This window comes from Juglans regia, chromosome 6 (assembly GCF_001411555.2).
Source record: "Juglans regia cultivar Chandler chromosome 6, Walnut 2.0, whole genome shotgun sequence".
NCBI classification, from domain to species: Eukaryota; Viridiplantae; Streptophyta; class Magnoliopsida; order Fagales; family Juglandaceae; genus Juglans; species Juglans regia.
This window is the reverse complement of record NC_049906.1, coordinates 32,075,421-32,219,599: the sequence shown is the minus strand read 5'-3', so window position 1 is coordinate 32,219,599 and position 144,179 is coordinate 32,075,421. Positions and strand designations below refer to the sequence as shown.

General features: G+C 34.7%; 6 protein-coding genes, 1 long non-coding RNA gene and 2 pseudogenes across 11 annotated transcripts; 6 read left to right on the top strand and 3 right to left on the bottom strand.

The window, feature by feature from the left end:
- Positions 1-11,534: 11,534 nt before the first annotated feature.
- Positions 11,535-12,509, bottom strand: LOC118348793. Its single transcript, XR_004801800.1, has 3 exons — positions 12,474-12,509; positions 12,286-12,385; positions 11,535-11,567 (listed from the first exon to the last, which is right to left on the bottom strand). It is a non-coding gene; the product is annotated as an uncharacterized LOC118348793 (long non-coding RNA).
- Positions 12,510-20,942: 8,433 nt separating this feature from the next.
- Positions 20,943-24,761, bottom strand: LOC108986189 (pentatricopeptide repeat-containing protein At2g01390). The gene is made up of 2 exons (XM_018958720.2): positions 23,939-24,761; positions 20,943-22,274 (listed from the first exon to the last, which is right to left on the bottom strand). The coding sequence occupies exons 1-2, from the start codon at positions 24,705-24,707 to the stop codon at positions 21,274-21,276; spliced, it is 1,770 nt and encodes a 589-aa protein (XP_018814265.2). The 5' UTR covers positions 24,708-24,761; the 3' UTR covers positions 20,943-21,273.
- A 9,926-nt stretch (positions 24,762-34,687) lies between these two features.
- Positions 34,688-37,381, top strand: LOC109018045 (WUSCHEL-related homeobox 1-like). Of its 2 annotated transcripts, none has more exons than XM_019000237.2 (4): positions 34,688-35,285; positions 35,405-35,713; positions 35,946-36,022; positions 36,617-37,381. In XM_019000237.2, exons 1-4 carry the CDS (start codon positions 35,102-35,104, stop codon positions 37,142-37,144), a joined length of 1,098 nt encoding a protein of 365 aa, XP_018855782.1. In that variant the 5' UTR covers positions 34,688-35,101; the 3' UTR covers positions 37,145-37,381. The 2 variants fall into 2 exon arrangements, with proteins under 2 accessions (XP_018855782.1, XP_018855781.1); XM_019000236.2 differs by having other exon boundaries at positions 35,402-35,713.
- Positions 37,382-71,513: 34,132 nt separating this feature from the next.
- On the top strand, positions 71,514-79,270 carry LOC108987356 (annotated as a pseudogene).
- A 4,652-nt stretch (positions 79,271-83,922) lies between these two features.
- LOC108987354 (wall-associated receptor kinase 3-like) lies at positions 83,923-86,343 on the bottom strand. Its single transcript, XM_035691229.1, has 2 exons — positions 86,011-86,343; positions 83,923-85,323 (listed from the first exon to the last, which is right to left on the bottom strand). The coding sequence occupies exons 1-2, from the start codon at positions 86,213-86,215 to the stop codon at positions 84,113-84,115; spliced, it is 1,416 nt and encodes a 471-aa protein (XP_035547122.1). The 5' UTR covers positions 86,216-86,343; the 3' UTR covers positions 83,923-84,112.
- A 144-nt stretch (positions 86,344-86,487) lies between these two features.
- LOC108991697 (nicotinamidase 1-like) lies at positions 86,488-89,176 on the top strand. Its single transcript, XM_035690579.1, has 5 exons — positions 86,488-86,744; positions 87,054-87,237; positions 88,147-88,280; positions 88,368-88,553; positions 88,879-89,176. The coding sequence occupies exons 1-5, from the start codon at positions 86,604-86,606 to the stop codon at positions 88,978-88,980; spliced, it is 747 nt and encodes a 248-aa protein (XP_035546472.1). The 5' UTR covers positions 86,488-86,603; the 3' UTR covers positions 88,981-89,176.
- A 15,790-nt stretch (positions 89,177-104,966) lies between these two features.
- On the top strand, positions 104,967-108,777 carry LOC108987353 (60S ribosomal protein L7-1-like). Of its 4 annotated transcripts, none has more exons than XM_018960258.2 (7): positions 104,967-105,079; positions 105,755-105,889; positions 105,973-106,179; positions 107,337-107,434; positions 107,516-107,653; positions 108,155-108,257; positions 108,345-108,777. In XM_018960258.2, exons 2-7 carry the CDS (start codon positions 105,872-105,874, stop codon positions 108,555-108,557), a joined length of 777 nt encoding a protein of 258 aa, XP_018815803.1. In that variant the 5' UTR covers positions 104,967-105,079; positions 105,755-105,871; the 3' UTR covers positions 108,558-108,777. The 4 variants fall into 4 exon arrangements, with proteins under 4 accessions (XP_018815803.1, XP_035546404.1, XP_035546403.1 ...); XM_035690511.1 differs by lacking the exon at positions 105,755-105,889 and adding an exon at positions 105,677-105,754; XM_035690510.1 differs by lacking the exon at positions 105,755-105,889 and adding an exon at positions 105,596-105,754.
- A 10,477-nt stretch (positions 108,778-119,254) lies between these two features.
- On the top strand, positions 119,255-124,800 carry LOC108983142 (annotated as a pseudogene).
- Positions 124,801-136,404: 11,604 nt separating this feature from the next.
- LOC108983147 (thaumatin-like protein) lies at positions 136,405-137,842 on the top strand. The gene is made up of 2 exons (XM_018954696.2): positions 136,405-136,626; positions 136,998-137,842. The coding sequence occupies exons 1-2, from the start codon at positions 136,560-136,562 to the stop codon at positions 137,678-137,680; spliced, it is 750 nt and encodes a 249-aa protein (XP_018810241.1). The 5' UTR covers positions 136,405-136,559; the 3' UTR covers positions 137,681-137,842.
- The last annotated feature ends 6,337 nt before the right edge of the window (positions 137,843-144,179 follow it).

The following is a 144,179-nucleotide window of genomic DNA, read 5'->3' as shown; positions in this document are numbered from 1 at the left end:
AAAGCGACGTTTTTCTATATATATATTTTTTTATTTTTTTAGAAAACTAGTTGAAGTCGGAGCCGCAGAGTTTCTTGGACTCTAGACTCTGACTCCAAAATCCTATTTTTTCAATTCCGTCGGAGTCGAAACTGGATAGGGCGTTGGATGGAGTCGAAGTTATGGAATTTTTGCTCTGCTCTTGTTAAAACTAAATTTGAACACATCGTTTGGGGTTATAGGATAATGCAAAGAATCCTAACTAACAAGACTTATGTCACCAGAGATTCACGCCAACAAGAAAATTCCAGTAGAGGCACCTTCACATGTAGAGTATTATCAACTCCAGTATGGTATTTTTAAGGGGGATTTCACCATCTTTGGCACCTCTATCCTCATAAATACACCCCCAAGCTACACACTGCAATTATGATTCACTCGATTAAGAGAACATAACTTCTCTCTGACTTAACCATAAGAAGCATTCATTGTTGGGATTACCTAAGATTGTTTCTCTAATTGCACGTGACTGAGAAATCATTGCAGGCACTGCTAGAAATCATATAAACAATTTGGATAGCTTAAAAGTATACAAGGTGTTAGTTTGAGTCTTTGATAGCTTAGGGTACAAAGTACTAACTTTTGGTAGTTTAAGAGTAAAAATGTATTTTCCCTAAACATTTTATGTAGGTGTAATTTGGATTCTAATTTATAATATTCAATTAGATCAATCGTCATAACCCCTATTAAGAGAAAAAAATGGTTATAACCATTAATTTGTTATCTTGATTAGCACATGAAAATGCCTATGAGTTTGTATATTATTGCTCAAATGCCATTTAACGCAAAAGCTCTCCGCCCCATGTTTCTATAGTTGTAGACTTTGTTCCCTCTATTCCATTAAAATCCTTTAATATTGATAATGTTATTTAGCATTTCCAATATGAATTGAAAGATAACAAAAAGAACATCAATGAGAACCATGAATAATGTCTCTGGCCTAGTATCTCTATATGATTGATCATAGGCTAACATATTGATGGCATACCTGCTCTACAAAATATCATAAACTTCCTATGCCAACGTAGTCTCACCACGCCAAAGCTCCCATCTCAGGATCAACAATCGATTTATTCAAATAAGCAAAAGTGTGCATTCTTTTACAACACGATGCCTTAAATAGAACTACTAACAAGTTGATCCTAGAATAATAAACCGAGTAGGAATGGAATCCCTTAACAAACTAAATTTCTAAATGCTAACACTAATGGATTAACATCCTTATTGATAATCACTAATGGATTAAAATCCTTATTTCCTTGTAGATAACTACGACACTAATAGACTCCTTCTGAGGCTGGACTCCGTCAATTCTCCCATCCCTCGAAAGAATCAACTCCAATGAATGTTAAGACTGATAGAGTTCTAAGATGTTTGGGTTGAGATGTTGTACCTCTTTAGTCTGAAGCCAACATCAGTTTGACATCGGCCTACCCTTCCATTTGATCAGAAATTTTTGGTACCCACCTCGCCGAGTTGACACTACTTGGTCATCTAAAATGGTTTCAATCTCCTCACACAGCTTGTGAGTCTTTGGTAGGTTAGCTATAGTAGTGCTCCACGGAAAGATGGATCATGCCCATCATAGACAATAAGATCCTCAACATTGAAAATATGGCTAAATTGTACCACCGGCGAAAGCTCCAAGAGATAAGCATTTGAGCCCAACTGTCTTAACACCTTAAATGACCCTGCTTTTCTTGAGTGTAACTTAGTGAGTGTGCCCCGTGGAAATCTCTCAGGTCTAATGTGGGTAAGCACAAAATCTCTAGGTTGGAATTACGCCTGTCTACGATGAGTACCATCTTGTTGCTTGTAACTTTCATTGTTACTGGTTATTCAACGACACACCTCCTTGTGGACCTCCTGCATATGGTGATAAAAATTCTCAGTGCCTTCATTGATGTGTGGTGGCAAAGGCAAAAGAACCAGGTCGAGTGGGGTCTTTGGCTTCATGCCTGTCACTACTTCGAATGGGGAGCAACCCGTACTGCAATTGACCGACTTGTTATAGGCGAATTTTGCATGGAAAGTAGGAGATCTCAGGTAGTGTTATAATCAGCAACAAGACAACGTAATAGGTTTTTGAGGCTGCGATTGATGGCCTCAGTCTGCCCGTCAGTTTGCGGATGAAATGCGCTTGAAAATCGTAGTCTGGTTCCTGTCTTGGCCCACAACATCTTCCAAAAATAACTAACAAACTTGACGTCCCAGTCAGAGACTATTGTCTTTGGTAAGCCATGAAGGCGCACCACTTCACTGAAAAATGTAAGAGGCAACTCGAGAAGCATTATAAGTCCGGCAACAAGGAATAAAATGAGACATTTTCGAAATAGGATCGACCACCACAAAGATTGAATCATGCCCTCGGATTGTTCGGGAGGCCGAGCATGAAGTCCATGCTGATATCCTCCCACAGCTTCTCGGGAATCGGCATAGGTGTGTTTAATCTCGTATTTTGCTTGTGACCTTGGGATAGTTGGCACACACGGCAACGATGAATAATTATGTGCACGTCACGTTTGAGACTGGGCCAAAAAACTTATCTTCAACAAGATGGATGGTCTTGTCACGGCCAAAGTGCCCTTCAATTCTCGGATGAGAAAATCCCACATGCTCATGTTAGGCAAACACGACCTATTTCAGAAGAAAAGGAAGCCTTTCATGAGTGTATAATCAGGGTGGGATTCAGTTGTTCCTAACAAAAGAGCACCATATATATATATATATATATATATATATATATATATATCTTTGAAAACCTTATCCGCTTTGTAATTCTTTTTTATGGAGTTAAATCTCATGGTGGTGACTGTCATCGTAATGAGTAAGGAAGCCTTGCAGCTAAGAGCATCAACAACTCTATTTTCGGCACCAGTTTTGTGTTTTTGGACGAAAGAGAATTGTTGTAGATAGTCAACCCAGTGGACATGCTTGGCACTAAGATGCTTCTGTGATTGAAGGTGGCGAAGAGAGTTGTGGTCAGTATAGAGAACAAACTCTTGGTGAATGAGATAGTGTCTGTAATGGCGTAGGGATTGGACGACTGCATAGAACTCGAGATCATAGGTAGAGTATCGACGTTGTACTTCATTTAGCTTCTCGCTAAAGAATGCAATGGGATGTCCCTACTTGCTAAGCACTCCACCAATACCTATATGGGATGCATCACAAGCAACTTCAAACGGTTGCTCGAAATTAGGGAGTCGAAGGACAGGGGCTTCGGTGATGCGTCTTTTGATTTATTTGAAAGCCATATCAGCGCTGGAGACCAGACGAAGGGGTCGTTCTTAGTCATTCTGTAATTGGGGCCATGATGCTGCTGAAGTTCTTGATGAAGCGCCGATAGAAAGAAGTGAGGCCATGGAAGTTGCGGGTTTCATGTACATTTGTTGGTGCTGGCCAGTCAAGAATTGCTCGCACTTTCGATGGGTCAGCCGAGATGCCGCTGGTAGAGTTTATAAACCCCAAGAAGAGTACAGAGTGTTGGGCGAAACTACACTTCTTGAGGTGTATGTAGAAGCTCTCGAAACGTAAAACTTGTAGGACTTTTTGGAGTTGGTGTAGATTATCTGTGTAGCTAGGGCTAAAAATGAGTATGTCATCAAAATACACTACCACAAACTTGTTAATAAAGGGCTGAAGGATTTGGGTCATGACTCGCATAAAGGTGCTATGAGTGTTTGTGAGTCTGAATGGCATAACTAGCCATTTGAAAAGTCCATCCTTCATTTTAAAGGTCATTTTCTACTCATCTTCTGCTCGAAGGTGAATCTGATGGTACCCGCTCCGAAGATCAATCTTCAAGAAAACCTGTGCGCCATATAGAACATCTAGCAAGTCATCCATAGGGAATCGATATTTTACTGTTATCCGGTTAATAGCCCTACTGTCGATACACATACGTTAGCTACCATCTTTCTTTGGGGTGAGTAGTGTAGGCACAACATAGGGGCTGAGGCTCTCCCGGTTGAAGCCCCTATCGAGTAGCTCCTGGCCCTGCCGTTGGAGTTCTTTGTGCTCAGTGGGACTCATACGATATGCGGGCATGTTAGGCAACGTGGCTCCAGGTACTAAGTCCACAACATGTTGTATGCCGCGCATGGGTGGTAAGGTGTGTGGAAGCTCCTTAGGTGTAATGTCCGAAAACTCTTCCAGGATTGCACTGACTTTGGTGGGTAATGCTTAGGCATCCAACTGAGGTGCACTGGGCTTGGCAATTAGAGCAAAAATGACCCCATAATCATGGGTCTCTTGTGTGAATTTTCGAACGGTGAGCACTTTGTCCTACCCCCCGTGAGTGTCAAAGTCATGAATTTTCATAGGTTGCAAGGTCACTTTTATGTCATTAAACACAAAAGTGTAAGTGTTCTTGTACCCATCGTATGTATCCCGTCTATCATAGAGCCACGATCTTCCTAGTAGTAGGTGGCATGCCTTCATTGGAATCACGTCACAGCGTAGCGTATCTACATAATTTCTTCCCAATGAAAAAGTGACCAAACACTGATATTTGATAGGAATCGATGTATCATCTACCTAGTTCGATTTATAAGGGCTGGGATGTTTCGCCAATGGCAATTTTGATGTAACACTTGGGCTTTAAGCCCAGTTCCAGTTGACGATCAACCCGTTTTCACAAAGCCCGGCCCACAACTAATGATCACTTGAAAGGAGGCTTGAACGACGTCGTTTGGGTGAGTCTTTTTCCCCCCTTTTCTGATGCACTGTTTCTCTTCTTCGTGGGTTTTCTCCGTTGCGCTGCAATTTCCACAAACCTTCCATCCCGTGTATTTCTTCCCATGTTCTGTGGTTTCTTTTCAGTTTCTCGAGCAAAACATTTCCTCACCACATTTGAAACACTCAGACTTCCCCTTTACACAGATTTTTGGTCTAATCCTTGGTTGGCACTGCCTTCTCTCTGTGGGTCCTCAAAGCCTCGTCGTCGCTGGCTGGTTCCGCAACAGTGAGCCATATCTCTCTTCCTTCCTCTCTTTCTGTTCCCCTTGCCTCTTCCGCTGCTTTGTGACTCTTAGTGGGTTGATTGTTCTGCACAGTCGGTTTGTGGGTCTCTAGTTACTGGTATCGCTGCCGAGCCTCACATCGGAAGTACTAGACTTGGTAAAATCTCTCCTCCCACCATTCAGTTTTAGTCTCATTTTTATCTTATCCTCTGTTTAATTTTCGCACACATCTCCTCTCCGTTTGAATTCGTAATGTACACGTTCGAACCACTCAACTTTTTCCTTTGTGCAGAAGCACTTTTCTCTTTCACTAGAGATCTCTGTGAACTTTGGGCGCAAACTTCAGTGGGTTACACCCTTTCAAAGTGGTTTGAATTTTGGTGACTATTTTAGGTAAGTTCTTTCCGAAACTGTTGGTAGCTTTAGATGTTATGGTTGGATTGTGAAATGTGGTAGTGTTACGGATAGGATTGTGGCGTTGATCAGAATTTGCACTACAACAGTAAACTTTTGGAAATTTGTTACCTATGTAAAGTTATGTTGTTTTGGTGTTTTATCTGTTGGATTGTAATTTTTTATGATGGAAGTCTTGAGGTTGAGGAGTATGATTGTTTTGGACGGTTTTGTGAGACTGTTTTGGGCTAACAATTGGGATTATTTAGTGTAATTGTTCGGTTACTTTTAGACTGGTCAAGTTGGAGTTGACGTATTGTTTGTATTATGTTTTAATCATTGGAGTTGCTGTTGTTGGCTTCGGAAATATTTATGGTTGGTTTGGTGTTGATAAAAAGGTGGTTGTTTGGGGGTTTAAATGCAAATGGTTTGAAGAGAGTACTATTCAAGTTTAATTTTATGTTAGTTATTGAGTTAAGAGGAGGCTGTTTTGGTTTATTACTCAATAAATAGTAGCCTACTGGATTGGTTTATTAAATGTTGGGTTTATGTTTTGTTTAGGTAGTGTCACTACTAGAGTTCCGACTTAAGGTGTTGATAATACACGAAAGTCAGGTAAGCGGGGTTCATATACTAATTTTACATAAAAGAAATGAAATGAAGTTGACTTTGAAAATAAGCATGTTTACTTTTTAAAAGAAATGATCTGAAAACGACCTCAGATGTTTATTCTGCATATGCATAAATTCTATATAAGAGAAAATATTTTCTGTCATGACTGGTATAGACATGAGCTAATTTTGTACATTCTTTTCTAAAATATGCAAAAAGAGCGAATATGAAAATCTAAAAGTTTTTGCTATAAATAAATGAAGATGTTTTGGATTCTGTTTATTTTGAACATGTGAAATGATTCGAAGTGATTCAGTATTTTGTTTTGATATGATGTGTCATCTGAAAACCTTGGCATGGAGTTCTGATTATGCATATGAATGTGATCTGATTCCGATGATGTTCCATTCTGTTTCTGTTAAGGCCCAGCCACGGGTATAATGGTGGTTTATAACCCTACCACAGGGGTGAAACATGGTATATGGCCCAGCCACGGGTATAATGGTGGTTTTTAACCCTACCACGGGGTGAAACATGGTATACAACCCAACCACAGGTATAATGGTGGTTTATAACCCTACCACGGGGGTGAAACATAGTATATGACACAACCACGGGTATAATGGTGGTTTATAACCCTACCACGGGGGTGAAACATAGTATATGACACAACCACGGGTATAATGATGGTTTATAACCCTACCACGGGGGTTAAACATGGTATTTGTCCCAATGTGATGCTATAAGGCGATATGAATATAGTGTTTCAGTTTGGATATGCCAATGGATTTTCTTTTTGGGGAATAAGTTTGTCTTTCTAGAAATTTTACTCTGATGTTTTGCACAAAGTTTTAGCTTATGCACTTCGAAAGTAAAATAGGTTGTTTCTACATTCTAAAGGAAAATGTTTTGTTTAGCATGCCAACGTTATAAATGTTCATGTTTACATGCTAGTATATGCTCTCTGCTTGTTGAGTTGTTGATAACTCACCCCTTACTCTTCATAATATTTTCAGATGACATTGATGGTTCAGCTGTGGATCAATATTAGAGTCTGTGGGCAAGATTAGCTGTGAATAGTTTGGGTATCTTGCAATATTAGTACAGCTGTTGAATATTATTGGTTTATTGTTGATTTCAATGGATTTAGACAGTTTATGGGACTTATGTCAATTTTTATTTTATTCTAATTTGTTATTTGAGACATGAAGAAAAATTGATATTTTATTTGGATTGTGATATTGAGGATTTTATATGTGAGTATGTATGGTTTATTATTTGAAATATTTACGTTTGATTTGAAGTTTTGGAAGTATATATTCTTGGATTTGGAAATACATTAGGATGGTTGGAATTAATTATCAAGTTATATGAGTTAACTCTTCGGACCCTCGGGATTGGAGCGTTACATTTAACTTCTGCACTATCTCATGAGAGATGACGTTCATTCCACTGCCGTTATCGATGATAAGGTTAAGGCTCTACCTTGGTGCTCAACTCATGTATGGAATATGTTGCTGCGTAGTCAGTCGTCACCACTTGTCTCTTCTTGTGCCCCGTTAACACTCGATGAATGACACATACAGGTAGCTTGGAGCCTTACAGCACTTCCTCTATTGTTTCATCTTCATCCTCATCTCGATCAGCGTACGACCCTCCCTCTTCGGATATTAATTGGTTCTCACAAGTCAGTGTATGCCGTTGTTCCCGCATGCGGCAAACCACAACGAAATGTCCCTTTCCTCCACACTTGTAGCACTCCTTGGATTTATTTTTGTTGGCATCGTGCTCAGGTACTGTGAACTTATTTGGGGTGTTGTAACTTCGGTTGATAGTCCGTTCGGCTTGGGAGGCCATGGGTCGCTGTGCTGTGCCATTTGTCGGTGAGGGGTGAACGAACCATATTGTTGTTCAACATGTAGGGCTAGTTGGTAGGCTTTTTCAATACTTACTAAACGGTTAGTGAGGAGTTATTTTTATATATTATCTCATAGTCCCACCTTGTGAGGAGTTCAACATTCTGGTGCATGCATGGAAGAAGACTTTTCAGAAAGAAAAGAAAAACAAAAGGAAGAAAGAGAATTACGAGAAATGAAAACGGAATATCACAAACACATTACACACACACACACAGAGAGAGAGAGAGAGACACACACACACACACACACACATGAGAGACACACACACACACACACACACACAAAAATCATAGAAACCCAAAACCATTTATTTAGATCAATCGGGTGGAAAAGCCGATTATTACATAAACTTATTAGAAGATCACATTTTCTAGTTCCCCAAGGTCGGGGTGTGATGATCATCAGATTTATAAGTACAGCACATGGGATTGTAATTGCAGCAAGCAGGAATACTATTAGTAGACGGCTTTGACATTCCCTTGGCGCTGAGAGCCACCAATATCAGCAGCACTGTCACTGCAAACTTCACGAACACGAGCCTCATCGGAGTTTCCATTACCGACTCAGTTTTCAAAAGAGTTTAGCTAGCTAGCCTTCTTTTTCAGTTCATAAAATATAGTACACACACACACATATATATAGAATTAAACTTAACATGGAGGGTTCATAAATGCTGCATGAATGGCAGTTACATGCAGGCATAAAAGGTTAATTAATGATATCTTGTTGTGGGCACTTTTTAGTTAGTATAGTATCTATATGCATGCATAAGATCTGTTAAATTTAGTATGTTTAGTCATTCACTTCTTTGTCATCAATGAGCATTTATTTTTTTATTTCTTTGAATTTCACAATATGCATGGCTCCGACATTATCATACATCACATTCGTCATACCTAGCCATTAATTGCTTTAAGAACGTCTGTCTCATTTATTTGAAAAGAGAATTGACATTTTATTTCATTTATTTCCTTTAAGATTGGTTTTGTTGGTAATTTTCTGGAAAAGAAAAAAGAAATGTGTATCTCATCGTTACAATTTTATAAAATTCTCACATAAAATATAATAAAAAATTTAATTTTTTTTAAATTTCAAAACAATAATAATATTAAATAAATAATATTCTAATAATATTTTATTCAACTTTTAACTTTCATCTCAACTCATTATCCAAACTGCACCTAAATGTGGGTTGGCTTTTTTTTCTTCTTTACTTCCCTTTACAAATTTTGAACTATTTAATTTATTTCATTAATGCTAACTACAAACTCGTATTTCACTACTTTAATTCCATAATGTAAAATGTAACACTTTTCATCATTCTAGGGTTATCTTTATATTCTTAAAAGAAAATATTAAAATTGATGACAGAAAATCTGTCCGTTTCCTAGACGGGCAGGCGGATTACATTGAACGTTTAATGCAGATAAGCCATAATCCTATCAAGGAAAAAAAAGGATTATAACCATTTGTTATATGGATTTGCACTTGAAAATGCCTCGGAGCTTGTAGATTATTGCTCAAATTCCAGTTAACACGTGTACAAATGATCTTCGTCCGATATAATATGTTTCTGATCTAGCAGTGGACTTTGTTCCATAAGTTCCATTAAAATCCTTCGATATTGATAATATTATTTAATACTTCCAATATGAATTGAAAGGTAACTAAAACAACATGAATTAAAACCATGAATATTTATAATGTCTCCTACTATATATCTGTATGTGATCATAAACTGACATGTATTTTTTAGTTCCTATAATTATATATATATAAAATAAAAAACGTATTTGTAACTAATTATTCATTAAAAGAAAGTCTGGATCGATCCTTTACAATTGTTGTTCGAACTCTTGGGTGCAATTCAGAAAGATACAAATCACCTGTGAAGCCCAAGCAAACCTTCTGGCAACCTTGCTCGATCCATGGAGAACCCAACAATCATCATAGAAGAGATCATCATGAACTTTCTTGATGCATGTCATATGGAAGAAGAGTACTTCTCAGAAAGAAAAGAGAAACAGATCATGAGGGAAGAAACTAAAGAGAAAAAGAAACGAAATCTAATTAAATATATATTGCAAACACATTACATAATCATGATCATGATCAGTCGTGCGTGCATGCATATATGCTTGAAATTAAACTACGTACGTACGTACATCATGAGTTGCAATATTAACCCAAAATTTATAACCATTTATTTTAGATCATGATTCTGGTAGCTGTAAACATGAGATTATTACATATCATGTTATGGCCACATATGGCCTGTAGTAGTACTGCAACTCTGCAAGATTCCAATCATGCATGTGGGATCTATATACGTACGAAAACATAAACTTACTATAAGAAGATCTGTAACGCCCCGTCCCCGAGGGTCTGGAGAGTTAACTCATATTACCAGATAATCAACTCCAACGTTGCTAATACTCTTCCAAAAGATTCAAATCAAATGTAAACACTTCAAATTTAATTAACCACACCTACTCGTATATAAAATCATCAGTACAGTAACCCCAAAAATTACCAACTTCTCTACATATCACTTATACTCACATTTCAACAATATAATCATAAAATTTTTTTTTTTTTTTTTACCAATACTCATCGAAAGCTTTCTATTCTTAAGTCATCGCACGCGATTCTTCATAGTCCTGATCCTCAGCTAAAATATCCAACAATCATCTGAAAATATTGAAGATAAGAGGGGGGTGAGTTATCAACAACTCAGTAAGCAGAGAACATATACTAGTATGTAAACATGAGCATTTACAGATTTCATGATGCAGAACAAAATACTTTATTTTCATAATGCAGAGTCAGAACATATTATAAAAATATCAGAGCGAAAGTTCAAAAATATTCTTATTTAAATTCTTTTGGCATAGCATAACTGACCACCATCGTACCAGAGCATCATATCGCATCAGAGGCCATGTTTAACCCCCGTGGTAGGGTTGTGCAAACCCCGGTAGCTAACCGAGCAGAAACAGAATGTGAATCTTCCCCTTATTTATTCTCGGAGCCCCGAGTGTGCACACAGGAAAGACCACCAGAAAATCACTTTGTTTCCAAAGTGGGTGCACCAGAAACAGAACAGTTGGTACTAACCCAAACAGAAACCACTATTAGCACCCGTGGTAGGTCAAATAGGTCACCATCCACAAACCACATCCCAATTCAGAATGTCATGCCAAAAGTTTTCAGAAATCACATCATATCAGAATACGGAACACCTTCAGAACAGAACAGAGTTTTCAGAAAGCATATCATATCAGAGTACAGACCATCTTCAGAACAGAACAGAGTTTTCAGAAATCACAAAACATTATTTTATGCACAAACTTTCATATTCGCTCTCTTTTTTAGAGTTTAGAAGCAAAATGCAAAATAGCTCATGTCTACATCAGTCATGCCAGAAAATACTTTATTCTTAAACAGAATCTCATGAGCAATGCAGAACAAATAACTGAGGTAGTTCAAGTATATTTTTATAATAAACATGTTCATTTTCAAAAATAACCTCAGACCATTTTATTTTTATGCAAATCTAGCATAGGAACCCTGCTTACCTGGACGACTTAACTTTTCCAGAATTTTCCTCAAATATGTCGAGTCGACTATAAATCGTCACCTATAAAAATAATCACATAAATTTTCATAAATTTCCAATCAATCTCGCATTTTGATATTCAAGCCTAAAATTTCTAAAATAATCTATTTTTGATTCTTCAAACCCAAACTTCTCATTATTCCTAAGATACTAACTTCATTGTCTAAATTCACCAATATCCAACTTAGTAATTCCGACTAAAACATTAAATCCTAACCCATTTACGAAAGGGATCTTACGATAATTTATAATACTAAATACATAACTATGTTAAAATCATTATAAGTAGAAACTCTTACTTTTGTTTAAATAATACTGAAATATATATATATATATATATATACTCTTTTTAAAAGGATTCACATTAATATTTTGTACTTATCGACCATTTCAAAAAAATCATTTATCAGTATCTACTTTATAACCATTCCAAAAAAAAATAATAATACTTCTCTTAAAGATACTAACCTAACAAGATAAACCCACAATTGCCTAATTCAAAAAAATAATATAAGAGAAACACGTCCGGCCCATGTCTTACTTTGCAAGAATATATATAAAAAAAAAAAAAAAATCAATTGATATGCTAAACAACAAGGGTGAAAAGGGTAAAACACCCTTGGTCTACAAATCAACCGAGACACCTCCAGTTTCCCTTTTAAGTAAGAAACAACAATAACTAAAAGAAAACATAATCATGCAGAGGCTCAAAAGGGAGTGACGGCAGAAGCTCACTCACGAAAAGCCGAGACAGTGGCACCGTGGGGGTGCTACGGAAACTGGGCTGAGGCGGTGGTGATGTCCTCGACGGCTTCGCACGGGAAGAGAGGGAGAGAGAGCTGAAACCGAGAGAGAGAGAGGGACGGTGAGAGAACGAGAGAGAGACCGAAAGGGAAGGACTCTCAACCGGAAGTGGCGCGAGCTTACCGAGGGAAAACTGAGGCAGCGTTCGGCGGATTGGGGTGATGGAAGGTCCTCGCCGGCAGTTTCTGCGGGGCACGGCGTGGTGGAGCTCTCGATGGAGCGTGACTACAGCAGCTGGGACGCTGCTCTGTTTTAGGCAACTAAAACAGAGGATTTTCGGGGCTTGTATGCCCGTGCGTGTGGGTGGCTCTTCCGCGGTGGCGACAGCTTGGTGGCTCGCGAGGTGTGGTTGTCCAGTGGCAAGGACTCTCTGTTTCGATTGAGAGAAAAAAAGGTGTATGATGTTCTGCTTTTTGAAGGTATAAACTGGGGTGGTGGTTTGCGTAAAGTGGGTGGTGGCACAAGGCTGAAGTGGTGGACCGAGAGAGGCTATGGTACTGGCGCGGACGGGGTTTGGTGGAGTTGCGGCACGTGAATAGGTTTGCGGGTGGCAGTTTTACTGGGAGCAAACCGAGCCTTACGGTTTAGTGTTTTTCTGAGAAGAGGTTGTGGTTTGCACTGAGGTTGGGGGTGGAGGTTCAGATGAGTATGGAAGGCTAAGAGCGTGAAGAGGAAGAGCAGCGGCAAATAAACTAGGGTTGAGATGATAGCCGTAAGTATGTATATAAAGGAGATATAAATAGTAAAGGGAAAAACCTAGATGAAGGGGATGAAAAGGGAATGCATGAAAATGGCAAACGGGTAAGACGTGCTCTGGGTGCTTCCAAGGAACGGCTTCTTAAGTCTAAAGAGAAAAGAAAACAAAAAAAATAACATAAAATAAATATACTTAAACCTAAACTCTCTTTTAAAAAAATTATTAATGAATCCAAATGATTTTAAAACGGTCAATGAAATAAAAATAATTCAAACGCAATGATTCAATGAAACTAAATAATTAAATCCAATAATAAGTTAATTTAATTTGAGAAGAAATTTAAACGGATAACAGTAATTAATTTAAAGAAAGCACTTCAAAAAAAAAAAAAAATTTGTAAACTAAAAATCATAAAATAACCCAATAAAAAAAAATCCAAAAATTTTAAAACAAGAGGATAAATTTTGAATCAATAAAAATAATTTCTTCATTAAAATTACACTAAAATATGGGGTGTTACAAGATCATTATATAATTTTCTAGTTCTTCAAGCAGGTTGGGATGTGAGGATCTATGCAGCAAAGGGGATCGAATTTGCAGCAAGTAGGAACACTCCACGACTGTGACATTCCCGTGAGAGCCCCCAATATCAACAGCACTATCAATGCAAACTTCAACACAAACCTCTCGCCGGAGTTTCCATTCTGACTCAGTTTTTTCAAACTGCACACACACACACACACACACACATATATATATATATACTAGAACTTAACAAGGAGGAGGCCGGCGTTGGCTATATGGCAGATCGTTACATATATAATATTGCTTTAATTATTTCATTCCAAAATAGCTAGGAATGAAAAATTGTCTGTATTTAATGCTTTAATGAAAATTATTTAATTATTTGTATTTGGTTAGTCTTATTAATTTTGTCATATTTTCCATGCATATATTGATATATATATATAGGTATTTTTTATTGCCTGTAAGTATGTGCATGTATATGCTAATTAAGAAGGTTTCCAATAAATATATCCAGCAAAAGTAAGATAATTGAAAAGGAAAGTTAATTATGGGCAAATCACAACTAAAAAGAAATATTTATTTAATTTCAAATCTTAAAAAATCAAGAGTACCTGAATTTCTTAATGGCATTAATTAGTATGATTATCTTGCCAAGTTTCACCTATTACAGTTGTAATTGTCACGTGCAAACATATAAAAGGGATGAACAAATGCCATTTTAAGTAGTGACAGATCAAGCCCTTCCCTAATTATATCGAGAAAATTTAGTTGATTAAGAATTTGTTATTTATTAGTTTATGGGAAATAGAAATATATACATATATCCTATATGTAAGGGGGTTTTCCCCACTGCTTAAAGCCCACTGGGCCTCGGCCCAATACCTGGCCTAAGGGCCCTCAAGTCTGCATAGGGGACAAAACATCTATCAAGAAATGGGGTCGAATAGTCGACAAGACATATCAGCCTGACACGCAACTACTTTCAGAACCTAGAGAGTTGCACAGAGTGCAGTAGGAAATACAGAGGGCTCTCGATCCATCGGCATCAAAACATCTACGGCTCATATAGACTAGGCGCGAAGTCAGGGAACCATGCCGCATTTCGTTATTGAGCTACACGCCACATTTATGGAGCCGTCACAGAGTCACGCCATATGGTGCAGGTATCACCCCTACTTACAGTTGAGAATTTACATCGCCTTACTGTATTGTATTAATATTAAATAAAAATATCCATAAAAAATTATCCAATAAAAATACTAATATAGGTAAATTAGTTAAACTTATTAAATTAGTTAAACTTTTTTTTTTTTTTGAAAATAAACTATTTCATTCATCAAAGTAGTTGCTTGATACAAGGGGGACAGTCCTCAATCATTATGCAATCCTCTTGGCAGCTAAGAGCAAACTTTGCCAAGTGATGTGCAATTACATTAACTTCCTATGGACATGTAAGACAGACCAAGAGAGGAACTTAGAAAGCAAAATCTTAATATCTCTAATAACAAGGCCAGAATCACTTCAACTATCTTCCTTGTTTTGGATTGCCTTCACCACGAAAAGGGAATCACCTTCGAGTATTATATGCTAAAGACCCAGATCTACACAGAATGAAGAGGCTCTTCGAGCTGCTATGGCCTCACCAAGAAGTGGATCCAGGACCAGGTCCATCGAAGAACATAAGGATGCCATAATAGCTCCTTCTGAGTTCCTAACAATTACACCAATCCCCACCCTTGAATTGACTTTATCAATGGCAGCATCCTAGTTGGCTTTGAACATATCTAATGGGGGAGCAATCCATCTGTTAACTTTAGCAGCTTGGGTTCCTTTCTGTTTTGTTCCATTCTCAATCCACAACTTAATAGAACTCAGCTCTGCTTGGATAAGCTTTGACACCTGAGAAGGGGATTGGAATTGCTGTTCAAAGAGCCAATTATTCCTCCTACACCAAATGGCTTTTGCAGTAACAGCAAATTCTATGATTTCCAATGGAGAAAAGTGATCCATTAAAGATGTTAGAATATCTTTAAAGGATCCTTCATGCAGGCTTGATTTCTGAATTATTTTTGAGCTCATAGGCCATACATCCATTGAAGCACCACATGACCAAATAGCATGAGAGACTGATTCTGGGTTCAAAGAGCAGATTGGACAGAGAGGTGAATCTACTATCTTTCTTTTATGCAAATTCAGCTTAGTGGGAAGGGACTCACGAGCAGCTCTCCAGAGGAAAGATTTTATCGCTTGAGGTGCTTGGATACCCCAAACTTTGTTCCAAAATCTCGAGCTGGAACTTTGAGTTGAAGATTGCCCCACCTTATCTTCTATCAAAGAGCCTTGAAGGTGATAAGCACTCCTTACAGAAAATTTCCCATTGCTCGAGCACCTCCATGTCAGCATATCTTGACTCCTGCAAGGGCTAATAGGGATCTGGCTAATTAGTTTTGCTTCAGAGACAGAGAATATGTTATAAATGAGAGACAGATCCCACTGCATGGTAACTGGGTTAATGAGCTCAGCAACTTGGGCTTCAGCCTCTAGAATATGGACAGGAGATTGCACTTCAAAAGTAGATGGGCATGGCAGCCATTGATCCTGCCAAATTTTTATTTCTCTTCCATCACCAACTTTCCAAATCAAACCTGCCTTAATTACTGGTCTAGCTAGAAGGAAGCTCTTCCACACATAGGAATCTTGAGGTCTTGATTTGGCTGATAGAAATTTCGAGGTAGGGAAATATTTAGCTTTGAGAACCTGAGCTACAAGAGATTAAGGGTTCTGAATGATCCTCCAACCTTGTTTAGCCACTAAAGCTAAATTAAAATGTTCAAAGTCCCTAAATCCCAAACCCCCCTTCTGCTTGGATTTCCCTAGTTTCTGCCAGCTCAACCAATGTATTTTGGAACTATAGTTGCTTTGACCCCACCAGAAGGATTGTAGAAGCTGGTTGAGTCTTCTAAGAATTGTTTTAGGAAGTTTGAAGATCCCCATACTATATGTTGGGATTGATTGCAGCACAGATTTAAGGAGGGTCTCCTTCCCAGCTTGAGACAGCAGGTTGCTCTTCCAATTAGCCATCTTGGCTTTGACCCTGTCAAGTATTGAGTGAAAGGCCTTTGTTCTGTTCCTTCCCACATATGATGGTAACCCCAAATATTTATTAAAGGATCCTGAAGCTTTGATTCCTGACTGTTGAAGAATGGCTTGTTGGACCTCAACTTTGGTGTTCCTGCTGAAAAAGATGGAGGTTTTTTCAAGATTAAGCCTCTGACCCGATACTTTTTCATAGCTGCTTAACACCTGTTGTAGTCTACACCATTCATTTGGATTAGATCTGAAAAATACCAAGCTGTCATCTGCAAAAAAAAGGTGGTTCACATGAAAGGAGCCTCGAGCAGCTGGAATCCCAGAAATAATTCCCTGCATCTCAGCTTGATTTAAGCTATGGCTGAGGAACTCAGAACAGATGATGAATAGGTAGGGAGATAGAGGATCTCCCTGCCTAATGCCTCTGGAAGGAATAAAATTTGCTTGGGGTACACCATTAACAAGGATAGAGTAGTTGACAGTGATAACACACTGCATCACCAAGTCTACCCATTCACTCTCAAAGCCCATTTTCCTCATAATTATACTCAAAAAGTCATATTCCACTCGATCATATGCTTTGCTCATATCGAGCTTAAGGGCCATATAGCCATTATGCTTCCCTTTTAGCCTTGATTGCATGGAATGCAGCAGCTCATATGCAACAATTACATTATCTGAGATCAATCTTTCTGACACAAATGCACTTTGGGTGAGGGAAATGAGATTAGGCAAAATAAGTTTGAGTCTGTTTGCAATTACTTTAGAGATGATCTTGTAGAAGACATTGCAGAGACTGATTGGTCTGTAATCTAAAGCAGATTGTGGGCACTTCTTCTTGGGGATCAAAGATATAAAGGTTTGATTAATATCTTTAAAGCCCTGTCTGGTTTGTAGCACTTCTAAGACTGCAGTTGTCACTTCCTTGCCTATTGAGGACCAGTGTTGATGGTAGAATGCAGTTGGAAATCCATCTGGACCAGGAGATCCGAGGGGATTCATGTTCTTAATTGCAAATTCCACTTCCCATTCAGAGTAAGGGCTAGCAAGGGAGCAATTCATTTCTGTAGTGACTGAGGGAGGGAAATTATTCAAGGCTGCCTCGATATTGCTTGGTTTAGAGGAAGAGAAAAGGCTTTGGTAATAGTCTTGAAAGGTCCTTGCAATCTCATCCTTATTGAAAGTCACACTTCCATTACCATTTTTGATATGTTTGATTCTGTTCACCTGTTTCCTTTGAGATGCACACTTATGGAAGTATTTAGTGTTCCTATCTCCATCCTTAAGCCACCTTTGTTTAGCTCTTTGCCTCCATTTCAGATCTTCTTCTTTGAGGTACCCATCTATCTCATTCTGAAGAGCATTGATTTGGCTATTAAACTGGCCAGAATTGGACTCTTGTAAAAATCTCAGCTGTTCTCTCTTGTAGTTTAGGAGCCTCTTCTGCTGTCTAAAGGCCTCCTTGCTCCAATTCTTGAGCTTATCCCTGCATGCCTTCAATCCACCTCGAGTAAAATCAAGCTTGGAAGCCTAAGGTGGTTTCTGTATCCAGGTAGCTTTAATAAGTTCAATGCACCATTCTCTTTTACCCCATGCCACTTCATATCTAAATATTCTGTGATTAGAGGACTCATCTTGAGCAGAGTTTAAGCAATGAATAAACAAGGGATTGTGGTCAGAGCATTGTCCTGGAAGAACTAGGACCTGATTAGAGCCAAAGAGGTTAAGCCATTTAACATTGGCTAGGACTCTATCCAATCGACATTTAGTGAATTCAGCCCCCTCCCTTTTGTTACACCAAGTAAATTTTGATCCTTCAAAACCAATATCCATAAGTCCACAGTCTGATAAGGCCAGTCTAAAATCTTCCATTTGCTTAAAGGGGCGTATGTTAGAGCCAAAGTACTCCTCTTGGAACATAACCTCGTTAAAGTCCCCCATACATAACCAGGGGTTATGAATTCTGGAATGGATTAGCCTGAGAAGATCCCAACTAATACTTCTTTTAGCAGTAGAAGGTTGTCCATAAAAGCTTGTTACAGTCCACTTCTTGCTTGGGATGTTAGAAGAGGAAGAGATAGAGATATGATGATGAGAATATGTATCTAGTTCAGCTTCAATATCTCCTTTCCAAAAAATGGCAATACCCCCACTCCTTCCAATACTGTCAACAGAAAAGCAATGGTCGAATCTAAGTTTGTCTCGGATAAGTTCTATTTTTTTTCTTCTACATTTTGTTTCACATAGGAATACAACATCCGGGCACTTTTCCTTCACCATGAGGTGGAGCTCACGAACTGTCCGAGGGTTCCCAAGCCCTCGGCAGTTCCATGCTAAGTGTTTCATGGGGCTTGGCAAGGCTGGAAGCCAGCCACTGCCAACTGAGCTTGTTTAGCTATCTTTCTTGTCATGATAATCCCCTGAGTTCCTGCATCAAGCCTTTTCCTTACTAAAGGGTCACTAGATTCACCCATAACCGTATCAATTGGGCTTTGGTTACCTCTAGGTTCCATCTCTCTAGCCCTCATTTTCCACTTTCTTTTAATATCAATAGCAGTAGCAGTTTTAACAGTAAAGTTCTGAGAATGTGAGCTACCCGGAGTCAAGTCTCTAGTAGGGAATGATGTATCTAGATCAGTGTGATACGGGGAGGGATCCAGGATGGGTATGACACCTTTTAAGGCCAATGTGTCCTTAGGAAGCATACTAGCCAAGTGGGAATTCTCAAAGCTATCAGAGTTTACCTGGATAGAAGGGACAAAATGGACTTTTGTATTGTCCCAGTTGCCCTTTTCGTGTAGAGGTCCCAAAAGTTGGTGGTTGTCAGAACTCCCAAGGTCAGCTTGGTCAGCGCCTACTTTGGGACTGCTGGTGACGTTTTGACCCATCCCATCATCTTCATATATGCTACCTTCACTCTTGTTTTGGTGCCAACTCCCTGTGTTTTCACATTCACCATCTCTCTTACTGAATATTGGAGAGTTCCTCAGCTGTGTGCTAGCTCGCAACCAGGAGCCAAACTAAGGTATTGAGCCTTCCCTAGCAATATCCCCCCGAGAAGGATTAGGACAAGACAAACCCGTATGTTTAATGGCACCACGCTGAAAGCAGAATAATGGGAGTCTCTCATACTTAAGTGGAATCCAAAAGCGTTTTCCTCCCATGTTAATGAACTTGTCCCGAATGAGAGGCTTACAAATATCGATTAATACTCTAACTCTAAGAAAATGGCCCCAGGCCATACCACTAGCATCCACGTCAACTGATAAAACAGTTCCAGCCGCTGCTCCAACCTTTTCACCCATGGTTTTGTTCATTCCTGCAAAAGGCAGGTCGTGAAGCTAAATCCAGAATGGTTCCTCCTTAAACTCAATGTCTTTTGGAGCCACACAGCCTTCACAATCAAACAAGCAAACCAAGGCCCTGTCAAACGACCAAGGTCTTCTCGAAAGTATACGTTCCTTTTCCATGTGATTCTGGAACTCGATCAAAAACCTGTTGGTACCAAGGTGTTTGAAGGAAACCTGACCTTCTTCTTTCCAAGCTTTACTCATGGTATTTCGAAACGCTCCTCTATTCATTTCCTTCTCTGCAACAATGAGGGCAGCCAAATAATTCCTACTTTTTGCTATAGAGTTAAGAATTTCCTCATGTGGAATGAGAACTTCCTCCTTCTCTTCTTCCGTAAGTCTCAAAACTTTGTAAAGGTTAGACAAATCTTCAGCCATACTATAACACTATGCTTTACTTCAGGGGATCCCACGACAGAAAACTCTCTTCAGACAAAGTCCAAGAGAGAGCCTCTACGTTCAGAGAACAGTAGAGAGAAAACTCCACCTTTCCACGAAAGAGGAGAGAGACGTATTAAATTAGTTAAACTTATTCAATGAATATATACTAATATATCTACTTAATTAAACAATCCTCATAATCATACAATTAAACTTGCATCATGTAATTAAATTGCATTTTTTTATTTGTTGTCCTCCTTAATTAACTTTTCTAATTTCTTTTTCTTTGCACAGTAAGACATATAGAGAGTAGTGATTTGACCCCGCAATTTACAGCAATTAATTGCTTATTTTATAAAATGGTATAAAGCTCTTTTTAAATATTAAGAAAAAAAAAAAGGAATAATTATAATTGATACTTTATTTTAGATAAAAACACACGGCCAGTTGCTCTGCATGTGGATATATAAGAAGTATAGAGATTTGTAAACTAAAATATTCAAATTGAGATAATTAATAGCTAATTATTTACAAATCGTGCTTTTTTCTTGGAAAACATTTGTATTGTTGACCATAAAAATAAGTTGAATTATCACATGAATGTACTATATACATCACATCTGTCTTAAAAGAATGTCATACAATACAATCCTTGTCTTCCAATGGGAGCCATATCTGCCAGTTCCACTTCCTTCCAACGGTATCTAGATATGAGAACCTCAACCCTGTGGATCAATGGATTAATGCCCTTTATCCTTGTACAATTTCGGGATGTTGAAAGGAGAAACATTCATGTTTGTCATCTGCCCTGAATGGCATTAGAAATTCTCCTCAGCATACAATGAATATGGGAATTTCCAGGGTCCCAAATTAGGTGTCAAGACACCACAACCCCAGCAAATAGAAGATCGCAGATCTTTTCCTCCAGGGAGATTGTTGCCCGATCACGACTATCCAGCTGCAGGTTTTTCTTTTCTTTCCTGTAGACCTCTACTTCAGAAGTTCTACCACTATTTGCAAGACCAGCTAAGAGGACATTGTACGTGCTGAGTGTAGGACGGATTCCTTTCTCTAGCATGGTTTTGAATATTTTAAGTCCCTTGTCAGCATTTCCCAGAGTGAAATAAACGCCAATCAAAGCAGTGAAAGTAGCTGTGCTCTTATGATCATCAGGCAAAAGATCAAATATTTTTGCAGCACATACAGCTCTTCTAGCAAAACCAAGCCTATAGATTAACAGTGCACTTAGATATGTTCCAGGAGATTGTCCAGCCCTAAGCATGGCCTCAACAATCTCCACCACCTTTAAAAATGAACTGGATCTGATCAATATGCCGATCAAGGAAATATATGCATTTCTCTCCATTATAATGTCCATTCTTACGCTACACTTGAAGGCCAACAAAGCACCACTGCGTCTACTACGATCGCAATTTGCCTCAACTATGCTTGAGATAATTGCAGAATCCAGCTGTACATTCTTATCAATTATCCCCGTAAGCAGGCGGTCAATTGCAACAAGATTTCGCTTTTTCAAGAAAATCAGTAAAAGCCCACTGTCTATACAAAAATGAACATCAGAAGCCGTTGGTATAACCTCACTTACCTCCTCCTTGACGACTATAGAAAAATGCGGATTAACTTGCCTGAGAAGGGCACTACTCTCGCCAGCAAATTTTAAGGCTTCAAGTGCTTCCAGATATACAGGGTAACGAAGAACAAGGTGGTTTTCTTTCATATACTGGAGGATTAAAGTTAAAGCCTTTGTCTCCCCTACTTTAGAGAATTTCTCAACCAATATATTGCATGCAGCCTTATCAGGTAGTACCCCAGCTTCTTGCATTTTGCTAAAAATCTCAAGGGCTTCTTTGTATTTTCCTGAAATCAGTGACAAAAAGGATCAACTGAATGCCTATCCGCATAATTTTTGGTGTTAGAATAAGAGAGGTTTTCTGTGTTTTGTATCTGATGCTTTTTGTTGAAGCTATCAGTTGAACTATAAAGAATGTAGCATAAAAACCGCCAAAACAATAAAGCATATTGGGTTTTTCAGTATATGAGATGCCAACAAATAGCCAAGTGCTCTACTCAATCATCGGCAACAACGAGTACAGCATGCATTTATTTAAGTCCTAGTAATAAAAATAGGGGGAGACAGCACATTCTGTATAAAACATAGAGTGGGAAACAGAAATAAGCAGTTCAAGTATGACAGGTGCCTTCATTTATGATTGTCTACACAATGACCATTATGTTTGCCCATGTATCAGAAAAGAGGAACTAAAAGACCACAGAAATGAAAATATCTGACTGTATACGAGGAAACAAAATGTCAATGCAGCTACATCTGACTGTATACACCATTATGTTTGCCTGTATTTTGTGGAAATGCATCATGACCAATAACAAATAGCAAGTTTCACAAACTTCATAGGAAAAACAACATTGTGATTCTTAAAAGGGTTCCTTAATTTAAGAAACTCCTGCGACAAGTCTATTATTCAACAATCAGGACTCTTAGATCAGATAAAATAGCACGAGCCCAAAAGCTGCTAAATGCATTGATATATATTCTTAATATATGCTATCAGTCCTATACAAGTATCAGTGCCAAAATGTTCACCCTGGCCATTGGGACTGGGGATGGTAGAGGTAAGATACTAACATGAGGCCAGTAGGAAGTGGTAATGGTGTATAGCGAGTATCCTCAAAGCTCATCTTTTTAAAGTAACCTCAATGCTAATCAGCTTTACTAGAATGGAGTAAATATAACCTTATAGACATTACAAAATATAATACCAATCGGGTGCATAATTGTACTTCATCACATTAGCTGTGGGAACTGAATTGACATATAAAAATACTCTACTCATAAATTCTAAATAGCATAATTTCTCACGTCTATGTTGGAGACAAGCAAGAAATTTAATGGGCAATAATTGGGAACTACCTTATTGATTATGAACGAAACTAGCCCTAAGTGTAGTCCTAGAGAAGTCATCCGCCAAGTTAGTGTATGGTAAGTTTGATTTACAATGTTGAGCCTAATTCTAGTCACAAAGTCAATGGACGTGTTAGTATATGGTGTGTTCCATCTACAATTTTGACCCACTTCTTGATAGTTAAGCTTTTGAGACTCAGTTTCTAACATGTTATCACAGCCTAACGGCCTATTGGTTTACTATATTGATGATATCTGCTATGTCATATTGGTAAAGCATTACAAGGGAGAAACAATTGATTTTCCTAACAAGAAACAGGCAGAGGAAAGAAATATCAGGATCGCTAGTGGAAAATAGTAATATTCTATGCGTTATCCACCCATGTAGACAATTTAACGAACAAGTAAAGGGCTCTAGGCAAAAAGAATAGTACTTCAATCTAGTGAGGGAGAAACAATTGATTTCCTAACAAGAAACAGGCAGGGGAAAGAAATATGAGGATCGCTAGAAAATAGTAATATTCTATGCGCTATCCACCCATGTAGACAATTTAACGAACAAGTAAAGGGCTATGGACAAAAAGAATAGTAATGCACTCACCAGATTCCACAAGATACACCATCAAGACAGTGTAAGTGTGACAACTTGGAGAATACCCAGATCGAAGCATCTCCTTGTAAACATTCGTAGCCTCCTTCGCTTTCCTATAATCAAACAGAAGCTTCATGTAGGCAGTATAGGAAACAACAGTGGGCAAGCAGCCATTAGCCTTCATTTCTTCCCACACCTTCATTGCCCCATCAACATCCCCAGAAATAGAAAGCCAATGCATTAGCGAAGTGTAAGTCACAGCATCTATCTTCAATCCCTTCTCCTGCATCTGCTTGAAAACATACTTCATCGAAGAAATCCTCCCAGCTTCTCCAAAAATATCCAACATCGTCGTGTAAGTAAAATGGTCGTGCTTGAATCCCTTTAACCTTGAAACCCAGTTGAAGAACAACCAGGCTTTTTCCATCGGTGGGTGGGTTTTCAGAACTTTATTGACTGTGTAAGAATCCCATCTTATGGGGAACCTCTCTAGCTCCTCCTTAGCAAAATCCCACGAAGAAAACTTGAGGAGTCCGTATATTTTCCCCACAGTATCCCTCATATACGCGTTGGGTTCGATGTCTTCCCTGTCGACAGATTTGACAGGCCTCTTCGTCTTTCGCTTATACAAAGCAATGGGCTTCTTGTGTTTATGTTGGTTAAGGGAATGCAGGCGTTTAATGGAACCCCTCCAATAATGAAAAGGCTGATCACCATTGATAGCCCAAAAGAAGGCAAGTTTTCTGAGAAATCCATGGGAATCAAACGTCCCGCGCATGGATAAGGATGCTAATTCTTCCCAGTCCAGATACCATGACCGAGCGGCACAGGCAGCCAGCAGCTATATATGTTTTGAGGGAGTTTAGTTTGATTGATGTCATTTATGGGATTTATTTTATAATAAAATATAACTTACAATTGGATGGATTTATTTGTATGAAATTTGTATGTAGATCAATAATTTTCTTTCTATTTATTAATTTCATATTATCTATTTATTAGCTCCTAAATACGTGGGAGAGTTTAATTACTTATTTCAATTTAGAAATGAGATGAGATAATTTTAAATAAAAAAAATTAAAAAATATTGTTAAAATATTATTATTATTTTGAGATTTAAAAAAGTTAAATTATTTTTTATATTTTATGTGAGAATTTGAAAAAATTATATTAATAAGATGAAGTGAAATGAAATACTTTCTGAATCCTAATAGAGCCTAAATATATATCAAATCCTAGTGGAAGGGCATATATGTGTGTACAATTCTTTATAAGATTTTGTTATACATCAGTCACTATTCACTCATACGTCTCATACTTGACAGTTTTACTTTCTGAATCCTAATGGAGCCTAAATATATATCAAATCCTAGTGGAAGGGCATATATGTGTGTACAATTCTTTATAAGATTTTGTTCTACATCAGTCACTATTCACTCATACGTCTCATACTTGACAGTTTTTTTTTTATTATTATTATAGAGTGTAAGATGTTTTTCATAAAATGTAAGGTGTAAAGTGTAGGATAGTAAATAGTAAACAATAAAAAGAATTATTATTTTTTACATGCATATCACATTTACTTATAAAAAAAAAAAAGGAATGATAAGCAAAACAAAATATATATGAAAATGGGAAAGGATAAGGCCCCGATTGAATACATAAAGAGTTTTATCTTATCTCATTTCATCATTATAACTTTCTTAAATTCTCACATAAAATATAATAAACAATTTAATTTTTTCAAATCTCAAAATAATAATAATATTATAAAAATATTTTATTTAATTTTTAACTTTTATCTAAAATTATTTTATCTTATCTTACTATTTAAACGAGACTATATATAATTTTTGAGTTTGTAAGTTCCACGAATTATCTTTGAAAAAAAGGGTATAAATGTGGGAGCCATGTAAAAATATATAAATGATATACCCCATTAAATAAAATAAAATAAAATAAAAATAAATAAATAAATAAAAAGTAGCGAAACTACCCCAACCTTAACAACTCCAGCGTTACTTCGGAAAATAATAGATAGTTGTGGTTCACGTTTAGTAAGCATCGCTGAAAAGAGGAGGTGTCCGAAACCCAAAACTGTGAAATGCCTCAAAAAGAGAGAACAAAACAGAAGTTACCTGTGCGTACATAGTGTTGACAATTGCCCGTGCATTCAGTCTTTTAACCATTTCGTGGGACAAAGCGTAACATTGTTATAAAAGTCTGTGTCTTATAATACGAGGTTATTTATATAAAATGATGTAATTTTTATAGATTATTTTCTAAAAATATCTCTTATTTAAAATAAAAATTGTAAAAAATAGTTGTAAGTGGATTATTTTGCTTGTATTATAAGGCCTTCCGATCCCCTATTCAGTAACAAAATTAATTATATATAATCTCACTTCATATTTATCAAAATTTGATACACAATTTGATATGATCCGCTGAAAAATTGAAAACGGTTAAAATTATAAGATCAGAAACTTCATTCAATCTGCATTGATCCTGTGAAAATGCTTAAAATGAGAGAAAAAAGTTATAAACAAGATGGTAATCATGTACATTTAACAAGTTTGGGTGCTATTTTGCTAGGTTTATGAATGAGTCCCAAGTTGGCTTTTTATATATATAAATATATATATATATATATATATATATTATGGTGGACCCTATTCTTTTTAAAAGAAGTACGCGACGCTTGTACATGAACTCATAACTTTATCTAATATTTCTCTATTTTAGGGTTATATTTATTTATTTCTTTTTATGTCTAGACGAATGACCAAATGATTTACATACAAGAAGTGCTACATAACGAAATTTTATAATAGAAGCAAGTTCACAAACTGTGAGCTTATTTTTGAAGAAATTCTTTGTGGTTAAAATATTTTTTTTTATATATTTGGAATTATATCTCGTTTGTTTTCACAAATAAGATGAATTGAGATTAAAGTTAAAAGTAAAATAAAATATTATTAAAATATATTTTTTTAATATTATTTTTATTTTGAGATTTGAAAAAGTTGAATTGTTTATTTTATTAGTAGTTCTACATATACTTATACTTTTACTTACAAGACTCATTTTGATAGTTTTATTTTAAAATTCAAATTTTAAATTTTAAATTTCATAATTTTCAGCATATCAATAACTAATATATGGAGAAGTAAGTTTTTTGTAAGTTTTTCTTAAGTACATTTAGTATTTTCCTTATTTTATTTTATGTGAGAATTTGAAAAAGTTATAATGATTAGATAAGATGAGATGAGATCATAAGTTGAGAATAGTTGTGAAAACAAATTAGGCTAGGACTGCGTTTGGTTGCAAGATTCAGCTGAACTCAGTCTAATTTTAAACTGAGTATAACGTCCAAACACTTAACTCTCAAATTAATAAAGTCATCTCAGCTCAAAACCTCTTTATACGTGAGACTTATAACCTTTTTCAACTTAACACATATTTACATGTGGAACCCACAACCTTTTTCGACTTCTCATATAAAGTACTAAACTCATCTTAACATTCAAATACATTTGAAATTCAGTTTAGATGAGTCCCATATAACTCCATCCACTATTCAATTCACGTCTATTCATAAAGATCTGAATTCAGCTCAATAATATCCAAACACAACCTTAATGCAGTGGAAGTTGCCCCCATGCACTATTCCTCATCCAGCTTATTTTACTCGTGAACCTGTTCCATTTTCATCTTCTCCCGCCTAGAGTTTTGTGCTTTCGTAGTTTTGGAATATTGAGCTATAAGGATGATCTATGTTTTGTTCTCTTCGATTGATGCAGATTGTTGAGAAGTTTTCAGAAGGGTTTACTTTATAAGAGGCTGCATGCGGTAATGGAGGCAACCTTTGCAGTTCTTGAACAATTCATGTATATTTGGTACAGATTATGTGTAAAGAGACACACAGAAAAGGATGCATCATTCGGTTTGTCTTCTACGTACGTACGTACCGAGTCATTTACTTTATTTTCTTCAAATCTTTATCCTAAGTTGGACACACAAACGATTTCACGTCAGCTAATTTTATCATTATAATTGTTTTAAATTTTTATATAAAATATAATAAATAATTTAATTTTTTCAAATCTCAAAATAATAATAATATAGAAAATAACATTTTAACAATATTTTATTTAACTTTTAACTTTTATCTAAAATCATATCATTTTATCTCACTATCCAAACGAAATCTATGGTCCAATGTGACATTGCCTAATTTACAAGCGTGCAACATATTTTAAACGTAGAAGTCTACTTAAAAAAAAAAAAAAAAACCTAGAAGTCTGCCACATTAACTAATATTACGGTTTAGCGGTCTATTAAGTTGATAGCCCAAAAAAATAAATTTAATTATTTATATTATATTCTTAATACTCATCATTAACGAGTGAGCTTAACAAATGAAATTTTGAATTAAATATAATAGAGCGTAGAGTCAGGATTTGAATTTAAAATCTCTATTCTAATACCATACAAAATCATTATTTATCTTAAAAATTTAAATTGATGAAAAGATATAAATTTAATTATTTATATTATATTTTTAATATAAGTTAAATAGAGAATCACTATTTCATATAAAAGGTGTGTGGAGTAGGAAGCATCCATGGCTTCGATGTTTCTATTCCAATGAAAGATTCATTTAAACCTGCGTATAGGCCGGCCCGCCTAATTCCTAGTTTTGTGAATTCTAATTTTTTTCGCTAAGGTTGAGGATGGTTGCATGCTTATATCCATTCTCATGTTTGAGAGTTAAAGCGCTGGCAACTTTTTCAATAACAAATTAAGGCCATGTCTACGCTGACTTGACTTCAAATAAATTTTAAAAGAATTCATTATTAGGTAGTATTGAAGGATACATGAGTGAGTATTTCTCACTCTATTATAAGATGTTATATTATTAAAATTATTAACATATATAATTATCATCATCTTGTAATAGGATGAAGACCATACTTTTTGATGCATTTTTTACAACAGCGACGGTTGAATAGTCTACAATAATGGTTTGGGCATTGATATGTTGCTCAAATGTTCATCCATAATATAAACGATAAATAAAACATATAAATTGTAATTAAAGAGTTAGAGATGCAGCGATTTACGTGATTCGACATAAAAATATACGTTTACGGATCGTTTGGGACGAAATCCACTATATTGGATGATTTTACAATCTCTCATGACCTTTCATAATTCTTAATACAATAAAGGAAATAGGGTTCTAGAGAAGTTGAAGAAGATGCCTCGTATGAGTTCTACTTGACTTATATCACTTTCGTCAGTTAACTTTCTTTTTATCCATGGTAACGAGCTTCCAATAGACTGGACCTTAGTTAATTTTATATCCAATAATACTCATACTCTAAAATTATTTAATAATTATTATCATACTTGATCAGTTGATTAAACTGCAAATATATGTACAATCAATAGAGACCAAAAAGATTCTTAACATATCAAAATTCTTATATTTAAATAGATCCGAGGTGGTGGTTTGAAGTGAGTGTTTTCTAGAACCAAATGAACCAATAGAATATTCTAACTGCTACCTTGTACTTTCAAAGCATTTCAACGAGCATGCTGCCAAGAGAAGAAAAGCCACTTCATGGGGACAAGCATGAGATCTTGTCAAAGAGCATGACACCGACTAGAATGGCCAAAAGTTACAATTATTGAATAATATTCAATTCCTAAGAGCTGGACTATGCATGTGAAAAATATTATTTACAAATCTCTTTATTCACACACTCAACATATTATTGATATAGAAACCTTCATGGAATCCACATTGGTTGGTACAAATTACATAGGATACCTTGATATCCTTTATGGAATCCACATTTTATGCTTAAATCATGGTGAATTTTGAAATTCTCCTTTCTAGGTGTAACCCTTCTTGTTGTAGGATTTTTTTTTTCGTAATCCTTCTTGTTGTAGTTAAAGATAGAGGATGCTGAGAAAATCTTTTGGAATATGAATAATTTTTCTCATCAGCTACTATTCACTACTCCTACACCCTACATCCTATTAAAAACATCCCCACATTGTATAAAAAACAATCTCACACACTATGAAAAAAAAAAACTATAGGTGTGGAATGTGAAAGTGAAGAGTGGCTGGTGCATAGAATTCTTCAAAAGAAAAAACTGTCAGATGTAGGGTGCGGGGGTGAATAATGGTTGATGTATGGCAAAATAATATAGGGTGAACCATGTCCTTGAGGATTATTTCTCTTTTTTTTTTTTTTTCTTTTTTTTTGTAATTTGGAGTTTAATTCTAAAAGAACGAGTAATTAATTATGGGCTTGTACGATAGATTTAAGTTATTGGAGTAGGGGAGTCATATTTTCATGTGTGGGCCATGGGGGATAATTTATTGGACTGTGGTCCATATCATACGATAAGGTCTTTAGACTATAGAGGACATGTATTATGTCTTTATCATAATATTTAGTAGTGGGCTTGAGTGAAGTTTATTAGGCCTTGGATTAAGCTAGCAAGATAATTGGGCCGTGGTTGTGGGACCCTTTTTTAGGGACTTTCATTTTTAAGTAGGGCCCTAAGACACAGAGTGCTTTGAAATATGAATGGCTAATATTAAATAAAAATTAAAAGAAAAAAAAAGATCAATGGTTAATAAGTCACCCAAATTTCTAATTAAAGTTACTGCTAAATGCTAATTACAGGCTCTAATATATATTATTATTTGGCATTTTTAATGTCTTATACAAATTTGTGGCATACACAGTGGTTGAAAAATTACAAAAATATACAAGAGTTAGAGATTTTGAGAAAAAAAAAATCAATTAATTTTTAAATAAAGAATCAAGCTAAAAAAATGATTAAAAACTGGATTACCCATCCACCCATATTTGAGAGGCGGGTACCGGTTTAAGATCCTATACATGCAATCTTGGTTTAAGATCTATACCTGCAATTCGGGATTTTTTTTTTTTAAATTAAGTTATATCCAACCTAGGTACCCGAATTTAAACCAGGTACAATCCGGGTACCATGATTTAAATAATTTAAAAAAAAAAGTGTGGATTTTTTTTTTTTTTTTGCAAAGTTAGTCAACCCGGCCGAGTACCCAGGTTCCAAGTTTCAAAATCTTTATTTTTTCAAGTACTGGCCCAGTCTATGACCCAGGTTAACTCGGATGGGTACCCGGCCAGGCTGCATTACATAGGTGAACAGTCTTATGTATTATATATATATATATATATATATTGTAAATTTGCAATCCTTGTTATAGCCGATTAAGCCTCGTTACAAGAAAAACACTGACATGTAATCGGTTATTTGTTACGAAAATGCTTATTTCGTATCAAAATAAGTATATTTTTATTATAAATAAAAAAATAGTATTTTTATTATTCATTTTTACTGTTTTATTCTATTGTTATGATTTTTTATTTATTTATTTTTTATTTAGTGATTAAGAAAATATTTTTTAATAATATTATGATTTTTTTTAATTTTTTAAAACTATTTGAAAGTGTTAAAAAATATTTAAAAGTGTTAAAAAATACATATAAAAAAAGTAAATAAATAATTTTTTTTTTACCTCATTGTAGGTTCCAGCAAAAGTTGAGAGCAATGGATGGAGTAATGATGACGTGGCTTTGCACGCCCGGCCAAAAGTGTTAATACTGTGCTTAACTTAAACACGTAATTAATTTGGATTCCATTTTTTTTATTTATATTTTTTTCTGACTTTTGCTTTGCACGCCCGGCCAGAATGTTTGGGATAGAAATCGGGATGCACATGGCTAGCTTAAACAGTAATTAAATAGCAAGGGTGACGTGGCCAGACATGTAGTTATCCAATCATCCTATCTATAAGTAGGTCAACCGTATAACAGAGCCCTATATAAAAATGTGGGCAGAGCCACGTACTCACTAGCAATTCCCAAGTAATGACTGTTTTTAGAAAAATGATATTTAAATTTTATTTTATTATCTCCGAGTCTCTAATCATATGACATTTTAAATAATTTCTATCAACACCTATAGTTTACCGCATTTACTAAATATAATTGACGATGAAAGATATTATAACGAAGAATTCTGCAACATTTGAAAGAAAGCGTGGGAGAATCTCAATCTATTTAAGCATTTTTATTATGAGAATTGTTAAAGCTGTTAATGTTGTGTTTCGTATGTTTTTGGGCCAAAATTCGACAACTCAGCTCTTCAAAAAGGACCTTGCACAATATATAAAAAATTGCGGCTTTGAGAGGGCGGCCTCGTGAGACCGCGTAATCTTCGATGCTAAAGTTAGTAAATATTTTTAGAGTGTAGCAAATAAGTAAGAGAGTCTAGGGATCAGAAAGAGTATTCTTGTAGCTGAAATTTGCTATTTATACCACCAGTCTGAGGAGCAGATCGTGCCTGCTTTCCTGAAGTCTGTGTTCCATGTTACTGTTCTTTTTGTCAAATATTTTAAATGCGATGTAGCTCTGCGACGGCGTCATTAATGTGGCATGTTGTCCAGGTGGCGGGACCATTAATGCGGCGTGGTTCTCCAATCTTCTCCTCCTAGTCTGCCTTCTCTCTGGTCCATTCGTGCTTTTTCTGTCAGTAGATCAACAGTTCCCCTTATATCATGCCTGCTATGCAGGCAGGCACTCGAGGGCTAGACACTACCCGAGGGATCCTCACATTGATGAGTCTTATCCTCTACAGCTCCATCCCTCCTATAAGTAATGCACAGAGGAGCTTCCTAATGGGCCAAGTTAATGGCTTTCTGCTCCAAGCTGACTTAATTGGGCCCCTTTAGCCTCGAGAGGAAAATTCCCATACAAAAACTATAAAAGATATTCCACAAAAATAAACTCACTAACTAATGATTTAAATATAATGTATCACATTATATCAAACTCAAAGCATGCCAATTTATGAATGGAAAATGCTAAGTTGCCCTAGGTTTTGCCTCTGGATGACCGCTTATGTATTTTATTTTACTTTTTTAATAGTTAAGAAAGTGATTATTAGTATTTTTTGTATTTTTTTAATATTTAAAGATATTTAAAAAATACTTCAAAGAAAAATAAAAAAATACAAATACACTAAATACAAGCGGTACATACGGAATGATAGAGTAATATTATCCTTTATGAATTTAATTTTATAAAATAAAATCTCTACTACTAGCTAACTAAAAAACATAGATCTCACTTTTACGTATGTCTTTTTGGAAATGAGATTTTACCATATTTGGTATGGGTTATCTGCTATAAATCCAAATTAAAGTACAATCTAGCCTATCTACGTACTTAAACGTGAAGAAAGGTCTGTTTTAAAAGTTCTTATTGGCATCGATATCTTCGTTACGTTGTGATAAGCATTTTGACCCTATAAACATCAATCATTTTCGTTGATATTATTTCAAAGGAGAAAGAGAGGAAAAGACCGGGAGATTCGCTTCGTATTGTGCGATATTATACACTTGAGTTTTTCTTTTCTTTTCTTTTCTCGGTCTTTTTGTTTTTTCCCATACAAATTTCAAAGAATACAGAGTCGACATAGAGTGAGTACTAGGGTTCAGCATATACACAGTCCTCGGCCCTCTATCCAACAGATGAGATATAATTAAACAATTATGGCATTCAAAGTTCTACACACTGGATTCAGGTACACTAACTCCAGAATAGAGTCATTCCATCATAATGACCAAGCTGGGACTATAACCAGCTTGAAGGAAAGCCAAAGCTGTGAGATGTTGCGTATATAGGAGCTGCACATCCCCAGGACCCTGCACAACGTAGATTCCGAATAGGAGGGCACTCAGGCACCAAACAAAAAAGAAATCAGTTTTATCGAACACTACTAGAAAGCATGGAAAGGTACGTACTACTAGATTCCAAAGAAAGAGACAGTATACATATATACAGTACTACTCATTTTTAATAGCAAATGAAAGTGTTCAAAATTATAATATGCCTTTTTCTGATGATCATCTTCTTATTATCTCATGATGTGATATTAGATGATTGATTCATAAGTAAAATATAATAAATAGTATCTAATCATCTAATGTCAAATCATGAGATGAAAGAAAAATGATGAAAGAAATGATATATGATGAATAGATTTGTTGATCATATTTCTCTACCAATATATAATCTCAAAGTAGACATGAGAGAAATTATACATACATATGATATTTTTTGATTGGAGAATGGAGAGGAGATGGGATTGGATCATGAGATGTATGGGATTGGATTATGAGGCGGTAAAAAGCAGCAGAATGGGGAAGAAACAGATCCATGATCCACTGTTAATTTCTATATGGTTTGTATGAGAGAGAGAGAGAGAGAGAGAGAGTATGTGTGGACAGAGAAAAGGGCAAAGGAAGGGGCAGAGAGAGGGAGAGGGGCAGTTCGGATTGAGAATAAGTGTGAAAGGCACGAGACATTAGGAGAACAATAAATGAGAAGGGAGGGTAAAGAAAAGGGTGATGAGGCTTATGATAAGCCTCATGATCGTCACGTCGTTTTTCATTCACTACTCCCAAAAACCTCCCAGAATTCCACGCTTCCTCTTCTTTCTCACTCCTCTGATCTCTCTATCTCTCTCACCACCTTCCTTTGCTTTTTTCTTTCTTTCTTTTCTTTTTTCTATTTTATGTATTTTTACTTTGTCGTCATCTTCTCTCTCTCTCTCTCTAAATAGCCTAGTCAACCTCATGTCTTGCTAACTTTGTTCCATATTAAACCAACACCATTCTCTCTTTCTTTTGGCCTAGCTAGTGATGATCAATCCCCATCTCTGAATGTCTGAAACTCAAAATACTCACTATTTCAGCTCAACTCACCCATTTTCAACATTACCTCTCTTCAAAAGCATCAATACATGCTATTTATAATTGCATGTCGACTTCCAATATGCCATTCCCTTGAACATTAATACTCTCTTCCTTTATTTACTACTACAACTCCATACTTTCACCCATCGTATCGAAACTTGTTACCCTAGAGGGAAAGGGAGAGTATGTAAGAGATCTATTTAAAGCGCCCGGCCACTTTACTGATCCCCTACTTCATGTTCCATCATATAGCTCTTCACATATAGTTAACCCTTCAATCTGCTCCACCTAGAGAGAGAGAGAGAGAAACCCTACTTGTCTTTCCTGGTCTTCATCAATATGTGGATGATGGGTTATAGTGATGGTGGGGAGTTTAACATGCCTGACTCATTCAATGGTCGGAAACTCCGGCCGCTCATCCCAAGGCCTCTGCTATCAGCAAACAACAATTCAACCACAACCCCTCCTCCTTGCTTGAGCCGTCTTCATGGCACCGATTTGTTTTCGCAATATCACCATATGGGTATGTGTTTTTTTCTGTGTGTTTGAGTAAATTTGTTTATGTCATGTGCTAGTAAGCTTGTTCCCTGGTTGTCTGTGTTTCTATGTGTGTTTGTTTCATATGGCTATTTGTTGCAGCAGCTGTGGCTGAGCAGAACAAGAGAGAGTTCAATACTCCGCCGGTTGTAGTGAGCTCAAGGTGGAATCCGACACCGGAGCAGTTGAGGGCGCTGGAAGAATTATACCGACGTGGGACGCGGACTCCTTCGGCTGAGCAAATTCAGCATATTACCGCACAGCTTCGAAGATACGGTAAGATTGAAGGGAAGAATGTTTTCTACTGGTTCCAGAATCACAAGGCGAGAGAGAGACAGAAACGCCGTCGTCAAATGGAATCGGATCCTGACGTACACCACCGAGATATCGAAAACTTGGAGAGGAAAGAATTAGGTACGTAAAACGCAAGTAATATAATTAACTTTAATCTGTCCATTGTTATTATCATAGTCACATAAAGTACTTCATGTCATGAAGAGAGAGAGAGAGAGAGGTGAGCTGATTTGTATGGCATCTTCCATTACCTTTGGTGTTAGAGATGCTTGATTTGGGTTGCTTTTTTCTAGTCTGATAGTTCTTTCGAGATGTAAAGTTGTATTCTTTTTGTTTTTCTTTTTGTCTACAGGGGCAAGCAAGACAGTGTTTGAAGTTGAACAGACAAAGAACTGGGCACCCCATACGAACTGCAGTACTCCTGCAGAGGTCTATTTCTACCTTCCTTTGTCTCTGTCTTCCAGCATAGACTAACCCTCCTTTTTCAACTTGAAATGCCTTTAGTCTCTAAAAAGACAGTAAGAAGCAATTAAGCAGGGATAATTTGGATATGATTACGATCTAGATCATGTTGAGTTTATAATAAAAGGTGGTATTGGAAGATATGCACTAGGGAACCAACAAAAGCTTTGTTTGTTGGGAAATGAAAAGGGTCTAAAAGCTGGATTCCTTCCTTTCTGTCGGGTCTGCTGTTATGAAACTTAGCTGGGATTTTGGGTCCTGTGCTTATTTTCATGTCATTTAGGCCAGTCTTAGGGGCGCCCACCCCTTGACATTCTATAGAAATGAGCACCTTGATATCGAAAGGACAACGGTAACCCTATTAGCGTGGTACTATGTCTATCATGTTGGCTTCTTTTGGACCATGTCCCTGATCTTCAGAGAATAGCAATTTACTTTCTTAAGAGAATTAGGCCTGGAGTGCCCCGGCCAGTTAATTAATGAAAAATGTTTGGTTCGTTTTATAATATCAAATATCAGATTTGGAGATTTCATGTGATGCATGTCTTTAATGATTTTCAGGAATCTGTTTCAACACAAAAGGCAGCAAAAGCAGCAGCAGCAGCAGTGGCAGAATGTAGGACAGATGGATGGATCCAATTCGATGAAGGAGAATTACAGCAAAGAAGAAACTTTGTGGAAACGAATGCCACGTGGCAGATGATGCAGTTGTCTTTTTGTGCTCCTCCCGCCCACCTCATAAACACCCCTACTACTTTATCTTCTGCTGCTACTGCTACTACAACCACAGCCCCAGCAACAGCAAGATCAACAATTGACCAAAAGTTCATCAAGACTCGTGACCTGAACATCTTTATAGCACCCTACAGATCAGAATTAAGTGGTCTTAACCACTTGAACAGTGTCAGCGATGAATTTGAAGATGATGCTCATGGCTGTGGAGAGTCTCAAACCCTTCAACTCTTCCCTCTTCGGAGTAGCAGGCGGCCGGATGGAAACGATAACATTAACGACAAAGAGACTGAGATATCAGACTCAGCCAACTTCACACCTTGCCAGTTTTTTGAGTTCCTTCCATTGAAAAACTAAACCATACATGCACGGAGTTTATCTTTTGTGGGGAGAGGCGGCCAGCAATATTATATAGTCGATTCTCAGATATTCCATTATGCGATATATCATGTATGGATGGAAGTTGATATAGCCTAGGTTTAGTAATTGGGGTACTCATGTTATTGCAAGTAATCTTAATAGAAAATGGGACTCGTTTATTGTTAATGATGTAACATTTCATCGATCATGAATATGCATTAATGGGTAAGATGCGGCCCGCGGGTATGAAATAAGGTTGCCTTAAAAATGCATTTGGACCATATATATATATATATATATATATATATATATATATATATATATATTTGTCGGTTTACCGATGAAAACAGAAATTCAAGAGAATATGATCACATGAGTGGTTTATTAAATTTGAATGGATGCAGTAGTCCTTGTCTGATCACATGATATAATCTTGTGTCATTTGCTTGCAATGTGCATGAGAGAGAGAGAGAGAGAGAGAGAGAGTTGGGTCCTCGACTGATGGGACCTGAAACGAACAAGATGAGAGAGTTTGAAGTTTAAATTATGGGATCTGAAATGGTGTTAGATGTGAAAGAGAGGCTTTGATGTTGAGGTGACAAAGGATTTGGCCAAAAGAGCTATATATTTTCTTCTTTCGTTACATAAGTATCATAAGATCATGGTAGGTGCATGGTACATTAATCTATATATATATATAAATCATTTTCCAAATTTAAATTGGCACATTAATGTCGGTGAAAGAACAAGAAAGCTCACCAGTTCAGACGTGGGAAGCATGATATGCAGTAGGTACATGCAAGGTATAAATTCGAGAATTAAAACTACGAGGAATGGTATTTACAGTTTTAGAGTCGGTAAAACTCGTATATTTTTTTTTTAAAAGTGAGTGAATTTAAAATACATATGAAAAAATTATTTCTTAATGATTGTCTTCACTTTTTTTCAAAGGAAATGTGCAGCTTATACTCCTTAAAACTGTATCTAGTATTACTCTTAAAACTAACAATAATATTTGTGAAAATTATGATCATAATGGTAGACATATATACAATGAAATATCTAGCATGGTAATTAATTACAATATTAATTTGGCAGAAGCCTTACGTGGTAATTAATTCTAAGATGAAACCCTGAAAAAGTGTATATATATACACACACACATTCACATATATAACGGATTTATATAACGGAAAATAATCTTAAAGAAAAATTTTGGGTTATTTGAGGCTTTTGTTTCTGCTCACAGAGGCTGCTATTAATTTGAATGAAAGGTGGTATACATGATACACAATACTTACTATAAGACTCGTTACAACTATAAAAAGAAAGAATTAAAATATCAATAATTTTTAATACTAGCCAATGGAGAAGATTTTGGTATAAATTCTAAATCTGGTCATGTGTCAATAAGCAAGAAGCATTAATAATCTCTTGCACTCACACGTGCGAACTGAAAAGAAAAAAATCGCTCTACTAGGGTTAGAGCTTCTTTTGCTTGATAGGGATTTACGTGCCTTGCATGGCGGTCGTGGAGGCACTGCCGTGTCAGGCAGGTGCTCGGTCGTTTGCCGACATTACTACTGCTGTTCTGACCACTGCCGAAGACAGAGCTATCGTTCCGTCCACCAAAAATCATTGATGGAGAGATATGTTTTTTGTTTTCAATGAAGGAAATTGAAAAACCAGCGCAACCTTTTCGATATTCAATGGTTCTCAAGTTCCTCAGGCAAAGACCGTCCTTAGATGTAGTGAGAGCCTTCATTCGCAGTCGGTGGGGACTGTCTCATCTGCCGGTGGTTTCCTCCATGCAGCATCCAAGAAACGTATTCATTCGGATGTCATGTGAGTCTGATCTTCATAAGGCAATGTCTAGGGAATCCTGTGATGTTAATGGAATTCCATACAGACCATTCGCTTGGACCCCAGATTTTGATGAAGAATTTGAGCCGTCATGGGTGCCGGTGTGGATCTTTCTTCCTGGATTTCCCCCTAATTTTTTCCATTCCTCTATTCTTAAGTGTTTAATAGCACTAATAGGGAAGTTTATAAGGCGTGATAATTCCACCATCTGCTCTATCAAAACTAACGACACCAGGGTCTGCATTGAGATGGATTCTTCAAAAGATCACATTTCATATTTCTGGTTAGGACGACCTGGTATGAAGAGAAATAGAAAACAAGAAATAATCTATGAAACTTTACTAGCATACTGCTCTGTTTGTAAATGTCAGGCACATAATATGCGAACTTGTCGTAATGGCAGTGATAATAAAAAGAAACAGAAGGGAGGGCATATCTGGGTCAAGATAGGAGAAAAAACAAGGGTTGAGGGTTCACAGAATATACACAATGCGCTGTCAGAGGTGGAGGATACCACTTTCATTTCTAATGATATTGTGGTGCAGGAGGTTTTTGAAAATTCAAACGATGATGAGTTTGCAGTTAGGGGCGATAATGATGTTACTATTATTGAAGATGGAATGAAGTGGGTTAGGGAGGAAACAAAGAAGGTTGTGGAGGTAGAAATTAATCTAGAGGCCGATCCTAGCAATCGAGAGCTTCAAAAGGCTTCAGCCATGGCTGGAAATAAAGAAGGAAAAGAAGCAGTAACAAAGGATCAACAAATGGTGTTAGTATCGAATGGAATGCATTACCTCGCAAGAAAGCCTCAGATGGAAAAGTTAGCCTCAGATGGAAAAGTCAATGTTTCTGACAAATAGTGCAGCATGATTTCAGGTGAAGTGGTAGAAAGTCTAACATCGCACACAATTGCAGACGTCTCTGCAGTCAGTAGCCTTTTGCAAGCTGTCGTTGTAGAAGTGACCTATTTGGGTGAAATATCGGGTGGGCCATATGCATGTATGTTAAAACCTCAAGTCACCAACCTACCAGGAGACCAAGTGCAGGAACCACATGCATGTGTGTCAGAAAGCCACCGAGAGTCCTTAGGAATTTCATTCCAATTTGCTGCCAAAGCTTTGGATGGAGACCACAGCGGAAAAAGGCAGGGAGAACTGGTGATGCAAGTGGATACTGACGTGGGCCAGCAGGTCTATGGGCCTCAATTTGCTCAAGGGGTGAGTGAGGCTTGTGCCGACCATGGGCCCTTATCTGCAAGACAAGCTAGTGCCGAGTATGGGGAAGTTTACAGTGATCAAGTGGTTCAGAATGTAGATGTTGAAATTGCTAACGAAAAGGAATTGCCCGCTGATATTCAATCTGACCCGGAATCTGATCGCAATAAACGTATGGAAGATATTAGAAAAGAATATTGTACCGACTCAGGGGGACCAAGTCTAGCAAGTGGAAAGATTCAGAAAAGGAGCTATACTAGGGCGGTAATCCGCCCCTCAAAATTTAATTTATGATTAGGCCCATTATTTTTTGGAATATTAGGGGTATGGGCACTTCGTAGGTGCTGTTGAAAAAAATTATAAAAAAGTATAGGCCCAATATTTTTTACAGTGGCTGAACCTTTTCTACTTGAGGCTAAAATACCTGATTATTTGGGCCGATTTAGCTATGATTCTTTTGTCACTAATGAAGCTCACGGTGGGAAAATTTGGCTGTTGTGGAACTCGGCTGTATCTGTTCAATGGATGGAAGGGTCTAATCAACATGTTGCTATGAAAGTTTAGGAGAATGACCTTGTTTTTCTTCTCACCATTGTTTATGCTAAGTGCAATCGAAATTAAGGGAAAACCCTTTGGGAGAATCTTGAGGCTACTCGTCATGGAACTCTTTCGTGGATTCTTTGTGGAGATTTTAATATCATAAAAAATGACTCGGAATGCAGAGGAGGCCGCCCTCGCCTGTTTGCAGCTATGGAAGACTTTAGCTTGTGCATTCAGAATTGTGGATTACTGGACATGAAGAACAAAGGACCAAACATGACTTGGTGCAACGGCCAAGGTGGATTGGCTCGCAGTTGGGCAAGGTTAGATCATTGTTTGATTGATTCTAATGCTCTTAATTGTTTATCTAAAAAATTTTCTCTAGTGTTGCCTTGTATTACCTCTGATCACTCCCATTTGGTTATCCAAATGGGTGATGATCCTTTCAGGTACGGGCCTAGCCTATTTCGTTTTCAGTTCATGTAGACTGATCATATAGATTTTCTTCGATTTGTGGAGGGGCTGTGGAAACAAGAGAGACCTAAGTCTGGGCTTATAACCTATCGTTTAAATTAAAAAGGTTGAAGGTGGCTTTTAAGGACTGGAATCAACGAGTCTTTGGTAGGACTAATCTGATCATTAAACAATTAGAACAGCGTATTGATAATCTGGAAAGTCATCTTCAAATTTGTTTTAATGATGAGGATGATAATAACCTTGTTGCGTCTAAGTTGGAGGTACTAACCTGGATGGGTAGAGAGGACACTCGCTTGTCTCATATGGCCAAGAAAAGTTGGCTTAAAGATGGTGATCAAAACTCTAAGTTTTATCATGCCTATCGGAATGCCAAAAATCACAAAAGGATTAAGGAGATGAGACTGGTTGATGGTACCTTTTTAGATTCACATTTTGATATTCACCAAGCTACTGATAATTATTTTAGAAATTTCTTGGGTTAGAGTAATCATTGTGACTTGCCTAATTTGAATGAGTTGGTCTTCCCAATTATTTCTGAAGAGGAGAATTTGGCTATTTGCCAAGTCCCCTCTCTTGAGGATGTTAAGGATGCTCTCTTTAGCATTAATCCACTTGATAGTAACTCGGGTTTGGATGGTTTTGGCTCAGGTTTCTTTAGAGTGTGTTGGGACTTGGTTAAAGAGGACATTTTGGATGTTATTACTAATTTCTTTCACAATAAATCACTCCCCAGATTTTACACTGCATCCTCTATTGTTTGAATCCCTAAGGTTGATAATCATTCTGGTTTTGATAAGTTTAGGCCCATTAGTCTCTGCTATGTGATTTATAAGATTTGTGCTAAGATTATTGTGGGTCGTCTGACGACTTTGCTTTCTAAACTTATTTCCCAATAGCAAAGGGTGTTTATTCTTGGCCGCAGTATTTTTGAGAATATTAGCCTTACCCAGGAGATGGTCCACTATATTCATAAAAATACTAATGGAGGCAATGTCTTGGTTAAACTTGACATGTTTAAAGCTTATGATAGAGTTGAATGAAAATTTTTACTCCATGTCTTAACTAACTTTGGTTTTTCACCTCATGTCTGTGAATTAATTAAGGCCTACATATCTTCTTCTTGGTATTCTATTATGATGAATGATACATCTTTGGGTTTCTTTAAAGGTGAGAAAGGCTTGAGACAAGGTGACCCTCTATCTCCTTATTTGTTTATCATCATGCAAGAGGTGTTATCCCGGCTACTCAAACATTATTTTGAGAATGGTAAAATTGGTCAATTTTCTCAAGCTAGAGGTATCCCTCTTATCTCTCGCCTTATGTATACGAATGATATTGTTCTCTTTGCTAATGGTGGAAAAAGATCTCTGAGTAACTTGATGAAGGTCTTGAACTTTTACGAAGCTTGGACAGGTCAAGTGCTCAACAAAGATAAAAGTGCTATTTATTTCTCCAAGAAAATTCCTGTCCCTAGAAAGTTTTCTATCTTTCGCATGACTGGTTTTTATGAAGGCTCTTTCCCATTCAAGTATTTGGGTGTGCCTATAGTGGTGGAGAGACTTAAGGTTTGTCATTTTGGTGATCTACTTGGAACTGTTAAAAAGAAAATTGCGGGTTGGGAAATGAAAATGCTCTCAATAGGTGGGAGAACTATTCTCCTACGTCATGTCTTATCTAGCATGGCTACCCATCTTCTTGCTGTGTTGGAGGTTCCTAAAGCCGTTCTCATGGTGCTGAATAAGCTCCTAAGCTTTTTCTTTTGGGGCGACTCTGATGGAAAGGCTAAGAGGAAGTGGGTTTCTTGGAAGCATATTTGTAAACCTATTGATATAGGCGGATTGGGTATTAGGGATTTTGGGGATGTTCAGAAAGCTCTTCAGATGAAATTTGATTGGCACCTCATGCAAGGCCATTCTTTATGGGCAGAAGTTTTTAGAGGCAAGTACGTTAGGAACAATCATTTATCTCTTTTGACGCCTAACAAGGGGACCAGGTTCTGGAAATCTCTCGTCCGCAATATCCCGAAAGTTTTAAATGGTTCTAAATGGATTGTGAAAGAAGGAAATATTTAGTTCTAGTATGATAACTGGGAGGATAAGGGCCCTCTTAGTTGCCAATTTCTTGTGATCTAGCAACCTCTGTTGAAAGTTAAGGAGTGTCAAATTGATAATGGGTGGGATATTCATCTATTGGAAAGACTTGTGGGTCATCAGAAAGCTTCTGATCTGTATTAGTTCTTGGCGCAAAGTAAGGAGGGGAGTGATGTTTTAATTTGGCTAAAGGATAAGGGTGGGATCTTTACCACTAAAAGTGCTTGGGATTTTGTTAGGGTTAGGGCCCCTCCTATATTTTGGACTCAATGGACCTGGTTTACTAATCTTCCTAAAAACATTTCTATTATGATGTGGAGTGCCACTAATAACTGCTTGAGTGTTAATGATAGGGTCAAAATGGTTGGTATTTCTATCGTCTCTGAGTGTAACTGTTGCTCTATAGGTCATACTGAGGACTTGAATCATGTGCTCTGTACTGATGATTTTACTAGACACAGCGCTTGGCTGCTATTCAGCTAGGTGTCCATACGGGGGTTTTTCAAACATGGTAGGAACAAACGAACTTTTGGTTTTGCCGTGCGGGCAAGTTTTCCCAAATGAGGATTATTTTTGGACTTCTCCCATCTATAGTCTCTTGGAAACTGTGGGATCGGCGCTGTAAAGCTAGATATGAAGACAGAGCAGAGAGTGTTGACTCAGTCTGGCATGCTATTAAAATATGGATTCGCTGTATTATGGATCTGATCATGAAAGTGTTTACAATTTCTAACAAGGATGTTCTTATCTTACACAGATTGGAAATCTCAGTCGTACCTCCCAGAACCAAGAAAGTTCGGGTAGTGAGATGGACTCGGCCTCCCCAAGGCTGGGTCAAACTTAATATTGATGGAAGTAGTTTTGGAAATCCTGGGCCTTTAGGAGCAGGGGGTGTTATACGTGATGATTGTGGGAAATTACTTGCAGCCTACTGTTCTTGGACCAGGCTCTAACAATTTTGTTGAGATGCGCAGCTTGCTGGAAGGGGTTCGTAGATGCTTACACTTGGGTTTTGTTCGAGTTGAAATTAAGACTGATTCTTAATTGCTGGTTAATTGGATCATCAAGCATGGTTGTAATATCTGGGACTCAAAGGATTTTTGGAACGAGTTACATGGTTATCTTAACTGCTTGGATTATAGAGTGCATCATGTTTTTTGCGAAGGTAATGTCGTTGCTGACTTTTTTTGCTAAAAGGGGAGTTGAGGGTTTAAATTCATACTGGTCTGGTGAGCTTCCTAGCTGCCTCAGAGGCCTTCTACGCATGGACAGAATTGGTTTACCTTATATGCGGATATTGTAAAGGTTTTCCTTGATAAATGGATTATGGTTTTACTGTCTTATTTATTCCCAATTGCATGCGCTTTGTTTCTCTCTTGCAGGTTCCTTTTCTTGTCTAGGTTTGTTATTTTGCTTCGACTTGTACTCTTTTGGTATTTTGTTTCCTGATTTTCTCTCTTGCAGGTTCCTTTCTTGTCTAGGGCTGTTATTTTGCCTCGACTTGTACTGTTTTGGTATTTGTTTTGTTTCTTGGATGGTTTAGTTTACGATGCCTGGGTTTTGGAACCTTGAATACTTGTATCTTCTAGGTGTTCTGTTGTAACCAACGTTTTCCTCCACCACAAGTAATCAATAAAATTTGGGGTATTGTCCTCTTACTTCTATGTGTCGATAAGCAAACTTCAAAATAATTTTTTTTTCATTTAGAATATTGAAAAGTATTATCAATAGTTGTAATTCCATTAAACAATTATAGTTAAAATCTACCTTTTTTAACATATCTAACAAGGATTGAATTTTCCTAGAAGTTCATCATGTATAAAACTTAAAAGTACAAAAAAAAAAGAAAGTGAAAAGACCAAAGTACTCGTGTTAGAAGTAGGACTGAACATCGTAATAAGCCGGCCGATCCTCTCCTCTGTTTTCTTGACCCGACCAGAAAGTATCCGACCTGTTAAGCTTCCAAATAGGAAACGGAAATTACCCGACCCTTTTAAAAACACCCGGTTTTTAGCCGATACCTGAATTAACATTGATGAAGAGCATTGCGCCACTCATCACCCCAATATTGCACATGGAAAGTGATTCCCAGTTCCAAAACAAAAACTGAAACTTTAAAGATATAAACTTTTTCGGATTTGTGGGTATTATGAAGGTTTGGTTTGCAAAAAATTCAAAAAAGATCCGGGAAAATTCAAAATAACTGATGTAAATGCAAAAATATTACAATAGCCCAATAGAATAGAGTTTGTAGAACCCAAAATGGGACCAACATGTTCAGATAAGCCTTCCTATGAACAGGAATACCCTCTGGGAGCTTGGATTTGTGAGATTCACTTTCAGTGGCTCCTTGTCTTCTTCTTCCATTCTTCAGATCATTTTGATGGGGAGAGACATGACACTCCTTTTGAATGCCAAACCCTAGTCTTCTATTGTTCCAAGCAGAATCAGAAGCCTCAATTTGCTAGATTTGTCTTTGAGAGAAACTGTTAAGGGACGTAGCATCTTCGCTTGAACAAAATGAGTGTACCACTTTCTTCATCCAAACAATCCAAAGTCTTCCTACTCCACCTGTGTCTACTCAAACCCAAACACTCGCAATCCCTTACTATCCCAAACAATCCACAGGTAAAACCGATGACTTGCATCTTTGCTTAAGAAGGAATGCGAATGATGGCTTCTGCGAGATTCTAGAAACAAAAATACCTTCTAGTAATTAAAGACCATCGTCTAGTAGTTTTACCTTCCAGGATTTTTGCTTTTTCTTTTCTTTTGAGAATTCAATGTCCAGATTTGATCCAAATCAAGTCTTGAGAATTAATTATACCGGATAAAATATCAAAATTAATATATATAAATAAATAATTATTAAAAAAAATAAATAATACCCGATCTACCGAACAGTATCGGGTCTGGTAATCGGTTAAACAGCCAAGTGGCACATTCTTATTTTCGGGTCGGGTCGGAAATAACATTTCCCGGGTTGGGTCGAGTCAGAGAACAACCCTAGTTAGAAGAACTTGGTCTTAATAATTAGAAGGTTGTGAAGGTTCTTTTTATTTAGGCGGGTTTACACAAAATCAAACTATCTCTTATCTTATCTTATATAATTATTATAATTTTTTTACATTTTTATACAAAATATAATAAACAATTTAATTTTTTTTTAATCTTAAAATAAATATAACATTATTTTATTAAACTTACAACAAAATATTTCATTTTATCTGAACTGTGTAACCAAATAAAAACTTCCATAAAAGTAAAGATCGATCAGCAGGCTTTGTTTTATCTTCTGGTTTTATTTAATAGGACGAAGTCATGAATGCCATCAGATCGATAGATAGATGTGTCCTGCATTCAGGTCCTCCAAGCACTTATAGTATCACCTTATTCAGCATGCCGTGCCATTAAATTTCATACCAACCAATGAAACTTGCCTTCAGAATTGGTACATAACTATCTACATCGACAGATGTTGTATCTCCTCAGTTTGACCGCTTGTGTATTTTATTTTCTTAATATTAAGAGAGTGACTACTCGTGAATGTACAAATTTAAAATTTTTAAATATATTTAAAAATAATTTGGAAGAAAAAAGAAAAAATAAATAAATGTACTAAAATTTAAAAACACGCTCAACGGTACATAAAAATTTATTGATAGCCCTCGTAATTTTTTTAGGGGCTGTGTATTTTTAGGTCTGAAATAAATAATTAAATTGAAGTTTGTATGAATGCTATTTTTACAAAGCAATAATAAGAAAGAAAGAAAGAAAAAATTTCAAACTTGTATTCTTTCATGAATACAGATAATTAATTTTGCATCTTATAAACTTTTCGTGTGTTGCAAATAAGAAAAGAAGTTGAACTATATATGAAAATTACGATCTATATAGAAATTATAAAAATAGATAATATATGTAAACCATAAATTAAATTTTGCATTTTATTGAATAATGCATATATATCAGTAACGCCATATATATATTTGAAACTTTTTTAGTATAACAATTCAAATCTAATCTAATTTCTTGAAATAAAATAGAAAAAAGAAAAAAAATATAGCTACCATAAAATTTTAAGTATGACCAAATTCTAATTTGATGATATATAAGAAAGATCTATTAAAAATTTATTGATAATTTACAAAATATCCCTTAAGACTAGCCATTTATGAGTACTATTGACCAGGGCTAGATTTCAATTGTGGACAATAACAAAAATTAAGTGTCAAAATTTAAGAGTGATATACAAATTGGACGATATAATATATACTATAAAAAAAGTATTTATTTGCTGTCAATTATTTATTATTAAAATTATTATTTTATATCAAAATGAGTTTATTATTATCGCAAATAATTATTTTCGTCGTAAATAATTTATCGTCAATGTTTATTTTTCTTATAGTGATATAATATTTATATATATAAAAAATTTTATGTGTAGTTATTTTTCGTACTTCTTGCACATTACTCCATAATTAATATGATTGGTTGCGTCATTTTTTTAATAAAACATAATTATTTTAATTAATAACATCAATTGAGTATATAAAAAATACATAAAAGTAATCAACAAAACTCATTATATATATATATATAATATATATCAATTTATATATATATATATATATTGTACGTTGGGGATGTCACCTTGGCAGGACAATGAACAGGCCCCGGGAGAGAATCGGAGATAATGAATGATCAGTTTCGACTTACTTTCGGAGGAAGCAGTTAATGCTTAACATGGAAGTGTTTAATTAATACTGATAAGATCGATCGCTGGATCGGTACGTTCCTCGGCAAATATGCATTAATCTCTCTCGATCGATCGATCGATCGCTTCGTACGTAGTACTTTTTCCATATTTCAAACATGTCACGATCATTATGTCTGTCTCTACGTGTCTGCAACCGATCTCATATGTATCGATCAGACATACTCAGACACAGAGATAGATCAGAGACTGATCTGTTGTGATCTGTTTCATGCCGCATGCATGCAGGTTTGTATATTAAGAAAGAGTAATATTAGATATTATCATATGCTATCATGCATTTTTTTTAAAACAAAATAGAGTCTACATACATACCGTTAAAAAATTATTTTTTTTTTAATAAATTTCATACTTACTTTTTTTCTTTAAAAAGAAACGTGTAGTATTTGTACATATTTTATAATTATAAATTATTTCTCTTATATTAATTAAAAAATTTGCACGAGTCGTTACTGCAGTATATATGCATGCATGCAGTACTTATGATGATGTGGCCAATATGAATCAGTATTATTAATGTTAGTTATAAATTTTAAATAAATAAATCTCGTATAAATTTTTTATAAAAATGTGGATCCTATTAAAAATATAATATATTTTTTTAAAATAAAGTTTAATTTTTTATAAAAGAGAAAATATACGCGAAACTTGTATATTTAAAATTTATATGAATCATTTCTTGCATCAATATATGCATGTTGACAGCAAACATGCATGTCATCAATGCATATCTTCGAAGTTTAACCTACCCTCATAGTATAAATATCAATTAATACACGTATGCATCAACTAGCTGATCTAAACTTAGATTATAAACTCGTCGCTAAAGCACTAATACTTGGATAAAATCGTTGCTTGAATTTTTGTACACATGATCGTTGGATTCTGAAAAGCTCTATTTTCGCTCTTCAAATTTTTATATATATTTCATATTATATGGATATAATATTTTCTTTAAATTACCCTTTTTTTACCTACAAAAGTTTATTTTGGAAAGCAGAAACAGAAGATCACGATAAAAAGAGCATGCATGCAGGAACGAGAAGATAAGCAAATTCAGTAACTGTATATATTTTGGCACTGAAAGCGCCTAATATATTTAGATTCTGAACACATTGGAAATGGTTTGGGACAGTTATATATATATATATATATATATATATATAGCTAGTATATATATTGATCAACTTCTTTAATTGTTCTGTATATATATATATAGTTCTCTAATTATCACTTTGATTTGATTTTGGAGGGGCCGGCACCAAAAGTTTAAAGTATATTTTATTATTTATTTTATATTTTAATACAATACCATACATACAATATTTTTTTAGGATTCATCATATCAGCTCACGAGAAATATTATAAAAAAGTCTTACACTATATAATTTCAATTAATCAATATGTAATTTGTCATTTTTATCGTTCTATTTACACACACACATATATATATATATATATATATATATATATATCTAAGCTTTAAGATAGAGAGATAACAATAATAAATCACATATTGATTAAGTAGTCCGCATGGTGTAAAGTTTCTATATAAAAATTTTCTCAGCCCACTTGTCGCACTCGATGATCTTGAGAATTAAGTACCATGCAGTGAATCTACCTTAATTTGCTTTTTTTAACCTCCAAATCTAAAGAAAGAAAGTTCGATCGAGTGGTAATCATGTATCCCGAAAGACTAGATGAACTAAATAAATAAAGGAAAATACTATTTAGCCTCTTCATTGTTACTGTTTAAAGTTATTGCTCGACTATTTTAATATCTTTTTATTTTATTTAATGATTAAGAAAATGACTATTAGTAAAATTATATATTTTTTTAATTATTTTTAATGATTAAGATGTTGAAAAAATATTTAAAAGAAAATGATAAAAAAAAAAGAACAAATCTATCTCTCGAAGTAAAATAAAACTAAACAAAAAGAACTACGTTGATAGATAAGGTGGGTGGATAGAGGAAGGAGGAGGACAGCTTTGTCCTCCGGTGAAAATCATATTTGGAGCACCCCTCGGTTTTTTAAGAGAGAGAGAGAGGAGCGGGAGGGGTGGTTGGGAGCGGGGAGACGGCTAGGACTTCCTTTTGTGTTTAGAATATTTCTCATGAATAAATCCGGCCGCACCCACATGAACTAAAAAAATCCTGCTAAGCTATAAATCATGAATTAAAACTTACCCAAAAATGAGTACTGTGGGACAAATTACATAAATATTGCAGCTAATTAAAGCCATTAATTAATTCTATATCCAGCGGTTCCAAATTATTGTGGTAATTAATGAATTTGTCTAGCTCCACATTGCGTATATTCATCAAATATATATGCATTCAATTATCTCTATTATAAATGTTTGTCACAAGAGCTTACTAATTAAGATCATATATTTACGTACTTTGTCTGTCCTTTGTGCATGTTTCAAGAGCGCAATTTGGCTTCGCCTGTCGGTCGACTTTGTGGTCCCTTGCTGGCCGGTGATCTACAACTTTGATAAGCACACACAACTCCACACAAGTACTATATATATATGGTAGGATGTTAGGAAATTATTCTATGAATTAGTCATGTTTTGCATGTAAGTTTCAATGACAATTGGTTATAATTAAGAGAAATGGTCCTCTTTGTTTAAGATTTGTTAATCATACATGATGTTAATATCACGCATTTTTAGTGTCTTTCCAATTGCACTGTTGAATGAGCGGTTTGGATAGTGAGATGATATAAGATGGTTTTAGATAAAAGTTAAAAATTGAATAAAATATTATTAGAATATTATTTTTTAGTATTATTATTGTTTTGAAATTTGAAAAAGTTGAATTGTTTATTAAATATATTTTATGTGAGAATTAGAAAAGATTGTAATAATGAGATGAGATAAAACACTCTTATTATACAAATGAGACTTTATAAATGTGTCATATCAATATATGTGATTGAGATTGACAAAATTTAATATGAAGATCGAATAGTTAGCATTATTCATTATTAATTTAAACAATGTTATAATTCATGATCTATGACGTTATCATCCTAATCAGTCACACCACTTACATGTTATATATATTGAGTAATGTTAGATACAAGTTCCAAATAGACAAGTCACATACAAGTCTTTTGTAAAATAATGGGTCCCACTAATAAAGAATAGTTTCTTTTTACATTTTTTTAAGATGAGATCTACTTTTTTATAATAGCTTATATGAGGCTTGTCTATTTGGGGCTTGTACAAATCATTTCTCATATTTGAAATCACTTAATAATTTAAATATTTAAATAAAAAATCACTTGAAATACAACACATTTCCCGTTAGTTTTTATTTTGTAAGTTTGATTTCTTTTATTGGTACGGATACTTAAGAATAAAGTTTCGACTATATAATATTAAAAATGTACATACGCTTAACAAGCTGAAATTTCTACTCACTCTAAGGGCACGTTTCGACACTTAAAATATTTTAGAATTCTATTAATAGTGGTGAAATGGTTTTACTTAAAAGATTTTATTGAATTTTAGAAAATGAGAGAAGAAATTTAATAAAAATATTATAAAGTTAAAACATTGTTTGAATATAATTTTTGTTTTGAAATTAAAAAAATTTGTATTATTTTTTGTATTTTATTCGAAAGTTTGAAAAAGTTATATTTAGTTTTGTATTTAGATGATTATTAGATGAAAAGTTACAAATTTAAAATTACAAGATATTTTGTATTTAAATGATACTTGAGAAGAAAATTATGAGAATTTTTTACAACATATGAGAATATCTAATCGTCCAAACAAACTCTAAGACCACTAGGGCTCCCCCGTGAGATTTTCTTTTGTAAATTTGAACTAAGGCATCTTTTAGAAAATAAGATGAGAAATTTGTGAATAATAATTAAAATATTTTGAGTTATTATTGAATTTTGAGAAAAAAGAGACAAAAATTTAAATAAAAATATTATAAAGTTAAAATATTGTTATAATGTAATTTGTTGATATAATTTTTGTTTTAAAATTTAAAAAAGTTGAATTATTTTTTGTGTTTTATTTAGAAGTTTGGGAAGGCTATAATAATTGATTAATGATTTTATGAAAATTTCAAAAATTTAAAATTAAAAAATATTTATATTTGAGTATTAATGTTTGGGAAAAAAAAATGGAATGAGATGTTTTCAATTGAGGCCTAAAGCATTAGCATTAGATTATGAATACAAAAGTTGCATAATATGACATGATTTTGCATTTGACGATTCCACTCAAAACTTATTCTCACATTGAATTAATCATCTATTAGTCAAAATAATAATAAAATATTATAAATTTAATAATATTTTTTTCAATTAATTTTTTTTTTTCTAAATTAAGATTTATATGGAAATACATTAATACAAGTACAGAGGAATATTTCTGGAATGCAGCAAATACATTCTAAATATTTAATACAACACCATTAAAAAAAATACATCTATCTATTACATTTTTACCTAAAAAAAATACCATTAAAAATCACACAAGTCATCACTAATGTTCAACACATTTGAATTTTAATCTGCAGTACATAAGATGCCACCGCAGATTTCAAGATATTTGTGTATTTGAACATATATGTATAGGAAGAAATAGATACATGAACTACAAGCAGCAAAAACACAGAAGGAGAGAGGGTGTTTGAAGGAGAGATAAAATATTTTTTAATCAATTTGGTCTAATTACTAACACTAAATTATTGTAATTAAAAGTCATATTTTTCTGAAATTGCATAATCTAATGTAAGCTATTTTTTAGTTCTATTAGGCGTCGTTTATTTTTAGAGATGAGATGAAATGAAATGAGATTAAAGTTAAAAAGTTGAATAAAATATTATTATAGTATATTTTTTAATATTATTTTTATTTTAAGATTTGAAAAAATTAAATTATTTATTTTATTTTATATTAAAAATTAAAAAATTATAATAATAAAATAAAATAAAATAAAATATTTTTCCAAAACAAACAACACCTTAGAGCACTCTCATTGGATTAGCTAAATTAAAGTACATTTTTTATGAATGCAAGATGAATTTAGCATTTAGCTATTACATTCATATAAGTTTCTACATTAGAATAGCTATTTTTTCATTATATGACAATAAAATAATATAAGATGAATTTAACTTTGACTATTCACATCAAATCTCTAAATTGGATTATCCATTTATTCATTATATAGTAATGAGTAATTAATAATTTTTTAATTTTTTAATTTTTTTAATTATGAATTTATGTTATTTTATTATATTTTACTATTCATAATATTATATATTAATTAGTAATTGTATTCTAATTATATTTTTTCAATTGTCATTTAAAATGGAGAGATAAATAATTGATATTAAAAAGAGAGAGAAAGAAATAATATAAAAGGGATTTGATGAATGAATAGTGTGTTCTAAATTTAAAAATTAGTTTAGACTTTACTGTAGTTTGAAATATAGCTAATTTAGTGTGAAAGATTTTATGATCTAATAATTAAATTCTCATTAGATTTAATTTTTAACTAATCTAATAATAATGCACTTAGTCAAACTCCTAGTTGGAGTTAGATTTGCATTTGACTAATCAATCTTGATTTTTTTAAGTTGTCATCACTATTAAGAACAGAGCGGCAGAGGCGACAGGCCACTGCATGAAAATGGACAACACGTATGGCTTCATAAACGTGTAGACCAATTGACCGACCGGACAAAGCTAGCTTACGTTATTATTTGCTACAATTTGTCTTTTATATATATATATATATATATATATATATATATATATCACGTTAAATGGCATCCCTTTTTTATGATGCCCACCGCACCATTATCACTCTTCTCTCTCCAATTTAAATCTGAATTAATTATTTTTTCAGCATTCACATGAGCAACATATAATTATTGTAAGAAAAATTCTATACATTATATCATTATCTTATTTTCATTTCATTATATATGATGTAATATATTTATTATTATTAAATAATTATTTATTAGATAATTATATCACATTTTATATAGTAAAATAAAAGTAAAATAATAATGTAGTGTATATCATTACTCTTATTATAAATAATTTCAAACAGCTGACCATAATTTTAAATAAATATATAATAACTGAAAAAAAAAGAAACTTTCACGTGGCTGTGGCCTCAGTGATTAATTTCGTGTCCCTTGAAAGCTGAATTTGCACGCAACATTAACTTGTATAGCTTATCCTTTACCTACGTACATGAAACTATATATATATAAAAAGTGCGAATCGCCCATGAACAGTGTTTTTGTCTAATATTTTTGTTTTCAATTTTGCCCTGCTTTTATTCCAAAATTACAGTTTTGCCACTGAAAATTTTCTCATTTTGACCCTGTCTCTCCCGCGCGCGAGCCCCTCCTCCCCTCTCCCCTGTTCGTTTCTTCATCTGCTACGGTGCGCCGCCGCACACCGTTGTGCTCGACACCGCCGCTCTCATTCTCTTCCCCTCCGACCTGTGTCAATTCCCTTCCAATCTCAGCCCCTCTCGTACCGCCATTGACCGCCACGAGCGAATCGAAGCCGCGGCGCGTCCGATTCTTCGTCGCCTCCAGTGCTCCGCCGCACGCCGGCGTGGCTAACACCGCCCCACCCATTCTCTTCCCCTCTGTCTGGCATTCCTCCCCTTCCAATATCAGCTCCTATCGTGCCGCCATTAACCGCCACGAGGAATCCAAGCCGCGCGGCTCTGTTTTTTTTTTTTTTTTAATTTTTTAATTCTTTTAATTTAATTTTATTGATAGGAGCGTTGTGTCTTTATTGTGTTTTATTTCCTTTAATTTTGAATTATGTAAATATTGAATTGAATTGTTACAGTTTCAGTATAAATCTAATTTTTTTCTTTTATTAATGGTTTTTGTTTAATGATTTATTAAGAAATAAAATTAAATATTTTTTTTTTCATTTTTGGATAAATTGAATAGTTTATTAATTAACTTGAAATTAATTACATTATTTGAGGTAGATCTATAATTTTTAATGTACTATAGTTTGTTTAAGTTTTTTTAAAGGAAAATGATAGGGTTACTACTCTCATACTACTCATTTACTACTCTTTTTATATTTGATTTTTTTTTTAATTTTTTATTTTACTTAATGGTTAAGGAAGTGATTATTAATAAAATTATATATTTTTTTAATTTTTTCGATTAAGGATGTTAAAAAAATATTTCAAAGAAAATGATAAAAAAATAAAAAACTTGAAATTAACTATGAGTAGTAATTGGGTAGTAATAAGGTAGTAACTCTATCATTACTTTTTTTTTTAAATGTAAAGGATGATACTTTATAAAATATATGATTAAATTATTTAATACTTACCACTGTAGTTTTGAATTTTAAAACTGACACATTATATATTTATTTTGAAAATAACAAATATACAACATGCGCATCCAACTATAATTATTAAGAGTAATAATAGTAGATTGGTTAGTATAATTACAAATTTTCATAAGGAAATAAATTATAACTTCTTAATAATTTAAAAATATAATATGTCATTATTACTATTTTATTTAGCCAAATGTGAAAATGTTAAATAAATTAATGCTTTTTATTGTTATTATTTTTTATAGTGTTTCTGTTTTAATAATATTAAAAAGAGTTATGAAAACTTTTGAAGTAAATTAAGATGATCTGGTTTGCATTTTTAAATTAAAAGCTAAACTGCCTTTGAACTAACGTAATAATTTAACATTATTTGTAGTGTTAAATAATATGGTCTAGAATATGTTAATATATATTAGAACATTTTTAATTTTTTCCTTCTCTGAAAATTTATATAATGTTGGAGAGAGTTAGATGAGATGAAATTTTATAAAAAATAATTAAAAGAGAGAAAGAGTTAAATAAAAAATATTATAAAATTAAAATATTATCATACACTTAGATTATAATTTTATAATATTATTTTTATTTTCAAATTTAAAAAGATAAATTATATTTTATTTTAAATTTGAAATTTTGAGAAAGTTGTAATGATTATTTTTAAAATTTTGTATTTCAGTTATGTTTAAAAAGGAGATAGGATATAATATGAAAATTTTGGAATAAAATCTATTTTCAAATAGACTTTTATTTGAAAATAAGTAAGGGATGAACAGTGTTCTTATCAATTTCTCTCTCTCTTTTTTCCTTTTTTCTCATCAAATCCGGTTCTCTTATATTTTTGTTCTTTTGCCGATTAGGTGAGTTTGGATACTGAGGTTTTTTTTTTTTTTTTGATAGCTTAGATCCTAATTGAGATGAGATTAGTTGAAATGAAAATTAAAAGTTAAATAAAATATTGTTAGAATATTATTTTTTAATATTATAGAAACATTAGTCTTTTAAACAAGAGATTTTGGTAAGGTTAACCAAAAAATATTTTATTTTTAGTAAAAGAAATAATCTTAATTTGCTTATGGATGTTACATTTCATTTAAATGCATTCAATTCTTGAGTTTGCTGTCTAACAAGATCCAAGATTCTCATTATATGTTATTTTATCTGGAACTCGTAAAAATACTATTGGATATAAGCATTGATATTAGGGTTTATAATATGAGATAAAAAGGGAAATGATTTAGTTAAAAATCCTTATTTATATGCTGCTTGTGATAATATGATGATTTACTTTACACGATGATTCTATTTGAAATTGGTCATATTTTACTGCCTATTATACATCTTACAATATTTAATTGTAGACAACTGGGCATACGTGCAACGCACGTTGCCCTTAACTAGTATATATATATATGTGTGTATGTGTGTGTGTGTGTGAGAGAGAGAGAGAGAGAGAGAGAGAGAGAGAGAGTTTTGGTATACTAAATTTGGTGCGTTAGTACAATACTTAGATCCATTATAATTTTGAAAAAACAAAACTACCAATCATTTTTTAACATAGTTAATGTGGAAAGTTTTTCTCCTCTCCATTAGTTGATTTCAATTAGTTTTGGCTATACAAAACAACAACCGGACAGTCAGTTTCGATTTTGGGCCAAACCGAACCGGTCAGCTCGGGTTTTAACCCTAGTTTCTACATTAGCGATATGCTGATATGTAGAAAGTAAGGTTTCTAAATAGTTTTTCTGATATATATTAATTAAATATAGCTTAGATGAAAGAATAACCTTTTAATGATTAATTATACTATTCTTCAATCTTTATTTTTTCATCATTCATGCTATTAGGCTTTGGCTTTTTATGTAGAGAAGAAAAACTAGAAAGAAAAAAAGAAGAGAGAGAACATGAATGTCTAGACCGACACAAGAAAAGGCAAAGAGCTCTTGTGGAGATTGGTGAGTTCTAATTTACCATTCGATGAATCAGTCTTTTGAGACCCAGCCCAAACCAGCAACAGGTCAAATAAGTGTTCATGGCAGTCTAGTTGCATATTGGTATTGGGCTTGAAGCTTACTTTTTTCTTCACATATTTCGATTTGATCTTCATATGCATGCATTTTTCATAAGTTAAAGAAAAAAGAAAAAAAAAAGCATATTTTTACAGTAATTTCCGTTAACTGTTGTTAACATATTTCTCGATCTCATTACATGAAGATGGTATATCAAATTGAGAAAAGGGGACATACACTTTCTCTCAATTGTATATCAAATTGTGATTTGCGGTAAACAATTGAGATTATATTGTGCATATCAGTACTCCTCGTGTCAGCCCCCTTCTTTATGGTTTAGTCTTTTGCCTTGTCATTTGAGCTAAGGCTAAAAACTGATCGGTTCAGTTCGGTTTCAGTTCAAAACTAGACCGAAACCAATTGACAGACTGTTTTTCTCCCTTGAAACCAATCGCACCGGCCGACAAAGAGGGGGAAAATCCGCCAGACTGATTTCGATCCATTTTCGGCTAGTTCATCAGTTTGGTGGGCCGTTTTGGGCCTTTTTTGGGCTCTTTCTTTAACCTATGTCGATATTATGTTGGGGTCAATTGAAATCCTAATTTCATGTAGTGTGGTTTTAAAGTCCATTTTTAATATTTAAGTTTCATTTAAATTTTTAAATATCATTTGTAATGTTAGATTTAAAAACTATACCAGATAACAAAAATAAAATAAAATCTCCATTAGATGTTTAAAACACATTACAAATAAAAATAAAATGTCCTAAGCAACAATGCAATTAAAATATATAAAATAAATAAATGGCAATGGTTCATGATTCCTTACTCTTGTTGCTTCAACCTTCAATCTTCAATAGTTGTGACATTTGATTGTGCACCCAAATCTATATAGAAACATAAAAAAGAATAAAACATCAAAACATTACTCGATTCTACCAATGAACTCTTCACATTAATCATAGAATCTCAAATATCAATTGGTTTTGACGGATATCTCAACCAATTTTGAGCACAAATAAAAGTCTCAACAGTTTTCAGAGCCAACAAACTCCGAAAATGATTAAGCACACAACCTCTCATTCTATATGTTGACTCAGATGCAACCGTGAAAATTGGCATGTCCAACAAGTCTCGTGCAAACCTCTCAAGTATAAGATAGTTAGATTCATTAATTTTCCATCAAATCAAAAATTCAAAAGTGGGGTGGGTGAGTGCCTCACAACTATCTGATAAATAATTATCCACTTTTGTTTTGGCAACAGTAGATCCCAAGGTGGAATATGCTTGATACCACTCATCGAATGATCGTGTCGTAGCATTTCCATCACCATCATTTGTGGTTGTAGATGTTGAAGGGGGCTCACGTTCTCAGCTAGTCATAGTAGAATCAAATGTAGCCGTATACTCCTCACACAAATATGCTAATAATTGTTTTGCACTCAACACCAACTCTTTAGTATGAGTCTCATCATGAATTTTCGTCAAGTGGAAACTAAGAAACCCTAACTTGCTACGTGGATCAAGCACAACTACAATGAACATCAACAAGTTCATCCTATCTAATGACTCACAATACGTATCATATTTCATTCTCATACTCGTGGTCATGCTCATCAAACAATGATTATCACTCTGGCTCAGCTTATAAGCTCTTTTTGGAATTGACAAATCTCTTGAGAACTAGTATTGACTATTACATATAAAGACCTAGGAAATCTCATAGTGGCATCATAAAACATTTTAAAAAATTTTACAAACACCTGCACTGTCTCCCACTCTCAAACTTTAGGAGGATCAATGCGTCCATCACCAAAGAGTTAGAGAGGAAATTGTAATCATCACTCTCCATCCATCTGAAAGCCTTCTCAAACTTCTCTCAGCCACCTCCAACATCATATAAGTTGAGTTTTACCAAGTTGGTACATTAAGAGACAATATTTTTCTACAATCAATTTCTTTTTTTTCTGCACATTTTTAAACTTATCTTGTAAGGGAGAAGCTTACATATCTAACCACATTTTGTAATCATTGTGATGATGTTTTTATACTCACTCAAACACTTATTCCCAATAAGGTTCAAAATATGAGCATAACATCTCATGTGCATATATTTTCCCTCCAACACATTTCCTATAAAAAACTGTCTTAAATATGAAATTGCAGTATCATTGGAGCTTGCATTATTAACAGTTACAGTAAATATCCTATCAATGTCCAAATTAAGGATGTAGGATTCCAACATACCTCTCAATAGTATTCCCTCGATGATTAGAGATTAAACAAAAATTAATAATTTTTTTGTGCAATTTATAATCCATATCAATGAAATGTGTAGTTATACACAAATGCTTAAGATTTTTTTTATTGATGTCCATTTATTAGTAGCAGCAAAATTCCCATACCACCATCTTTAAACAATTTTTTGAGCTTTTATTTTTTTTAATGCAAACAATTTCATACAATATCTTTCAACCGTGAGCAGACATCTTATTTTAAACCGAGGTTCAAGAGACCAATACAACTTCCTAAACCCTTACCCTTCAACAATTCTAAATGGAAACTCATCTATAATTACCATCACTGCAATCAATAACCTCACAGCCTCTTCACTATACTTGTGGGATGCAAGATTCCTTATCATCTACCAACACTATATTCAATTCCCTTTTTGGGTGTTGTCTCACTCGCCAATATTTTTTGGTACATATCCAAAGACCCACGATAATGAGGATTTTTTTAAGATGAAGGTAAGTGATTTTTTGGTACCTATCCAAACACCCATGTTAATTAAGCTCATCCACAAGACAACCCTCTACTTCCATAAAATGGTCCCAAATAACAGATGGATTATTCCCCTTTCATTTCTTAGGAATTAGAAAAAATATTACTGGCAGGGGACCTATGGCGTCCTGATGTTTGGGTATCTCTCAATTCATCTCTCAAGTTAATAGTCAATTTATTTCAATCAACATCAATTGGAGTTGACGAAGAATCCATCTAACATGTGAAATACATAAATAATTACAAAAAAATAAAAATAAAAATAAAGAACAAAACAAAACGGAAAATCACGTAACATAATTAGACAGTAGTTAGTTTGCAACATGACAAACATCACATGTCTAAGACTCTAATCTACATTTTAGTTCACTTATATTTCTACAATTTACATAAAAACAACTTCAACAACACAATTAGAACATAATAAATTAACAATAATAAATTCGCCATGCAAAAACAAATACTAAACCAAACATGCAAGACACTGATAGTGGAAAATAGCTCTTAGATTACTATTCATAATCCCAAAAAGTGTGCTCCAAAAAGTTTAAAATGCTTGTTCACACACAACTAAACATTAAATAATAGGAAAATTATTTATCAAACATCAAAATTGAGCCTCCTATATAGTATATATTACTACTTGTGTGAAATCGTTTATGATGGGTGATGAGAAATCTATTTTAGGCAAGATATAGGGAGATGTGATCACTGGTGGGCCATTGGTGGAATGGGACCGAATGGAGGAAGAGTGAGAGAGCTCATAGAGATGAGAGATATCGATGGAATATGAAGGAAAGATGAGTGAGAGAGCTTGGAAGGCCAATTCGAACAGATGTCAGTGGAGAGAGAGAGAGAGGTAAAAACTGTTAGAGGGAGAGTGGCATGAGAGTGGGGACAGACACGATGTATTGTGCAAGGACAGAGTGAGAGTCTTAGAGAGAATCAGATATGAAGAAGATGGGAGGGGCTTGAGGGTATGTTAAAACGATGTCTTTTGGTGTAATAAATCAAATGGCTTTATTTCTTCTTCTTATTATTTTATTTAAAACTTAGTTATAAAACGACGCAATTTAACTCACTTAAGTTAAATGTCATTGTTTTATATAAGAATAAAATGAAAATACATATATATTATCAGTGGGTTCACTTGTTTGAACACGATTACCGAACCAACCGACATTGGTTTCTAAGGTTTTGGACCTCCGGCTTACCAGTTCCGGCTGGTTCTGGACTTCGACAGTCGGTTCCGATCGATGATAGTCAATTTGGTCAGTTATTGTTCACCTATAATTTGAGCATGTCTTGTTGCCGATAACCATTAAAGACAATTTAAAATGAAATTAAAATATATATATATATATATATAATATGAAATGCCCACTTCAATAATAATATCATATAAAATATTTATACAATACCTATGTCTTAAGGTTGAAAAGGAGCAAATTCCACCCATTCATTCATATGGATCAAAACAAATATCAACCGATCTCTAGAAGAATTCCACTTATAAACTTACACAGTTTCCCATAGACACCACCTTTTACATTTTTTGAGTTTTATAGTAATATTTTCTTGACTAAAGTTCTGTCGCAATGCTCTTGAGATATTTTCATATTTGGAGGACGATAAGCCTTTTGTATTCTTCTTATATGGGATTTTAATTAGGGTTGTTTTTTGTTTGGTTATCAGGAAAGTTTAGAAAAAAAAATTAACCAGATAAGAATAGAACAACTTTAAATAAATTGCACATAGGGTAGGAAGAGAAGCACGATAGTGAAATGAGAGTCGAAGCCGTTGGCTTACACACCTAAGATAATATTGAAGAAATTGAACAATGAAGAATGGACACTATAGAGAAAACCTAAGTATGAGGAGATAAACTTTTTTATCAGAAAGAAAACCAAGCATGACTTCATCAGAGTGCCCGAGGACTTCATCAAAGAGTATCACACTAGAGTAACTATTTTTATATGTATATGTACACATTTTTGTATCTGCGTTTGCTTGCATACACTTTATTTTACTTTATCACAATGTTTAAGATTGTAGTATTTTTGAAAAATATTGATAAAATGTTTCTTTATTTCCTTTTTGAAGCTAAAGTTTGTATAATGTTTTTCTAAATTTTTTTTTATTGTTGTTATAACTTCTTGCTCTGTATATCTGAGTGTAGAAATTTTAGAATTTGACATTATTTTGATGCGGGTCATTATTATTATCCATCATTAGGTTTGAGAAAGCTGTCATTATTATTATTATTATTTTAGTTCTCTTTGTAGTGTTCTTTGGAGAAGTGTAAACTTGGGTTTCATTTATTTGAGGTTTGAGTTTTTGGATTAGGTTGTATATAAAAAATTTAGAAATGTAGTAATTGAGAATATGGTGTGAGTGGCTGATTAGTTAGAAATACTTTGTGACTAAGATATCAGGAAGGATTGTAGTATCTAAAACTATGTCGTTAGATGACCAAAATGTTAGAAAGAATAAAAGTAGAGAAAACTATGTTAAATGGACTCAGACCATGTCCATTTAACATAGTTGTAGAAGGATAAGATGGAGTTTTTTTTCCAAGTTGTGGACAACTTTTGACCATGATAACTGGCTTAGGTTTGTGGCTAAAGGTGTGCCTCAATGGTAACTCCCAACTAAAAATTTCAAATTCTTGTCCTCTTTGGTGTTCATATCAAAGGGTTGTTTGAACACCCTATGTTGCTCAAACCTCATTTTCTCGAAAATCTTACTAGAAATTCCATGATTCACAACTTCAAAAAAGCACTATTCTTTTGAAATCCTCACTATCTTGTCTTGCACTTCTCTCTCTCTCTCTCCAGTTCGCTGAGGTACAATTGGCTGATGTCAATAATTAGAAGTTTGCATGGCTTAGGTTTGTGGCTGAAGGTGTGCCCTAATGGTAGTAATTGAGAATATGATGTGAGTGATTGATTAGTTGGAAATGTTTTATGGCTAAGATATCAGGAAGGACTGTAATATCTAAAACTATGTTGTTAGATGACTAAAATGTTAAGAAGGATAAGAGTATATAAAACTATGTAAAATGGACTCCGACCATTTCCATTTAACATAGTTGTGGAAGGCTTATGACCATGACCATCAACAAGGATAAAGACCCACCATTCCATAAGGCCTACAAGAACCTCTTTGACAAAACCATTAAAAACATTAATAATACCCCGCAAAACCTTGTCAACAAAGATGATAACGAACTTTACATTATCGAGGAATGCAAGTTTCTAATTATCAACCTCAATTGTTTATACCTCGACGAACGAGAGAGAGAGAGAGAGAGAGGTGCAAGACGGAGATAGCGAGGGCTTAAAAAGAACGGAAATTGTCACTTATGGAATTTCTAGTGAGATTTTGGAGAATATGATGTTTGAGCAATAGAGGGTGTTCAATCAACCATTCGATAAGAAGACTAAAGGGGACAAGTACTTGAAATTTTCAACTAGAAGCTACCGTTGGAGCGTACCTTCAACTACAAACCTAAGCCAGTTATCATGGTCACAAGCTTTTCACAACTTGTAAAAGATCAAGAAAATTTAGTTCTTTGGTATCACAAAATGGACACAAGTCATGATTGTTGAATTGTGATGTTTACACCCTCAAGAATAATGAGGTGTTTTTCATGTACTTTTTTCTCCAATGCCTGGTGTGTTGTTTTTGTATGTCTTCCTATAATTTGCTTTATTATACAAAATTCTTCCTTTCTGAGTGCTGTTACATTCATTACTCCCAGTTACGGCTGCATCGACCTTTTCCACTTTTATCTATCATTGATCTGCACCTGCCTTTTTCTTTTTCCTTAAAAATCTATCATTATATCGATTATATGTTACTGCTGCGTAGCAGACCTATGTGGGGCGGGGGGCCATGCAGGGACCCACAACCTATAACTCCCAACGACAACTTGACAAGATGTATTTACTTCTTGTTGGATCTATATGTATTTACCTGACAACCACAACCTATATCGATTTTTGGATCTGCAGTTTTGCGTGGTTAAGGTATTTATTACTATGCAATTTTGCGTGGTTAAGGGAATGACGTCTACAGAAAATCCTTCCTTTCTGAGTGCTGGTACATTCATTGCTCGTCTTATTTATCTAAATGTAGAGGCTATTAATTTCTTTGCTAAATTTCTACAGAATCATTTTTTGCTATAACACAAAATAGCAAAGAAGACTGGTCGAAGAGAAGAAAAATCAAGAGAACTAGAATAATGAGACAACCACAACGTAATGGGCGGAAACCAGATCCCACTCCCTTGTTTTATAGAAAGAAGGTGACGGTTAGACTCTCATGGAAATGGGGATACTCGCAGTTTCTGGTCATGTAGACTTGTCGACTGAATCCCAAAATAATATGGTTGCGATTAGAGATGAGATTGCCATTTCTATGTGGGAAGCAAGGGGTGACCATTGATGGTGTTATTTAAAAATTACACATGTATTTAAAACTGATATTTTATTGTTGGTATTGAAATTACCCTAATTTTCGACAACTGATGTATTTTATGCAAGCCATGAATTTAAACATGATACGATTGTTGCTGTGAATTGCTCAATATTTCATCATGCTAGATAGATTATTTATTTAATGACAAATGGTAGATGAATTACGTTATTGGATTTGGTTATTTATTTATTTTTACTTGTTGGGTTTTATGATTGGTATTTTTAATTTTTTTCAAATTAAAATAGGTTTGACGATAATGGGTTTATTAACACATTAATTTTGATGTATAGCAAATCTCACGCGAATAATTTTAAATATTAAAAAAAAATTATTCGTCATCCATGCATCACATTTATTTTAATATTTTTTCTCTTTTTATTTTAACGAGTGTCTGCTATAGTATGAATGACTCTATAAAATATTTGATAAAAAGATTATAGATAGAAAAGATTTTAGTATAATATTTTTTAAATGAGGTTGTGGTTTTTTTTTTTCCTTGCAAATATTTTTAATGACCCAACAAAATATTTGATAAAAAAAAAATAATTGCAATGAATTTTTAATAAAAGAAGCATGAAACAAAAACATAAAAAATAAATTAGATGAAAACGCTGTGTAGCCCAGGAAAACGCCGTGTAGCTCTTCATTAAACGTTGTTCATTGTTCATGCGCGGGCTTCAATTCCTTTTCAGCACCACAAATTCATTCATTTTCAGCACCTGTGGGGCGTAGTGTCTCCCGATGATGTAAGGCTTCAATTCATTCATTTTCAGCACCTGGGGCGATGATGTAAGGCTTCAATTCATTTCTTTTCAACACCTAGGGCGATGATGTAAGGCTTCAATTTATTATTATATTCTGTAAGTACAACTTTCCATATTTGTATAATTATAGATTCTGCAGAGTCCTTTTTCCTTTTATACAGGACGGACCTATGAGGGGCGGGGGGCCATGGGACCCACAACTTATAACTCCAACTCCCAACGACAACCAGACGTCCATGCATCTCCATGGCGGCAATCTTGGATCGTATTGGGAGCAATTGGCATGCGTGGGATAGCTGGACTCTTGATTTTTGCATGTGGACGCAAGCTCAATCTACACGCATGGATGAGAAGAAAATTCAATTTGATTTTCCGAAAAAAGGATAGCAACGTAATGCACAGACGAAAAAAAAAAGAACTTTTTGAATTCACTTTTCCGAAGAAGGGAATGACGTCTGCATAAAATTCTTCCTTTCTGAGTGCTGTTACATTCATTGCTCCCAGTTACGGCTGCACCGACCTTTCCACTTTTATCTATCATTGATCTGCACCTGCCTTTTTCTTTTTCCTTAAAAATCTATCATTATATCGATTATATGTTACGGCTGCATAGCGGACCTATGTGGGGCGGGGGGCCATGCAGGGACCCACAACCTATAACTCCCAACGACAACCTGACAAGATGTATTTACTTCTTGTTGGATCTATATGTATTTACCTGACAACCACAACCTATGTCGATTTTTGGATCTGCAGTTTTGCGTGGTTAAGGTATTTATTACTCTGCAATTTTGCGTGGTTAAGGGAATGACGTCTGCAGAAAATCCTTCCTTTCTGAGTGTTGTTGCATTCATTGCTCTGCTTATTTATTACCTTGCAATTTTGCAGTGCATTTATTTACTCTATAGATTGCAACGCTCTTTTCCTCAACTTCCGTAATCATTCTGTACTATCATAGAGCTTGGAATTCTCATCTGCATTCTTTCTCTCTTTTGTTTCCCTTCGATCACTCTCTGCTTGAACCACTGAGTTTTCTAGTTCTCAATTTTGGGTTAGATTTATTTACTTTCATTTGATATCTCTTTTGTTTATAGTCTTTACAGAGTTGGTTTTGGTTTTTTTTTATTGCATTTCGTTGGAGATTAATCTCTTCTATTTGATGAATGATGGTGTAGAGAGCGAAAAAAGAAGAAGCCATGGAATCAGTTACTGTCTTAGGAGGTGGATCCCAGCATCCATCTGTTGATCATTTCTCATTTGCCAGAAGGTGGTTTCTCAATTTTCTCTTTTATTGTTTGGTTGATTAGAATATATATGCATATGTATGAGCAGAAAAAGGCCCTTTGCGCTTTTTATACGTTCTCTCCCCAGAGTTTTCTCTCTACCCATAGCCCGCCATCATTGAGTCTCCCCTGAAGAATGGGTTGGAGTCAATCTTTTGGCTTAATAATCCTTTTTTTTTTTTTTTTGTGCTACTTTTAATTGTTTTGGGATGATTGTTAGGGATTCCACTTCACTGAATCTTGTATCCTTGTAACTATTTAGTTTTTCTATGCAATGCTTAACTTGTCGAGAAAAAAAAATAGAGCAAAAAAATTAAATATCGGGTTGTTGTTTTGGATGAGTGTTGAATAGATTCTCATTTTCGTTTTTTATTGTTTGGTTATGAGAAATGAAGGAAGATATTTAACCAAAAATGGATTTTCGTCTTCTTTTTAAGTTTTTGTTTGCCTTCATATCCCAAATAAGCATTCATCAAGAGTTTCTGAAGTTCCTATCATTTTGATCTCTCCATGTTGTGGTGAGGGTGTTCGTGTGTTAAATTTGGGCCAAAAATAAAAATAAAAAATAAAAATTTAAGGTATGTCGTTGTTGTAGTTATCAGCTTGAAGCGTTGGAGATATCAATTAAGCAGAACACTATAGTGTTCTTGGAGACTGGCTCCGGCAAGACTCTTATTGCCATCATGCTTCTGCGCAACTATGCCTATCTTCTCCGCAAGCCTTCACCTTTCATTGCAGTCTTCTTAGTTCCCCAAGTTGTATTGGTCTCTCAAGTATGGCAACTGCTACGTACCGGATCCCTTTCCTTCTCTTCATATTATCATGCATTAGGCATCCTGCTTTTGTGTGCTCGAGGAATATATAAATCAATGACAATTCTAAATTCCACACTCTCATATCACATTCTTCCTACTACACAGGGGTGTAATCAGTCTAATCCGGTCTGGTTTTGGACAAAATTTAAAATTGAACTGGTTTGCACCGGTTTTACATTTTCGAAAATCGATTACGTATCGGTTATCCCTTTAAACCGATATCTCCGGTTTTATCGATTCCGGTCCGGTTTTAATAATATTAGTATTAGGGCTTAAAATGTAATTAATATACTAATATATATTAATATACTAATTTATACTAATTAATTAAAGTGAAATCTAGTTAATATACTAATGTATGTAATTAGTATTACTAATATATGATGTATTTATTAAAAGGAATATGTTGAAAATTTATTAGGTCATTAAATGTTATTAATATATATATTTTATACTTAAAGTATATGATCAAAGAAATTTTTATGTTTAAGATTAAAATTTTGGATAATGTCACTCATCCCGCTCCTTCATCCCGTTTTCTTTTCCCGTTTGACGTGGCCACTACACGTTTACAGCTTTTAATTTTTTTAATCCCACATTAATTTAAAGGATCCTTATGTTTGATATTGAAGCTGGAATTCAGAAATCTCTCACTTCTTATATTAAATCATGGGGGTAGAAAATTCTGGAATTATGAGACAGTGCCATTTTTGGATATAAGCCAAACTTCATTTTTTTTCTCTGCTTATTTTAGCAAGGTGAGGCCGTGAAAATGCACAGTGACTTGAACGTGGGCATGTATTGCGGAGAAATGGGAGTTGACTTTTGGGATGCTGCTATATGGAAGAAACAAATAGAAGAACATGAGGTAGGAATTTTCATATTCACTTCAATTAGAGAAAAATATCATGTGTGTATATTTGATCTGAATCTACTACACTTGGTTCTGACCTTTTCAATGTTCTCAATATATCCAGTTTACAAGTTCACTACATCTACGATAGAATGCGCTAATTATTTTTTGTTTCCAGATTTTGTGTTCCATGAAAAAATTAAAATTTTCTCAAAAGCATGATTTATTTACCACTTTCTTAAATATGCACAATGTGGAATTTGATAGCCAGAAGCCATTCATAAAGGTTTAAATTTGGAAAAACATTTTTTTTTTAAAGTATTTATCAACGTTGTGTTGATAATTGTGGTCTGACGAGGGTACTTATAAAAAGAAAATTATGGTCTGATGAGGGTTGTGATGGTCCGAAAATTTCTTGCTTACTACCTTTTCATCAATGGGTTGCGTTTCATCAAAGAGAGATGCTACTTCAAGCACCTACAGTGTTTTCAACTTGGACAATGAGAAACGCGTCGAAGAGCAATGTGTTGTAGGATGTTACAGAGATCTCCTCTGCCCGAGGAGCCAGAAGTTATTAATGTTTGGGAACTCATGTAGGATCTTGAAGAAGGAATGCCCATTTCTAATACTCAAGCCAAGAAAGGCCCGAAACCATGAGCTTTTCTCCATGGTTTTGTGGGTTTCGATGTTAAGAGTCCACTGAAGTTCTCGAATCAGATTGGGTCTCCGAACTTCGAAGAAGGCGAAGATATTTTCTTGGGAAAGAATAAGGACGGGTTAATTTGATCGGACATTCTGACTGTAGCCTGAAAGGGATTCTGAAAACTAAGAATCATACCGAAGATTTTTGTAACGCAGCGTTGAATTTAAGTTATCCGGTGAAAGGGTCTCTAATCAGGGCGCAGAAAATAGACAATCCTAGCAAAGATTTGGGGCTTTCCTCGCGACGGAAGAGCTTTAGTCCCCCTATTTGATCCAGAGCTTCTTGCTTCTTACGAAAAAGAATTGTTTGAAGAGGAAGGTTTTGGATGGGGAGGTGTGGTGAGTGCAATGAGAGTGGGTTGAGTTTTCGTATTTTTTCTTTTCCTTTTTTTAATAAAACATTTTAAGGTTGCCACGTCAGTATTTGGTACCCGGTTGGTGCCCTAAACTGCCTGTACATATAAGAACTCCTTAACTTTTATGGGTATAAATGTTTTAGTTGTTTGTATGAAGTACTTAATAACTTTTTGGGTCAAACTTAGTCATGTAATTTCCATACATTAATAACACGCGGCAGAACAATCAGTCCCACTATGATCTTTGCATCAAATTGTTATTTCCACCCCACATAAACAAGGACTAGTGGGGAATAGGATCGTGTTTTTGATTCCATGTAGGTGTGTAAGTTATATGTCAAAAGCTAAAATCAATCAGTTATAATTACAATTGGTTTATTAATTTATTTTTTCTTTCTTCCAGGTGCTTGTAATGACACCTGCAATTTTGCTTGCTGGCTTGAGACATAGCTTTTTCAAATTAAGCATGATTAAAGTTTTAATATTTGATGAATGTCACCATGCCAGGGGTAAGCACCCTTATGCTTGCATTATGACGGTAAGTTGTCTATATTTTCTTCTTTCTTTATTGCCAGTCCATCTCCCGCCATTAATGATCATATTTGTGCCAAGTGCTTATCCATTGGAAAATTCTCTGATAAAATAGGTTTGGCTACCTAATTTGTGTGGTTAATCTTTCTTTGGTTGTGTGAAATCATTATTTTACCTCCATGTTGCAAATTTTGTCTCCAATTTTATTTCATTGGGAAAAACGTTTCTCCTTTCTTGCATTTCTTGACATGTGTCAGAAGATGGGGAATCCATTCATCAGAGTAATACTGAACAAGAGATTTTAAAACTACTACCTCGTTGAACTTCTTTAATTTCTTTTAATGCATACTTAAGCTTTTTCTTTTGGATTTCTATTTTTCAATCATACGAGTATCTGTATTCAAACTGATTGGTCTGTAAGATTGTGAATATAAACATGTGCGATTATCTTGTGTGTATTTTGGAGGTCAGATACATTATGATATTGGGATTTACATTGCCATAAAGCTTGAGTTAAGGAGACTAGTAAATTTTAGTATTACTAATTTATCTAGAACACTGGTATCTTCATATAAGCTGTTTGGTATTGGGCATATCTTTCACTAATTAAGGTGCGGTTTGGATAGTGAGATGAGATGAGATGATTTTAGATGAAAGTTGAAAGTTGATAAAATATTTTTAGAATATTATTTTTTAATATTATTACTTTTTTGAGATTTGAAAATGTTGAATTGTTTATTATATTTTATGTAAAAATTTGATAAAATTATGATGATGAGATGAGATGAGATGAAACACTTGTACTATCCAAATAGAGCCTTAAGTGGTTAAGTATTTTTGGTGGCTGATGTCCAGTCAATAGTCAAAACCTTCACTATTACTGTTATCTTACAGAAGAGATGGCCGTATACGGAAGATTTTGGATTATGTCTTATTGAAGGCTTGTTCATGGATTGGTTATTGTGTTATCAAGATTTTGTTATATTTTGCGGTAACGTCTTTGTAATCTTATTGATACTGGAAAATGAGGTTTTTTTTTTTAATATATTGGAGAGGAGGAAAAATGCATGATATATAGAGGGTTTTGTACTTACAATGCATGCCATCGTTGGATGTGGTTGTATTGAAGTTGCCATTTTCGTTTGGTTGATTTGTCACTGATGATATGACTGGAATTTCACGTTGCATTATTTATTATTGATAATGTATTTATTGCATATAAAACACATGCCTTTGTTATACTCAAAGCTTCTGGAATGCATTTTCAGGAGTTCTATCACCGTCAGCTAAGGTCTGAAATATCCCGACTTCCTAGAATATTTGGAATGACTACTTCTCCCATAAAAACAAAAAGTACGCAACCTTTGATAATAGCTTATACTAATTGTAATCTTATACTCTCTGCTTGAGGATGAATATAAATATTTTGATTTCTAACCTTTTTCCCCCTTCCTATGGATATAGGCACTGGAGTGTCAGAATTCTCTTTTTGGGAAAAGATTAAGGAACTTTCGACCCTGATGAATTCAAAGGTTGCTTGTACTGTGTCTAAATTCATCCTCAGTTTATTTGTGGATTGTTCATTTGCCTAATGATTGTTTAGTTTCATGGGTAAATAATTGATTGACTTTTGTTATTATTATCTTGTTGGTTGAAGGTTTATACCTGTGCTAGTGAATCTGTGCTTGCTCAGTTTATACCGTTTTCAACTCCAAAGTGGTTTATAGGCACAAGGGAATCCCTTGTAGCTTATATGCACATTTATCTACTGAATTGCAGAGTTTGAAAGAAAAGGTGAGCACATTTTATGAATGTCTTGTGTAATAAATTCTATTCTATATGGACATGTTGTAAAATGGATTAGATATAATTCTGGAGTTTGATTCCAACTTGGAAAATTGTGTCGAAAACCACCATGCTATGTGTCGAAAATTGTGCTTTAAACCTCTGCACTTCCGCATTTCATTGTAACTTCCCTTGTGTATTATGTCAATTATTGGTATGTGATACCCCATACTAAGTGATGTATTTTGGGTGTTATATGAGATCCCACATTGTTTGGGAGGGAGAAATTATTGCCTTTATAATGATTCCAATATGGGTCTAATTGTACCCTTGCTTAGTCATTTTGGAGCAAGACCCAAATGTGGTTTGGGCCTTCCCTTGTGGCGTTACAAATGGTATTAGAGTCGGATCTTTGCTAATAATGTGTGACTTGAGCTGTGTCACCTATGAAAGAATGGCCCGACGAGGATGTTGGAAATTTAAGAGGGGAGATTGTGATACTCCATATTGAGTGATGATGTGTGTAGGTTGTGTATGAGATTCCACCTTGCTTGGATGGGAGAGATTCTTGCTCTTTATAATGATTTCAATGTGACTCCAATTATACCATTGACAAGTCTTTTCGGAGTAGGGCCCAAATTTCCTTGGGGCATTACATGGTATATGTCATGTAGTCATTTTGTTATCCATTTTCTTCACATATATGTATGTTTAACTTGAAAGGGCTAGTTTGCTTCATGGAAAGCACTAACAGTTGAGTTAATTGGTTCTCCTCAGCACGAACTCTGTCTGAAGAAGTTTGATCTTGTAGAATCTACTACAGATTCTATGAGCAAAAATATATCAAAGGTTTTTTCAGCTTTGATATTCTGTTTGGATGAACTTGGTGTTTGGCTGGCTCTATAGGTACTAACTTCTCAGCCTTTGTTCTCTATCTTTTTGTTCACTCTATTAATGGCAATGGCTTAGCTGACATCAAACTGGTTGTCTATCTCTGAAACAGGCTGCACAGTCCTTTTCATGTTTTGATTCTGACTTGTGCACTGATGCTGACTCAATTCCATGGCGTGAACTGGATGTATTTGGTGAGAGAATTGTTAAACGTTTCAGTTTGGACACTTTCCATGCATTTTCAACTTACATTCCATCAGGTACCTTAAATCTGAAGAAATTTTGTTTATTTGCCTTTCCATTTGTAGATTAGTTCCATTCATTCTTTCTTTTTCTTATATTCAGGTCCAGAATGGTCTATCGGTAATGATGTTAAAGCTAACATGGACGCAGGGCTTCTAACTTCAAAAGTTGTCTCTCTCATTGAATCGCTTCTTGAATACAGGTTTATCTACTGCCATGCTTCATCATTATCTTTGTGAAACTTGATAAATGCCATTTTATATCTAATTAAAATGCCTGGAGTCTAGCCTCATCAATTTGCACTCTCAAATAACTGAAACTTTCCAAGTATTTGTTCCCACGTTTGTAGGAACATTGACTTCTCTGACATAATGATAATTTGAAGGAGGCCGCATGAATGAGCTAATTTAATTTTGTCGCAACCCTATGTTAATCAATTTTGATAAAACTGAGCTCTTTTCCATAAATCCTATGTAGGATTTTGCTCATACGTAATCAGTAGTTCTCAATTCTAGAAAAGTAATGGGTTGGCCAGAATTTGAAACTTACATTTAATTTTTTTTTTTTGGTCTTTTTCGTTAACCTCGTCTACGTAATTGAAACATTCGTCCCTAAAATCTTCCATGAATTATGTGAATACAGTAGTCTAAAAGATATCAGATGTATAGTCTTTGTGGAAAGGGTCGTTACAGCCATTGGATTACATTCTCTTTTGGAGGAGTTGCTTCCAAAATACTGCAGCTGGAAGTCTAAATACGTTGCAGGGAACAAGACAAGGAAAGAACAAAATGAAATTGTGCAAGAATTTCGTGAAGGCATGGTATGTTTTTTTTCTTCATCCACAGAGTTTAAGAATGATGTGCTAATCACCGATTTCCTTGTTTGACTTGGTCTGAAATGTGTCCATAGGTGAACGTCATTGTTGCTACATCAATTCTTGAAGAGGGCTTAGATGTTCAAAGCTGCAACTTGGTTATTAGATTTGACCCTTCTGCCACTGTTTGTAGTTTCATACAGTCCAGGGGCCGTGCTAGAATGAAACATTCAGATTACATTTGAATGGTTAAGAGGTAACATTCTTTTAATTATCATACACCTTCTAACCCTGGTTCATTCAGGAACATGAGTTTTGAAAACTTCGAAAATTTCTAGCTCAATTTTGTTTCCAATTTTAAGTTGAAGGCCATGTTTGGGAAGTGAGATGAGTTGAAAACATTCTATCTCATCTCAAGAGAAATGATATTTGTAGTCGTAGAGTACTCGAGCGCTGCACAATCTTTTTGAAAAAAGTAAATACATATAGGATCCATATTAAAAAAATTAATTTTTTAATGGTGGACCTCACTCATTTTCAAAAAGATTGCGCGGCGCTTACGTATTTTAGGACTGTATGTAGCATTACTCATTTTTCAAACTTCCAAACAAAATACAAAAGACAATATAACTTTTCAAATTTCAAAACAAAAATAATATTCAAAAATTTTTAATTTTATAATATTTTTATTCAACATTTTCTCTCTTATTTCCCAAAACCCAATAAAACGGTTTACCTCAAACCATTTCGCTACTATTCGCAAATCATTTCACTATTATTTACAGAATTCTTATCTCATCTTATTACCCAAGCATGCCCGAGTGCCACTATAGTCCCTTCCTAAAATCTTTGGATTTACTATTTCTTCCTAGGAAAAGAATGCCGAGCTGACTTATTTAGAACATATATGGTTCACTCAGTGTACAATATTGTCTTTTCATAAACTACAGTGAGGATTTTGCTACTCAATCTCGACTGCAGAGATATCTTGCTAGTGGAGATATCATGAGAAATGCATCACTACGCCATGCTTCGCTTCCATGCTCACCTCTTCAAACTGATTTAAATGATGAGAAATTTTATTGTGTTGAAAGCACTGGAGCGACTGTGACTCTTTCTTCTAGTGTCAGTTTGATATTCTTCTATTGTTCACGGCTCCCTTCTGATTGGTTAGTTATTCTTCATTATCAATCTTTATTTCCAATGGTGCTATTTTTCATTAAATTATTAACTTCAAATTTTCTGTGATTTGAGCTTCTTTCTTTTATCTTCTCTAGCTATTTTAAACCAGCTCCCAGGTGGGATCAGGAGACTTGCACTTTATATCTTCCCAAGAGCTGTCCTTTACAAAACGTTGTTTTACAAGGAAACAATATCAATGCTAAAATTCTGAAGTAAACTGCCTGCCTTGAAGCATGCAAGCAACTTCACGAGATTGGTGCTTTGACTGATAATCTTGTTCCAGATATTGTTGTGGAAGAAGCTGATGCTCAAGAAAGCGGTAATATTTTTATATTGTGGCCTTTATTTCTGCATGCAATGAATCTATACTCGTGATGTCCTTTACAAGACAGAAGTCTGTACCCCCTTGCATGTTTTCCCCAGTCAATTTTTTGAACCTTTTCATGATTTCTACTATTCCTCTGTAACTGTTTAATGTACAGGGGATGAACCTTATATTGATCAGCAACCCTGTTACTTCTCACCTGAACTGGTCGGTCGCTGGCCAAAGGATTCTGATATGACAATGAAGTATCATTGCTACTTGATTGAGTTGAAGCAGAGCTATGTATATGACATTCCAGTTCATGATATTGTCCTTGTCATGAAAAATGAGCTAGGATCTGACGTTGGAAGCACGCATTTTGACTTGGACATTGACAGGGGTAGTTTGACAGTGAACTTTAAATATGTAGGAGTTATTACTCTTACACCAGATTGCGTAACTTCTCTCTCTTTTTCTCTAAACACGCACACACATGTATTTTCTTTTCTTTAGTTTGTCTGTATAAGTAGTATGTAAAATAATAAAGGAATTTCTTTCTCTTTGTGAAACTTTATTTGCAGGTCCTTTTATGTAGAAGGTTTCAGATAACTCTTTTAAGAGTTCTTATAGATCGCAATTTGAACAAGTTAAGAGAATGTTTGGACGGAGAGTTTTTGGGAGATGAGACTGATTATCTTTTGCTCCCAGCCACTGGCAAACATCAGAGACCTCTGATCATTGATTGGCAATGTGTTACTTCTGTGCTCATTTCATGTGAAAATCACTTAAATTGTTATTTGCCCAAGGGTTGTGCTCGTAGTGTGCAAACCAAAGATGGTCCTGTATGCACTTGCCTGCTTAAGAATTCTTTGGTCTGGACCCCACACAATGGTAATGTGTATTGCATAACTGGGATTTTGGGATTGAATGCAAACTCATGTCTGACGCTCCGGGATGGCAGAATCATGACCTACAAGAAGTACTTTGAAGAACGGTATGTTCTTGTTGGCTCTTGTTTGAAAAAAATAACATTGTTTTTTAATTTGAATGGAATATGTTACAAAAAAATGGAAGGAATATGTTATATTTGTGCAATGTTAAATTATAATTAATCTGAATCTTTAAAAATGCAGGCATGGCACCAAGCTGTGTTTTGATCATGAATCATTGGTTAAAGGGAGACCCATTTTTCAGGTGCAAAACTACCTTCAAAGATGCAGAATGCAGAAAGAGAAAGGTTTAAAATTATCTTTTCCCATATGTTACATTCTCATCCTAATTTCTTTTGCACAAGCAAAGCATGTCAAAAGTCATTGGTGATTTTCCAGTTCTTTGTGCCTCTACTCTCTCAAAATTATAGCATGAACTATTCTATGATTATCTTGGACATGGTTTCAGTTCAAGTACTAGTCTTGTTGGTTCTACCCTTTATATGGAATATGGTTTGTATAAAATGGATGCATGCTTCTTTACTAATTTGAATGAAGATTTGCCTTTTTTTTTCCCACTAGTCTTTGTATTTCACATAATTCTTTGGACTCCATATTGTTGGTTTTGGACTCTTGTCCAATCCTTTTGACTAGATCAACAAAATGGATTATGCCAGCTGGTCAGCCCCTCTCCCCAGAAGTTAATCATCTTAATTTACTCCCCAAATACAGGTGGTATTATGATATACTGTGGGAAGGGAGTGAATGCGTAGGACACCCTAGAGAAATTTTCTTGAATAAGCTCTTTGACATGATTAGATCTATGATATTCTGCATAAGTAAAACATTAAATGTTTTATGTTTTTCAGGATCGAGTAAGACAACCGTTGAATTGCCTCCGGAGCTTTGTTCTGTAGTTATGTAGCCGATACCTGTCTCTATATTTTATTCGTTCTCATTTGTTCCTTCAATCTTGCACCGGCTTGAGTCTTTGCTTATAGCTGTCAACTTAAACAGTATGCTTTTGTATCATTGCATGCAAAATGATGTCATTCCAGTCTCCAAGGTACATTATCCTTATAAATTTGCTTGTATAGTTTTTGGCATTTATGAACCGAAGTGCCAGTCCATAATGATCTTGTCTATGTTTTTTAATTTGGCTTATATGATTCTTTTGTCTATTATCTTAAGAATTGCGCAACAGAATGATTGGGTGAACAATGGACTTAAGTGAATAGATATTCATATTGGTGGATAAAGCATGTGATCCTTGCTCCATTTCATGAAAATATTAGGTATCATTCAAAATAAAGCGCGGAACTGATCTTTTTCCTATTTATTGTAATGTATATTAATAGCTAGATTTACATTGAATTTTTTGCATTGTATATTAGCCACATTTACATTTATTTTTTGCAAACTTGTACTTTCCACTAAAACTCCACCGGTCATCCAATGCATTATAGAAGATATTATTTGTACTTAGTTGCTGTGTCAGGAAAGTTATTTAGTTTCTGGTGACATGACTCTATTAGCTACCAGCCTCCACCCCTCTCTCGCCCTCACATTTTGGCCTGATCAACTGTTTAATAAATTTTATTTATCACCGTCATTGAAAGCATATTGAAATTTTTGTTTGAACTTGTACTAATGATATCTTCATCGTAGGTGCTAGAAGCAATTACTACAAAGAAATGCCAAGAGATATTCCACTTGCAGTCCTTTAAAACCCTTGGAAATTCTTTTCTCAAATATGCTGTCAGTCAACAGCTTTTCAAGACCTATAAAAATCAGCACAAGGGTATCCTCAGTATCAAGAAAGAAAAATTAATTTCGAATGCAGCTCTTTGCAAGTTTGGATGTGACCGCAAACTTCCAGTAATTTCTTTCTTAATGGTTCTTTAAATTTATGGTTTTGTCATTCTTCTGGATTTGTTTTACTTTTCACTTTTATATTTCCTTTTATCAATGTTATATATTGATGTTGTTTTGTACATATATATGCATGCATATGGTTTGTATATTCTGTCCCTTTCAGTACTAAATCAAATGCCAATAGGATATTGACTTTATGGTTAACTTGTGGTAGAACTGGTTCTAATCCTCTGGCGTATTGCATCTAGGGATGAAGTTCTCAGATCATATGCCATGATTCTCTATTTGCTTGTTTCTTGTTGTACTGGCTTGCATGGCATTCCTTCATTTCAGTTGTAAATTACGTTCAGTTCTAGTATGAGTACATTCTGAAACCCCTCTACTTCCTCTTGCAAATATTATTGCGCAAGGATCCTGAACTATTGGTATGAATTAGTTTGCATTATTGCTAGAACCTCCTTCTGAGGACTTGGTTAGAAAAAGTAAAATTAAGCCTTTAGCTGCTTCAGATTTCACCATGTTCATCAAAGTCGAATGTCCTTTTGTGATCTGACTATTTTATATTTGCTTAGTTCTCATGATACTTTAACTTCAGTTTATTTCATTGTATTGTTGACTTACTTTCCAATTTTCAAATTGTAGGGTTTTATTCGTGACGAGTACTTCGATCCAAAAAAGTGGATCATTCCTGGTGATAGATCTGGGAGTTATGCATTAAGGGAGGAGTTGCTTTTTAATACGACAAAAATCTATATTAAGGAAACTAGGAAGGTGAATAGTAAATGTGTTGCTGATGTTGTTGGGGCACTATTTGGTGCATTAATTAGCACAGGTGGTGAAACGGCAGCCTTACTGTTTATGGATTGGTTGGGTATGAAGGTGGATTTTCACATTACACCATACGAGAGGCACTTCCAAGTTCACGCTGAGAAGCTTCTAAATGTTAGACAGTTGGAGTCCCTACTGAACTACTCATTTCATGATCACTCTTTGTTAGTGGAAGCATTGACCCATGGTTCTTACATGCTTCTTGAGATTCCAAGATGTTATCAGGAAAATTCGATGGCAATAGAGATGAGAGGCCTACCACTAATTTCATCAGATAACTTGCACTTAGCTTCATTTCATTTACCGTATTCTTTAACCGTATATGGTAACCACAAAATGATTGATGTTTGCATTTTCTGATAAAACACAGACACTGTGATACCCCATATGATATGGATAAGGGTATGTGGTGTATGGGATCCCACAATGCTTGGGAAGGAGAAGTTCTTGCAAGGTTCTAATGAGGCTCCAATTGTATCATTGACTAGTCATTTTGGAGTATAGGCCATGTAGTTTGAGTATTTCATTGGGGCGTTACAAATGGTATCAGAGCCTATCCCAACCAGAAATGTGGGACTTGAGCCGTGCCACCTATAATAGACAGGCCCCTATGAGGACGTCGGGAATTTAAGGGGGTAGATTGTGATACCCCATATAATATGGATAAGGGTAGGTGGTGTATGGGATCCCACAATGCTTGGGAATGAGAAGTTCTTGCTCTTTATAAGGTTCCAATGGGACTCCAATTATATCATTGACTAGTCCTTTTGGAGTATAGGCTATGTGGTTTGGGTCTTTCATTGGGGCATTACACCTCTTGTCCCGATAGTGGATGGTGAAGGTTTGTTGATGCATTGGGATGAAGCAAGGGAAGTGCTTCAAGTGGTGTCAATAGAGAACACCGAGAAACACTCTACCTTGTGAACCTCCCTTGGTATGTCATATTGAAGGATGATCTACATCAAATTTTGAGGACAAAATCCTTATTAGGGGAGGATGTAATGATCACGCAAGTAAAAAAGGGTAGACTACCTTCCAGGATCAAAGGGAAGGTGAAGAACAGATCATATCCTTTTCGAGTGGAAGGCAAAGATGATCTTTCCTCGATTTAGTGGAAAATGAGACAACACTAGTCTACAGAGTGTAGCTAGACCAATGGACGGGCGAACAAAATCATCTAGAAAGCCTGGCAGGCACAACTCAACACAAGATGTAACAAGGATTTTCACCTCGTGCTAGATGAGTAAGTACCCAAGCAACGAATGAGGAGTTGAAGAGACTTGTAGTTTAGGAAAATGTGCCAATCTTACAAAGGTGAGAAAGAGCCTTAGATGAGCAATGGTCAAGGACAAGACCTATGTAGATGCACAAGCTTTCCAAGATAACACAGAAACGCTTAGAAGGCAGCATTGCCATATGTAGAAGCCCACACTCTATTTGAAAGGTCACATTGGAGTGGGTTTGCAGGGAAAATGCTATGGTACTGCAGACCATACTGTCTTAACCCAAAGACATGGTTCAATGCCATGTTGGAGACCCTCATTCAAGGAGAGACTACATATTGGACTTAAGGTAGGCCGTAAGGACGTGCATACCTTGACTTGACAGTTTATCTTTGTCATCCTGCAGTGGGACCGTCGAGACTAAAGAGCTTCTATTCAAGCATGACCAAAGTCAGAAGGATGTCAGAAGGACACCTCATAGTCCCATTCAATAAATAGCTTTACTAAAAAGCCAAAATGTCACTTTTGATATACTAAGTGCTCGATCTTCTTTGAAGTTGAAATCTTCAAATAAGGCAGGTGACTTTAGGAGAACAATGGAAGAGAAAGAGTAGTGCAGTGCCGCCGTAGTGAGTGTACTGCTGTGAGGTAGGTTGACTTTTAAGATATTACTAAGATATGAGAGGTAAATATTGTGGATATGTCATGGGATTTGCAATGTATATTTTGTAAACTTTTCCCCTTCTAATCATGAGTAAATGAATATTTTCTTTCATTATATTTACGATCATTTTCACTTCGAGTTTGAATGGCTCAAATTTGTGATGTGGTGATTTGGGTGAGTGTGTGTGAGAGAGAGTCTTACCGTGTGTCAATCATCATGGACACGTAGATGCTCCTCGAGCAATTCCTACAATACATTGCCACTAATTTCATGTGGAAAGCAGAATGCCTCGTGATGGATTCAGTGGAACGTTTTTGTATTGGCATCACTGGATAGATAGGAATGAGAATACATTGGGTGTATTATGTGTGGTGTTCTTGAGTTGGTTGACCGTCTGATGTGTTCTCCAGTGTAACAAGTATTCTCTATGTGAGATTTAGGCCTTGTTTGTTTTCTAAAAACATCTCATCTCATCTCACCTCACCTCACCTCATCATTACAACTTTCTCAAATCCCCACACAAAATAAAATAAATAATTCAACTTTTTCAAATTCTAAAATAACAATAATATTAAAAAATATATTCTAACAATATTTTATTCAACTTTTTAACTTTAATCTCAACTCATCTCATCTCATTTCATCTCTGAAAACAAACAAGCGCTTAGTGATTTGTTATTCTTTGCATGAGAACTGATACTTTGACACATCTCTTTGTGTGGGATTGGATAATTCGAAGCACTTATGTGTCAGATCGGATGATTGGAAATATCTATGTGAGATTCGATTAAATTCCATATGTTGAAATGCAATGACTTCTACATGCTTGAGAAGTGGGCGATTCCTCGTCTCGGCGAAATATATGTATGCTTGAGTTTTGCATAGTGGGAAATTTCCCAAAGAGTGAATCCCCGTTGTGCTTATGTACTTGTCTTTCAGTTAGAGGGTGATTCATCACCACACACAATACATGTGTTCACAGTTATTTTTACATAAAATTGTACATTACATCGTCACATATATTGTCTCCCATTAACAGTCTTTCCTATTTAACCTACTTATGGTTTCATTTATCGGAACTGTAGAGTTTGATGTAGAGTTAGATCTAAGAGAGATACCTGAGGAAGAAAAATCAATCATGCATGAGCGATAGATATGGCATATCTATGTTAATAGAGATTTTGTTATTCTTTTGGATTTGCATTACTTAGTCTGATGGCCAACTATGTTCAGTTTGTCGTATTTGGATTCAAGGAACAAACAATTGCATCCGTATATTATTTTAGAAAATGAAGTGACATATGGATATTTGGGTGTTTATTGAATGAATCTTCTTACGATTTAAACTCTAGTACAAATAGTGTACTTAACCTTTACTATTCCGCTGCATTTTATAATGACCATTCACTTACATGTGCACTTCTTTGTGAACATGGCATGTCTAGTCTCAACCTAAATCCTAGGTTTGGAAACCAGCTAGCACCCTTGATACCATGAATCCTTGCCAGGTCCTTTACCAATGAACGAGGCGCCACAGAGCGTGCGGTGCTGAATTTGAGTAATGTTTGCACAAAAGATCTGTTAGATCACAAGGAAGCTACATATGGTGATGGTGCGGAAAAATTAAATGACAATAGAATTGGTATAAGGGACAGAAGCAAACTGATGTACGAGAATGATGATTAAAAGGAGGGTAGTGATCCATTAAGAGAGTAGGAGGATAGTGAAAGTGTTTTATTTCATTTTATCTCATCTCATCTAATTATTACAACTTTTTGAGATTTCCACACAAAATATAATAAACAATCAACTTTTTCAAATTCTAAAACAATAATAATATTAAAACATAATATTTTTAACAATATTTTAATCAAATTTGAACGTTCATCCAAAATTATTTCATCTCATCTTTTGGATACCTAATTATGATATGTGCAAGGAACTTGGAACCCACAATAAACTATGGCAAAGATTTAGAGAAATAATTGCTAGTCAAAACTCTTCTTTTTAGTTTTTAGAAAGGTAAAATCAAGTTTTGAAGACTAAAATTTATACCCACAAAGAGCATATGAAAAACCAAAAATGCTCAGTGATCCTTCACGGAAAAAAAAAAATAAAATAAAAAATAAAATAAAAATCTATACAACACAAATCAAACCAAGAAGCAAGTGAAACTCAAGAATCGATTTTTCCAATGAAGCATGCATGAAAGAGCACCTATTGAGGAACTTGTCTCTGACTTTGCTTCCAAGTTCAAGGATTATAGGCCATGTTAGCTCAACATGAGAAGCAAAGACAATTTTGCTAATGGGAACTTGCCTTTGACTTCGCTTTCAGTGTTATGGCCTTTGCAAGTTCTTGGTCAAAACAAGGTTCGATCCTCAAATGGGAAGCTGCATTAGACCTAATTTATTTGAGATGAAGAATTATAAGTTCTATGTGCAAGTGGCCTTTAGTACTTCATCAAACAATGGAGAGGGCGTAGATCTATATCATGGGTTTAATAACTTGTCAAAGATTCTCCAACAGATATCAAAGAAAAGTGAGGCGAGATGTTCAAATTCAAAATTTTCTATTTCGAATATGGGCAATAATTCTGTACATCTTAATTTATTCGAATAAAAAGAGAGACTAACGTATCAAGTTCCGAGTACATGTTTAAACCTGACTTTACACTACATTCATATCAAAGATACACTCTTTGCAGATAAACCATGTTAAGGCGAACTCCACATAATTAGGAAGACAAAAGTCACCCCATGAGGGAGTGAAGAACCTCTTGATGAGGGTTGGCCACTTCAACTCTAGATCTCCCATTTTATTAATTGTGTATTGTTTAGTTTTAGTTTGTTGTCCTTTTTTTCAACTTTTTTTTCCCATAATTTTCTTGATGGTTGAGGTCGGGATAAGTGTCATGATTCTATTAATCAAATGATGCTAATTGCTAATGTAATGTACCTAGGAACCGAAGAGTACTTACCCTGGAACCCTCAGTACGTTGTGCAAGATAGGTACAAGTTGTACAACTTCTATTACATTAACATACTTAAATTGTCAAGAATGGAGAATTATTGAGGGAAAAGTAGACTCTTTGCAGTATGATGGGATCAAACTTATTTATTTACCGAGAGGAACACAAAACTATTACAAGTTACATCCAACTACAGAAATTTGGTAAAAGCGAGAGAACCAAAAACGATACTAAATGATCTGTGATAGAGTCTACAACATTATTACTCAAGATTAATAGGTATGTAGAAGTTCATGAATGGATCTCATTGATTTATATAAATCAATTATTGTGGACTTAACTACTTATTGGCCATCATCTAGGGGTTTCAAGAGTTGGTTTATCATGCTATCATGTCCATTAACTGCACTTGCAGAAGAACCAATGCCAATATCAATGTTAAAAGGGAGTGTAGGTGTTCTGAGCAAGTATTCTGTTTCTTCTGTGGTTTGATTATCTTTTCCCCATAGATGCTTTTCCATATTTCTCAATCCTTCAAGCTCCATGGCCACTTCCATCATAGTAGGCCTATCCTCCCATCTTAACCTTAAGCACCCTTTTGCAAGATTAACAACTTTCTTTAATGGCTCAATATTACCCTCATTGAAAATGTGATCCTGAAGAATGTGAAATAGACGATCCTCTTTCACTGCAGAAACAAAATACATTGCTAGGTTTTTATAAGTTTCAGGCCTATTGGTAGAAATTGCCTCTTCACCTGTCAGCAGCTCTGCCAACACAACACCAAGGCTGTACACATCACTTTTTTCCGTTAGCTGGCCAGTTTGGAAGTATTCAGGGTCTAAGTACCCAAGAGTTCCTTGTACCAAGGTGGTTATTTCTGTTTGATCAAGAGCTATCAACCTTGAAGCTCCGAAGTCAGCCACTTTTGCTGTGTGGTTATCATCTAATAGTATATTAGTACTTTTCACATCTCTATGTATAATTGGCATAGAAGTTTCAGAATGTAGGTATGAAAGGGCTCTTGCTATTTCTGTTGCTATCTTCAAACGTTTCTCCCATGAAAGAGGAGAAGCACGACTTATATCATGAATATGGTCATAAAGAGTCCCATTTGTGATGAATTCATAAACAAGTAAAGGAACTTCTGTTTCAAGACAACAACCTAATAGTTTGACCACATTTCTATGATTGATTTGAGTAAGCAAAATTACCTCATTTATAAATTGTTCAATTTGGCTCTTATCACAGAGTTTGGACTTTTTGATGGCAAACTCTTTGTTATCGGATAATACACCTTTGTAAACAGTTCCATAACCCCCTTTGCCAAGGACTCTATTCTCATCATAATTGTTGGTGGCCTTTTTAAGCTCTTCATTACTAAAGATTTTCGTTGTCTCCATAGACCTTCCATGATTCAAAATATGTTCTTGTAACATTAAGCCACCATTTTGTTGGAAGTACTTTTCTTGGAGTTTGATGAGCTTTCCTCTTTTCAATCCCAAAAGTACTGAAGAACCTCCCAAAAGCAAGACCAGGAGACTTATGCTTATGCCTGCAGAAAATGAATTCTCAAGTAAAATTGTCACTAAAATTGTCAATATCTGGAAACACTCATCAATATCAAAACTCACATCCATCGGTATATGTCAACAAAAAATCTTCAATATGATGTCATTTAGCAGCGAAAACTAACTTAAGAGCCCTCTCAATAATTTTTTCTTTTTAAGGTACGTACATCATTAAAATTCATTTTCTTTATTTTATCTACTCACTTTTATAATATAGTTTATCTATTTTTTCTATATCATCTAAGTAATTTTTTAATCCTTTTAATTTATTTTAAATATTTATTCTAACTACCAATAAATTTGTAATATCCTCACTGCAATATTTCTCTATATACAATTTTATTTACTTCTGTTCTATACAAAATATATATATATATATATATAAGCTAAACAAAAATAAAAATTGATTCTAAATATATTAAAAAAATGAGATTATATAAAAAGATTTTTTTCAAGTATATTATAAGAATATTCATCGTTTTAATAGTTATTAAAGAATATTTTTAAATATCTTATATAATATTCATTTTCGACATATTTGTAAAATGATATTTTCGGAATATGGATTTGATGGAACATAACAGAACTCAGCCTAAAGAAAACAAAGAAATTAAAAGAAGATCGACTATGAAATTACCAAATTAATGCATATATAGATAAACATTAATTACCTGGGCAACCATCAAAGATATATGGGTTTCCTTGATAGCCCGAGGAGCAGTTGTAGAGATACTCAGGACCGTTTTTAGAATTGTAACAATTACTATTCGCTGCCTTACATGCGTATGATCCTGTAGTATTATTCTTAGCATTTTCGCATGTATGGTTCCCAATTGCCCAATCTAGCACCAAGGAAAAAGCATCTTTATTCTGCATATTCTGAAGATCTAAGGTGGAAAACTTGTATGCTTTTTCTTCCACCAGAAAAACCCGTAGGAATCTACACTTGGACAATCATGCATATTTGGAAGGGTGCATGACGAAGATTTTCTTGGACACATGCGCTTGTTTCTGCCCCAATACAAAATATTTTCTTGACTTTTGTGCCAAAATGAAAGAAAAAGCCAGAATACATTTTCAACTATGGATTTTAGCATGGAAAATAGAAATCAGATAAGAGTCGACATGTTGCACCAGCAATGCATCCAGCATCAAACTAATTTATATAGAAATATATATATATCTGTGAATTTTCAACTTTCTTTACTCTTCGTTGATATACATGTGATCTGGGAATAAGTGAATCAAGCAACTGGAAATTAAAATGGTGTCTCCGACAATTGATCTTTTGAAGGGTGAGATTCCTCTTGAGCAGGATTCCGTGGTTTTGGCCGATGATGCACTCACCGGTCTTGTTCTTGTTGACATCATAAATGGTTTCTGCACTGTTGGTGCTGGAAATCTGGTATACTTTAAATATTAATCAATTCCTTGATGTCTTCTGGTTTTATTCTGTTAAATACTTGGAAGTTAATGCCTTTTGTTTTTTATCTGTCTATCTCCCACTGATGGAAATATATGTCACCAAAGTTCATGTTTTCATCTTTGTTTTCGATTGGTTTCTGCTTTGTTTTTTGTTTTTTTCTTTCAAATCATGGATCCTAGTAAGAAATTGTATCTTGGTTAAACTGTTTACAAGATTTTGTTCAACAAGCAAGAGCTCTAAAATTGGAAGTTTACTTACCAGAAGCTAACGATGTTCATGTACTCTCAGGCACCAAGACAGCCTAACAGCCAGATTTCTGGAATGATCAAAGAATCAGAAAGACTGGCTAGATTGTTTTGTGAGAAGAAATGGCCAATTATGGCATTTCTTGATTCTCATCATCCAAACAAGCCCGAGGAACCATATCCTCCTCATTGTATTGCTGGCACGGACGAGTCAAATCTGGTTCCTGGTATTTAGTTTTGCTATCTCTTTAATAATTCCTCGTCCAATTTTGTTCCTTGTATGTGTAGTGAGTACATGAAACAAGACAAATCTTTGCAGTTAAAATGATTGTTCTGCTTTTTGTAGTGTTGAAAATGTTTAGATTTGGGTTTCCAAAGAAGACTACTTTTATCAGTAATGAATGAGGCACATATAATTTGAGTTTGACATCATTCTAAATTTCTATGTATGCTTGATAGAAAAGCCAATTTGAGATAATATTGCAACACCTTACTTTAATATCCCAATGAACGATTCATGTTATTATGTTTTTAGATTCACCTTAGGTTTCATTCTATGTAGTTTTCTTAGTGTTTGGATTTACCTTTCGCTTTGTAGTTCTACATGATTTCTGTCTTAAGGTTTAAAGGAACATCACTTTTTCATGGCAGGATCCATTTTTTTTCGAAATGGACTACTAGATGCTTACACACTCTAAGGTCCGGTTTCACAAACATCTCAATTCTTCTTATCTAATCATTAAAACTTTTTCAAACTTCTAAACAAAATAAAAAATAATAATAATTCAACTATTCAAATATCAAAATAAAATTAACATTAAAAAATTTTATTCTAATAATATTTTATTTAATTTTCCTCTTATCTTATCTCACATGTGTAACAAACGAGAACTTGTATATGGAGTTACTCTTCTGCGGTTGTTCCCCCTCTCCCAACGTCTAGGTTGTCCAATCATCTCTGTCGGCCACTTTTCTGGGATGTTTCACCATGGTTGTTCTGTTTTTTGGATATTGATTATACCTTGTTAAAACCCTCCCAAGTTTGCCAACATGTTGTGTTAAACACATGCTGTAGGAATAAACTTCCCTCTCTTTTACTCTGATCTGATGTTGGTTTTTCTTCCACTAAACTGCAGCTCTGCGATGGATAGAGAATGAACCTAATGTAACAATAAGGCGGAAGGACTGTTTTGATGGATACTTGGGTTCAACTGAGGCTGATGGTTCCAATGTTTTTGTGGATTGGGTGAAGAAGAATCAGATCAAATCTGTTAGTGCTTAAGACAATTCCTTTGAGAGCTATTCTTCCTAATTGTTTGATCTTATTAATTAGCATGATTGATTTGTGTTGATGAAGTTACTGGTTGTCGGGATATGCACTGATATATGTGTGCTGGACTTCGTATGCTCTACATTATCGGCAAGGAACCTTGGGTTTCTCACCCCTCTACGGGATGTGGTGGTGTATTCTCGGGCATGTGCCACATTTGACATTCCTCTCCATGTTGCCAGAGACACCAAAGGGGCTTTAGCTCATCCCCAGGTACTACTTCATTAATATTAAGCTTGTCTTCATATCTCCAAGCAATAATATGTATTGGGATTACTTAAACTTCCTCCAATACTCTGTCTTCACATAGAACAAAAGAGGATCGAATTTAAACTTGGCTCTTCCACAGATGTAGACATCATAGCAACTTGGAAACATAAGGCACTAACTACAGAGAATTTGAAATAGGAATTAAAAAATAATGTCTTCTTTGCAAAGCCAATAGGAAAACACTATATACTACACATTGGTTTCATTTCTATCATAGAAATGCAATTCGAAGGCTTAAAGATGATGTTATTGTGTTACATGCATGCAGGAGTTTATGCATCATGTTGGGCTATACATGGCAAAAGAAAGGGGAGCAAAAATAGTGAGTGAAGTGTCATTTGATGCACCAAAGATAACAGCCAGGCCATGAGCTAGGATATAGCATTACTGAACTAAATCCTGTGTCGCAACTATATATGGGTACATGGAGACTTGATGCTATACACTTCTAAATACAGATGTGTGCGAAGTAGTGGTGTGTATTAAGGCATCTGGCTCATTGATATGAACCCCTTTGAGTGCTTTAATCATATGCAAACTTGATCTTACGACTCCATGCCAGTATATATATATGTGCATGATGGTTTTCGTAGCTTTTTGCATTTATATATTTTTTGTCGATTCTTTCTTACATTTGATTGAGGACTCGTAGCTCATTTATTTGCTTCACCCGCGCCCCAAATAAATTCTAAATAAAAAGATTCATTTGGACTGTATAATGAACTAACCAAAAATCATCAAGCATAATTTCATAGCTCTGGTACTTAACAACCACTAGCATGGCCAAGCATTGCTACTTCTTTTCAAAGTGATGCTTGGCCATGCTAGTGGCTGTTAGGTACCACACCATGGCAATGTCATTCGTGTTGGTACATTTCCCTTGTGTGCCACACCATGGCAGTGCTACATATGGCATGTCGGTGTGTCCAGTGTCATAGCAGCACTACAATTTATATGCACAGCATCTCTACTCGGTCGCAAAATAACATGTTGCACCTTCTAGGTGTGAGCTATTCTGCGCATAGCAAAGTGCTGCACCGCCATGTTGCGCACCCATCTTCGTGCAGGGGAGCGTGCACCACCATGGTTCCTACATACCGCTTTGTGTGTTGATCCTAGTTCTGTTTTGTAGCTGTCCGATTTGATGATCCGATTCGCCAATAATTTATTGCAGTTTTTTTATTGTGAATTTTCAATGAGCCCTGAGCCATGAAGCACAGACATGGGTCGAGGCCCAAGCCGAAATGAACATGGACAAACCTCCCTCGGGGGTCTGGGGATGAAGTCCTTGGAAACAGTTTTGGACATGTCTTGGCTCTTAATTAAACTCAACCTGCTAATTAGTATTTACTATATATTGTATTAAACTCTTTGTACGACCATTCATTTGGATTTTCTATATATATATATATATATGCACTATTCATGTACGCTTGCACATTAATGTATTCGATTATTCATGTGTGATTGATATTGTTTTTTCTCTACTTTTTGTTCTTACGGTTTCTAACATTTTCCAACACCAGCAACGTATGCATTGTGGGACACCTTCATGGCTATGCCTGATCCACTGGTGATCTTTGCTGCCATGAAACAAAAAGCCATGGAAATTCAAAAAGAAGAAACTCAATTATTTTCAAGCTACCATCGCATTTCAAGAAAAAATAGACTTCTGTAGCTCTAAAGTTGAATTTTCAAGATAGAGCGCAGTAGAAGACAGCACCATATGCATCTCCATGGCGGCAATCTAGGATCGTATTGGGAGCAATCAATTTGCATGCATGCGTGGGATATCTGGACTCATGATTTTTGCATGTGGCCGCAAACTCAATCTACACGCACGGATGAGAAGAAAATTCAATTTGATTTTCCGAAAAAAATATAGCAACGTAACGCACGGACGAAAAAAAAAGAACTTTTTGAATTCACTTTTCCGAAGAAGGTAGAGACGTCTGCAGAATGACGTAAGAGAGAACCAAAAACAAAGAAAAAAAAACAGAGAAAGAATAATACTCGAGTTCTAACATGTGCTTTTTATATATTTTTTTAAAATTATTTTTTATATAGAATTTTTTAATAATTTTAAATACTTTTAACAAATAAAAAAAGTTCAGAATATTATTAAAAAATACTTCTTTAATCATGAAGTAAAATATTTATGAATTTTTATTTTACTTCATGATTAAGGAAGTATTTTTTAATGATTTTTTTTTTTACTTTCTAATTAGGGAAGTGTTTTTAATGATGTTCTAAATTTATTTTATTTTTTACAAATATTAAAAAAATCTATACAAAAAATTACTTAAAAAAAAAACACATGAAAACACAAGCTTTAGCTCTCGCAGGAGCCCCAGCAGGAGCTGTAGCATTGTCCAAATAGAAAAGTGAAAAAAGTAGGGCTGAGCACTTACCACTTTGGAGTCGGAGGGCCCAACCTCCGACTCCAACTCTAAGATATATAGAATCCGCTCTGCCTCCGACTCTGGATTTCTGGACATTTCTTTTTTTTTTTTGTTTTTTTTAACTTCATATTTGACCTACTTTTTTTTAAAAAAAAAAAATTGGACTTTCAAATTTCAATTTTCTCAAAATTACAATCTAAACTTATTAAACTTTTGATTATAACAAAAAATACAACTAAATAAAACAAGTAACATACTGACATGCATTCAAAATTTAAAAATAAAAAGAAAGTCATATTTTTACATGTACTCCCATCAACCATGATTCCATATCCACATCCAACTAATCACTACAATAAACAAAGGCACCGTATAGTTACTATAGTATACTATTATAATTATTCTGAATATAATTTTAGTTATATTGGATGGGAGGGATTCGCGCATGATGCACGTGTGTTCCACAATGTTGTCAGTGATTTAGAAGCCCGTTTTCCATGGCCACTAGAGGGTAATTTTTTTTTTTTTTATTAACTTTGTCAAATATTTTTAAGATGGAACTTTCATTGTTATTGCCGTTATATTAATTGAAGTTTGTGCTTTGAAAATAAATGGACTCTCAGGTCAGTATTATCTTATAGATTCAGCTTATCCATGCACTACGGGATTGCTGCCCTCCTATCCAAGAGAACGTTATCACCAGAGTGATCGTCACAATCAGAGGAGTTTTCATACGTGTAAAGATTATTTTAATTACCGTCACTTAACAGTTCGTAATATTGTAGAACGAACATTTGGTGTTATAAAAGAACGATTCACCATTCTCTCCAACATGCCTCCATATTCGGTTGGGCGGCAAGGACTTATTATTACAGCATGTTGTGCGCTACACAACTTTATTAGAACGGTCACCCCCTATGATTAGATATTTCAGACGTAGAGTACGATGCATCTACCAGTTATTGAGCTTGCGGTTGGTGATGGGGCATCCTCATCTGGTCATGTAGACTTGTCGAGTGAAGCCCAAAACAATATGGTTGCGATTAGAGATGAGATTGTCATTTCTATGTGGGAAGCAAGGGGTGACCATTGATGGTGTTATTTAAAAATTACGCATGTATTTAATACTGATATTTTATTGTTGGTATTGAAATTACCCTAATTTTCGACAACTGATGTATTTTATGCGAGCCATGAATTTAAACATGATACGATTGTTGATGTGAATTGCTCAATATTTCATCATGCTAGACATATTATTTATTTAATGACAAATGGTAGATGAATTACGTTATTGGATTTGGTTATTTATTTATTTATTTTTACTTGTTGGGTTTAATGATTGGTATTTTTAATTTTTTTCAAATTAAAATAGGTTTGACGATAATGGGTTTATTAACACATTAATTTTGATGTATAGCAAATCTCACGTGAATAATTTTAAATATTAAAAAAAAATTATTCGTCATCCATGAATCACATTTATTTTAATATTTTTTCTCTTTTTTTTTTGACGAGTGTCTGCTGTAGTATGAATGATTCTATAAAATATTTGATAAAAAGATTATAGATATAAAAGATTTTAGTATAATATTTTTTAAATGAGGTTGTGGTTTTTTTTTTTTTTTCTTACAAATATTTTTAATGACCCAACAAAATATTTGATAAAAAAAAATAATTACAATGAATTTTTAATAAAAGAAGCATGAAACAAAAACAGAAAAAATAAATTAGATGAAAACGCTGTGTAGCCCAGGAAAACGCCGAGTAACTCTTCATTAACCATTGTTCACTGTTCATGCGCGGGCTTCAATTCCTTTTTAGCACCACAAATTCATTCCTTTTCAGCACCTGTGGGGCGTAGTGTCTCCCGATGATATAAGGCTTCAATTCATTCCTTTTCAGCACCTGGGGCGATGATGTAAGGCTTCAATTCATTATTATATTTTGTAAGTACAACTTTCCATATTTGTACAATTATAGATTCTGCAGAGTCCTTTTTCCTTTTATACAGGACGGACCTATGAGGGGCGGGGGTCCATGGGACCCACAACTTATAACTCCAACTCCCAACGAAAACCAGATGTCCATGCATCTCCATGGCGGCAATCTTGGGTCGTATTGGGAGCAATTGGCATGCATGGGATAGCTGGACTCTTGATTTTTGCATGTGGACGCAAGCTCAATCTACACGCACGGATGAGAAGAAAATTCAATTTGATTTTCCAAAAAAAGGATAGCAACGGAATGCACAAACGAAAAAAAAAAGAACTTTTTGAATTCACTTTTCCGAAGAAGGGAATGACGTCTGCAGAAAATTCTTCCTTTCTGAGTACTGTTACATTCATTGCTCCCAGTTACGGCTGCACCGACCTTTTCCACTTTTATTTATCATTGATCTGCACCTGCCTTTTTCTTTTTCCTTAAAAATCTATCATTATATCGATTATGTGTTACGGCTGCGTAGCGGACCTATGTGGGGCGGGGGGCCATGCAGGGACCCACAACCTATAACTCCCAACGACAACCTGACAAGATGTATTTACTTCTTGTTGGATCTATATGTATTTACCTGACAACCACAACCTATATCGATTTTTGGATCTGCAGTTTTGCGTGGTTAAGGTATTTATTACTCTGCAATTTTGCGTGGTTAAGGGAATGACGTCTGCAGAAAATCCTTCCTTTCTGAGTGCTGTTACAGTCATTGCTCGGCTTATTTACCTAAATGTAGAGGCTATTAATTTCTTTACTAAATTTCTACAGAATCATTTTTTGCTATAACACAAAATAGCAAAGAAGACTAGTCAAAGAAAAGAAAAATCAAGAGAACTAGAATAATGAGACAATCACAACGTAATGGGCGGAAACCAGATCCCACTCCCTTGTTTTATCGAAAGAAGGTGACGGTTAGACTCTCATAGAAATGGGGATACTCGTCGTTTCTGGTCATGTAGACATGTCGACTGAAGCCCAAAACAATATGGTTGCGATTAGAGATGAGATTGCCATTTCTATGTGGGAAGCAAGGGGTGACCATTGATGGTGTTATTTAAAAATTACGCATGTATTTAATACTGATATTTTATTCTTGGTATTGAAATTACTCTAATTTTCGACAACTGATGTATTTTATGCAAGCCATGAATTTAAACATGATACGATTGTTGATGTGAATTGCTCAATATTTCATCATGCTAGATTGATTATTTATTTAATGACAAATGGTAGAAGAATTACGTTATTCGATTTGGTTATTTATTTATTTATTTTCACTTGTTGGGTTTAATGATTGGTATTTTTAATTTGTTTCAAATTAAAATAGGTTTGACGATAATGGGTTTATTAACACATTAATTTTGATGTATAGCAAATCGCACGCGAATAATTTTAAATATTAAAAAAAAATTATTCGTCATCCATGCATCACATTTATTTTAATATTTTTTCTCTTTTTTTTTAACGAGTGTCTGCTGTAGTATGAATGACTATAAAATATTTGATAAAAAGATTATAGATAGAAAAGATTTTAGTATAATATTTTTTAAATGAGGCTGTGGTTTTTTTTTTTTCTTACAAATATTTTTAATGACCCAACAAAATATTTGATAAAAAAAATAATTACAATGAATTTTTAATAAAAGAAGCATGAAACAAAAACAGAAAAAATAAATTAGATGAAAATGCTGTGTAGCCCAGGAAAACGCCGAGTAGCTCTTCATTAACCGTTGTTCACTGTTCATGCGCGGGCTTCAATTCCTTTTCAGCACCACAAATTCTTTCCTTTTCAGCACCTGTGGGGCGTAGTGTCTCCCAATGATGTAAGGCTTCAATTCATTCCTTTTCAGCACCTGGGGTGATGATGTAAGGCTTCAATTCATTCATTTTCAGCACCTGGGGTGATGATGTAAGGCTTTAATTCATTATTATATTCTGTAAGTCAACTTTTCATATTTGTACAATTATAGATTCTGCAGAGTCTTTTTTCCTTTTATACAAGATGGACCTATGAGGGGAGGGGCCTTGGGACCCACAACTTATAACTCCAACTCCCAACGACAACTAGACGTCCATGCATCTCCATGGCGGCAATCTTGGATCGTATTGGGAGCAATTGGCATGCGTGGGATAGCTGGACTCTTGATTTTTGCATGTGGACGCAAGCTCAATCTACACGCACGGATGAGAAGAAAATTCAATTTGATTTTCCGAAAAAAGGATTGCAACATAATGCACAGACGAAAAAAAAAAGAACTTTTTGAATTCACTTTTCCGAAGAAGGGAATGACGTCTGCAGAATCTTCATAATTATCTACAGAAATTAGACTCGAAATGTCCGATGTACAATAGGAACCAATGGAATGAATAGAAGATCATGTAAGATTCATTTGAACCTAGAAAAGTTAGTATCCATGTTCTGAAAGATTGCCTATAGGGAGTGTTTGGAAATATCTTCATGATAACTATAAAATTTGTGTTCTATGCAGCACTTGAAAGTACCATCACATTGTGATGGCTCTGTAAAGAGTTATCTTCTTATGAGCTTTGGTAAAGCTAGAATTATCTCAACATAACTTAATTAATTACAATTAATCTGGGCATTTACCCTATTTTCTTCATTGACTTTCACTTGTCAGCAATCAGCAATAACTAACTTTTGAGCTCCATTTCAATTATAGCTTTAAGAGTATCACCGTACCTTACCTTCTTCAATATTGAAACAATGCCTAATGGACCAAGTTCAACCCATTTTCTCTATAGAAAAAACCTCAACCCTGGAAAAAACACTCAACACACACACACACACACACAGATGATGCAGAAGGTAAAACTTTTCAAAGGCCGACAGAGAAGAAATCTATCCCTCCCACCGTCATGGCAAACTTCTTCAAATCCACAAAGGTACCCATCTCTCTCTGTGTGTTGGTATATATGTTTTGTCATTCGAAAATTGTTGTGATTGACAAGTTATATATTTTTTTGGTGGTAGGGAAAAAATATGTCAAGTCTTCCAAGATTACCGAGGAGATGGATGTTGATTGCGTATGTCTCATTTCATCTCCTCACTTACAAAAAAAAAACATTTTTAAAAAATTAACTTTTGTTCATTAATTCTGCTTTGGCTTAGGTTATTATTTGATGTGAAAGTAAAAAATGGATCACTTTATTTTTCTTGTTCGTAATATTTTGTCACTACATGAGATTGGAGCTTTTACAACCAAAAATTTGCAACGACCTACTTTTTGTTGCTAATAATGCATCGTTTGCAACAATTAAAAGTGGGGTAATGATACCCTTGCGGTTGGACTACCGCCGCTTTACTACTTATCCTACGTGGATTTCTTTTTCTTTTTTTCCACTGACTTTGAAAGCAATTCTCCCGAATTCATCGATTCTAAAATTTTTGCATGATGTGATGTTTGCTTTTTGTCAGAAGATAGAAGCTTGTTCTCAAATTTGGATTGGCGCTCAAAATGAAGCGTCATTCTTCTTCTTCTTCTTTTTTGCGCTCTCTTTCTCTCTCTCTCTCTCTCTCTCTCTCTCTCTCTCTCCCCTCTACTTTGCTCTCTCTAAAACCAATGATATAATTTTCGTTTCTTGTTGCTTACCCCACCGTTGAACGGTGGCGGCCACAACCCACGAGCGCAGACCACAATTTAGCTTGGAGCCGGCAGCTCTACAATCTCAATGTTAAACTTGGAACCTCTCTACCTTCCAAAGTTCATATATATGATAACCAACGCATGCATGACATAAATTTGACTTAAGAAAAACAACTACACACTTACCTGCTAAAAACATGCTCATCCCTCTCTCAGCTCAAGCAAATCCGCGCCCACATCTTCCACTATGATCTCCACAGAAACGCTTCCTTAACTTCCACTCTCGTTTCTCTCCATGCCTCTCTCTACTCCCCTCTATAATCCCGTCTCGTCCTCTCTTCTTTCTCTCACCCAAATCTCTCTCACTTCAACCATGCCACTAGAGCTTTCTCCAAGATTCCATCATTTTGTTCTGAGTCACTGAATTTGCATGCTCAAATGATTCGTTTTGGGATTAGACCAGACACTTTTACAAACCTCTTTTTGCTTAACTCTTGTGTCTGTCTTAATGATCTTTGTCGTGGAACTAAAATCCATGGACACGTTATGAAAACAGGTTTTGGTGTGTGTGTTCTAGTCTCGAATGCTTTGATTAATATGTATGGTAAATGTGGTGCATTGGAGAAGACACGTCAGCTGTTTGATGAATTGGGTGCAGAAGGAGATGTTGTGTCCTATAATTCTCTTCTAGGGCTCATGTCAGAGTTGGGGAGGATATGGTAAATGCCCAAGAATTGTTTGATGGGATGCCATTGAGAAATGTGATATCCTGGAATGCATTGGTTGTGGGTTATGTAAATAGTGGACATCTAGGTTCGGGCCGTGCTATTTTTTATATCCTAGTGCCATTGAGAGATTGGAGAGTAGCGGCGTCGGGCTGGATTGTGGTCTGGGCTCATGGGCTGTGGCTGGCGCCATTCAACGGTGTGGCAAGCAATACAAAGCAGTGGGACAAGCAAAGAAAATGATCAATTTGGCTTGAGAGAGAGAGAGAGAGAGAGAGAGAGTAGCGTTCAGAGAAGCTGAAGAAGAAGCCTTTATTTTGGGTGCCATTTTTTATTTCTAAAATTTGTCTCTGATAAAAAGTAGACATAACATCACAATAGAGTTAACTTCAGAACAGATAAAGGGTAGAGTTGTGTTCAGCTTGGTGAAAATTAAAAAGTTGTCCATGTAGGACAAGTAGTAAAGCAGTGGTAGTTCAACCACAAATGTATCATTACCCTTAAAAGTGTCTCTTGGAAATAGTTGGATATGCATCGAAAATCTTGCAACGACAAATTCTTGTTGGTATTATCCATAAATAATCAACTGGCCATATGGCTGGGCTCTGACTATGACGAATTTGTATTGCTCAACTTCAACCTTCGACTCCGACTTGGGTCGAAGGTCATTTCACACTCAGACTTAAATCAAGAGCCAATTCCAACTCCGATCAGAGTTGTCGAAGCTAGATCCCAATTCAGAGTTAGGCTGGATTGATGTGTCGAACTTGACCTTTTTTTAACCTAGTTTTTAGGCTAATCCAATGCTCCACTTGTTTTTATATTTCTACATTATTTGTTTTGTAACCCAAATAAGGTACAAAAGTCCAAATATCACAAATTTAAATTTATAATGTAAATTAAAATACAAAATCAGCAATAAATTATAATTATAATCCATCTATAATAATAAAAAAATCAAATATAGATAATGTAATCATAAAAACTAAAACACACTCACACAATAACACAATCATTCAACATAATATAACAATGCACACATGTGCAAACAATGCATCACACAAGAATTATGAGTATTTATAGCAAATTTTTTAATATCGTACCAAACGACATACCGGTTAAGGCACTGGAACGAAATATTTGGATACCGGTACAATCTCGTGTAACGTTTTGGAATAGTCAATATATGAATAAATTATATATAAATTATATTACAAAATAATAGTCTCTATATAAATAAATTATATATAAATATATATACATAAATTATAAATAGTTTAGTCTGAATTGAGGGTCAAAAAATGAGTTTGTAGTTTGAAAAAATGAAAAAAAGACAAAATTAAAGGCCGAAATATCGACCGGTACAGCCGGTACGAAACATATGTAATACATGTGCCGGACCAGTGGCAGGTACAGCATTTACTGGCCCATACGATACAATATTTAAAACAATGATTTGTAGTTATATGTATATAATAAAGTTACAACAATATGCAAATATCAAATGGATCTCCTGCTTTCTACCATCTCCAAGAGTCAAGACTCCACTCTCAATTGCTCCAATAACAATTCAAGTTGACAAGTATCATGACTCACAACTCCCTCTCATTGCCATGGGTCTACATCATTCATCAGCTCATTCAACACATATCACATATTAGAGTGTTTCACAACCAAACCACAAACAAGACAATTTACATGATATCATAATTGAATAATGAAAAGTAAAATATATACAATTATGAAGTAGATAAATAATCTTCACTTTTCCAGAATCTATATGCAGAGTTACCAACTTTCCAAGTATTTTACATTGCTTTGAAAATTAAAAAAAAAAAAAAAAAAATTAGACCTTACATCACCAAACTAAAAGATAATAGTAAAGTTAACATGAAAGTTAATGACCATTCATAGATCGGCACTAAGCTAAACCAGTATATCTTAATCCTCTGCAAGTATTGTGGGGTTTACATATAGGTTTACAAAGCCAAAAAATTATAAAATATTAAATCAGTTTCATTATTCATATAAGTTAAAGAATTATAACAATAAGATTATCTAATTAGTCATTAAAGGCTAAAAGTCTAAAGTTATCCGATTCAAGCCTATAGTTCTCGGTATCATCAACACCATCTAGTCTAGTAGGCATATAGACTTTAGCCAATTTTATGTGCAAAACCTCCACAGTTTTCAAAGCTAATGAATTCCGATAAACATCTAATATACAAACATCGGTTACTAAATGCCTACTCGGAGGCAAACATAGAGATAGGAATCGCAACCACATCTTGAGCTACTCCGAAAAGTATTGGGAATTTGGTGGGGTGAACATTTCATCAAATTAAGATATTAAATATATCACTTCGTGCCTCAACATATTCCATAAAATTATAAATATTATTCAATTTTAGAATTACATAATATTTCTTAATACTCCCATTTGATGATACATTCACATGAAAACTAATAAGCTTAGAACATGTGTGTCATCTAATGAAGAAGTAGAATTGGTTGGCCCACCAACATTTGAGGAGTTCACATCTATGCTTGAAGACTGACCACTATTGTTGTGATGATAATATAAGACTTCAATATCATTCTTCAAGATTGTTATGAACTCATCCACATTTTCATTATCAAGGACATCCCTAATTCATAACTTTATAATAACTAACTTATATCGGGGATCAAGAATCGTAGCCATAAATAATAATTTGTTTATTTTCTCCACAATCCCCAATATTTTCATATTTGCATTCATCCTTATAACTATAACATTTAACAACCTATCCTTATTTTCACAACTCTTTTTTGTAAATGATTAGCCTCAAAAGCTTTTTAAAGTACAAATTGGTAGTACAGTATAAACTACTAGAGATGAAAACATTGGTATCATAAAACAATTTCATAAACTTAACAAAATACTTAATTCACACTATCCCAATCATGAAAGTTTGGCGGTTCGAGCCATTTTGTCCCCGTTACGTCCTAAAACAATGTATGATACAGATGCCTATCTTCCTCTTGCATCCTTAAGGCTCTCTGATATTTTTCTCCTACATCCAACATAGTGCATTTCGAGTTCCATTTAGTGGGAGATTATTAAGGACATTCCTAATTCAGAACTTTATAATAATCAACTTATATCGGGGGATTAAGAATCGTAGCCATAAATAATAATTTTTTATTTTCTCAACACCCCCCAATATTTATCATATTTAGACTTCATTCTCAAAACCATAACATTTAACAACCTACCACTATTTTCACAACTTTTTTTTTGCAAATGATCATAAAGGCCCAAAAGCTCTTTGAAGTAAAAATTGGTAATATAATATGAATTACTATAGATGCGAACATTGGAATCATAAAACAATTTCATAAACTTAACAAAATATCTCACATTATCCCAATAATGAAAGTTTGGCAGTTCGAGCCCTCTTCTCCCCGTTGTGTCCTCAAACAATGTATAATAGTAATGCTCATCTTTCTCTTGCATCCTCAAGGCTCTGTGATATCTTTCTGCTACATCCAATATAGTGTGTTTCTAGTTCCATTTAGTGAGAGAGTCCAAACATAACATACTACCACATGAAAGTTTTAGTTGTTCAACACTTGACTTAATGTACTCATCAATCATTAACTTCCTTCATATTTGATGTCCATGATAATATTACAGACTTTTACAATGGACTCATTAATCATCAACTTTCTTTATACACCCATTGACTATGATATTGATAATATGAGCATAATGGTGGCACCTTACTTTCAAGTTGTCATGATCATTGTCAATTTCTGTGAAATAGTTTCATATCTACGATCTTCTCATATTAGGTCTTAGTGGTCAACCATGCTTCACTTCTTTAGATTCACTCAATATGGGTGCTTACCTACTTGTACAAGAAGTTGCTGCAGACGTAGGTATATGGGTGGATGTCCCTGTCGTTGGGGTATGTGTAGGCAATGAAACATTCACGTTAGGACAATCGTCTGAAGTATGTGTAGCATTTATATCCATATTCACTTGAAAAATAAAAATCATAAGAATAATTTTACAAACCAAAACTTAAAATCCAGTAAATTCCAATCAAGAAACACTAATCTTAAAGTTCAAACTATAAAAAATAACAAGTTCAAAAAATTGAAAAAACAGTAAATTTTAATCAAGCAACACTAATTTCAATAACTATAAACTTCAATCAAACAATTCAAATCCAATCTTTTATGATTTAGCAAAATTAATATGAAATTTCAAACCATAACAAATAACAAGTTACATTTTTTTTTTTACAAATCTCCATCAAACAATTCAAATCCAAGCAAAGCAAACATCAAAACTTCACAATACTGTAGTGTCTAAGCCATTAAAAATAACAATATGGTTTGAACATACTACGCACATACTGTTATACATGCGGTTGCCACAAGCAAAGGAAATAAATATCAGAAAATTCAAATTGAATCCCTAACAATTATTTATCAATAGATAAGAGCTTACAAAAGTCCAAAACATGAAAAAAAAAAAAAAACCGGGCTTGAATCCTTCCAAACTCTAGGCTATTTTAATTAACATATTATCAATTAATAAAATTAAGTGAGTGAATTTAGAAATCAAAAGTCTATCGGTTCAAATTGATTGGTAATCAAACCATTACTTGAAGTTGGAGTCTCAAGGTTACGAATGACGGAGAGGAGTACACTGCTGACAAGCCTTAAAGCTGTACAATGAAGCCGCAACAGGTTAAGATTTATGGTGGGGAGTACTACTTCTTCCACTTCGGCATGACATTAAAAAAATTCAAATCCTATTTTTTCAACTTCGTCAGAATCAAAAGCGGGCGTTAGACAGAGTGGAAATTATAGAGTTTTTGTCCAGCCTTAATTATCCAACACTAAAAGAGATTTCCTAATGATATTTTTAATAGTTCCCATGAAGATGGTCATTGCAAATAAGAATACATAGTACCAAGTACGTATCACAACGATTTGTTCTTGTAATTTCAACGAATAAATTCGTTGTAAATTAGAAAAAAAATATATGTTATGAAACGATGATAATTTTGTTGCTTATAATGAATATTTCTAATGAATTCTACTTTATCACAAAAATAATTACATTTTCAATGAAAAAAATCGTTACAAACAATTGTATAATTTCAATGGAAAATATAAATATGGGGGTTGGGTATTTCCTTGAAAAATTCATGAATTGTGATGATGATGTCAGACAAGATTAGAATTACGCTGACAATTGTTAATTAACAAAAACTAGATATTGTGATTGAGAAAAGATACACAATAGAAAAAAAAGTATTGAGAGTAAATTTTATCGATGAAATTCAAAACTAAGTCATGAAACTCACAAGCCGTGTTCAAAGAACTATGAAAATTCAAAATTATGAAAATTTTTTCTGAAAAAGTAAAATCTCAATTATTGCATAAAAAATATGTAATAAAGTAAAAATCTAGCAACTAATTTGGCTTAAATCATAATTAAAATCATCTCTAAAAGTGAAGATGAAATATTTTCATAAAAGATAAAAAATAACTTAAATTAACAATTTGTAGAGAAAATTGTTGATTTTGGATTCAAAACACCAAGCACCAGGTATAGTGTGGTGATCATGATATGCGCATCGTAAAGTATTTTTCAAATTATGGTCCTATGTATGATTTTAATACCTATAATTAATTACTATCAAAATAGTAACACGTGCGCATATGTTATAACTCATATTTGTCTCATATGTCATCATCTAGATTCAGAGACCTAAACCTATAAGAAAAATTCTACTTATCATATCTTACACTACATACCAACAAGTGAGTAAGCATGTGATTTTTTGATTTCATATGCTTCATATTGATAATAAGACATCATATATTTCTGAACTGTTTAGTAACACTTTGTCCTTCAATATTTTATTAATAGATGAACACTTTTAATTGATGATGATAGATCTGATTTAATAGTTCTTAAGAAAAGGGAAATTGATATGAAAATTATGAAATTAGATATTGATTCCATGAATTATATGCAGCAAGAGAATTTTCATAATCTTCAAATGAAAATCATTGAGGAACAAATGAATAATAACATATCTCCTACATAATTGTATGCTTGGTTTTGGTTTTGATTGGTGGTAGACTTGCTGGTACATTCATGTAATGTGGGTGATTTTGTAATTATTGTTTACTGTGTTGTGACATTTTTTGTTGTGCTTGTGGGTCGGCTGAGTATTATTTTTTGTATTGTACTTGCTGGTTTTTTATTGTACTGTTGTTGAAGATGCTGGTGGAGTTGTCGGTTGTTGGTGGTAGACTTGTTGGTGATTTGTTGCTGGTTGCTGGTTCCATTAATCATTGCTAGTTGGTCTTTGGAAATTGATGGATTTGACTTGTATCACATATATATTCATGTAATGTAATGGAATGACTATGAATTTGATACGTGAAATTTATATTGTAGACAACTAAGAAGAATTTGTATTAAGTGTATGAATTTGTATCAAAATCAACTTTCTGGAATTTGTATTAAATTGATTTTCATACATAGAATTTATATTAATTTGATAATACAAAGTGTTGGAAGCACATCTTAATATTTGTTGATGAATTGTGTGTATATTTATTGATGTTCAACTTTAAGACAACACAATTAGTGTACATTTGTATATTTGGTAACACAAGTTATGTAGTGGATGCTAATTGTAAAATATCTAAAAAAAATTAATTTTAGAAAAAAAAGTTAATAATAATAAGAGTAATTCTACATACAACCGTGAAGTGTGTAAACACTGTGAAATCGCTTTGAAAATGAGTGGGGTCTACTAAATAAAATTAATTTTTTTCATGTAGATCTCATGTTTTATTCACTTTTTTCAAAGCGATTTCGCTGCGGTTGCACAATTCACGGTTGCAAATATATTTTCTCTAATAATAAAGTTTAAAGATGCATAATCTAATGTGAGAGTTTTTCTTGAATGGCAAAGGCAATCTTCAAAACATATAATTTTGCATTTACATATAGATAAACTAATGCCAATGCTTTAAGAGAAGTCCAATCCATTGTAAGAGCATTGGCAATGTCCAAATTTTGACTAGAATTTGGGATTTTGGCTATAGCCAAAATTTTTTGAGAGGTTAATCCATATTGAAATAGCCATCCTAAAGTCAAAATAGTAATATAATATTATATATTTTAATAATATTTTAAAAAATTTAATCTTTTGTAAATACACTTATATTAATATTAAAATTTAATATTTTGTAAATACACTTGTATTTAATATTTAATATTTTGTATTAATATCAAAATTTAATATTAAAAGAGAGAGGTAATTAGATGAAAAAATCATAAAATATTGATTTGATTATTCTACATTGACTCTCCAAATATGACTAGGACACTCTAAATTATTGTAACTCAAAAATTCACAAATAGACCTTTGACTAGTCCATGTAGGAGTTTTAACTTAACTTATCAAAAAAAATGTAGGAGTTTTAACTCAAAAAAAAGTTAAAATTTGGACTTTGACAATTTCATGCTCTTCGACCCAAACGACGACGTTTAGGCGACGCCCTAAACCCTTTTATGATTTTATCTCTTCGGTATGCCCAGTCTCCTGCGCGTCGTCCCCCAACCCCCCGTTACCCACTTTCTCTGCTCTGTAAATTTTTTTCCGTCGCCACCCACGCCGTCTGCCCTCTGTTTTCCGTTGGTCTGCTGATCGCCGGTAAGCATCTTCCGTCTTTCTCTCACTCTCTTGTTCATTCGTCTCTACCTCAGCTAGCCGGCACCTATTTTTATTATACTATACTTAATATGAGTTGCTTCATGAGCTCTTAAGATGAAGCCTATGAATCAAGAACAAGCAATTTTTCATTTTTCTACACCTAAAGGAACTGCAAAGTATACTTACACACGGTAAGTGTACTTCCTGACAGGTGTATTAACGTTTTTGAAACAATATGTGTGGAAATATATTCAAGTTGCACTAGATATTATTTTGAGCTTGCAGTATTAGACATTTTTCTGGCGTTAGGCTGTTAAGTTTTGTCCTCTAGATTATGTAATTTATGGTGTGGAGAATGTTTGGCGATTGAACTATGTTTGGTGCTTTGGCACGGCTTTGCTCATTGGAGAGTTATCGAGACTCATTCTGTTTCCATATATTTTTAATCGTTTATGGAAGGTCTGAATGCAGATAGTTAAGAACTCATGGTAGTGGCTGTTCTTTTATATTTTGTAGAAGGGCTTCAAGGAAATTCCAATTTTACATTTAGCTTTTGCTCCTTTAGAAGGCAAATACAGTCGTGGGTAGCTTTTGCAGGATATCTTGGATGGGCTGAAAGTGGTCCTTCCTCTGTTCTTGTCAGACACCCAATGAGCTTTCATCCCCATTTGGCAGGTTCTCAATTATGCTTTGATATCAATAAACGTATCAGATTGGTGCCTGGGGTTTTGAATGCTAGGTGCACGGTGACCATAGAGAAGGGGTGTTATGGTGGTGCATTGAACAGCTTATATGGGATTTCAATTTAGGGTTGTTTTTCGTTTGGTTATCAAGAAAGTTTAGAAAAAATTAAGCAGAGAAGAATTGAACAGATTTAAATAAATTGCATACAGGGCAGGAAAAGAAAGACGATGGCAGAAGAGGAGCCGAAGCCGTTTGCTTACATACCAGAGATAATATTGAAGAAAAGAAAGAGCAATGAAGAATGGGCACTCAAGAGGAAAGCCCAGTATGAAGAGAGAAACTCTTTGATCAGGAAGAAAGCCAAGTATGACTTCATCAGAATGCCGGAGGACTTCATCAAAGAGTACCGCGCTAGGGTAACTGTTTTTATCTATCTATGTACGCATTCCTGTATTTCTGTTTGCGTGCGTGTGCTTTATTTTACTTTATCACGAGGTTTAAGATTGTACTGTTATTAGGAAACACTAATGTAATGTTTCTTTATTTCCTTTTTAGCAGTTGGAATTTATAGAATGTTTTTCTATGTTTTTTGTTGGTTGCTATAACTTCTTGTTCCATATGCCAGAGTGCAGAAGTTTTAGCATTGGGCATTATTTTGATGGGGGCCATTATTATGTACTCATCACGGGGTTGAGAGAGCTGGGACTGTTTCCTTTTGTAGATTATCTGTTTAGGAGATTGACATGTTTGAAAAGTTGGAATAGGGGAATTTGAAGTTCTCTTTCTAGTGTTCTTTGGAGGAGTGAAAACCGTTGTTTCATTTATTTGAGGCGTGAGTCTTTGGGTTAGGCAGTATATACGAAATTTTGAAAAGTAGTAATTGAGAGTATGGTGTGAGTGATTAGTTGGAAATGCTCCATGGCTAAAATATCAGGAAGGATTGTAGTATCTAAAACTATGTTGTTAGATGAGTAAAATGTTAGGAAGTATGAGAGTATATTTTGTTTTTTGATAGGTATACTCTCATCCTTCCTAACATTTTACTCATCTAACAACTATGTTAAATGGACTCAAACCGTGTCCATTTAGTTTTGTAACCAATCAAGAAAATTTAGTTATGTTGTATCAGGAAATGGAAACGTATCCTGATTGTTGAAATTGTGATGTTCACACCCTCAGGAATAATGAAGTGTTTACATATCTACCACGTCTGAATACTATATAGGTGCTTTTCCTGCACTTTTCTGCCAAAGTTTGGTATGTTAGACAGGCCTATTGTGCAATATCCCGATAGTAGGTGTGATGGAGTTTTCTATGATAACTAAGTGAGAAGTGTGCAATATTCATTAAAATGTGTATGCTCACCTAGGTGGCCAGTTGATAGGATTGGAAAGGTAGTCCTGTGTGAGTTTCATTTTAAGCTTAATGTTTCCTAGGCCAATGTTTCACAAGATGGCTGTTCTTGCATTTTCTGCAATTTAATAATATATTCACTTGCCTAGTGCCTGTCAAAAGTCCGACACAGTTCATATTGAAAACTGTTGAATAAGTCTTATCTATTGTTTTCATGCAGGAATTGGACCTCATCAAGATGAAACATAGGGTAAAGAGGAAACAACCGACATCTGTGCCAACAAAATCAAAACTGCTCTTTGTCATTCGCATACATGGGTGAGATTCTGATGTTTTGTGGTGATTTTGTGTGGTCTGTGTACTTTTTTTTTTCCCCTGATATCTCCTTCTGTGTCCCAGGAAAAGAGAAATTCATCAAAAAACAAGGAAGGTCTTGTACAATATGGGATTGAGGTCAACGTTCAGTGGTATATTTGTGAAGGCAAATGAAGGGATTATGGAAAAGCTGCAAAGAGTGGAGCCATACGTCACATATGGGTAGGATACACAACCTTCTTTTTCTAATTCTGGTGCAATAAATATAATGTACCGAATAAGCTGTAGGATAAATGTACACTATCTAGAGGGCACTTGAACAATAATTCAAATAAAGCTTTTAGCTTTACATTAAGGACTAGGAGTAACTAGCTTTGTGTTCCTGTTGTTTACTTGGTTTTCTGTCTTTTGGGTTCTTTCTATAGACTATTATTCCGTAATGCTCTTCCTGAAGTAACTAATCGTTTTCCAGATAGCATCGACAACTTTATATTTATAATTTTGGATCAGATCATCAACATTGCCTTGGGGGTTTCTACTTTATTTATTTAAGCTCTATGTGACCACCTTCTTGGCTCTTTTAAGTTTTCTTTCTCCCTTGAAACGTGAATTTCCTTGCATTTTGAAATTCAAATGAGGAAGATTATTCTTATGATGATGCCCTTGCTTGATGTGTCCCTTATAGTGTTTTGTTACTCTAATGAGATTTGCTTGTTTGTGAAGATACCCAAATCTAAAGAGCATTAAGGAGCTGATTTACAAGAAGGGTTATGCAAAGATAGACAAGCAGCGGGTTCCCCTTACAGACAATAACATCATTGAACAGGTGTAGATAAAGTTGCTGAATCCTGGAGTTTAAACATCTTTTCGGCCTAAAGTTTCTAATCCTCTCTCTGCCTGTCTTTTGCTGCAGGCATTGGGGAAGTTTGGCATCATATGCATCGAAGATATTGTGCACGAGATCACTAATGTTGGTCCACATTTCAAGGAGGTTACTAGTTTTTTATATCCCTTCATAGTCAACAAGCCAGAAGGATTGCAAGGAAGCAAAATGTTATACAAGCAAGGGGGAGACACTGGGAATCGTGAGGATCACATCAATGAACTAATCAGTAAGATGAATTAGTTCTAAGAAAGCATATATATACTACATACACTAAAAAATCTGGAATGTAGTTTATCAACTGCCCCTCAAATGACCTGCTGTCTGATGTATGACCAATTTTGAAGCTGCTGTTAATTTGGTCTGCTAATTGAATAGTATCAATTTTTTTTTCATCGTTTCAACTTGTATTGAACTTGCTGGGAAGAGAGTTGTGAAAATATATGTATCAGGATTGATGAAAGCATGTTCTTGTTTGATTATAATTTAGAAGACCTCACACATCTGAGTGAGGCTACCAGGTTAGGTTTGGATAGTGAGTGGAGATGAGATGAGTTAAAATGAAAGTTGAAAGTTTAATAAAATATTGTTAGAATATTATTTTTTAATATTATTATTGTTTTGGAATTTGAAAAAGTTAAATTGTTTATTGTATTTTATGTGAAAGTTTATAAAAATTGTAATAATGAGATGAGATAGGTTGAGAGTGTTTCTCAATCCAATCTGAGCTATGGGGGATGTTTGGTAATGTCTTTCATCTCATCACATTTCATTCATTTCCAAACATCACTCAAATACAAACATTTTCAAACTAATCATTACAAATTTTTCAAACTAATCATTTTCTAAACTTTCAAAAAAAAAAAATTCAATTTTTTTAAATTTTAAAATAATAAAAATTATATTTTAATAATATTTTAACTTTATAATATTTTTATTCGAATTTTTTTCTCCTTTTTCAAAATTTCATAAAATATCATAATTCAAACTATTTTACTATCATTCATAAATTTATTCTTTAATATTTACTAATTTTTCATCTCATCCATTACCTCACCTTAATGCGATCGCCATTCATTGGGGACAGTCACCAGTTTATTTCATGTTCTCTAAGAATACCAGCTGAGATGTATTGGTGTCCAAGTGTTGTGATCTCTCTGGACAGCCAAGGCCCATCTTGGCATCTTTGATCCGTACCCAAGTTTGGGTCATAGACATTATTCTCTGTCTTTCAAAATATCGAAACAGAGGGGTCAAGTTACTGCGATGTAAAGCCAAACTCAACAAAAGACCATGACAGGCAAGACGGTCGAAGGTTTTTTTCTTTTCTTTGTACTTTTGCAGTGCCATAAATCGATCATGCTGATATTTCTGTTAATACAATGTTTTCTATCGTAACATAAGGTGATTCTTTTTAGTAATATTAGATACAGTTTTAAAGTATGCACGTCTCGCACATTTTATTTTGTAAAAAATTGGGTTCATCATAAAAATAATTGGTTTTTTTATATGTGCTATATTTTTCTTATTTTTCTCAAAAGGAGTTCACGAGACTTGTGTGCTCTATAATGAATAAATCACTTTTTTTTTTTTAATATTATTGAATAATATAAAAGATGGAGCAAAGTCCAAGTATATATGGACATATAATTAAACAAAGATTAGTCAAGGTAATCATTTAAAATCATTAGAAACATCATAAATCCAACTCCAACTAATAAAAAAATCAACGTGGGACTTGATACTCAATGTGATTTTACCATATTCATAAACCTCTTCATATATCATCCATTCAATATAGCCCTTAGCATTGCATTATAACCTCCTTCATTTAAAATCTTTGAATTCTTCATCTAGCTAGGCCAATGCCACACAATATTATTAGGTTGACTTTGATAGATTTCACTAAAGAAAGTCCATGCCACATTTACGCCTATCATCCAAATATATTAGTGAAGATTACAACTTGAGAGTCCTTTGGAATGATTATAAACCGCACCAACTCCTCTTCCCCAAGCAAATATGAGATCACATTTACTATCTAATTTTCCTTTAGTTATATAAGCCAACTTGTGGTCTTACACTAGCACTTTAAATTTTGAAGAGAATGCCTTTGGACATGATCTTGAGCTTTCTAGCTTATTATTGGTTTGCAAACCATAATACTTGAAGGATTCTAAAAACCGAGCAGTTATCCGCCCGGATTAATCAGGGCGGATAACTAGATTCAATTCGGATATTTGGATTTTTTTTTTCTTTTCTAGCTATAAATCTGGATATCCTGATTATAACCGGATTTATTAATACTTTAAAAAAAACTGTTTAAACTTTAAAAAATATTTTTATAGCACTTTTTTTAAAAAAATTATGATATCATGTTTAAATTGTCTAGATTTTTTTTTAAAAATAAAATAAATAACAATGCAAAATATTAATTTACAAAGAATAAAATAAATAATAATATATCATAACTAATTAGACTAATACAATGTTATTACTCTTTACATCATAACTAATAGGAAGCATTTTTTTTTTTTAAAAAAAAAGGGACCCAATTACGGATAATCGGGTCATAAAACTGGATCCAAGTTTCTCTCAACCGCCCGAGTGTAATCCAGGAGGATAACTGCCCAGATACACCCAGATTATGGGTTTTGGACTGGACTGGTTCTACACCCCTATGTGTGTGTGCGCGCACATCAACATAAACAAACTTTTTTGTTGTTTTCTACATTGAGAAGTGGAGGTGAAACTCTCTCAAAGATTTTGATGTTTACGTTAGAGGTCTTTATCTCTTGCACCTAAATTTAAGATACTTTTTTGGAACCTACTAAACTAAAAACCTTTCGTGCTCATATCCAAGACAACTGTGGAGGCGCCCTAAGTGACAAACCTACTTAAAACACTGATCAGCAATACAAGAGATGAATTGACTATTGGGTTTAGCCTTTTGTGGAAACATGCGATTAAAATAGAGCTTGGGTTTACGAAGAAAAGCACCATAGAATCATAAGTGGGGAGGACAGGACAGACAAAAGTTAGAGTCAAGCAGGGTCAATGGGTGAGAGACATCGATCTTGATATGTCAATTTCAAAGATTATTCTATCTGTTTTGCTTAGACACAATTCTACAGGGTCGTATTCATATATAGGTATTTGAATAATGAAGAAGAGTATCTTATTTTTCATTGGGCCTTTCTATATGTACAAAATCCTCTCCACATATAATATTAGACCTATATCTCTAAAAGAATTTCTCCCATTTTTCTCTAAAACTCCTATTTTCTTCTCTATCCCCCTTCTCCTTTTTAATCCATTCACACATACGCATCATTCGTGACGATTAAATCCACGACTTCATCTTAATCTGTAGTAATTAGATCCATGACCTTGGCCTCTTTTTCTTTTTCCTTTTTATACAAAAATATGACTCTTCCATGGAGTTAAATCCACAACCTCACCCTCCCTCCCCTTTGTTACCACAAAGGAAGGACATACAAATTGAACTACAAGTCAACCAGCTTTTCTATTCAATTTTTTTCTATCCCTGATTGGATACAGAAATACTCTCAACCCATTTCATCTCATCTCATCATTCAAATTGTAATAACTCTCCTACTTGGGTTTGTAAAATAGCTGGGAAAAAATGTATATGGTGATAGATGTGTGATGAATTGTATGATGCGCAGAAACTGTTTGTAAAAATGGCAAAGCCAATTGATTGCATAAAAGATAAAGATAGAGCGCTCATTCGAGGGATCCCTTGACCTCCAATGCTTCAGTACAGAATTCAATATGAATGTTTAGATGCCTTTTCCTTCCTTCCGTCCCACTACATACCCACGTAGGGATGAAAACTAAACAAATAAAAATATGACACTTGTCCTTTAAAAATAACAGACTCTGACTTAAAATAACAAACCAGAATTGAAAGTTCTAGAAATACGCAATAGCTTGAAATGATGAGTTGTAGTTCACTCCACTTGATGAAACGGTGTGCTCCATCCTTAGCAAAACGGTGCGTTCTCAGTTGAGTTAAACACTTCACACTTCAATTGCGGCTTCGACTTCATCACTTCATCTCTCAACAACAAACCCTAACCTCTATGCCGTGCTGATCTCCCTCTCCCTTAGTGAGGCCATGACACAAATTACCATACAAAATATAATAAATAATTCAACATTTTCAAATCTCAAAATAATAATAATATTTTAACAATATTTTATTTAACTCATTTAAAACATTTTCATCTCATCTCATCTCATTATCCAAACGAGTCCTATAAGTTGATTTTTGTCTCCTTTTTTTTTTTTCCCCTTTCTTCTAGGTTAAACATGTCTTGATCTACCACTTTAGTAACCACATCGAATCAGTGTGAAGGTGTTACAAGCCTCGTAAATCACGTTTGAGCTCAATATATATGTCGAAGCGAAATCACGCCTCTAATGTCTACCCTTGTAGTTCCCGTGGATTTCTTGACCTGATCAGATCCTCACGATCGATCACACCACACTGTTCCCATCCATCGACGTGTACTCTGGCCACACATGGATGCCATCGTGTTTGTCCCTTGGACGCTGCCGAAGATTAGAAGTACTTTCCAATTTTAGCTATCTTGTTATGTGTCTATAAGGATTAGGATCAACATGTTTTGTTCAAGAAAAACATAAACATAAAGTTAGTAGAAGTACTTGAAGTCTCCAACAAAAGTGTCGAAATAGTCTCTTGAAATGCTCTTATTACAAGTCATGACTTTTGACATGAGTAACTTTTCAATCAATTTATTAGCCTACTACAAACCACATAATTTGGCAATCTACTGATCCATGACTTTGTCAAGAAATATTATGACTAGGAAGCTTTGCTTCATTGCCCTTTTTATTTTTTTAAAATATTTTAATCACTGTATTATTTATGGGTTTTGATATTCATCATCTTCATGACACATCACACACCATACTTATTTTAATTTTTTTGTAATTTTGTAATTTTATTCTTCATAAACTAATTGAATTCTATTAAACATCATTCATACACCACACATTTTGTAAGAGAAAAAAAATAAAAAATAAAAAATGATGTATGGTGTGTGGGCCGGGGATGAAGTAAAAATTTTCATTATTTTTGTTTGGGACACCCAACCCTCCTCTTATACCTCTAATATATTTTCTTTAAACACTAATGACCATGATGATCTTGTTTTGTGATAAATATATAAGTGAATTACTTATAAAGTTGACTAGAAAAATGCATAAAGCTGCAAAGACAATGCACCATTGTGGTACATTAATATACGCTTTACGTCAGTCCATTTACACCATACATCTCAAAGGAGGAGACAACATGGGCAACATTGGCCATCCAGTGAGGAATATTGCCTTATCACCAAAATCCTAACTATGCTGCACTAAGGCCACCATTGTGGTAAAGGTAAACTACCCAACATCATAAGGATTAAGACTACAACGACATTATTTTAAAGAAAAAAAAAAAGAAAAGAAAAAAAAGACTACTACGACACAATCAACACACAAAAAAAGAGATTAATAAACTGCAACTTGAGGCATGTAATCATATTGCTTAATTGTATAAACTCAAATGGCATAAATATATATATGATCTTCTAGATTTGTAGTTCAAATAATATGTTGATGAAATACACAATAATAAAATAAAAATCACAATGAAATTAAAATTAAGACGAATTCAGTTTGGACTAAGGCACGGAAATATCACTCTCTTTAAGGAGATTCAAAATTTCTACGGTGTACAAAGTTTAAAATTAACTGGTGCAACATAACTCATCTTGACTTGACTATTCTAAGATACAATAGCCCAACTGATTGTTGTATGACTCAAGTTTACTCTGCTCAAGTGGTTGAACTCAAAACTTCACTCAAAAGAATACCTCTCATTTATCTAGAAATACTGTCAAAATTATTTAGATACAACCCACTTTTTAGTCTCTCTAGAGATTTTCTCTATATTGTACAAATAAAACAACACCACACTAAAAATAAAAATAATAGAGTAATTCTACATACAATCGTGGAATGCACAAATACCGTGCAGTCGCTTTGAAAAAGAGTAGAGTCTATTATTAAAAAATTAATTTCTTTTTATGTGGGTCTCATATTTATTTATTTTTTTTAAAACGACTACACGATATTTATATACACACGATTACAAGTATCATTTCTTATAATGATAATAGATTATAGACAGACGCCAACCTACATCAAAATTTAAACAATTCAAAATACACTAAGAGCCGGCACATTCATTCATGAACAAAAAAAATAGACTCGGTAATAGTGCAATGAATGATGAATTAAAGGAACATATTTAATGAAAAGATTAACGTTTTTTTTTTTCAAGAAACGGCACACTCATTCATCACCAACTTAAAAGAAAAAACCGACTGCAGAAGTTTATAGGACCATTAACTAAGAGCGGTAAGAAGTTAGTTGATAAAAATAAAGAAGAAAAAATTCAAACGTAAAATATTGGTACAGACATTAATGGCCTCTTAAAAATAAACGTTGGTAATGAAAATCTAAGAAAAGAAACGTTATTGATAAATATTATTTATTAAAAAATACCAACATAATATATTCCCTATTTTGTAGTAACAAAAAAGAGGGTGAGGTCATAAGTTATAATCTCCCTAAGTCTTAGGGCAGGTTTAGAGCACAAAATAAAATATAAAATTCTCATCGCATCTCATTTCATCATTATATCTTTTTCAAATTTCCATATAAAATATAATAAACAATTCAATTTTTTCAAATCTCAATACATATTTTTCAAATTTCAAAACTAGGGGTGTAACCGGTCCGGTCCGGTCCGATTTTGGATAAAATCTAGGACCGAACCGGTATGTACCGGTTTTATATTTTTCAAAACCGATTACGCACCGGTTACCCTCCTAAACCGGTACTTCCGGTTTTACCGGTTTCCGGTCCGGTCCGGTCCGGTTTTCCGGTTTTTTAAAAATATAAATTTCACAATTTGTCATTAAAAATTTGTTTATAAAAAAAAAAAATTTGATTTAAAAAAAACTGTTTTATACTTTTATTAATATATTAGACTATATAATAGTATTAATATTAGACTATTGGTATAGTTATAAGTTATATATTAGTATTAGTTATAAACTTTTAGTGATTTAGTATTAACATTTTATGTAATAATTTATAAATTATAATAAGAAATTATTTCATATATGAATATATATGTTATATATAAAATTTCACATAAAAATTTATAATTATACATTATATATAAAACTTATATATATTAATATTTAATATATATAAAATATTTTGTATAAAACTTATATATAAAAATATTATTTTTTATTTTTTTTAATCAACCGGTCCGGTCCGGTTCGGTCCGGTCCAAAAAATTCCGGAACCGGAACCGGACCGGAACCGGCCGGTTTTTACGTTTTAAAAACCGGTTCCGGACCGGACCGGTTCAAAACCGGTAAAACCGGTCCGGTTCGGTCCGGTCCGGTCCGGTTTTCCGGTTTGAGTTTACACCCCTATTCAAAATAATAATAATATTAAAATATAATATTTTAAACTTTAAAATATAATACAAAATTTTCATCTCACCTTTCAAACCTGCCTTTAACATTCAAACCTGATATTGTAAATCTCATTGGGCAAATTTAAAAAGAAAATAATAATGGATGACACCCCACGTCAAAGTTCTTTTTTCTTCTCAGGAAACTATTATCACAAAAAGTCTCGTGATCAATCATATTGACTTTCTTTAAATTGCGTATATTTTTTCAAGAAATTTAGATTTCGTTTGGATGTTGAGCTTAATTCTTTTTGAATAATAATAAATTGAGTAGTAAAGGAAGTCATGTGAGACTCATCTAAACTGAGTTTAAAGTGTGTTTGGATATTAAGATGAGTTTAGTACTTTTTATAGGAAGTTGAAAAAGATTGTGGATTCCACGTATAAATATATGTTAAGTTAAAAAAAGTTGTGGGTCACACGTGTAAGGAAGTTTTGAGTTGATATGAGTTTAGTAATTTAAGAGTTGAGTGTTTGAATGTTAGATTTAACTTAAAATTAGACTTAGCTCAACTGAGTCTTACAACCAAATACAAACTTATTGTTTATCCTCATTTAACCATCATTCTTTCACTGCTTCTTAAAATAACATCATATATAGGGGTGGGCTCTGACTTCAACGCAGTTGAATTCCTCAACTCCGAGCTCCGACTTCGATAAGAGTCGAAGCCCAAAATCAACTCCAATAATGACTTCGAGAGGAACTAACTCCAGCTCTGCTTCACTTGATCGGTATTGGAGCAGAATTGGAGTTGCCATTTGGAAGTTTTTTTTTTTTTTTTCCATTTTCTTACCCCACTTGTACTTTCCCAACACCCAAACAAAGATTAAGAAAAATTTTTAGGCCTCGTTTGGCTAGAGAAAGTGTTTCATACCATCTCATATCATTAATAGAATTTTTTTAAATTTTTACACAAAATATAATAAACAATTCAACATTTTCAAATTTTAAAATAATAATAATATTAAAAAATAATATTCTAATAATATTTTATTTAACTTTCAAATTTCATATAAACTCACTATTCAAACGGCACCTTAATTGGCAATAATAATGGGACTTGAAGGAGAAGTTTTGAAAAGCACTGGCCAGCCCCAATTGGACCTCCTTCATGCTTGAGTGCCACTTAGCACCACCAAGACCACCTTCAGGCACAGACCACCGATTGGGCACTCCTTACCATCAGACGCCAGCGACGAGCCACACAACCTAGTCGAGACCCACCAAGAAGAAGGTCACCCAGATCCATCGTATTTTCCTCCGTCTCGAGCTCCACCACCACGCACAGAGCCCCACAGATTTGTCTCCATCTTGTACTTCCCACCCTCTCGATAAGCCCACGCTGATCTATTTCCTCTGTTTTCTCGGCCTAATGAAACCCATCTCACATCTCTCTTGAACTCAACCACCACGCATAGAGGAGAACATATAGTGTCGTCGTCGATCTTGGTTCAGCCACCATCTCCATCACACCCTGTTCTTCTCTCTCTAGTCTCAACAACATGCACTCTCTCTCTCTAATCTGCTTCTCTCAGCACTGAAAACAAGTGAAGAAGGGGGTGAAAACTGGTGATTTATTTGGGTGGACTTTACATTTTTCTTAAGAAAATATATATAACAAAAATTTGAATGATATTGGTCTGGTGGGGGCTTGAACTCCATTCATACTATTAATAAAAACTACCCCAACCGGCTACTTAACCTTCAATAATTTTTATTTTAATAATAAAATTTATTAAGAATAACTATCGGAGCTGGTAGTCTGGAATCTTAATGGACTCTGACTCTGAATTCTGATTTTTCTTACTCTGTCAGAGTTGGAATTGGAATAGGCATCAGACGAAGTTGGAACAACTAAAATTTTGCCCAACCAGAAATCATATACTATAAAAATTAATTGTCATTTTTTACTTATTTATCGATTGATTATGTGATGCTAAATAAGGAGACGATAAATATTTATCTATTTATTTACCTAGTAGTTGGCATCATTTTTTGAATAGAAGACGATAAATATTTCATTTTTTGAATCAATCAACTTATTTACCTAGTAGTTGGCATCATGCTTCTATACTAATAGTTCGATCGGCTTCTATTTATATCTATTTATGGATTGTTAAGAGTACTGATATTGGATTAGTCAAATGTCAGTGAAATTCAAAATATAGCTAAGTTTTGTATAAATTATTTGTATTGGACTAGCTAAAAACGGCCTTTAGCTTAGATTTTGATCTACAGTAACTCTAAAAGAATTTCAAAAGTTGGAGAGTCACTATTCATCCATCAAACTTATATTTTATTTACAAATAATCAACAAGGCTTTATTAATTTCTTTTTAAAACTTTCATTAATAAAAAAGGCTATATTATGTTGGATAATTATGTTTATATAAAAAATAATTAGAAAATAATAATTTTAAACAAAAGTTAAATTATTAATTAATACATTGAGCGTATTTGCAAAATATAAAAAAAAATTATTATTAAAATATATAATATTATATTATTATTTTAACTTTAAGATAAATAATCTAATATACATAAATATCTTCAATGGCTTTAACTTTAACCAAAAAATTAACTTTTAACTAAATTTCAGAATTGACAATAGTTAGACCAATACCAATACTACGATAGAGCCTTACAATGATACCTTCTACACGTGATGTTGGATTCAAGTTGTCCTAATTCAAGTATAGATTTTTGAATAAACACGCAAAAGCACATCTTGGTGAACTTTATTAAGGCGGAAGTGACCCGACGGCTAATTTAATAATAAAAAATGATAAATCACTCCAAGGTGTGTCCCGAAATTTTTTTTTTTTACTTAGTAATTAAAGAAATATTTTTTAATGATGTTGCGAATTTTTAATTTTTTTTATAAATATATATGATGATTAAAAAAATATATCAAATAAAAAAAATAAAAAATAAAAAAATATTTTTTACCTGTTCGGTAGACTTTCGGGGAGATGTAGCACTTCTATTTAATAATTAAGAAAAATGATAGATACAAGCGGCAAGCGTAACCACGGCGCAAGCGGTGCTTAGGTGGAAAAAGAAACGGTTCGTTTTGGATAAAACACATCGTTTTGGTTCAGGTCAAGGAGATCTCCCATTCTCCCTCCCTCATCTTCCACATCCTCCCTCCCTCTGAAATTTGAATCGTTCCCTCCCCCACCTCCCTTCGAAGAACCTGCTCCTTCCCTCCGAATCGCTCCCTCCCCTAGCTCCCTTCGAAGACCAGCTCCCCTCCCTTAGACTTACCCTCCCTTTTCCCTCCCTCGGAAACGTTCTCTCCCTCACCTCCTTCGACAAAATTAAATTTTAAAAAAACAAGAGTTAGGTTATGGCAACGGGGTCGTCAGAAGGAGAAGATGAAGAGAAAGTTACAGGTGGAGAATACAGTGCTGATAGTGGAAGATGACCTTAGAGAAATGAGGAAGAAGGCGGCCTGGAGTGTCAGCTCTTGCAAGCCCGGCAATGGCGTCTTTTCTCTCTGCGACGACAACCTCGAGACCTATTGCAGTAATTAAATTACACCCACACCCCCCAAAACCATCTCTCCCAATTCTTCCTCTTTCTATCTTTGAAAGCTTAACCATTGTGTTTATTATTATATTTTTGCGTTTCAGATCAGATGGCGCACAACCTCATATGGTAAATATTCAATTCCAAAAGAAGGTTAAGCTTCAAGTATGTGATATGCAGATTTTGAGCGTAGATTTTGCTTGATTCTTCTTTTTTCTTTTTTGTTAACTAGTAGAAATTAATGAGTTTGTTTTGTTTTGAAGTTAGTTGTTCTTTATTTGGATTTCAAGCTTGATGAGAGCTATTTCTATATTTCTCAGATTAGTCGCCCTTGTCCAGGAGGAAGCTTTCTTCCCGCATTTCTATTCTTTATTTTTTTTTAATTAATACATGTGGTAATTAAAAAATATTATTTTACAAGCCGACTGTGAGCCGTTTGCAATTGCCGACTGTACATAGCAATAGTGCAAATGACGGTTACTCCCCTTCAGAGATAAAAAGTATTAAGTGCAGTCCTCTCAATGTTGGGCATTGTAGGTAACAGTAAAATCAAATGCCGGGCAAAAAAACACTCTCGAGGCAAAAACCTAAAGGGTGCAGCTACTATGTCGCTCTATATTGACTGGTGGGCATATCGCTTAACGTAAAAATATTTTTTTTTTATATTTTTTTAACATATTTAAATATATTTAAAAAATAAAAAAAATATACCAATACATTTAAAATCACTTTCTTAATCACTAAGTAAAAAAAAATTGATCAGAGGTCAAATGGAGTTGTCAAAAAGAGTGGGCATAGTTGTTTTTCAAACCTAAAAACCCAAACATCTTGGACAAGAGGGAGGGTGGAGCTCCCTTTACCAACTCAATGAGCCCCGCCTTGGTTGTTGTTCTTTTCCTAATTTTTTTATGAGTTTTGTTATGTACAAGTAAATTTACGTACCAATCTGCTTATTAATATTGTTGCTTTCATATTTTAAATTTAAATTAGTACTGTTTTCAATAAAATCTATTTTTTGATCAATCATATTGAATAAATATGCATATTAGTACGTAGAATCGCTTATAATTAAAAATTTTTTTTTATTAATTTTTCTCTCTTTTTTTTAGGTTTTGGTCTATAGCACGGAGATGGCACGATCTCATGCTTGTCGATCACCTATGACCTAGAACACGGGTAGTAGGATCTATAATGTGTGTGGATCACATGCGGCCTAGACCAAACAAATGGCATGCAGGGCTCACGTGCTGTCTAAACTGCGAGTATGATCCACACGCTGCCATATCTTAGAAAGCCTTGTATATCATGCATGGAATCAGAAGATCCAACTGACTCCACCTCTCCTCTCGTAGCCATGCATAGGTTAGTCTTCGTCATTTGAAGGTCTTTAACCCTTCGTCGCATGCTATATTTTTATGTTGCTTTTTCTTTCATCAAAGATCATGAGAAACTGAAAGTCTCTCATCTTACAAACACTTTTATTTAACAAGAAATAAATTTGGATCTTCAAAAATATGTCCAAGTTTCCTATATACAAAAGTCTTGTATCACTGAAAAAGTCTCGTTTGGATGATGAGATGAGATAGTTTTAAATGAAAGTTGAAAGTTAAAAAAAATATTATTAAAATATTATTTTTTAACATTATTATTATTTTATAATTAAAAATATTAAATTATTTATTATATTTTATATAAAAACTTAAAAAAATTATAATAATAAAATAAAATTATTTCTGTATCAAAACCACACCAATAAATCAATCTCAACTAAGAGTTAAAACAACAATCATAATCCTATTATAAATGAAACTCCAATTAATTGGTTTGCTTGATGGTAGGTCCTATGTGTGTCTAATGATCTGCTTCGTAGAGATTTAGAAGATGTTTAGATTCGTAAGATATCTCAGTTCATTTTAATTCATCTCAATTTATCTCATTACTATTAAGCAATTTTAATTCACAAATTTTATTACTATTTATAATTCATCTTATTACTATTCACAATTTATTTTAAATTATTTCAAATCATCTTCAAATTCAAACGTCTCCTTACGAATCAAATGGCCAACTTTGTCATTAAAATATGCCAAAAAATCATTTTTACATCAAGAAACTATATAAGAGGATACAAATATTTGGAGGAATCAGGCATAATTAAGGTAGGTGACTTTTTAAGACCGCTGTCAAATCTCAGTGCCAAAACCGAGAACAAGGGTGGAAACTAGAGCCCTCCCACGCTGGAATACAATAATGCTCACCTGATCTTCTCAACCGACAGACACACAAAAGAAACACTAAAGAAATAAGCATCGATGATATCTCCGCAAAGTTTGACTGTCCATTTTGTTAGAATCGAAACCTCAAGCTGGGTATTGGCATCACTGCAACAAAACAACGTCGTTTGGTTCAAATGAGTACTAACCCGTTAACAAAACGAATTATTTATAACGAAAATGAATGTCTACGATAAAAATAGTCTCTTTTTAACTAACTAACGTATAAGAGTTTAAATTCGCCTTAATGCATATAGCATGATTGGCTTTGAAACTTCATGCACATGCATAGTGGAAAAAAAATGCTTTTAACTTCATTGTTTTATGTCCGTTAAGCATCTTTATACCTTTTCCTTTACTTTTCTAACGGGCTGCTGAGTAATAGAATAAAATTATAAAACCCTTTGATCTCTGTACAACCCATATGACAACAACAATTTCCAATAGATCTGTGCTTAGGAAATGAGTACTTTGAAGGCCGTGGGTCACTGCCAAAAGGGAATAGAGGCTTTTTATTTACGTGTGTATTCAGCATAGTCTAGATGACACACACTCAAATCCAACACCGTACAATCTATATGTATAAAGCTGTATGTTGAAGTCCGGATCAGTCCCCAAGATTATCTATACACACTTTCTAATTTGCTGGGGTATGTCCATAACGAAGAAGTTCGTAGCTTAACTCATCTTATAAAATCAATTTAATAAGAGATGATTATTTATTATGTATAAACATGCCTAAGATTTAATCTACATGTAATATGAGATTATTAATTAACACCCTTCCTCACGTTCAGACTAGTATATTTCCTGATCCTTGTCACGGGGTAAGTAGTGTGAACTCTCATTCATCACGTGACAGGTTCTGATACCATAAAGAAACTTATAAGCCTAACTTATCTTATAAAACCGGTTCAACAAAAGATGATTGGTCATTCCTTATAAACATACCCAAGACCTTATCCACAGGCTATATGAGATTATTCCTCAACACATAATACTTTTTCACGCTATTGCTCTAAAAATAAGTTTGCATGGTGTGATGTTGAATGCCCTAATAGATTTGAAGGTATAAATATATTTCTTTTTATAATTAAGTATTTCTTGTGTAATAAATCATATATTATTTTATCTCACAGAATAAACCATTTGTATTATATCTACTGAATTTAATTACAAATTTTGATAAACTATTTTTTGAAGTTTATATAGTTTTTTTTACTATAGTTTACATATACACTTATACACATCTATATCAAGTTGTATATTGTTTTAATATCTGCTAGTCGATCTTTAGAGGATAAAACTTGACTTCAATAAGTTTATTGGCTACCATATCGCGCACAAAGTGAAAATCAATCTCTACATGCTTTGTGCAAACATGAAAAATTGGATTTGCTGATAGATATGTAGTTCCTATGTTATCACACCATAAAGTAAGGGGAGCCGAGGCTTTAAGGCCAAGTTCTTGCAGTAGGGATTGGCTGTATTGGCGAGTGCTTTGTATTTCGCTTCGATGCTTGAATGAGCAACTGTGACTTGCTTTTTGCAACTCGATGAGATAAGGTTCGGCCCAAGAAATACACAAAAACCTCCTGTTGAGCGTCGATCATCACGAGAACCTGCTCAATTAGCATCTGAAAAAGCTTGCAGAGTAGTGTTGGTTGACTTGCTAAAAGAAAGACCATAGCTGATTGTTTGTTTTAGATATAGAAGTAGACGTTTTGCTTCTTGCCAATGATCTAATTTTGGTGAGTGCATGAAATAGGATAACTTATTAACTGTGAAGGCTATGTCTGGCCGAGTGATTGACAAGTATTGTAGGGCTCCAACCGTGATGCGAAATAACGTGGGTTCACTGAAATCCTCACTATCAAAGCCACTGAGACAAGTGGAGGTAGCCATGGGAGTACTAATGGGTTTGGCTTTATGCATTTTTGTCTTGAGGAGTAAATCCATAATATATCGACATTGAGATAATATAAGCTGCCCTTTTGAATGAAGAGCCCCAATACCCAAGAAATAATTCAAGTTGCCCAAATCTTTTATAGCAAAGTCACAATGTAGAGTGTTTAACAGTTCATCAATGGCATGCTTGTTGGAACAAGTGATTAGGATGTCATCAACATAATTAAGAATATATATTATGAACTTGGATGAAGTGTAAATAAACAGGGATGTATCCGACCGTGACCCATGGAAGCCTAAGGCCAGAAGTCGATTATCGAGACGTGAGAACCATGCCCTTGGGGCTTGTTTCAGGCCATATAGTGCCTTTTTCAGTTTACAGACATGGTTTGGAAATTATGAGTGAACATACCTTTGAGGTTGGGTCATGAAGACCTCCTCCGATAGAGTGCCGTGTAAAAATGCATTGTGTACATCAATTTGTCTAATCTCTTAGCCTGAAGAAATAGCAATTGATAAAACTGTCCTTACCGTTGTGGGCTTTATCGCTGGACTGTAGGTATCAGAAAAACCTACACCAGCTTGTTGAAGGTAGCCCTTGGCTACTAACCGTGCCTTGTAGTGTTCCACATCACCATTTGCTTTTCTTTTGATCCGATAGACCCATTTTGAACCAATAATGTTTCAAGCATCCGTAAGGGGTACAAGAATCCAGGTACCATTTTTAAGTAAAGCATCAAACTCTTGGTTCATGGCATTTCTCCATTGAGGATGATTGGCCGTAGTTGTATAACAAGATGGTTCAACCAACGCAGACTCTGTTTCAGCAAGGAGAGCTTTGGGTATGGGGTATCTGACGGTGCCGTCGGTGTGGGCTTTTGGCTTGGTAATATTGTTCTTCAATCGGGTGAGCATGGGATGCTGGGATGGCTGGGTATTTGAGATTGGCTGAGAGGAGATTTCTGGTGAGTTTAGGATTGGGAAATTTTGTTCTGGTGGGTTTGGGATTGGGAAAATTGGTTCTGGTGGGTTTGAGATTGGGGAAATCAGGTCTGGTATTGAGGGAGATGGTTCATGGGCGAGGGAAGAGGAAGATGGATGTGTATGGGCTTGGGTATGTGGACGGGATGAATGTGATGGACTGGATGCACGCGTGGGTTGTTCTGCTGCACAAGGAGAGTAAGTGTTGGGCCTCAGAATGGGTATCACAAACGATACTGTGGAAGACACTTGTGGGATAGGAGAGGATGAAACCGAATGTGATTGAAATGGAAATATTGATTCTTCAAAGACAACATCGCGAGAGATAATGATCTTGCCAGTAAGAGGATTGAGACATTTATAGCCTTTATGATTATGGCTATACCCAAGGAAGACACACTGAATAGATCGAGGTTATAACTTGTGATGATTATATGGTCGTAGGTTAGGCCAACAGGCACAACAAAAAATGCAAAGGAATGAATAATTGGGATCACTAAGAAATAAACAATGGAAAGGTGATGTGTTGTGAGAGACTAGTGATGGCATCTGATTAATTAAATAACAAGCAGTATCAAATGCATCATCCCAATATTTAAGAGGAACATGACTGTGATTTAGGAGAGCTAAATCGATTTCAACAATGTGACGATGTTTACGTTTAATAACACTGTTTTGCTGATGAGTGTGAGGGCAAGATCGTCGATGAGAGATGCCAAGAGAGACTAGTAATGAAGATAGTGATCGAAATTCACCACCCCAGTCAGATTGAACAGCTTTAATTTTACAATTAAATTGTCGTTCTGCATGGGGCTGAAATTTGCGAAAGATGGAAATAACATCACTTTTGCAGGTTATGGGATAGAACCATGTGTATCGACTGTATGAGTCTAGAAAAGTAACATAATATCTGAAACCATTATGAGAAATAATAGGAGACGGGCCCCAAACATCACTATAAATTAATTCAAGTGGTGCCGAGGCACGTTTACATGACTCAAAAAATGGTCATTGGCGACTTTTAGAAATTAGACAAGCAGGACATGATAGTCTAGACTTATTCAAGACAACTGGAAGAGAAAATTGCGATAAGACTTGACGGACTATTTTGAAGGCTGAATACCTATTCGAGAGTGCCATTGGGAAAGCGATGCTCATTCACTAATGAGTGCAGATGAAGAAGAAGTTTTATTGGAAGCTGAAAGAGGATAAAGCCCATTCTTACTCGGCCCGTGCAGTAGAATTTTCCCCGTCACTTGATCTTTCACAAAAAAACAAGAGGGATGAAATTCAAAGAAAGTGTTAGTGGTGGCAGTAAATTTTTGAACAAATAGTACGTTTTTGGTAATTTTCGGCACATGAAGAACATTATGAAGATGAAAAGATATTGTAGGAGTAGAAAGTTTAGAGGTGCCAAAGTGTGTGATGGTTAAACCAGTGCCGTTACCAACTTGGATTTGATCGGGGCCAGTGTATTCCTCAACAGTGATATTGAGATTGGAGAGATCTGAAGTCAAGTGATGAGTAGCACCCGTGTCTGGGTACCAGTTGATATTGTTGGACTGAGAAGAATCTGTAAAATAAGCTTGCATAGAAGCTGGATTATGATCATATGATTCATCATACTGGTGGTAACATCGTAAAGCATTGTGACCTGCTTTATTGCACACTTGACAAACAGGTCAAGGGTCTGAGGAACTAAAACTGCAGCCACGACCTCTGCCACGACTGGTGCGGCTAGATCCATGCCCAGAATTGAACCCAGATGCACAGCCAAAACTGCGACCGTCTCAAGAGCCACGAGAACCACGTGATGCATAATTAGCACCGGCCATATGAAGTTCGTTTGTCGTTTGGTGTTGTTCCAAGCGTATTTCCTGTGCAATTAAATGGCCATAAAGATCGTCCGTGGAGAGTGGGTCAACTCAGGTTGTCATAGAGGTGACAAATGAATCATATTTCGGTCCAAGGCTAGCAAGCAAAAAGGAGACCAGCTCAAAATCATTTAGAGGTTGATTAGCTGCAGCCAACGTATCGGCTAGAGTAGTAAATTTATGAAAATAATCTGAGATCAAGGAGCTACCTTTCTTGAGTGTGGCTAATTGATAATGGAGATTCATTGAATGAGCATGGGACATGGAAGTGAACATCCGTTCCAGCGTCGGCCATACTTGACGAGAGGTTTGACATTTTGTAACATGAGCAAGCACGGTTTCGGAAAGGGATGAATTTAACGCAGAAAGGATCAACTGATCTTGCAAGATCCACTGCATAAAGGCCGAATTAGCCATTATTTGGTTGGTGGCCGTGGTAATCATGGGTGAAGGGAAGATAGATAACCCATCAACGAAAGAGAAAAGATGTTGACCTTTGAGGTAGGGGACAACCTGTGCTTTCCATAATAGGTAATTGTCTCTCGTAAGTTTAATAGGAGTGAAGTTAGGAAGAGAAGTAACAAGTGCAGGGAAGGGATTTAATTAAATATGGGTGGGAAGGGAGAGGAGACATTAGTCTCTGATATAGGGGTATTAGAATCTGCCATAGTCGACATTAGTCTTTAGCTCTTGTTACCATGTTGAGGAAAATATCAACTACACTTTCAGTGTGTTATTTCTCTTATTAATAAGTGAAGTTGTTGAGTACAAATATAATAGTTGTAGGACTCATAACAAATATTAAGAATGAAATAACATAATATTCTTATCAAGATAACTACGACTAATGAGATTGAGTTTCTGATCTTCTACTGATGTTTTTCTCCTAGTCTTCTACGGCTTCTATAGCATCCTTATCTTCTTCCATATCTTTATCCTTAACAAACTTAAATATTTTTGATTATCTCTTATTGATTTCAAATATTTTATATATTCATATTTTAAAATTAAAAGTAATATTAAGTATTTTATACAAATTTATACATATCAACTTGCTTTTATATGAGTTCAGCATATTTAATAAATGAGTCAAACTTTATTGAAATTCTATTTATTTACCACACATTGATATTGGATTGTGGGGTTTAGATGTTACTGTAATGTTTGGACAACGTTTCCATTGAAAGGAAAGTCTTTCCATGAAATACGACTTTGGAGTGGGCTATTATTGATCTCATCGCCTTCAGAGATGTGGATTAGTTCGTCAAAAAATGTTCAAAGTGTCAAGAGTATACTCCAATTATGCAAAACCCACCAGAAGAGTTGACGTCGACCATATCCCCGTGGCCCTTTATGCAATAAGGGTAGACATTGTGGGTCCCATGCCACTGGGCAAAGGAGGCATGAAACTCATCATAATGGCAGTGGACTATTTCACGAAATGGGCAGAGACAGAGCCCCTGACAACAATAACAACCACCAATATCACCAAATTCTTGTGGAGGACTATCGTGTACAAGCTTAGCATCCCCAAACCATCATCATGGACAACGAGCGACAATTCAACTCCAACCACCATCGCAATTGGTATGCCAAATTAGGAATAATGGTCAAGTATTCCTCCCCACAAAACTCTCAAGTGAACAGGTTGGTCAAGTTGACTAATAACTCATGACTAGGAAGGGGACCAAGGCAAAAGAGTTGCTGGTAGTTCTATGGGCCTATCGGACTACCACAAAAATCCCAACAGGGGACACCCCTTTTGCGCTAACTTATGGAATTGAGGTCATAATCTCGACAGAGATAGGGATACCAAGCTACAGGGTCTAACACTTCATTGAGAAATTAAACAAAGATAGACTACGCAGGAATCTAGACCTAGTAGAAGAACTAAGAGAAAGGGTAGAACTGAGGGTGGCGCTCACCAAGAGGAAAATATGGTAATACTTAAACAAAAGAGTGAAGCCTAGAGCATTTACAGTAGGAGACCTGGTCGTGAAAGAAACCGGGTGACTTCTTAAGAGGAAGAAAAGCTCGGACCAAAATGGGAGGGGGCATACGTGGTTGTGACTAGTCACAAACCTAGACCTTACTGGTTAAAAGACGTCGAAGGAAATGAATTCATCATCCATGAAATGTAGAGCACCTCAAGAAACATTTCGTTTAGAAGGCTCTCGTGTGAGAACATTTTGCAAACTCAATAAAATTGTTTTACATTTTGTTGTGTTCTCTTACCTTTCATTACTTATCTTCAATGTTTACCACTAATTGGAGGTCGCCACCTAGCGTGGTCGAGTCCATCTCACGCCTGGATATCTAAGGAGAAGGTTCGCGCTCGTAATGGTGAACAAATGAGGGAACATCTCTCCTAGTTTCCTATCTCTCTTTGTCACTCAACGCTGTCAAGTCTATATCCCACCTGATTATCTAAACCGAAACTCTTCGCTCGCACCCGCGAACGAAGGAAGGAACGCCTCTCCTAAGTATCACATCTCTCCTCGCCACCTTCTGCTAACTAGTCTGTCAACTACCTGGTTATCTAAGTCGAAGCTCCACTCTCGCACATGCGAACAAAAGAGAGAATAACTCTCCTAAGTGTCCCATATGTCCTTGCCACCCAACGCGGTTGAGTCCATCTCCTGCCCAGATCTCTAAGTTGAAGCTCTACTCTCATACCGCAGAACAAAAGAAGGAACCCCTTTCTTAAGTGTTCCATCTCTCCTTGCTACCCAGCGCGATCGAGTCCATCTCTCATCTGGTTATCTTAGCCATAGTTTCACACTCACACCGGTGAACGAAGGAAGGAACACCTTTCCTAAATGTTCATTCTCTCCTTGCCACTCAGTGTCATCGAATCCATCTCTTGCATGGTTATCTAAGCCGATGCTCTGTGGTTGCACCGACGAACAAATGAGGAAATACCACTCCTAAGTATCCCATCTTTCTTTGCCACCCAGAGCAATCGAATTCATCTTTGGCCTAGTTATTTAAGTCAAAGCTCCACTCACACACCGGTGAACAAAGTAAAAGTATTCCCACACTTAGATAACTTTCAAACAACCTTTCATTCAAATTAAAGAAGATGACTCCTACACGATCAGCACACCATAATTGATCTTGACACACAAGATAAAGGGCTCACAAGACAGTCAAATAGGAAAGGGAAATGCTGGAAATGCACATATCCATACACACCAATAGGAGACAAAGATCGCTCAAAGCAACTAGCGCCAAAGAATATATATATATACACACTATGAATTGTTCACTCAAAACATAATATATATATATATACATATATAAAATAAGTATTTCACATGTTAAGAACTTGTAGTTGAATTGGGGAAGGCATCGATCATTAGGTCTTTGCCCAAGGAGTTAAGGAATTGGAATGGCTGGCCATCAAGCTTGAGGGTCATCAAGTTAAGGGTATTCAGGTAGGTCCGGCGATTCTCCATTAAATGGTCCCTCAAACTATCGAAGCCCACCTTATCTCGTAGCCCCAAGTCCTGTTGTGATGCTCCTTGGCTGCTATTAGCTGGAGAGAAAGCCGAACCAGGTCCTCATTGGAAGAAACCAACTCGGAGTCTAGAGCTTCTATCTGCCCTATTTGAGGCCAACTCAAACTCCAAAGTAAGGTGTAATCGGTTTGGTTCTGTCCAGCTTAGGATGTATTTTAGAATCGAATCAGTATACACCAGTTTTGACATTTGAAGAATTGATATCGGGCCGATTTACCCCGGTACTTCCGGTCTTACCAGTTCCGATATGGTTTGGTCCAGTTTTACCGATTCTCTTGATGAGCTAGCAAGATAGGGCACATAGGAAGTCAAGCTTGAAAAAAAAAAAAAACTCTAAATATGAAAATGATATGCATAAGAATTATAGTAAAACTATTACAGTATGCGTACATTATTTATAAGAATCATATTACCATATATGTTGTTAATAATAATATGATGGTTACATAAAAATTAAAATTAAAAGATTTTATGTTATATTAATTTTATGTTATTAGATTACTATACATGAATTTCAAGATTTTAAAATTTCATTTTATATTAATTAGAAATTTAGTAAATAAATCATACAAAAACTTATTTATATATATAATAAAAATAAAAATATATATAAGAATCGGTCCGATCTGATGTAAAAAAAAATCAAAACCGAAACAGGATCGGCTTGGAACCAATTTTGAAAAAATGAAACTAGTATTAGACCGAACTGGTACCTGACCAAATACACCGATCCAGTTCGGTTCGAGCTGTTTTCAGCCCTACTCTAAAAGTCTTGATTCGCTAGTCCCATTTGCTTGTCCAAAAGGCGTTGATCTCCATGTACTTCTCCCCCAACTAGTTGACCGCCCTCCGGTCCAAGTTGTGATGTTTGACTTTCTTATTCTTCTCGCCCTTGCGGTCTCGGAAAGACTTCTCAGTCCTCTCCTCCAGCTCTCCCTCCTAATGGGCAAGCCGATCTCGCCCAATATCCTATTTCTCCTCCAGCAATTTGGCCTCAAGATAGCAGCGAGCTATCTCCTCCTGAGATTTTTTCAAGTTACCTTGGAGGGCGGCCACCTCCTTGTAGAGAGCGGCCTTTGACTCGTCCCTCTCTCTCTGCACCTTAAGAACCTCCTGGGAAGCTTGGACAACAAAAGACCGCAACGTACAAACCTCCTATTCTAGCTCGCCCCTCCCATCGATGATTCAGATGGCCAGCAAATCAACTCCCTAACAACCAAACGAAGGTCAATAAACAAATGAACAATAAAGGAAAGGGATCGAAGGCAAGAAGAGAGAAAACTTTCCGAGGTCAGGAACTTTCTAAGTTTGTCTGCTTCTTGACGAACAACATTAGCTTGGGTTCTGTCACCACTCATACCGACTCTTGGCCATCCTTCTTGAGAGGCCCGCCTCAAGCAGTCGATCTGCAAAAGCAGATTATAGGAGAAGGGAGAAGGAGCTCGAGGAGGAGGGGCCCACACCCTCATTGATCACCAATGCAACCGAGGTCTCCACAACACCCGTGTTAGTTAGCTACTTGCTAATGCCTTCGCGCTACCTGTGGGAGGAGTTGCTGACACTGGCATATCCTAAACCACCAACTTGGACAAGTTCGTGAAAGGCTAGGAAGGTATGAAGACCCCATCCTCACTGAGGCCACGACCAAGGGGTTATCCTGAGACAAACCCCCGGGGTCAAGAGGAAGGGTGGGCGTCTATGTGTCAGGCGTTGCAAAGGGATTGAAGCAAGGAAAATGGGCACGCCTGCCCCCATCGCTCGAGAGATGCGCCCACGACTGAGTCAATGGTTGCCCTGGAGGCAATGGTACATGCCCCGACCTCCTCATTTTGGGAGGCAGCAAGCGTCTCCGTGGCATCTTCAAACAGTATGACAGGTTTGCAAGAGACCCTTGGAGTAGGTTCGAGGAAGGTTGAGAAAAAGGTCATTTCAAGCTCTTCTTCATCCCTGCTAAAGGCCCCGGTTGGCCCTTGATCGCCTAGCGGTGTAAAGGACAGAACCAATGAGGGCGACAAGGCAAGGCGCATGCCAGACAAAGGGTGGTTGAAGCCTATCGCTTTCGAGAAGTAAAGCTCTACCTACTTGAGGATGGCGTCTACACTGTCCTGGATAGACAGTTCACGCCTAGACAGTTCACGCCAAGTTGATTCACTGGCCCCCGATGATGGCGTAGCATGCAAAAATTGTCTAGGGCCTCCAAATGGATATGTTCCTCTTGCTCGGATTCAACAGTGCTCCTGGTCCCTATTGACTCGCAAACCACCTCTCCCTCGGTGCGAGGTGTCTTTCTCTTCCCTTCCGCAAATGGACTAGAAGTTTTCTTCTGGCCCTAAAAAGCAAATGGCTCCCTTAAGAATTGGTAGCCACTAAGCGTGATTGGTCTGGCATCACCAAAAATCTGTCAATATTGGTTCTGGTCAAAAGAGCATCAATCCAAAACTTCTCCTGGTGATCCTCGACCCAAGAATAAACCGCCCTTAAGCGAGCCTTTTTCCAGTCAAACAAGTTCAAGGAAAACCGCTTGTCATCTAGAACAACTCTCCACACATCTCAAGCAGGGAACTTTTGATGGATGGCCTCACTAGTGTGGAATTCCAACCCATGACTGAACACAAAAAAGAACCTCTTGAACTAGTCCTTAACACAAGAAAAGTAGGGTTCCAGGCAGGCAACCTTGTACTTGCCACGAGAACGGAAGCTATATAGGTTGTCATTGTGGCGCCATACCTTGTTCATGAAAAGAACTCCCTGGTTGTCAGGTTAGAGTAGTATTCCCCCTCAGTTCCCAAGACTAGGCGCTAGGCGATCCATCAAGACATCATATTGCTCCATGCGTTGGGATGAAGTTGCGATAGAGCAACTGCGAGATAGTACAAGACATCCTGAACCGGATGGAAGAAAGGAAGCCTCAAACCATTCGAAAACATAGAGAGGTATAGTGCGACCTTCTTGGCAAACCCCTTTAAGTCGATGGCCTCACAGTGAGCCATTGGGGCTTCCAAAACAACGAAGTCGGGCACTCCGTAGGAGCTCCTCACCTTGTTCAAATCTGATAAGGATGTGGCTGTGGACCACTGGTAGCCCTTGAAGTATTGAGGGTTGTCCTAAGCCCTAGGGTTATCAGAAGCCCAAGGATTCCTATAAGATCCCTCTAGGCACGACAAGCGTGAGCCCCAAGATGAGGAACAAGAAGTATTTTTGGGTGCCATTGACGCTGAAAGAAAGGAACAGAGAAAGAAGGGTTAAGGTTTTTTGAGGTAGAAGATTGAATGGAAAGGAATAAGTTGGAGATTTTAAAGAAAATGGCAAGAATTTGAAAGATTCGACAAAAAAGAAGAGATGAAGGTCGAAACTTGGGGTTTAAATATAGGGTCGATGTCGTTTGGACTACTTTAAGTAGAGGGGTAACAAGTGTCACTTGGGAGGAAACGTCAGGAACAAATCTCGCGATCCTTGTAAAGGGAAAAGACGTGAATACGGAATCGTCATACCTTGTCTCGAGATGTGGGAACGCATATTGCCAAAGAAATCTATAAGGACAAAATACAAAATGATCGTGGGTGATAAAATTCTCGTCACACCTACGAGGCAGAATTTGCTAGGTAACTGGAAGGACCTATTTGTTCCTCGCTATGATGGGCCTGATCCATTTCGACTAAAGTCCAGAATCTAGATGTTACAAGCCCAATGACTAGTAAAGAAGCAGAGTGCCTAGACCAATGTTGGGAGAGGGGACAGTATTCACATGGGGACACCTCTGACTAGATAACTTGCGGGGAACCACACTGCATTAAATACCCCACTGTGGGCTATTGGTAGGAGATCCCAGTGGGAGATCTTGTCTCTGATAGAAGCTGCCGCATTAAATGAAACGAGATTCCACCTAGAGTAGAGGGCGAACACCCCAAGAACAGAAAGAACAGTGACCCCTCTAGGAAAAGGGTATAAAAACCATGATACATGTATAATTCAGATTAAATTTTTTTATCACAAACTCTCTCTAAAGGAAAAACTAACTTATGCATGGAGGTGTTTTCTGACATTTCGGGCCACCAAACTTCCCTAATACAGATCGGTCGCGAAGGTCGGGATGTGAAATATGTTCTTAACAACCCTTTAATTAGTTATCGCTAAAGATCAAATTTTTCCGTATCTAATTATTCTATGTTCCTAATTTTTTTCATAAAAAGAATATTACTGCATTGGAAGCGATCTCCAGCTAAATGCATTGAAATAGAAGATCACATCATCTTCTTGCGGGTGCGGTAGTAAGCCACAACAAATTGGTACTCTCTCGGCTCATACTTGAACTTAGGCCAAAATTACTATTTTCTGCCATTTTATTTTTGAGAAAAGCTTGGGGTAGATGGGTGTGAAAAATATTTTTCTACCGTCCAATAACAACCAGACACGTAGGCATTCTCTCCTTCTCCCTCCCATCTTCACTCTCCCTCTCCCGCCTAGCCCTCTCCTTTCTCTCCCTCCAATCTGTGACGCTCCACACCGACAAACTCACGTCGAAGCCCTCTCAAAGGCCCATTTGGACTCCTCCACAAAGAGATAAAGAATTAATTAACACAGAGAAAATGATCGATCAACAGAAAGAAATAAAGAATTGTTATATCTGTATAAAAACCCATTGGGAAAAGCTACTTACCGATGATATTTCCACATAATCTGCACGAGCAGTAATATTATGCAAGTTCAACACCAGAAAATAAAGCTCCAACGAAAATGCCAAACCCATAAAGTCACGCCAAGTAATAAATCGATTGATCGAGTGAGTTCAAATAATGGTGATATATATATTCTGCAACTGAATCGGATCCACATGTGTGGGTGTAATTCGAATTGGGTTTTGTCTTTCATGATTCGTCTTTTTCCATGGGAAATAAGATGAGTCTAGCTAGTATCCTAAAACAAAGACATCTCGGGCATAAGGGTTCTGAGGTATTATTTCCGTCATACTTCCTAAATGAGTACTGTGCGAAAAGTATAGATTACAAAAATAAAATACTCATGTAGAAAAGAGAAAGAAGTAGGCTTCGAGGGACAGTCGGCTGTGGAGAAGTGCAGATGGGAGGGAGGGAAATGAGAAAGAAAAAAAAAGAAAAATAATAATTGTAATCGTAAATATGTAAATATTATATAATTATTTAAAAAAATAAATAAATATAAAATTTATATATAAAAAATTAATTTTTTAATAATAAATTTTATAATTACTGTATGACATTTATATATTATAGAATTAAAGGTAATATTACCCGAAAGGAAATGGGCGCGAGAGAGAGAGTGAAGATGGGAGACAGAGAGAGCCGAGAGGGAGAGAACGCTTGTTTCAGTGTAAATATCACCTATGTGTCTATTTTTTATTGAGCAGCTACACTTTTCAAAAAAGTGTCCCGAATTACTATTCTGAAAAATATATTTCTTTTTTTTTTCTTTTTTTTTTCATGTATATTTTTAATTATCATAAATATTTTTAAAAAAATAAAAAAATTTATAATATTATTAAAAATCACTAAATTAAAAAAAAAAACCTCATTCGACACTTTTTGAGTGCCGCAAAGCATTTCTCTTTTTTATTTTTCACATCCGTCCGCCCCGAGCTTTTCACTTTATTTTTAGGAAAATGATAGGATTACTATCCTCTTACTACTCATTTACTATTTTTTTTATATTTGATTTTTTTTATAATTTTTTATTTTACTTAATAGTTAAGAAAGTGATAATTAGTAAATTTATATATTTTTTTAATTTTTTCTTAATGATTAAGGATGTTAAAAAAATACTTAAAATAAAATAATAAAAAAATAAAAACACTACAAATAATAGATGGGTAGTAGATATATAGTAAGCCTATCACTACCCTTATTTTTATTTGAGAAAATATACTTACAACCGTGAATTACGTAATCGCCGCGTAATCGTTTTGAAAAAAATAAATAAAATATGATTACGCGACGATTACGCACTTCACGGCTGTACGTAGAATTACTCTTTTTATTTTACCGCATCTTCTCTGAGTGCATTTTACTTCTTTTGGATTATAAGGCTACCGAGTCACAGGACGTGAGGGCAGTTGGCACCCACCAAAAAGCTTGTTTTGCTTACAGCCCGATCGAGAACAGGAAGGATTCCTTTTTTACATGTGAATATGTGTGCTTTTTCATTGGATGCTGACAAACCTTCCCCACTGACCCCTGACACGTTCTCGGGACCTGAGCAGTTTGCCATCAACTTCCTTCAATTTGCATTTTACACCCACTGTCCTGAATTTTTTTCTTCTCTCTGCGTTTGGTGAAAAAAGTGAAATCATTTATGCACTGAGTTACAGCTTATTTGATCGCATACGTCCAAAGTTCAGACTTTCTTTAACTTCACTTTGGAAAATATCAACCGGTAGGGTTACTGTTCCACGGAACCCTTTGGCTTGCTTTTTCACTATAAAACCCTGGCTCCGCGTAGCTGTAAGGGAGGGATTGAGAGCAGTAGCTGATTTTTTGTTTGGCAGTCCTGCGTGCTTCTGTCTAACCCTGCATTAACCTCTACCAGCTTCAGCCATGGCTGCATTGTTCAGATCCCTCCTCCCTCTGCTGCTTTCCATCCTCTTCCTTCACCACATTCCAGGTACTATCTCTCCCTATCTATCTCTCTGTATCTGGTGCCTCTCACAAACACACCTGTTCATTTTTTGTTTCCTTTTTGGGCAACAAGCTAGTGTTTTTCTGGTTATAAAAAAGTCCATTTCTTTGAGTTTGATCTTTAGAACTCTACTTGACTCGGTAAGTTTATGTTTGGGTTTGCTTTATGGGCACAGTTGAGGTATCAGTCGCACATACACCCATACACTGAGAGGCACAAACCCAGAAACTTTGTTTAATTTTTTTTTATTTTTTTGTAATAAAGTCAGTAATCTAACATTTTACCAACACCTGTGAACTACATCAAGCAATGCTACTCATCAAGTGTTCTTACTACTTTTTTTTGGCAAAGTACAGCTGAGATCTCTGCGACAACTATAACTCTGTTCAACAAATGCACCCACCCAGTTTGGCCAGGGATCCAACCCAGCGCAGGGAAGCCCATCTTAGCCCGTGGCGGTTTCAAGCTCCCACCAAACAAGGCCTCCATCCTACACCTCCCTGCACTCTGGTCCGGCCGCATCTGGGGCCGCCACGCATGCATCTTCGACGCATCCGGACGAGGTCGCTGCTCTACTGGCGACTGCGGTGGCTCCCTCTTCTGCAACGGCATCGGCGGTACCCCACCGGCCACCCTTGCAGAGATCACTCTCGGTAAAGATCAAGACTTCTACGATGTCAGCCTCGTGGACGGCTACAACCTCGCCATCTCCATCACCCCATTCAAAGGCTCAGGCAAATGCAGCTACGCTGGGTGCGTCAGCGACCTAAACACAATGTGCCCGGTGGGGCTTCAGGTCCGGTCGCACGATAAAAGGAGCGTGGTTGCATGCAAGAGCGCCTGCTTTGCGTTCAACTCGCCCAGATACTGCTGCACAGGGAGCTTTGGGAGCCCTCAGGCTTGCAAGCCTACTGCATATTCAAGGATTTTCAAGACTGCTTGTCCAAAGGCTTACTCTTATGCATATGATGATCCAACCAGCATTGCTACCTGCAGTGGTGGTAACTATTTGGTCACCTTCTGCCCCCACCACCACTAAATGATATCACTTAATATGTCTAATTTACTCTTTAATTTAGTCATATAGTTGTTAAGTTTCTCTTAATTAATAGTAGTATTATTATACTCTTTATTTCCTTTGATGCTTTTTGTAATCCCTAAATAGAAATCTTAGTCATATGGCTCTGTTTATTTTGTTCAATGGGGTGTATTATTCAGTGGATTGTCTTTTTCATTTAGAAAAATGTTACATCCACCAAAAAATAATTATCATTAGAGTGATGCGATGCCATAGATTTATTTTTACTTTTTTTAATTTAATATTTGAAGGCTTTTAATAATTTAATTTAAATTTACATAAATTTAAAAGATAAAAGGACTCTTCGAAAAGAGAACCATAATCTATCAAATATAGGGAGTGGTTTCTAAACAGTTAGAGCACTGATTTAAATCAAAGTGATCTTTAAATTTTGATGAAAAATATATATTTTTTACAAATTTAAATTTTTTTAGTTATAATTTTATATAAAATTAGTCATTAAATTTATTAAAATAATAATATAATATTATCTTTTCATATTTTATAATTACATTAATTATATATTAATTATTAATTTAATTTAATTTTTATAATATTATTGACGGTAGTAGAATAATCGAGAATAAAAAAGATTGTTTTGAGATTAAAAGTGAAAAAATAGTTTTAATACATGAACATAGCTCAAATTTGAAAGAAATCTATGTATTTAATGTTAGTTCAAACATTTTACTTATTTTTTTACCTAATTCAATACAGTTTTTGATAGAAGTTAACATATTTTACATTTGGTTAAGCTTGTAATGAAATCAATATCAAAGCTTTTATTAAAAAAAATAATAATTATAAACAATCGAATATAAATAGTCTCTTTCTAAACGTTTATTCGGGAAAAGAATTATTTATCATCCTTATATTTAGGGGTGATTAACGGACCGAACGGACCGACCGTTTCGATCCGGATCGGACCGGATCGAGACTTAAATCGGTCCGGTCCGGTTCATATTTTAAAGGACCGAAATCATTCAGTCCGGTCCACGGTCCACAATTTTTTCGGACCGGACCGAATGAAAAATTAAAAAAAAAAATATTTTTTATATATATTTTATATATAATAATTGTACAATTAACAATATAAATTTTTAAATATATTATTAATACTTGTTAATATTTTATAAATTAACAATATTTTATATATATCTTCATTTAACCTATCACTATTAACAATATAAAATTTTAAATATACTATTAACACTTGTTAATATTCTATGAATTAATAAATATATAATATCAATTAGTTAATTATATAGTAATTATATAAATTAATAATATAATTTTCATCTAATTTATTATTATTGACCATATAAAATATTTTTTTATTGAGTTTGTTACATAATCCACATTAATAAGTCACTTAATTTAATTTAGTATTTTAAATAAATTTTTTTATTAATTTAAAAAAAAAAAAAGGGCGGACTGACTGGACCGGATCGGACCGATAGCTCGGTCCAGTCCCTTTGGGTGTTCGGTCCGGTCCGGTCCTGAAAAATAATGGACCGAAAATTTTCAGTCCATCGCCGGACCGGACCGAACTGGCCCATTTGCAGCCCTGCTTATATTATATAATATTTATGATTTTTTTTTTTAATTTTTTGACAAATATTTTTATTTATTTATCATACCTACGGTCCTACATTATCAGAAAAATATTTTTTTTGATAAAAAAATAAAAATAATTATGATTTGTAAATAAATTTTAAAAAATAAAAATAAGAATGATTTATAGGTTTGAAGTATGTGGAATAATGTTAGTAGCAAAGCATTTGTTAAAAAGAATAGCTATATAATATTATAATCTCTAGTACCTACTTTAAAGAGCCGTTTGATTTCACTAGCTTAATTTAGGTTTCGTATGTTTTTAGAGATGAGATGAGATTAAAGTTAAAAAGTTAAATAAAATATTATTAAAGTATATTTTTTAATATTATTTTTATTTTAAAATTTAAAAAAATTGAATTGTTTATTTTATTTTGTATTGAAAGTTAAAAAAATTATAATGATTAGATAAAATGAGATGAGATGAAATGAGATAAAATGAAATAATTTTTCAAAACAAACGAGGCCTTATTCTCTCTTTTTTTATCTAGAAAAATTCTAGACATAAGTCTCACACCCTGCACACCTACTTAAAAATATGTGATTTTATTTTTTTATCCATATAATAAAAATAATTTTAGACATATTTGTAAGTAAAATAAGATAAAACGATAAAATAATATTTTTTTAAATAGATATGTAAGGTGTAAGGCTTATGGGTAGCACTACTCTTTTATCTAAAATGAGCTCAAAAGCGTGGCCATAGGTGTAGTACCCAAAGTGTGGCAGCCACTTTGTATTGTGTGGGACTTGGGAGGCGCCCCGCGTGCCCTTCTTTTCATGAAACTGTACGTAGACTGACTTTATCAGTTTATCTGTGTACCGCGCCTGAATGTGACTGGTGAGTAACGAAGAAGAGTAATGTTGTATATAAATTTTAAATAAATAAATTTTATATAAATTTTTTGTAAAATAATAGATTTTATAAATAAAAAATAATTTTTTATTCTATTTTTTAAAATAAAGTTTATTTTTTTATAAAAATTTATATAAAATTTATCTATGAATTGAAATGAGATATTAAATTTTTATTTTATTTTATTTTATTATTATATTTTTTTAAATTTTTTTTTATATAAAATATAATAAATAATTTAACATTTTTTAATTTTAATTTATTATTTTAAAATTTTAAAATAATTATAATATTTAAATTTTGAAATAAAATATAAAATTTTTATCTCATTCCAAATCTTCTCTAGCCTCTTTCTAATTAAAATTCTTAAGCCCCGTTTGTGTTAAATTTATTTTTAATTTAATTTAGTCTAATTTTAAATCAACTTTAACATTTAAATATATAAATTTTAAATTATTAAAATTTATCTCAATTTAATTTTTTTAAAATTTAATATTTTTTTACACGTAATATTATAACTTTTTTCAATTTTATAAAATTTATTTTATTATTTTAACTCACTACTAATAATAAAAAATTTAATTCAACTCAATATGTAAATACAGTCTTAATTCATATTCAAGGGATTTATTTATGAATAAAAAATAATAAAATAAGGATGAATGGAAGATTTATCATATTTTGGCTTTAGGAAAATTCCAAAATACGCATTTGTTTTTAGATTTAAAACTAAAGTGTCAAAATATGACAGTTTGTCCAAAAAAAATGTCAGAATAGGGGAATCAAACCACAACAGACTGAGTTGATTTGTCCATATAGGTTCGTTGTATGAATAACTCCTACAAAATGAGCTGTCCTCCCGTGGCACTGCTTTGGGTTGCCTCTTATTTCAAAGGACAATGAATACAATAGTGTCCTTTTGTTGGCCTGAATCACTCACAAGATAAGTTTTATTAGAGCATTTTTATTGAATTTACTACATATATTTTTAAATTTTAATTAATATTATATAAATTAATATTTATCTATTTTATATAAATTCAATTTTTATATTATATTATCTATTTACTTTTTATATAATAATAAAATATTATTATTTAATAATTAATTAATTAAATTTATTTTTATCATATTTTATAATTCTACTAATTAAATGTTAATAATAATTATATTTTAATTAAATTAATATTATAAACATATTATTAAATATTAATAATAATTATATTCTAATTAATTTAATTTGCTTGCTTGGAGTGAGAAATTAATAATTTAATATTTTAATGTTTGATAAAACAATTATAGTTAGCTATATTTGGTGAATCACTGTAATTGAAATCCTAATTATTTTAGAGAGGCTAATTCAATATGGAATCTTTTTGATACAAATTATCTAAATTTTAACTATTCTTCAATTTTGACTAAGCCAATGAAGATGCTTACGATTCTTTGCCAATCACGACAACTATTGGTGTCATCATTAGGTCTCCCAAACGATGTGTCTTGTTTCGACCATTTCTTATCTACTTTCATATCGACTTTTCATGTACATTTTTCTTTTGTCGTCTATCAACCTTTACTCGTCCTCAGCGGCATAGTTTGGTTATTGAGTAGATCTATTGTTATTTATTATTTTATTATTATTTATTATTTATTTATTTTTATTAGTTAATATTCTATCATTATTTTTTATTATTATTTACATAATATAAAATATCTCATTATCCAAACACAACTTACACTTAACAGTTATCCTGCAAACTCTCATTACACGTGTGATGGCAGGGACTTTCCATTTTGGTTTCTAATTCTTATCGTTACCATCTTTCTATGACATGCATCCTTTCAATAGTGTGGAGTTCCTTTGCCTTTTCTTCTTCACTTCCCTCTTTTGACCATGTGCTATGTCTTCTTCTTCTTGCGCTTGCGGGAATGTATCTAGGCATGGCACACTCAAACTGCTGCCTCTTCCCGATTGTCGCAAGGGCATAGTCAACTCCGAAGGGCGAAGGGGCTACTATGCACGTCTGGTTGTATATTAGGATGCTTTCTATGGGACTAAGCTTCATTTCTTCTGTCCCATTTGAGACGTCCTAGCCTATTTAGGTTTGGCTCTCGCTCAGTTGTTTCCAAACACATGGACATGCAAGCTCGTTAGGGGGGCATTCAGGTACCAAAGTCTGCGTCTGAGGAAAAATTCATCGCTAGGGCACCAACTTTGCGAAGTCCTTGTTTGTGGATGAACTCCTTGACAAGTCATGAAGATTTCTATCCCAGTTTTTGGTGAAGCTCCTTGGCAAAGAGTTCAAATTTGTAAGTCTCTGTGTGAGGACAAGCTTCGGTAGGAACGTTCTAAGTCCCAATTGGAGGACATGAAAATTACTAAGACCCACTTTGGTAGGGCTGTAAGATGATCGGACCAGACTGGAAAAATTGATAGGACTGAATGATTCAGTCTGAACCAACAGTCTTATTGTTTAGTCTCGAAGTGTGATTTTTTTGGACCGAGACCAACCGAATATATGTATTATATATCCGTTTTTAAATATTATATATATAATATATTATTTTATATAATAGTTGTATAAGTTAATTATGTAATTTTTATTCAAAGAATTACAATTGATTATATATAAAATGAAATTGTTTAATATTCATTAACCATATATAAAATGTTAAATAAGTCACATAATTTCATTAACCATGTATACATATAATGAAAGAAAATGTTCATGGACCGAATCAGACTGATAGCTAACAGTTCAGTTTGGCAAAAATTAAATTGATGGACCAAAACTTTTGGTCCATGAATCCCTCCGGACCGGGCTGATTACATCCCTACTTGACATGGGCAATGTGTTATTTGGATGTTGAGATTATTTCATTTTATCTCATCACATTACAACATCTAAACACCTCTCAAACACACTCTTCAATTTTAAATTTTTAACTTTTTCATCTAATCATTACAACTTTCTAAAATTTTTAAACAAAAAACAAAAGATAATTCAACTTTTTCAAATCTTAAAACAAAAATAATATTATTATAATATTTTAACTTTATAATATTTTTATTCAAATTTTTCTCTTTACTTTTCCAAAACTCCAATAAAATATCACAACTCAACACTACTATTCACAAACCATTTCACTACTACTATTAATAGATTTTTCCTCCCATCTTATTTCCCAATTATCCCCACTTGGTTTGGTTTCAACCTTTGAAACCATCCAATTTCATATCATCTCAACATACAAATACCATTCAAACATAAACATTTTTCAATTTTAAATTTTTAACTTTTTCATTTAATTATTACCTAATCATTACAATTTCCTCAAACTTCTAAAAAAAATAAAATCAACAATATCAGTCTTTTCAAATCACAAAACAAAAATTATATTAAAAAAAATGTAATATTGTGTTTTGGTATTAATTTTTGAAAAACTAAATAGGAAACCGGCCAAGAGAATTGCATGGAAACCGCATCCCACGTGGCAAAATGTAAACGACACCGTTTACTTTTTCCTCTATCTTCCCCTTTTCATTTCATTTCAGAGTTTTTTTTTTCCCCTCTGTCTTCCACCTTCCCACTCGAAATCCCCCTTTCCCCCATTTCCAGAGCTCCCTTCCATCGGATCCTTTTTTTGCAACAATTAAATTCGACCGCAGGCATGAGAAAAATGGGAAACTCCAAGAATTCTCTTCTCATCTTCACACCTCCCCCTACCCTTGAGATTAGCTCGCTTCTCAAACACTACGTTGTTGTTCCCAATTTGATATTCTATCAACACCAGTTTTTGTACACACTAATAAGAAAAAAGGTCAGTGGTGAGTTATTTCAATTTTAGCCTAATTCCCTTTTTTCAGTCCCTCCGAATATCATTGATTAAGATGAGCTTGTTTTTCTTAATTGTTTCTCATCTCCCTGATTTATTTGAGGTTTCACATTACGAATTGTAGGACTTTTCTGCATTGTTCAACATGTGGCA

What these genes read in the sequence shown, in the direction of transcription:
- LOC108987354 (XM_035691229.1), bottom strand. Translation starts at nt 86,215, where the DNA reads ATGCAGAATAAAGATGCTTTTTCCTTGGTGCTAGATTGGGCAATTGGG. An exon ending in TATCTTTGATGGTTGCCCAG is followed by an intron (nt 85,324 to 86,010) that starts GTAATTAATGTT and finishes CATTTTCTGCAG; the next exon opens with GCATAAGCATAAGTCTCCTG.
- LOC108987353 (XM_018960258.2), top strand. An exon ending in GAGCCATACGTCACATATGG is followed by an intron (nt 107,654 to 108,154) that starts GTAGGATACACA and finishes TTGTTTGTGAAG; the next exon opens with ATACCCAAATCTAAAGAGCA. An exon ending in ACAATAACATCATTGAACAG is followed by an intron (nt 108,258 to 108,344) that starts GTGTAGATAAAG and finishes CTTTTGCTGCAG; the next exon opens with GCATTGGGGAAGTTTGGCAT.
- LOC108986189 (XM_018958720.2), bottom strand. Translation starts at nt 24,707, where the DNA reads ATGCGCGGGACGTTTGATTCCCATGGATTTCTCAGAAAACTTGCCTTC. An exon ending in GGTGTATCTTGTGGAATCTG is followed by an intron (nt 22,275 to 23,938) that starts GTGAGTGCATTA and finishes CACTGATTTCAG; the next exon opens with GAAAATACAAAGAAGCCCTT.
- LOC108991697 (XM_035690579.1), top strand. Translation starts at nt 86,604, where the DNA reads ATGGTGTCTCCGACAATTGATCTTTTGAAGGGTGAGATTCCTCTTGAG. An exon ending in CGAGTCAAATCTGGTTCCTG is followed by an intron (nt 87,238 to 88,146) that starts GTATTTAGTTTT and finishes ACTAAACTGCAG; the next exon opens with CTCTGCGATGGATAGAGAAT. An exon ending in GGGCTTTAGCTCATCCCCAG is followed by an intron (nt 88,554 to 88,878) that starts GTACTACTTCAT and finishes ACATGCATGCAG; the next exon opens with GAGTTTATGCATCATGTTGG.
- LOC108983147 (XM_018954696.2), top strand. Translation starts at nt 136,560, where the DNA reads ATGGCTGCATTGTTCAGATCCCTCCTCCCTCTGCTGCTTTCCATCCTC. An exon ending in CTTCCTTCACCACATTCCAG is followed by an intron (nt 136,627 to 136,997) that starts GTACTATCTCTC and finishes GGCAAAGTACAG; the next exon opens with CTGAGATCTCTGCGACAACT.
- LOC109018045 (XM_019000236.2), top strand. Translation starts at nt 35,102, where the DNA reads ATGTGGATGATGGGTTATAGTGATGGTGGGGAGTTTAACATGCCTGAC. An exon ending in TTCGCAATATCACCATATGG is followed by an intron (nt 35,286 to 35,401) that starts GTATGTGTTTTT and finishes TATTTGTTGCAG; the next exon opens with CAGCTGTGGCTGAGCAGAAC. An exon ending in ACTGCAGTACTCCTGCAGAG is followed by an intron (nt 36,023 to 36,616) that starts GTCTATTTCTAC and finishes AATGATTTTCAG; the next exon opens with GAATCTGTTTCAACACAAAA.